This window comes from Argiope bruennichi, chromosome 2 (assembly GCF_947563725.1).
Source record: "Argiope bruennichi chromosome 2, qqArgBrue1.1, whole genome shotgun sequence".
Taxonomy (NCBI): domain Eukaryota; kingdom Metazoa; phylum Arthropoda; class Arachnida; order Araneae; family Araneidae; genus Argiope; species Argiope bruennichi.
In genome coordinates this window covers 108129943-108251838 of record NC_079152.1, presented here as the reverse complement: position 1 = coordinate 108251838, position 121896 = coordinate 108129943, and the positions used below count along the sequence as shown (strand labels likewise).

The window sequence follows — 121896 nt, the reverse complement described above, 5'->3', positions numbered from 1 at the left end:
AAACAAAATATTCATACAAAAATAGAATTCAAATTCATACAAATGTTTAAACAAAATATTCATACTTAATATATATATATATATATATATATATATATATATATATATATATATATATATATATATATATATATATATATATATATATATATATATATATATATATATATATATATATATATATATATATATATATATATATATTGTTCAAATTTTCAATCGTTAATAAAATACTTTTTATTTATCCCCTCAAGTTCAAATACATTTTTATAAACTTGTAGGGGATGACATTTGATGTTAATACAGTTTTTTCAAATATTAATTAATTAATTAAATTTGACCAGTAATTTCTATTCGGTCGCCAAAGTCACCGAATCCGTCGCCATATTACCAAATGGTCGTCAAATCTGTCGCCAAGCTCTGAGAGTACTGACGCGACACCCGATCATAAATAATATAAGATATATATAAATAATAAAAGAAAATATTTAGGAATTCAATTTAAAAAGTCTGCTACTTAATATTACAATTCTGTTAAATGTATATATATATATTTATATTAATTGTAATTATTTAATAAAAAGTAACTAAAATTTAAAAAAAAATTGTTGACCTAAGTAGGAATTGACTTAAATTTTTTTTTTAGATATAATACTTCTAACATGTCAGTTAATATAATTTCCCATTTCAACACATTTTTAACTAAATCAACATTGTTATCGGTTAATTGTTATTATAGTTAACTCTGAAATTCTTTATTTATTTATTATCTTTATTTATTTATTGATTTTTATTTATTTATTATGATTCATGATTATGCGGTGTTTAAGTTCAAAATTATATTTAATTATGAGCTTGGATACCACGCAGCGTTTATAAATATTTTAAAAACTATGTGAACGAAATGAAACATATAAGTACTTCACCCATTATAATTGGAAAAGTGTTAATATTATCCACGTAATTTATTACTCATGGTGTAATTTTTTACAATTTTATTTATTTGACAAATAGGTAATAAAATGTTTAACAATAACAATGAAGAGTGCCTGCCTCCACTCCTCAGCCGAGGAGCCCTAGGCAGCTATCTATTCGGAAGTGTATCCCTGCGTACTTCATACAAATAAAATTCCTATTTTTATTTTAAAACAATGAGAAGGAAACAAACATCCCAGATGAAATTCTGTGCTTTATCAGATAAATATTGGATAGTAAAAAAACGACTCGAAAACGCAAAAGTAAAAATAATGGATAACGGTATATCTATCTATCTATATTTATATAGCAATATCTCGGTGGAAAACACATTCATATTGTGTAGGGATTTAATTATAGCTATGTTTTCCCCAGTTCAGAAAATTTTTGAGTTGCTTATTTCAAATGGGCGACAAAATAAACATGTAAAATGTAACAGAAAACACAAAGCAACTGTAAAAATTTACCAGGAAGAAAACTTTTCTTTTCCCCATTCGAAAGGGAAAAACGCCGACGAGGAAAATCGAAATCTGATGAGACACCTTTCCAAGCCCCGCCTCTTTAATAGTATGTGAAGTCCGACAAACCATCTGTTGCTCAACCCGTGACGTAAGAATCCTATCTGAAAGAATACCTTTCCTTGCGGCTTGATCGGTGCAGAGCGCTGTTTGCAAGCGAGTTAGTTGTGCACCTGATTATCTGAAACAGAGTTGCGTGGATTCGCATGTGTTTGATCCGTTATTTTTTTTTTCTTTGATGAAGTTTATACCATTCAAGGTTTGAGCCGTGAAGGATGATGAGGTGGTGCTGTGAATTTATGAAAGGTTGTAACAGATGAAAAACGAAATTCGTTTAAGCTTTCGATTTGTGTTAATTTGCGTTCGAAACTACACTGAGATTTAACTAACTGTTAAATGATCAACATGGGCTGTTGCGGGTGTACGTTAGCTACAACAGCGATTACAGCTGTCGTTTTTGGATTGGTGAGTCATTTATTTCATGTTTACATTACCGTTGAGATTTTTTTTATTGTTTCCAAGCTTAGGTCATCAACATTCGGTATGGTAATGAATATTGTATTTCAGACTTTCATTCTCTTATTTGTTTTCAAAGAAATATAAGTGCATAAACTTTTTTATTTTGATTAGCCGTTACTTATTTTTTTAAATTTAGATTTGTATGGAATATGATTTGAGTATGTGTTATATGAGTTTTGAATTAAGAAACTATATCTTTTGTATGTTTTGAAGATAAAATTTTTTACTAAACATTTTTTAATTTGTGCACTAATGTAATTTTTATTGAATTTTTTTGAGTTGGGTGTTGTACTTTTTAAATTGTACATATTTTTGAAATTTCCGTGGAAAATTAAATTACTCTAACTTAACGATCTGAACTTGAAAATAGGAGAGTAATTAATAAATTATATAGTAATAATGAATTACGAATGAATAATATAATAATAAACAGGGAAAATGATGATAATAAACGTAGCGAACTTTTTATATATATTTTATTTAAAAATATGACTTTATTTTCATTACAAAAAATTAAATTTATCGCATTATTGTAAAATTAAAAATTAAAAAAAAATTAAAAAATAATTTATATTAATTATAATCAAAAACACGTAGGGGAATCGTAAAAAATTATAGAAAAGGGTGAATTTTAAAGTTTATTATGAATTGAATTTTTGAAATTTGAGATAGAATTGCATGAATCCAAATAAGATTCATCCTAATATATAAGACTACAATATTTTACATCTATTATGATTTACATTGTACTGATATTTTATATATATCTTAAAATTGCCTAAATAACTTGTGGTATAAGTACAGAGTAAATGATGTTTAGATAGATGCACTAGATACATATTGAGAATGCTAAAGTAATTTTCAATATAGAATTTTAGAGCTGACACAAATATTTGAATAGGTAGAGTATTGCAGATGTTATAGATTGGGAAACATCTAAAAGAAATTACGATGTGTTCAAGCAATAAAAAGTCACTGAATCATAAATTTGGGGCAAATGTTAATCGGTGTAATTAAATCATTACAAAATAATAGTTGTTTTTGTAGCAATGAGAGTGAAAAGAAAAAGGATATCAAACTTGTTGCTTGAATTAATGTTTTAACACCACGAATCAAACTTGTTTGCGCAAAAAGAAAGCATGTATTTAGAGGAACACTCAGGCGAAACGCACGCTTTTAATCAATATGCCTTTTACCTCATAATTATGCTTGAATAGCGTCTTGGTTGAAATGTATCGTGGAAGTTTCTCTTCATATTTGTTTTAAAAGGATAAATGTAGCTCATGTGATAGTTTAATTAGTTAAAATCCAAAATCGAAGTACAGAAGGTACCCTTTATGGCCGTGGTCGATTAAAAATTTCTAAAATATCTTGGTCTTTTAATTCAGTAAAATATTCTTGATACATAGCATTTAAAAAACATTTTCACTGTACTGTGACTAATACTGATCGAAATATGAAGCTTTGAATATCATTATTATAGACAATTTTAAACCATTTCAATGGCCGTCTCGATGAAAATTCGCCAGTTAATAAATAATGTGTGCTGGTGACCGCGATTGGTTGGCTTGAAATAAAGAAATTCAAGACTTCACACTTGATCCGTTTTATTAACAAAAAAGTAGAAATTATTTTCTTTAAAAATATTCATGTGTAAAAAATATTGTCTTAAATCTAATTAATCTGAAAAAGTACCCTTTAAAAGATTTAGACATTATGATATTTTAAAAATACAAATATTGACATAAACAATATGGAACATAATTCTATTTTTCATTGAAAAAACTTTACAACTAGAAACATAAGTCTGTCACTAACGATTTAGAAATTATTGGGCCATAATTAGAGCTGGTATAGCAAAATAATGAAGTCTCAAAAATGGTTAAAAAATAAAGGCGATCGACCAAAAGTCCGAGTAGAAAAATCTAGGCTCTATTATGATAAAAACACATGAAGAATTTCATGGAGTCATCTGTTAAAATTGACGGAGATATTTGCAATTAAAATTACGAGCATTCTGTGACTTGAAAAAATTGATTCGTCCTAAATTGAAAAAAGTATTGTCATGTGTTATCATATAGTTTTTCCGAATTAGGAGACCCTCGGGGGGCACCTCGAAATGAGGATGAGATGCTTCCGGCATGGTGGTTGGATCTCGCCACCCTGGAGGGTACACTAATAGGTGGGGGATCTGGCTCCTCCCATCGATGACGGGACGTACTTCCTTCGGGGAGGGTTGTACCGTGGCCGGTGACGGCCCTTAGGACTCAACCACAGTTCCCGCCAATTGCTGTTGCGGCGGTCTGGTCATTCAGTTTTATGGTTTAAATCCGTGTGCCTTAGGGCGGGTCGGAGAGTTAGATGGTTGACTTTTCCGAATTACGAAACGGCCGAGTGAAATTTAAACAATGAAAAAAGTAAACAAAAATTCTAATAAAAAAACGCATTTAAAAATGCATTTGATTGTCACGGTTTAAAATTCAGAAACCGATGTTGAATTTTTGAGCTTCGATAACATAATGCTTCGTCAAATCAAATAAGCAACTTTTCATTTACTTACCTTGAAATTTTCATTTGGAAAATTATTTAATTTAAATTGATCCATCCCTATTAATTTATTTCTGTTTTGAAGACTGACGGGTGTGTTTTTTAAGTTATAAATATTGAAATAAAATTAATTGGAATGGAATTATTTACTGTTGTTCCAAATTTGGCTTGAGATAATTTATATCTTTATTTTTTCCAATTTCCTTTAATGCTTTATATTAGATAAAAATGGAAAATTAATTTTTATTCAATAAAAAAATATGAAAAATATGAAATAAGTGAAAGTGAAATCATAAGAATTCTTTATTCATTGAACTAAGAATTGTTAATAATTCTTCATTCTGTCTGTTTCAAAATATAACAGGAGTTAATATAACAAATTATTTATACAGACTATTATATTTGAATGAGGAACCATTAAAATGACATCCTAAATCTACAAGAAGAACTAGTTTACAAAAGTCTTCTTTTTCCGTTTGACAACAGATGTATACAATGTGTAAGTTTTTATATTTTAAACTTTTTGTACTGAATTTCTTTGGCATCTTTTTCAATTAAAAGATTAATGATATCTGTTTAAATCTTGCACTAATCAAAAAAAATTTTTGAAAAAGGGATGGAATTTATGTTTCATTTTTTTAATTACTTTCTCTACTTTCATTTGTGGAAATTAAAGGATCCAAAGTACTTTTTTAGTGGGCCATATTAGGTATAAAAAAATTGTTTGAAAAATGTAAAATGAGTCTGGAGTGCATTAAGAAGAGCGATTAATAAGAAAAAATCTCCTATTTAAAATTTTCCCGCTTAGAGTTATACATCTAATGTCTTAAATATTGTGTTCTTTTTGTTATTATAAGCATTGCAGCTTTAAGCCAAATATGATTTCAATTATTTTGAAGCGATAAAGATACAATTTACGGCAACCGATAGAGTTTACGACCTCAAACAAAAAGATACAAAAGGATGAACTAAAAGATACCCTACTAAAATTTAACTTTCCTGAACTATATAAGCAATAGATTTTTGTTGAGTTACATAAAATATTCTAACTATAATATATGTCTCAATAGCCTGAAGTTCATTGCCCCTTAAACTCGCTATGTAAAGTTTTCTTAAGTATTTATGATAATAAAATGTAAATACAGAGTGTCCATTCTAATTATGACACATAATCTAATTTCTAAATTTTAAGAGAAAAATCAGTTGTGAAAATGCTTTTAACTATGTATAGAATTTTATTTTGTGTTGTTTGAATCAGTAAATATACTATTTATTATAAAATTTAAATTTCTAAAAAAATTAAATTTTTATGAAATGAGAGACCTTTTTTAAATTAAAATGCTAGAATCACAAGAATTTTTTACTATGATTAACCAGACAGGGATACTGTATGAAAATTTATACATTCAAATTTTTTCACCAATGTGTTTATCGATTCTAAAGCATAAAATAAAATTCTTTGTGTCATTTAAAGCATTTTATTTTGTTTAATGTATATATCTGTATCTCTAACGATCTAGAAATTAATTGTTTGTTATATGATAGTAGTAGAATCCTGCAAATAATAATAATATTTTAATGTAGATCCTTTGTAATTGCTATCACCATACAACATTATCCAAACGATGGATAGCATATGAATTTTTTCAATGTGCATTTTCAATTATTTTCTGAAATTTTGTTCACTATTAGTGATTATTTTTATCATATGTTTTTACTATTAAATTATTAAGTAAGAATCTTGTAATCAGACAAGTTGTATCATAATAAAGATCTTTCAATTAATTTTTTCACCTAAATGGGGATTGTCCTCTATTTTATCATTTATTTTGCATTGACGATTAAGACAAGGAAAGATCTGATTTTTCGTTAATATTTTATGATTTGTATAGAAATTTTATTTTTCAAATCTTCCATTATAACTTTATTAGCGACGGTTCAAATTGACAATACAAGTGGAATTTCTCAGTTATCATTATGTCCTGTTAAAACAATCCAAAATGTCATTCTAATGCATTTAAAAGTAATCAGCCTCTTTGAAAATAATTTAATTATGAGAATCAGTTAGCAATATAATGTATAATGAAAGTTTATTTTTAAGAAGAAAGTTACCTCAATTTCTTAAAGCCAGTTTCTTAATCCAAAGACGTGTAGAAATAACGTTACTCTTTTGCTGACCAAGCGATAGTTTTGAGATTTTTATACTGCCATCCTGTCATTTATTTTAAAATACCTCCTGCCTCTGTACAAAAAGCTAAATTTAATCGTGGCGCTGAATGATACAGCATTTTTAAATATATACATTGCTTCTGTCACATTTTTCAACGATCATATAAGTTTTAGTTAGAAAAAAATTATAATTGTCGGCAGCTCTTGTGATTTTCGAACTTTTCCTAAATATCACTGAAATCATGATTATGGAATTTGCCTTCTGTTATCTCGATACCACATATCTTAACTGAAACCCCCTGCATTGTATCATTTCCGTCTTTTCTTCAGAAAAGAAGAATGAAGATTGTGCAATAAATAAACACTGAAGAATATCATAAGTAAATAAATGCATTAAATAAACATTGCAAATATCATGGGTAAATATGTGCTTTCATTAGAGAAAAATCAAGAATTTACAAAATGAATGCCTTTCATATTGAAAGAGATAAAATCATCTTGAATCAAAATCTTCAGCTTTTTCTATTGTTTGATGGTAGTATATTGTAAAACTGCCCACATCTTCTGCTTCATTATTCAGCACATTATGTGGCTTTCCCTCTGTAGCTTTCACTGAATTTGGTTAGGTAATTCTTGCCTTGATTATACAGCATGGGAAATAAAAAGGCCTTCTTTACCATAAGTATGTCAAGTGGAAACTGGACCTTCGCTCGTTATAGTTATTGTTGATATTGCAGCTCTGCCTCTGCTAAGTGTTAAATTGTTCTCGCGTGAGCAAATAATTTTCTTTAGCTGGATCGAGAACCAGTAGTCTGTGAGCTTTCTTTTTTGCTGGAGTTAATGATCGTACGATCAATCTTTGATCTAGATTTTTTTACGCACGATTTCTGGATGGTTTACGAATGATTTTTCACATTACAGTTGAATAAAATGATAAGGTAAATGGGAACAAAGCATTCAAATAAGAATGTTAACTATTTCAATGTACTATTCGGTTGGAATTTTAATGATTTTTATTCTTTCCAAGTACTTTGAATAGGCAATTTCGAAACCTTTATAGGTTTAAAGAAAACTTGATTGATGCGAATAGTTAACTTATTGACTGTCTTATAAATGTCTGTCTGAGTTAAGAAACACTGTCTCAGTAGAGGAATATTAATACCAATTTATATTTGAAGTGTGAGTGATTTATAGCCAAATTTGTTTCCTTTCCCACTATGTCTTTAGATTACGAAATTGTTTCTTACGTTAGTCTTAGTTAAATTACTGCAGGCTGTTTCAGCTTTAATAAAAATAAATATATTCAATTATCACTATATTGTTTTTTTCTGAATTTTTTTTTTATCTAGCAAAATTATCTAGAAATAAGTATGGAACTATTTATCAGGAAGATTAGAAAGTGATATTGCTTAAATTGAAAAAGTAATTTATTCTAATTTTAGTCTTTTAAAATTTCAATTTTTCGTTAAGAAATAATTTTGCTGTTTTTAAAAAAATATTTCTAGCATAACGAGAAAAAAAACCATGTTTGATATGAAATTTCCCATACTGCATCTACAGATGAATATACTCTAAAGCATGGCAGACATATATAACTGCATCTTGGGATACTGGCCGAATTCAAGAATCGTGACCTGCTTGTATTGTCATGTGATGAAAAGAATTAAGAGACATTAACATTTACGAGATCAGATCTATGGTACATTTCATAATTTACTTTTATTTTCGGGAAACCATTTACTAAAATGATTCTTTAAATGATACTTTGTAATACTTCTTGATGATAATTAATGAAATTAATAAAATAGACATTCATACGGAATTTTTTTGGGAAGGAGAGAAATATGTTTCGACGTAACTCATAATTAGCTTCTGAATTCTAATCCAGAATTATTCAAGTATAGCTGAAAGTACTCATATATTTAAAAAAATGGATGTAAAATGAAATCATATACTATAGAACTGGAAAATTACTCTTTAAGAATGAAGAGTGCAGATATTATTTCAAACAGTTCCTGCTCTAAATTAATGATGAATCTTCAAGAAAAGTTCTATTTAAAATCGTATCTCCCAAATGATTAAATGATTCCGGGAAATACTTCAGGTTTGTTCCCAAACCAAACAGCCTACTTGATAAATAGGCGATGGTAAATCTAATAGCAAACAAGCAATTAAATTGATTCTCCAATCGTAATTAGAGCAACAAAAGCCTGTTATGCCTAATGACTTTCTAAACAAACTTTAATGGGATCGCTTGTTTAAAGTTCAGGATTAAGTAAAGATTATTACAGGATGTTATGAGAATCTCAAAATTGCTGCTCTTGATATTATTGTTGTGAATTCAGGATGTTTTTTTAAGCTTTAATAAATGCTTTAGATATAATAATTTCCTGATGAATTTGTAAGTTTAAGAGGAAGTTGTTAGAATTCATGAAAACTATATTTTTGGTTTTAACTATGGTTTTTGATATGATTATTTTTAATTTTGAGTGTTTATCTCACATTTTCTTTAATATCACTTCGCATTGTATATTTTTGGCGCATGAGGGGTATTTAATGCTCAGTTATACCTAACATATTATATTTGCATAATAAATTTCAATAGAAATGAACAACAGTTGCAAAAAATGTCCTGTATTATCTTGTATTTAGTGAAATTTTTCTTGGAATAGTTCCTTTGAATTCTTGTTTTCTTTCCAAAATTCAAAAATGTTTTAAATGATGAATATTCGATAAATTTCGAGAGGAAACAAATGTAAAATTTCTGAGAATTAGTTACCTTTTCTAGTTTTTCGTTTAATAGATCGAAATAATACATTCTCATGAAAAGAAATATAAGGCAACTAATACAAAATATTTTTTAAAAAAATGCATATTAAAAATTAATCTTCGGTCAACTTTTTCTGCTTATAATTAATTACATTTAAATACTTTTGACTTTTAGAACGATTATAAAATTGTCTTATTAAAAAATACAATTTATGCAATTTTTAAGCTCTTTGATCGATTTGTTACAGAGTTTGTTAGTGTGTCCTGGAACGAACTTTAAAAAATGAATGAAAACAATTAGCACGTTTTAATATGTATATCATATAACACAAATTTTGATTCTTAGAAAAAGCATATTTTCTATAAAAAGCTGGTTAAAAATACATCTTTAAATCAAGATTTGTGTTCATAACGTCAATTCAGTATTTAAGATATTTCGTAAAATCACGTAGATATCTTATTCATTAAAAATAATGATTAGAGTTTTTTCAATCTTGCAATTAATTTTCTTTAGAGATATTAGATAAATTTTTTAATGAATTCTCATTAGTAGAAAAATAAGCCATTTTGAAGTATATGATATGCAATGGCTGTTGAATGTTCAGTTTGTTGCAAGGTTAGTAGAAAATAAAGAATTCCCTACATTGTATTCCTATTTCTGATTTTAATATTTTTTCAGGCAATATTAAATATACTAAATATTTAAATCTGTTGAGAACGTATCTTATTAATAAATATATAGTTTGAAATTCTGAAATTGGATTATATGAGGTTCCCGAGGCCAGTGTTTATTTTAAATTAAAATTATGATGCTTCAGGCAGTATTAAAAAATGAAAATCAATCAAGCAAAACATCAATAATTAAGGCTAAACATTATTTTTACGAGGGGAAAACTTATTTATTTTTGTTTGAAATAATAAGAATGTAAATAAAAAGAATTAAAAAAAATCTTTTTCGAAATGCTACCAAAAATTCAAACGGTCATTTATTTGAAATTACTGTCAACAACAACAAAAACCCCTCAACGGGAGAGGGCAATATAAACTTTTAAACAAAAAAAATATTGAATTTTAAAGCAATAATAGCATGTTATAGCTTTCAAAAATTCGTAGAAAACCACTATTGCCTTATTTTTCTATAGTTGAATTTATGAAATCTCTTGTAATTAATTTAAAAACCATACATTTTTCAAAGAATTCGTCAATAATTCAGTGCAATGAGTAATGTAAAATCTTAGTAACTTTCTTTTCAAAATAATATAACTTTCTTTTTGATTAAATGTTAAATAAACAATGGAACTACCAAATGGTTGTGTTATTCTTAGATGCCTTATTTTCATACAGAACAGAGCGTCGTCTCATACCTGGTCACTGAACGGTTTGGTGGGCATGTTACAGGAATTTTATTTAATGCCAAAATAATTACAGTAGAAAAAAAGACTACGTACAGAATTTACAAGCATATAAGAAATGATATTGAGATGAAACTGTTTACAAACATTTTCAACTTTAAAAATTATTTGGAATAATAATATGCTGAGAGATAAAATGTGTAAAAATATACATGTACTCTGTGTTCACTTATTTTTATGACATAGTAGATGAGAACGCAGTTATAAAAATCAGATCGAAAATAATTTGCTTAATGGGAACGAAGAGAAACTCTGTTTGATTGAAATGTATGATAGGAGACTGCAGTGCTTGTTTTTTCCCTTAATCTTTCTAAGTATGACATTTGATGTTGTGAGCTATTGAGGCAAGAATAGATCTATATATTTCACTTATAAATATAATTATCCTATGGATTTTTTGCCTGGAAAGGAAGTTGCTGGCAACTCTTTTCAGCCGTTCTTGTTCATGGATTGATGATGGTTTTTTCAAATGCCAGGAGATTGTGAAGATGCATTCCGTAGCATAATGAAGTGCGGTGCCTATCCCACCACAACTGCACTGGTCACTCTCAGTCAGATTGAACCTTTTGAGGTAGGCAGGAAAAGGGCCGTGTTCTGAGAAGAAAATAATATCCTCTCTGATCCAGTTAGTGGGATGAAGGTTGACAGTAGGCAAGATTTTAAAAACATTTCTGCCTGTGTCACCATTACTCCAATATGTTTGCCATTCCTCTAGTATGTCTTTCCGATGGAGGGCTTTTATATGTGTTTAGAAAGCTTAGTTTGCATATAAAATTGCCCATTTCGCGTTGCTTCCTTCGCTACTTGGTATGCTTATTTATTGCCTATATTGCCTGTATGTGCTTTAACCCATGATACTTTTACTGTTGAGTTTGAAAGCAGGACACTAAAAATTTCTCTTGCTATTTGGTTTGTACTCTTTGGATTAGAGAATGCCATGATACTAGCTCTGTTGTCGACAAGTATTTTAAAAGTGATGTTTGAAAATTGAGATGCATACTTTACTGCTTCATGAAGTGCGGTGAGTTCAGCTTGAAAAACAGTATTGTTGTCATTCAATTTATCAGACTAGTGGTAAGACCAGGAATCATTGATCAGGACACAAAACGCAGCTCCAACTCCATGTTCTGTTTTTGAGCCTTCTGTGAAAATATTGGTATTGTTCATTTGAGATATATTTATTCCTTCATCTTCCAATGAGATTTGGTTGCAATTGAGATGCTGTGAAGAGTGAGTTGACCAGCCAGTTCCTTTCTTCTCTAAGTATTCTAATTGGATCTCTGTTATGTTGGGCGCAAGAGGGATTCTTAGGCGATGTATTGAAGTTAATCTGACTTCAAATTGTAACTGCATGTGCAGGTGGGGAATGCAGAGAATGGTCTCTGAATGGAGGAAAGTTTCCTCTTCATTCTGCATGTTGGGTTTAGACACCACGCTGAAGAACCATGGGCGAGCATTCTCTCAACTACTGTCTGATAAAGAACTCTTCTATGTTTCTGAGAGATTCCCCATGTGTTGCCAGCGATTCTTTTGAGGCTTTGATGCATTTTAAGGGCCTTTTCTCCTTGTTTTTCTATATGCTCCAGCCAGTTTAATTGTTCATTTACATGGATTCCTACACATTTAAAAGATTTGGTTCTCTTGATGGTGTCTCCATTCCATGTGATTCTGGGGCCTCTCGCCATTTTGCTGAATAAAATGTGGGTTGTTTTTTCCGTGGAGATTGAAAGTTGATTATTTGAGCATCAAGAGTTAAGTTTGGCTATTGCAAGTTGAATTTCTCTTCCAAGGCTATTTCTTGTGTCCGCTTCTGCAAAGACTTGGATGTGTGCATTTTCTGGCCAGGCCTGCTTGAGAATTTCGTTGGCTTCGAGATTCCATGGAGTCAGACCACTGCATGATCCTTGAGGGCAGCCTTGTTTCTGCTCTTTCATGGCCCTACCTTCGGGAGTCAATAGGGTCCCTTACCTGTTTTGGAGGAGGCTGTGAAAGAGACTGTTGATGTTTAAAGGACAGATGCTGGCATCCAGACCTTTAAGAATGGCTTTGTGTTGCAAGTTGTCAAAGGCTCCTTTTATATCAATAGAGAGCACTACGACATGCTTGCCCTCTCTTCTTGCAGCTTGAATTTTGTTTATCAGCTCATGGATGGCTGTATCTAATGATTTGCCTTCCTTAAACACATGTTGACGCTCGCTGAGGCTATTGGTGGTCTCAAGATGGTAAGTTAATCTTTGAGTCATCAATTTCTCCAGCACCTTCCCAATTGTTGGCAGGTGAGAGATGGGTCGAAGCCAGTCCCTGGTATTTTCCTTGTTTCTGGAATAAAATAATATTTCCTATTTTCAAGAAATCTGGGAAGCAGCTTAATTCTAGGTGCTTATTAAAGAGAGATGGAAAGATATTATGAAAGCGCTTGTGGCTAATTTTAATAAGGAGGTTATCAATAAGGATTCCATCAATAATCATAATTTTAATAAGGATTCCATCAATACCGGGAGCTTTACCTGACAGAAGGTGGTCTATTACCATTGAAATTTCTTGGAGGGAAAATGGAAGGCCAAGTGACTGCGGTGAAGTGTTTAAATTATAATTAGTTGAAATAGCAGGAGATGGGAAAATCTGGTTCAGAATGGTTTGTGCTGCTTCTTTCAGACTTCCTTTTGGTCACTATTTTTCAGATATGGGAAAACTGATTTCCGAAAAGCGGCTGTGTAATGCTTTCCTTATGAGTTGAACGCTGTGCTGTTGTATTTCTCCAGCCCGTATTTTTTGCTTGTTTAATATTTTTTTTTGTACTCGGTTTTCTTCTTCTTGAAGATCTGGTATCTCCGCTGCTTTTCAATATTTGGTGCTCTCTGTGCTCTCTTTCTTAGTTCTCTAACTTTCTTTTTATGTATTTCTAATTTCTCTGTCCACCAGTTTGTTTTCGTTAATAATAGTTGTTTGTTAATCTTGAAGGTTTTGTTGCAGGTATTAATAATACAGTTTTGAAGTACTATTGTGACGTCATTTAGTTCTTGTTGTTCCGATTTTATTTTCTAAATAATACATATCTTTACCAAGTATACTGAGAAATCTAGGATGATTCCCATGGGGTGTCTTGTATCTTTTGTAGAATTGGTTAACTATAGTGGATGCTATTGTTGTTTGTATATATATCTATGGTCACTTAAGGAGATATCACCCAAAACCTACCAGTTAATGGAAGAGTCTATAACTGATTGGGAACATAAGGTTAGGTATGGCCAGCCAATGGTGTTATTTCTTTGGAAAGTTGGTGGGGAATCTCATTTATTTAAAATATATAAATTATTTGCTAAGATAAAATCCAAGACTTCATTGCGTCTATTGTCATGGGACCTGTACCCCCCAAAGGGTGTTGTGTCCATTGAGATCAGCGCCGATGATGATCTTTTCCTCCGGCAAGCTGGTAAGGATCTTTTGGATTTATTGGAGAGTTGTGCAGACATCTTCTGCTGGTGAGGAGTAGGCAGAAATTATTGTGATGGGATATAAGGATGTTTGGATATTTAAGGCTACTATGTTCACTTTTGTTGCCAACAGAGCAGATTTTAATTGGGCTGACGGGATGAGAATTGCAGCCTTCTGGTTTGTGGAACTAAACGTTTGCCATGATTTGATAATTCCAGGGATTTCGTTGTTATAATGGTATTGTTCTTGCACTAGGATGATATCCGGTTTAATCGTGCTTGCTGTCAAATGAAGCTGTTGGTGGATGCTTTAGCTCTAGCTAAATTTATTTGGAGCATTTTTAGTGGGTCTTGAGTAGAGGCTGTCGCGATGTGAAAAGGAAAAGAAGAATTTTCAAAATTGTTATGGTTCATACTAGTAATAGTCCCTTGAAAGTTTTTAGCTGTTACCTCTTTTTGGTAGCAGGAACATTGAGTGTTGATGACTCTATGCCTCACGCTGAAGGTAGTACCGCTAAATCTGACAGTTAGAGTTTGAAAATTCTTCATTGAAGGAATCATAACCATTCAGTTACACATAACCAATATTCCTATTAAACTAATTGGTCTCTAAAGTAGCTAGTTTGAATAATTTAATTATATCAATAAAAAAAATCAAGAAGTTCAGCTGTTGTACCTAATCTTAATTGCTGAATTTAATCAGAGTTAATTCGGTCATTCTCTCAGAACTAAAAATATCATTTTTCTTTTCATATTTATCATTTCTTTATTTAGAAGTCGTGTCAATGAACTCAACGATTCTCTAAAAAATCATTCACTTCATCAATATATATTTTTTATTATTTGTATCAGGAATTTTTTGCAAGGAAAATGCAGCATCAAAAATCTAGATAATTTAACATCAAAATAAGTTCAGTAAATGATATGGCGTGTGGTTGTTAATTAAAACGGCACGCTTTAACGACAATTGTCACGCGGCGCGGATAAGTTAACTGAACTCCTTATCAGCATCGTATTCTCGAACGGAACGCAGATCTGTCGATAACACTTCACACACAGATGTAACTCTTGAAAATATTTTCTATATGCATGATCTGTCATGCGTGTTGGAGCTTTTCCGTTTTGCGTTCATGATTTGTGCGATGATATTGTTTTTCAATAGTGATGAAATCTTTTTTGCACACGAATAAAATAATTCGGAACCTATTCTAAGAAGTTTTTACTGAGCAGTAGCTTTGCAAAGGGTTGAATAATCATAGAAATTACCAGAAGGCTCCACAAGAATCTTAATTTTAAATCTCTTTCCTTCTTCAAGACCACTAATGAGTCTTATTCGTACAGGCATTGGCCTGATGAGAATTTTTTTTTTGATAAATGCAAATTTTTTTATTTATATTAGTTTGTTATGAAATTAATTATACTTTATTCAATCATTTTTCATAATTTAATACATTAGAATGAAGTCTTCATCTACTTGAAGTCTTCTGTATTTCAATAAACGTTTTGAAGTCATAGAAATTTTCTAGAAAATATCAGCAGAATTGCATTAATTTAGATTAAACTGATACAAAATTTATATTATATAACTTCAGGATAACTTTTATTTAAATCTTAGTTGAAATCCAAACAGATAAATCATACATATAAGGAACGATGTTGTTTCTTAGGACAGATTTAATTTTTTTTCAAACTTGAGTGAAGTTGAAAGTTGTACAATTTAGACTCTAATCAAATTAACTACTTAAAAAGTGAACTACAGTTTTTAAATTAGTTATATCCCATTTAAAAAGGAAGCAATAGTGTTTCTTTCCCATTCTTGCAAACGCCCCGAAGTACAATATCAAGTTGTAACTTGAAAATGAAAAACAAAAAAATTGTTGAGAAGAAAATATTTATTTTACAATTTTATTATTAATAAAATAAAATAATAATGAGTATTATTAGGAATTTTGATAAATGAAAGAATAGCTATATAAAAATTGAAATTATAATCAAAGTCTGAATATAATTAACTACATCAGCTCATGTATTTTAAAACCAAATAACGACATTTCACGCAAACCTTGTAGTACTTAGAGATATCCTAAAGCATAACATACTGTTTGTCTTGAAGTCACTGTACCGCCATTAAAAAAGGCTGAAACATTGTTTGATGTTATATGCGCAATAGATTTAACCCTAAATTCACATACTACATATTCAAAATTATAATATATGTTTCTACAAAAGGCACTAACTTCAGTAATAAAAATGTGAAAATGAAAATAACGATAACAAAATATTAACTTATCATAAGATAGCTTTTAATTTTTCTTAATAGCAACAACAAAATATTTAATACAAATATAAAGCGTGCTGAACTGTTGTATGGAGAATAGTAACTTCTACATGTCAATTGGTCTCTTATTCATGAAATGGCAGATGAATACAGTTTACTCCAAGGTAAAATTTCTCATGGTACAACGCCTTCCCCTATCTTTAATTTCATGCAGTGAAATATTTAAAAGTTTCTCTTAGTGTTTTTCGACGTAATTGTATACATTTGTAAGTATAATTGTCATTCTTTCGAAACTATGTTTTCTTTATTTTATTCAACTATTGAACGAAAGATTTCATTTCCACGTACCAATAATCTGTTTCAAACCGCCGTAGTTGTCAAAGGAGCAGTCTTAAATTTAGTTTAATTAAATCTTAAATTCTTCCAACTTAAGATTTTTAACTAATATACGACTTAAGTGACAGTATCGAAATCGATAAATGTGAATATATATTGAATTTCTGCAGTAAGTCATTTGAAAGAATCATTTGTTGTTATAATAAAGAACATTCGTAAAAATCATATTTCACAATAATTTTTCTTATAACCTGATTTTGTTTTTTCTTATATTTTAAGTAATCATTGCAGAAAAATTATTATATTATATTATTTTTAAAGCTTTCACTATATCAAAATATGTTTAAACTATTCTTTTAACGTTATAGAATTTATGATTTATTTATTTTTTGTTCAATATTTGTCTTTATTCTTTTCCTATCTCTTATTATCGAAGTCCTATAGTTTCCGTTAATTTTTAAGCTTTTTTTCTCACTTATAAAGATTGTATAAGAAATTTAAATTAGCAGCACCATTAAAAAATGCGCCACTTCATGCTGTTATAGACCAATCGATTGTTGTTAGATTGCAGATTTTGTTTTATCAAATCTAATTTGAAAAGAAAAGAAAAATTAAGAAACAAAGTATTGCTTCAAATAACCCGGAAAGGTTCAGCGAACTTAAAAGAGTAATTAATCTTTCATTATCTCTTACTTGATGACAAACTCATTGAACAAAAAGTGTTCAGGCAATTCAAGTCTACAGAAATTAATGAATCATGATTATTATTTTTTGATGCATTCTGTACTGTATCATTAACTTCGAATTACATCGAGCCCACACACAACGAGTTATTAATAAAAATTTGTTACTGTCATCGTGAATTTCAACGTACAATGACACTTTTATTGGTAACGTTTTCTTGAATATTTTGTGAATATATCTTTTCTTGAATAATTTTTTTTAATTTAGGAATGCATAAAATATATATATACGTAAAGAAAAATAAAGTAAATGAACTTGTAGCTTCGCACACAATTTAATTAAAAAAAAAGAACCATTTTCTTCATATGACAAAGATGTTTGAACGCGTGCACGCGGGAAAAATTAAGTTGGACTAATTTATGCACATCAAGATCCTGGGAGAAATTCTTGTTTGTTCCAGCTTTAGAAAAATAATCGAGTCAGCAAAATTTGTTATGGCTAGCTACCGTTTTTTTTTTTTTTTTTTGAAAATGAAAAACTAAATAAAGTGGAACTCCTATTCGACATCTGTTTTCTATCTCCCGTCAAAATAAAAAAAATATGTAAATAAATAAATAAAAATAAAAGCGGTCTTTCAAAAGAGTACAGTTCTGAAGAATTTCCATTTCTTTTTAATTACAAATTCCTTACTGGATTGAGCCTAGTGGCGTAGTTACAATTGGAAGGAAAACTTATAATATATATATATATATATATATATATATATAAGTAATATATATATATATAAGTAATATATATATAAGTATAAATTTAAGTAAAAATTATTTTATTTTGAATATAGAAGATAAAATTTTAATGTAATTTTCCTTGCTGTTTTATGTGCAAAATTATTGACAAGAGAGTTGAAATCTACTTAAATAGCTAATTTATACTCAATAGATAATCTATTATAAGATTTCTTATTTGCAAGTTAATCAGAGATTATCTTAAATAAATTTTAATAATTTTAAAAATTGAAAAAAAGATTTCAAAACATTTAGCAGTCAACTAGCATCAGAGTTTGCTGCCTTTTTCCGAAGTATCTGCACAAAACCGCCCTTTCTGTACTTTTTTAGCTATGCCACTAAATCACTATTTCTGAAATAATTTAAAGCAAACCAATGAATATCAAGAATTATCTAAAAAAGTGTTTAGAAAGAAAAGAGTTTTTTTCTAAGTATTTTTAGAAAGAGATATCTGTTTTTTTTTTTTTTTTTTTTTTTTTGTGCTTGAATCTTAAAAGTTTTTGTAAGATTTTTTAATTTTGATTTTTAATTGGAAAAGTAAATTCCTTGTTAATTCCTTGGTAATTGTTGAAGAATAGGCGATAATATAAATAATTTATTTAAATCTATTGAACTATTGATTTTATTTATGTATTCCTCAATCGAAAGATTCGGCTTCTATAGGTGAGACTAGATTATGAAAATTAACGCCTGAAAACATCGTTCAGTCATCAGAAGCTTGTGGTGAAAATGCTTTCTTGACCATGACTTTGACTCCGGTCATGGACGAAATTCACTTTTCTTTCCACCTTGAACCAGCGGGAGTGGACCCCTAAATATTTTCATATATTCTTTAATAAATGTAATTTTGTATTATTAACCATATGCCATTGGCGAACAATATTTACGAAAGAATCTATTAAAAGGTGATCTTTGGCGATTTTTTTTTTGGATATTGCTAATCCTTAAGTGCCAAAAACTGAATGTGTATTTTGGATAACTTTTTCTGATTGATAAAACGCTAAATTTGACTCAGAACTACAATTATAGTTGCAAAATCACATACCAAATTTCATGTATTTCAGACATTGCGTTTTTGATTTATCTTGTTTATATGCTTGTGAAGTACATATCGATAGATGATTAATGTCTTGACGAAATTTGAAGGTTTAAAATTTGAAGCATATCTGCACTTCAGATGTTAAATCTGTGTACCAAATTTTATTAATCTATCTTCTTTATTTTGTAGTTATCGTATATATGAAGGGTCATTTTTGAAAGCACTACTTTTGCGTGAATGGCCAAAAATTCTGTACCTAACAAATGTGGCCATTGAAAAGAATAACCATTATGGAGGATTTGTGGCTTAGATAAATGTTATTGTAGAAATAATTGATTTTAATATAATATAAACATGATATGTTTGCCTTTAGCGAAAGATTTTATCAGAGGTTTTTTCGAATATGTATAAGAACTACACTTATTGAAGATAATTTATGAAAAATTCGATGGATTAAAATATAGACTTTTAGTCTTTGTTTGTGGCCACATTTTTTGATAAATATTAAAGTCATATGGCATTTCTGTGCAGGATTTATTAGGTTAGAGATAACTTTTTTGTGTTCCTTTATTTTTGGAAGAATTGTCTTTCCTCGTAACGGTATAACTTTTTCAACTTCAGTAGAAAAAAATTGAAAACATATATTAGGAGCGAATTATTACAGTTAAGTTATAATATTTTTAATGTAAATAAAATTTAAAAAATAAAATACAGATACATTTTTTTGTTAGATATATTCTACTGATGGAGCAGATCTAATGATTTCCTCCCAATAAAATTCAGAATTTTCTTTTTTCTGATCTTGCATTGAAATTGTGAAAGTATTAGAATGCTTTATTGAAATATTTACTAAGACAGATTCGAAAAAAACAACAACATTTGAAATATACGAATAATTTAATACTGAATTTCAAAACAAAAGGTGTTTTTTTTTTCGAATAAAATCTCAGAGAATTTTGCTTCTAGTAAAATCGTTCGTCTATAAAATTTCTTTAATTTAGCTTAAGTTGAAGTGCTTTAAATATTTGAGAATATTATGAATTTTGATTGCAGTGCAAGACAAAACTAACATTTAAACGCTATTTGACTCTTTTCTAACTCAAGCTGATGAAACTGTGGCGTTACAAAAGAATGAATCATTTGAATCATTCAGGGAATGAAAATGTTTATCCAATCTAAAAGCTTACGAAATTAAATGAAACTGCTTAGTCGCGAAACTTAAAGCACGCGAAGTACTGTTTTAGTGGAACATTTATTTGATTAATCATTAATTTTACAAAGCAGTTAGAAATTCTTCATACTATATTTGGGATGTTAGAAAAATGAGGAAAAATAGAAACTATCTTTTAGAGTATTAATATAACGAACATTCTTTAAAAAATGAATTAATACTCATTATGTCATCATCCATTTTTTGGCTATTTAACAATGTAATTTTTATATTAATCAAGATAAATTATTTTTGATAATTTTGAAGTTTTATTTATTTATAATTAAATATTTAATCATTTAGAAATAATTTTTTATTTCTTACGCATTCATCTGAAATGGTATCTCATTTTTTTGTGTGTGTTTAATGTACATTTGATGAATAATTTTCTGAGTAAACACACTTCCTGAAATTTTCTATATAAAAAATATTTCCAGAACATCAATTTTTTTGAAAAAATAGCCCTAAATGGAACATTTGTTTTATTCTATCGTAATTGACTAATTTAATCTTTAGATATGCCATTCTCTATTTCATAATTAAGGGACACATTTGGTTTGAAACTCTGTCCTTTTTTGATTTAAGATATTTATAGGTAAGTGTAATTTTTCAACCAGATAATAATCTCGATGAATTGCATAACCTTAATGAATTTAAAACTAAAGATATTTCAATGCATGAATTTGACTTGAGATAAATAAATGAAAATTTAATATTAAAACCGATATCACCTATTCTTTTTTAAAGTTTATTACATTAAATCAATGAGATATTTCTTATTTCTTTGAAATATGATTTATATGAAGAAGATACATGTCAGATATTTTAAAACCGTACATAGGTTTGAAAGAATCCAACAAGAAAATAAATATACAAAACGGTTTATGGTCGAATGGATAGCATCCTTTAAGTTTAATTTATTCAATTTGCCAGCAAATTGTACTTTTACTCTGGCATTCTTTACAAAATATTTTGGAAATTTCACGATTGTGGCTTTATGACGAGATTAAGAATGTGTCATATTTAGCTTTCGTAAACTCTGCTTTAAAGGAGCAACAAATACAACGCTTGAATGCTATTGCTATAAGATTACCAGCAATTACTTTTTTAAAGCTCTTGAAGTCATCTTAGACAGAGTTCACATCATTTCAAGAGGATCCCTTTAGGTTACATTACATCACTGTCTTCTCTAGAGCGTTGAATGACTTTTGTAATTTCTCTTATCAATTTTACATTTTTGGCAAAGTATTTGTCAGAAAAAGTATTTTCGCTTATAACAGAATATTGTTCTTTTCGAACCGTATCGGATGTAACTTTTCTTGAACCTCCAAACAAATTATCTGCCTCACCGATTATATAACCTGTTAAGAAATGACAGTTATGAATTACGAATCGGAAGAATGCGCATTTTAATTTTTTAACGTCTTAAGATAAAGATAAAAAAGTGCAATTTCAAAGTTTGAATTCACTTCTTCCATAGGTCAGTGCATTGAGTTGCATTGAAGTTATGTTTTATTTCAATGTACATTGGTATCGGTTTATTATATCCATTTTAGCTTTTTAATTGTTTCAGATTTTCATTTCCAGTGATACTTGTTATAAGTTAGACATGAATGCTTATAAGATATCTAAATAATTTTAATGGGCGTATTAAACGGAACACACTATATAATTTACACAAATATAATTACAAATAAATTACATAAATATAATTTACTCGTAAGAAGTTATTCAAACGCGTATTAAAGTTAACTTTGAAGTTAATTAAATTCCAGTAGTTTACATGATTTAACAAGAATATGATTGCAAAATAAACTTCTTAAATAAATTCATTTTACCTTTACTAATTAAATTCGTTGTTACCTTTACTAATTAAAATCATTATTAAATCAAAATTTGTTTGTACAAAAGTTACTGCTCTTGACCATTTTGATCAAACGTCGAGGTTTTGACTCCTTTGATTAGATGTCGGAAAACAGTTCTTGACTAGAATAGTTTTTTGAATTTTTCCGTTTACAAACAATTTATATTTAAAAATAAGGGAGGAGAGGGTTAAATTAATCATCGTCACATAACGCAACATCAGCATCATGGGAAAGCTTACCGCCCGCTCTAATGTTGAAAAAGACCTGCTTCAAAAATCGTTGCAGTGAAAATTTCCGGTTGGAAAATTCCGGAAAAAGAATTTGCATCTTATTCGAAGTAGTGCACGCTGCAAAATGGCTCTACAAGGAAGGAAGCTATGTTGAAAAATGTTAAAATTTTGTATTTTCAAATTTTTTTTAGAATAAAAACATATATTCTATATTAAAAAGATACAAATAAAAATTAAAAGCTTTCGTTCGAAAGCATAAAACAATGATTTTTAAAGATTTCGAATGAAAGTTGGGTTTTTCTCCTTATATGATGCAGATTACATTTTATAAAATTGAATATTCATTTGAAAGTTAATTTTTTATACAAACAAGTTTTTCAAAATGTTGCTTAGTTAAACTGTTTGTTTAGAAAAAAGAATGTTATGAATATAGGAAACGATCTATCGAACAACTAACAACCATCATTTGTAACTATAATTTACTCGAGGTTTAATTTATTTTCCGAATTTTTGATTTCAACCAAGCAGTTGTTTACAATTTTACCGTGTAAGTTTTCTTACACATATAAATTTAATATTTGTTTTAATAAGGATATGATTCAAATTTATAATAAAATAAATTAATGTATTTGAGAATAATTATTTATTTCATAAAATAAATTTTAAAATTTTCGAAATATCTATTATGATTTTGAAAGCTTTGATTTTAAGTTATCATGGACTGTCGTATTATAGCATTAATGCTGAAAAATATGAAAATAGATTGAAATTTTACTCAGTAAAGGTTTAATAGTGAGTGTAAAGAAAAAGCAATTGCTTTATAAAAGTCTGGAAAAGCCTGCTTTTTAAATATAGAAATTTTTGAGATAATGCATTTTTTTTAATTCTGCAGTATTTTCCATGTTTTCTTACTTTAGAAGCGTAGTATGTATTGGGCAACTTATTGACTCTAAAATATATTTATAAAATTATTTAGTTTAGATTTTTTTTGTTTATTTAAAACGCGATATTTTGTAAAATTCAAGTCATTTTAAAAAAAAGTTGATTAAATTTTTTCTCAAAGAAACTTTAACTTCATGTGAAATTGAAAATCTTCTTAAAGATCGTATTTTTCAAAAACACCGAACAAATAACAAAACAATGCAAAACCTCTGCTATAATACAAATTGAAAATATATTCCATGTCTTTGAGTGAGATAGTTTTTTATTAATTCGTTTATTTGTATTATTTATTCGTTCTCAGAGAGTTGCACGAATGGAATAAACCAATTTATTAAGTAATAGTTCTGGAAATGATTCTAGTTCTATTTCATTTCATTTCATTAAGTAGCTTTTCCAGGTATTTAAAGTGTAATAAAGGCTTTAAATCTAGAGTTAATGATTCTGCGAAAGCTCAATACTGATACGACTACTTTGTAAAACTTTTTTTTTTTTTTTTTTTGCTTTTCTCATTATTTTTATTCGATATTTTATTTTCCTAATATGTATTCAAGTAAAACGGCAATAAAATTTCATTTTTAGTTTTTATTCTGTTTAAAATGGTAATATTATGCAATGCATTTACTCCGCCCGTTGATCTACTCTGAATATAATTACTCCTATGTATTCATGGACATCATGTGATAATGAATCTGGATATAATATTTTATTTCAAATCAATGAAATGAATCATAAAAACATTTTGAAAGGTAATTTAAGATTCAATAGTGAATAAATCAGAGGTACGTTTATTTAAATCGTAGGAAATCCTGTTTTTTTTTTTTTTTTTTTTTTTTTTTTTGCTTTTATTATCTTTTTAAATGAGTTGATACTTGAAACTCCATTTTTATGAATTTTTTTTCTCTTCTCAACATTTTGTTACTATTGAATGGCAACTATGGTTCGATAATTAATTGCTCCAAAGTTTTGGTTAGTTTTCAGACCATAGAATAGTTTTTTTTATATTTTTATTCCTTTATTCTTAGATGACTAAAAAATGAATCACATGTGATAACTGAAATTCTGTGAAAATTTTATTTTTAATCTGATGCAGATAATTCTTTGGAGATTCGCTTTGTAAGAATGCTCAATATATGCTTTTAATGAATGTTAAAAAACTCTCTGTTTAGTATATAATCAATTTATTTGAATGTCAATATAACACGATCTATATCATCGTGATTGTCAACCAATGACGTTGAGGATTACTTTGAGATGTCTAGCATCTTTTTTCCTGTTAGATATGCACTGAATGAAACAAATTCATTTAATGAAATTGACGTGTCATGATCATGTGTGAGCAGGAATTGAATCGTTTGAGTTCATAAAAAAGTGTAATTTAGTAATGTTATTGAACTAATTTTGGGACACGATGAGTTATTCTTTATTTACGATTATTTTAATGTATTATAAGCCCTAGTTAAAAGCAAAAAAATTTTGAAACATTAAGCCGTGTCGATCTTGTTGAGATTTTTTCCATCATTTTTTTTAAATTGGAGTTTTTAGAATTTTTTAAATTTCTCAAATATTCTTTTTTAAAAATTTTAATCCAAGTTTTAAATTCTTAAACTAAACCATTCAGTTAGTTTTTGAGTATGAAATAATAAATATTTTCACACCAATTCAAACGCCATTACTAACAGTAACCTATACCTGTCTTTTTTTAATGATGCGATTATATTTTGAAAAGAATCGGGGTTTTCTTTTTAAATTTAGTTTTTTTTTAATATTACACTTTTAGAACAATTTTTACCTGCACCTTTTGATTCTTCTTCAGATCCCACCGTAAGCTCAGAAAAATGGGATGCTTTTGGGCTTCGGCATTCCAATGGGTATAGTAACGGTGTGGAGTATAGTCACCTTTTGCCGATGATGGGACGTGCTCCTATGGGAGAATTTGTACCGTTGTCGGTGATGGCCATTAGGACTCAACCATAGTTTCCGCCCTACGTTGTGACGGTGTTTCGATTATTTAATTTAACTGTATGTCTTCGGGTGAGCCAGGGTGGTTCATGTTTGCTTCCTTTTTTAATTTTTGTAACATTTTTTAGAGGCGTGTGTTGTAGATTGCGAATCTTATTCAAAATGAATTAATTTCAATTCAGTAATTTAAAAAAAACTGTTTACTTAAATAAGTTGTGAAGAAGTGCTTTAAGATTTAATGACATTATTTTTTAAATATATAGTTCAAAATATGACACATTTTTAAACTAGAGAAAAATTCAAAATTATATTAAATAAAATTCAGTTTGACTAAAAGAATGTTGATAATTAATGGAAATGCTGTAAAAGTTTCTATCATTGACATATTTTTATTACTATATTTAAAGGCGGAAAATAAGTCCAATTTTTTGAGATTAACAATCAAATGTATTCATTAAGTTTCGTTTCCCCTTTTTTTCAACTTAAAAAAGTGAAGGTAAAAATGAAAGGTTTCGTGTCTTATTTTATTCCTTTTGATGCGTTTGTGTTTTCAGTAGATAGGAAACAAATCAGAAAATATGTACTCAATTTTTTTTTAATTTCTTTTTATCATTTTTACAAACTATTGATTGAAAAATTGTATAATTTTTAAAGATCGATTTCATTTATACATGGCAATCTATAACTGAAACGATAAAAAACCCTGTGCAGTTTTCAAAACCTCTTTAATCCAAAATTTTAAAATTAATTATCTTGGGTCATTTAATTCTATAGATTTTGTTGCAATAACTTTCATCCGAATAAGTATACATTTCCTTTAACACTTAATGTTCGTGACATAGTTGAAAATGTGGTACATTAAGCTCTGTTTTCTCAGAATTCTATATTCCTTTCTTTATTCTTTTCAAAAGATAGAAAATGCGCTGTAAAATTTAATTATTTTTTTTTTCAAAATTGACTTTGAAAAATAACCATTACGCTCAATGACGATATTGTGCTATGTGAAGGATGCTTTGTAGTCACAATTCGAGCTGGCATCATTTTCATTGTGTCTGGCGGAAGTGAAATTAACTGCAAGTCACATTTACCGAGGACTTCACAGTAATTTTCTGTTTAGTCGTGAGCAGATGTTATCATTTCTCTCACAATTCATACACTCTCCTCTGTAGGCGTTCAGAAGTTTTCGCATTGTAACTTTTCCTCGTGGTGACCTTTACGTTACCTTTGGACGCTAAGTTGGAAAGATATACAACGGAACTATTCGATAAAGATTATCTCGTTTGTTTGCGAACAAAAATGCGGAACCGAGATTCCATATTGCTAACTGTAGCATGAGGATGATTCAAAGACAAAAAGAATTTTTAGATAAGACATTTTTGGAACTTTTTGACATGGGAAAAATTACTTTGGACGATATAGACGTGTGAGAAGTGGAGTTTTGTTCCATCTGTCCCATAATTCCCAGATACAGGTTTTCAAATGATTACAAGTTTGAATACAGCTAGCTGCATTTTTAACCTCATACCATATATAGAGAAAAAATGTTATTTATGAAACGACAGATTGTGCATTAATCAATTAAAAGAAATTCATATGGGAAATATTTTTTGTAGCAAGATAAAAAACACACGTTTATACATTTTACAGATTAGATAGCATTGGTATATGGATGCAAATTGGTATATGAATGCATATACCAATATTGTATTAAGAGGTTTCGGGAAGAATTATAACATAAAAAGAATAGTATTTAAGCTTTTATTTCATAATTTATATAAAAGTAACAAAATCAAATGATACATACTAACAAAAAATTATCAAAATTCTGAAATATATGAAGTAATTTCAGATAGAAATTAATATCTTGTTTGGAATGCACGTCTTTCTGAGTCCAAAATCGAAATTTTGGCATGGTGTAACTGATGTTTTAAACTAGTGGCTTATTTCCTTTAACAATATTTTTTTAAAGCTTTAAACGTTTGTATTCTCTAATTTTTAGTGAATTTTGAAACAAGTCAATATAATTTTAATTAACTTTCCTTTCAAAATTTTTTATTTTTTATTGTTTTGAGCATTTGGAAGAAGATTGCAGCTTATAATTGTTATTCAAAAACGCTTAGTGTATGTATAAGAAAAATATATTTGAAGAGGATAAAAGATGAAATTTCCAAGTTCACAGGTATTGATATATTATACAAATAATATTCTTTTGGTTTCTTTCAAATGTTAGTGAGGTACGGGATATATGTTTTCTTTAAATTCTTCTATCTAGGTTTAATTCTTCTATCTTATTTTAAACAACTTGCTGATTATATTTATATCCTACGAACAAAGTGATTATATATCATTCAAACTATCAAAACTGTATTCTTTCATATTTTATTCAAATTTGAAATTCATAATAATCATTTTGAATAATTTAAAAGTGAATATGAAAATCTTGATTTAGTCGAAAATCTTATTCTTTTCTCTCTATATATATTTTAAGAATTTTAAAATATATATTCAGATTAAATAGACAAGTTTCAAGATAATAACAAAAACAAATTACGCGCCTCTAATTTACAAGTTCATGTGTTGAACTCATAAGTTGTACCCAAGTTTACACAATATAATAATTTCTATTCGTTTTTTTTTGAAATTGTAGATTTTATTGCTTATTCATTTGTAATTGCTTGTCTTGATTTATCTAATCACAGCACGTAATCACTCAATGTGTAGAAGAAAAATGTGGAGAGATACTATGCTTAATAGTGATAAAAAAAGGGAAAAAAACTGTTTTAATTTTATATTGTATAAGTAGTATTTAAAGCAGCGGTTTCAGTCATGTACGGCATCTAGAGACTTTATTCTTTCATGTCTGTTAACATATTTTGTATTCATATTCTTTTTCTATCATTTACTTGGCGGTAAATTAACCTAACATTTAACTGTGTGTTTTAATGTTTAGTTAAATGTGTGATATACTTCAAAGAATTAAAGACAATAAGAATTACAAATGTCTAAAAATGAATTCTTATAGAATTTTTCATATATAAGCAAGATTCTTCGTGCCTCATAGAAATATTTGTCGTTAACTTTCACAAATAACGCAATGAATCCATACGTATGATAACGAAGAGGAACTATATGATGGGGACAAGGAATTTACAGCAATGCACGCATCGTTTCTTTCGAGATTACGTTAATCTATTCAGTATTATTTATGCTGTGGAAACAAATATTTAAAGAAACTCTGTATCGAATATATTGTAAATCAATGACATTTTTTACCTTTAGTAGTAAGTAAATAAACGGAAGCTACTAGTTACAAACTGATCAGCTGTAACATAAACGTAGAACAAACAAGCTATAACATTAATTATATTTATGATATTTCCAGAGTCGATTTTTTTATTTTTCTACCTTTTCTAGAATTTCTGCGAGTTTGCAAAAAGTTGTATTCAATATGCATCTTTTTTACTTTCTCGTATACGTAATATAGAGAAAGTATATTAATGGTCAAAAAATTCGAACTCCACACAATCTCCACGTTTTAGTTCGTGGGCACCCCGAGTTCGAAAAATACATTTTTTGGAAAATGTCCGTCAGATTGTCTGCCTGTGACAAAGATAACTCAAAAGCACCTTGAAGTAGACGGTTGAAATTGGTACACGGTCTTCAGACAGAATTTGCAGATTTCTATCAAATTTTGAGTAAAACATGTCCAGAGGAAGTCCGTCTATCGGGCTGTTCGAATATAAGTTAACACGATAATTACAAAATGTAGAGAGCTAGGTAGCTAAAATTCATCACACGGATTTAATATCTATAGTGTAGAACACCTGTCAAATTTTGAGCAAATCCAATGAGAGGTTGACCGTCTGTCGGTCTGTACTTTCAAATACATGTAAACACGATAATTCAGAAACCCAATAGACCTATATATATAAAATTTGGTATGTGGTTTTGTAAGTACAAGTGTAGTTTTCTTTCAATAGGCTGGGAAAAACGCATCTAAAAAGCAAATTCGATTTTCGAATATAACCGCATGCCAGAGATTAATCGTCAAATAACTCGCCAAGGATCACGCAATAGATTCAATAAAAATTTTAAATTCACGTCAAATGATAATATTTCTAACTATTGTATGCCAATGCTCTATGCAAGGCGTTCTCTGGGATAACATCATTATTAGAGTACATGCGAGAAATTTTGGAGAGAACACTGCCCCTTCCGCTTTATTATGTTGTAAATTAATTATAAATACATTAATTGAAGGATTTCGTAAATATAAGACGATATTTGAAATTGTAAATATATAAAAGGAATCGTCATAAGAAGATATTTACATGAAACTTTTTCCAATTATCTGCGATAGATAATGTATGATATCTTCTAGCATGTACCACTAAGCTCAAAGCTAATACTTAAAAGTGATATTCCGAACACAACAAAGGTATAATGTAGAAGTAAATTATGTGTTTACTATATATATCCCAAAAATAATCATTATGATGCAATAAACTTGTGTTTTGAAGGGTTTCAGCTGTTTCACGGATCATTTGGATCTAAATGAACTTTCTTTATAAAAAGCGTGATATAATTCGACTTCTTTGGCGGGGCCTGAGGATAAAGAAGCCGTAAATTAATCAAAACAACCAAGCATCCACGCGCAAAATTCCTCTTTTTTAGTGGAATAAAAACAAATCTCTCGCTTGAGTGGTTCGAAATTCGTCTTGTTTATTCTGGTCGGCTTTCTCTTCTTTTTTCCCGTTGCTTCTTTTCCCCTTTTGTCTGCAAACTTGAACTATTATGCGATTTGCCTGGGGACATGATGCGGCCTTGGGTGATTCTACTCCGTTTCCTAGAACTAATTACCATTTTTTTTTTTGAGAACAAAAAATCACAGAAGAAAGTGGTAATTTCACTTTCTTTCGAACTCTCGGTTGGCAGATGGACAGTAGAGAATAGCCAAGAGTATTTAGGCTACATTAAGCTGATGTTCTTCGGCAATAATTGTTGTTTATTAACAATTTTCGCTTTTGTTTACTTCACATTTCATTTATTGCGAACATAAATTGAAATCAGAATTGACAAATTTTTGAACGGTTTAAAGACTTTTAAAATCTCTACTAGAATTTGTAATCCGATACAAGACTGCATTTTAAGATTTAAGGCTTCTTTCAAAATACAGAATTTCATAAAATTGGTGTTTAATAAAAAAATCTTGGATTTTTTTATTTTATTTTAACGAATTAAAATTTAAAAAAATTCCTTCAATTTTTTTAAACACTTGATTATTAATCTGAAGTGGTATAAAATGATGGTAAATAAAATTTCGCTTTAATTTTTTAATTACCATTCTAATTAATTTTATTTTCAATTTCTTAAATTTTTCTCACCATGCTCTAAGCTTACTTTACAATCAAAAAAATCTTTTATACCGATTTGGTCCCTGTATAATGTTTCATGTGTCTATGTTAGCATAAAGTGTTCACCTAACAATGTTGGTGAACACTTTATTCTAGTACAGGCACATGAAACATCACAATATTGGATGGCATTCAGAATATCCAATAGCATTGTGGAGGCATCATATAATATTTTGCTAATAGAAATGCTACCGTTTCTTACAGGTCTTGTTGATATCGATCGATGTTTCACACTTTCCAAAATATATTACTGTCACCGGTTCTTATGAACATTCGCTACTATAGAGCTCTAAGAATTGCACGAGCATCATGACATCTTTTGTGGAAGAGGATATATTTAATTTCTGCTGTAAGTTTTCACTATAAGAATTCGCATGTAATCAGAAAGAGGACACATGTGGGAGGAGATAAAAGACAGCAACAACGGTTGATTTCATGAAAACTTGCTAATAGGCTGAAACAGCATTTCTGAAAATTATAAAGTAAAGCTGTAAAGTGCTTTGTTAATTCATCTCATATGAATTTTTCGATTATGATCTATAGCAGTAGAAATCTTGCCACTAAAACTTTTTATGTCTGCTAGATTACTCATATATGTTGATCCTAAAGGAAAAAGTTTCAGACATTTGAAAAATTGAAAATTATCAAGGGATGCATTTTTTAAGGAATATTTATCTTGAAAGTGAAAGTAGTTTTAATAATTTTAGTCAACCATCAATAGATGTGAGAGGCTGTTATATTGAATGCAATATCATAGTATGCAATGTTACTAATTTATTTTCTGAAATAACTAGATCTAGCCATTGACTTTCTAATAACAATTAATTTATATGTTGTCTTTTTTTTTACTGTCACATATTGTTTGAGAATTCATTTAAACTAAAATGAGATATGCGATATGCTGAATGAAAAGTTAGGCCTAGAGCTACTAAAGATGGTGGTAGCCTTTTCTTGGGCTTTAGGTGTATAATGATTGTTTTTCTTAAACTTTAATGAGTTTTTTAATGAAATATTAATCAAAATTTTAATTTTTTTCCTCCAGTGTCTTTTATTGCATAAACTTTTTTTCACACCACTTAAAAATTCAAAAGTTGGCGTTTCATTAATATATGTGTGATTTCTGTCAACTTCTCTTATATTAATATATTTTCAAAAATATTTTTCAGTGCATTTTATTACAATGCTTTGAATCATTTTAGTACCTGTCTTTATTCACACCTCTATTGCAATAATATTTAATAAACTATTACATTTTTTTTTCATGTTATGGTCACTGTAATTCAGTGTCAATTTTCTAAATAAAATAATACGAACAAATAACACCAAAAACATTGTAATGCTGGGATATTTTAAACTAGAGGGTCGAATTTCCTTATTTTTTTCCCTTCAACAACGCTAAAATTAATGTCACTGGAATATCGCTTCTGATTGGATTTTCAATCCTCAAATGAGCATAACATGCAGATAATTAAAATTGTTAAAATTACTAAACTAATAATGAAATAATTAAAATTTCGATTATTTCTAAATTATTGCGAAGCAGGAAAGTACAGAGTGATTTGAAAAATAAACACTTTCGAGACGAAGAAAGATAATAGTCATTGGGGAATTAATTCTAGGGAAAATGCATTTCCGAACATGAAGAAAGGAGAAAAAAAAGTGAAAATTAAAAACTAAAAAAAATTATCTGATAATAATGATCGCTTTTTATCATAGAATTATATATATGTAATTAATTGATATTCAAGCGTTGAAAACTAATAATATATATTACAGTACTACAGCTTTTTCAGTTTTTAATGAAAATGCATATTTCTGTGCTTGAAGCAATATACAATGATGATAAATATTTTGAAATGCATACCATTCAAATTCAACTTTCTTATATCTAATAATTTCTAATATAGTTTTTCTTACAGTTTTTTTTTTATTAAAGCTTAATTTTATTAAGCTTTTATTATGGCTTAATACAACCATAATATATGCATTTTTATGTGAGGAATTGAAGTTGAAATTATATTAAGGCTAATTTTACGAAAAAGTTAATAAGTGATTAGCTTATAATATAGCATGCAGAAAGACAGAATCCGGTTCTTTGAACTGAAAATAATTGAACTGATGTATACGGACATTAACATTTCTCTTTGATAATTAGTATGCATGCCGACAAGATATTGTCTTGGACATTCCTTTTGTGGTTAGGGTGGGGATTAAGAAACTGACGAACAATCTCAGCGTTTTTCAGTTACGTCATATTATGAATACGCCTGATGGCAGCACTGATGAGCGGCAAGGTAATTAGTGATACATTGAACTGATATAGCCGCTTACTTCATTACAAGCAAAAGAATGAAAGCTTTGTTGCTTTATTTCATAGAAGAGGCATTCGAGGCTTCTAAATATTCTTTCAGTGTAATGGTTACAAAAAAAATATTTTTTTAAGGCATTGCTTGAAAAAATTCCAATGTTTCTGCAATTATTAAAGTTTTGACTATGGATTTTTAATTAATTTGAATCTCATGAAATTAAAAATTATATATCGGGTTTAATAAACATCCTCAGACTTGTTTGAAAATTTTGTGTAAATTCTTTTTCTTTATCGATATGCTTTAATGGAGATCGCACTTCTCAAAATATAAAATGCTATTTAAATTCTAAAAACATCTCCTACGTTAATGTTAAAAAGGCGACGTGAATCGAAAAAAAAAATTGTAACACTTCCAGCAATGTTAAATATGAAAAGATTTTATGAAAAGAAAATATGAAAGTATTTTCCCCCTTTTCACATGTATAATAACTTAAAATATTCAAATTGCAATTTAAAATTAATTGAAAAAGAAATATGCATTTATGTAAGTCGTAAATATGCATTAAGTAAAAAGTCGACGAAGAAAAGATTAAAAGGTTCATTATAAAATTCGAAAACAAAAATCTGCCTTTTTTATAAATGGAATGATATTTTCTTCTTCCAAAAATTTATATGCAGATGAAATCAACAAGTGACGGATAAAAAAAATTTCATACATATCTAGTCTGTATTTGATGTAGATGTAAAACATAAGGTCAATTCCATCAAAATGCTTCGATTTTTTGATTAAATGAAATATTTAAGGAACCTTTCTGAAAAAAATTATCTACAGAAATTAATAAATTGCTACAAAATTGTTTCTTTTAAAAATATTTCAGTCCTATAAATAAATTCATTTAATAAATAAAACCTTCCGAAAAATATTCAAACAGGGATTAATAAAAGGTTTGGAAATATTATAAACAAATTACCACATTCATTTCAGTACAGAAATATTAACAAGGTATGAAAGAAATCACTTGTGTTAAACTGGAGTGTCTTTTGGTCCTCAATCTGGGCTCTTCTGTATAAAGAATAAATAAGGGATAAACTAAAGGAAAGATTAAAGAAAAAATCTTGTTGGTTAGGTATTTTGTTATTTGGTTTTAATGTAGGGCGAATTTATGAATTAGTATTCAAAAAATTATGATAGTGAACTGGCGCATTAACTTGACTAAATTGAACCAAAGAAATTGCTAACATATTATTTGTACAGATAAAGTTGAGAATTATTATTCGCTGGCTAATTTTAAAATAGCAGTTTGGTTAAATTTTGAAAAAAAAATGATATGAAAATTTACTTATGAATAAAAAATTACATCTTGCATAAAATCAGGATAAATGTATGATTTTTTTGAGTTAAAATAATACTATCCTTATAAAACCGGATATATTAACATTTGAATGAACTTGGACGTATTTTATCAGCCAAAAATATCATTAAATTCTGAGCTATTTTATAATTTTTTCGTGCATTTCTCAATGTTTCTCAAAAATCTTTTTCATAAGATAGGATAAAATGTTTTATAGATTTAAAATATAATTAATCGCATTGAGTTGTTTGATGACCTACCAAAGGATTTGTTACTAGACTTAAAAACTGTTCCGTATGTTAAGATTTATTTATTCATGTTGCTGACAGTCAATAGTTCTTTTATCTTCTCTAGCTTTGTCAAGCATGAACAATAATATCTTCGGCGACACGACAAGGGCATGCTTTTATTCAAATTGAATAATAATCTGTGCGACTCGGAGAATCAGAGTATAAAGTGTCATCCATCCCGTTAATAGCAGCTTGAGAGGTAATGCTAGAATTTCCTAAAAGTTGAAGAAGAGATTTTCCATTTGAATGGAAACATCTGGTTTAACCCATTGCTATTAAAATTATAATACTTTCTGCAAGGGGATTAGTTTCTTCTTCTCGGGTCAAATAAGAAAATATGTAAATATTAAACATAAACCAATTTTTTGCCATTTTAAAACTATATTTCGTAATAGTAATTTTTCAACAAGCTCATCTGGGATTTAAGCATGAAATTCCTCCCAAAAAGTCTGAAAAAAAAAGAATTATTAAAATAGGTTTCTTTGCTGAAGGTATAAATATGGATTTAAAATATCAGCTTATTTCAGTATAAAACGGAAATCTAATACCAATCAATGACCAGTTAGGATTGATTGGTATCGGTAAGGATATTGATATACATGTTTTTCATGTATATTTTAATATTAAATTTGAAAAATAAATAATTTTCAAATCCTAGAAGGAACCCTTTAAATCAAATATTTTGAAAACTAATAGAAAAACGATAAAAACCTAATCTTGAACTATTTTTATGCTTTTCTGAATTTTATATATAAACCGTCTTTGGCGACCGCGGAAAATATTGGTTGTGTTTAATACCAATTAAGTGTCTTATCATAACTGAAAATTGAACGATTTGCGAAGTTTTGAAACTGAAGTAGAAGTGCTTTTACTTTTAAAATTTTAGTGTGAAAAAAAGAATGATCATTTTTATTTTTATGCAAATATTTTTGGTAAAAACTTTTTTCAAACAGAATTCCAACTTTCAAAGACGTATTGAAAATCCTTTATTATATTCTTCTAATAGTTTTGGAAAATCGATAAGAAATGATAAATTAGATAAGCGATTGTTTTAATAAACTATCTTTCTTTTGATAGCAAATTGATTATATAATTAAATCAATTCATTCCGGCATTCCTGTGCATTGTATGTTATATACTGACTGTATTAAAATTGTTATTATTAAGTATTTTTTTAAATGGGTTTAAATTTATTTATTTTTATTCGTTATTCTCCATGTTTGAAAGAAGTTTATTCAACTTCTTTCATCCTTGCATCCAATCCATTTATATAAGGAACGTGTTGGTTGCCATTCACCTGTAAACAAATTAAATGTGTTTGTTTTCGTGCCCAGTTCTGTGTACTGTTTGCAGTTTAATCAAGTTAACTTATTCTTTCATTTAATCCACTCGTTGTTGAACTTGTAAATGCTATTTATGATTTGGCAAGAAGCTGTTATCAACTGATTTAATATGTTTTTCATTTCTAAACCGTCTTAAATTATCAGATATATCCGACCACGGGTAAGATCAACAACTGATTCAGTTCTCTCTGGTTATAATTTACGAAGCATTAAAAAATTTGGTACTTGTTGATTTTTGCGACACTCACAATAAATAGCCGAAAAATTAAAAACTTCGGTGCTGAAGTTGCCCGCTTTAAATCGCCAACAAAGAAAACTACAATACACTCATCAGACGATCATCTGGCGTCTTATGTAAAATGGAACGTAATTTAAAATTCATCAAGTATACCGGATAGCTATAAATATCAATAAATATCAAAAATTTTGTAGCAAAAAAATATTTTTATTCCCTTGAATGTGTTAATCTCCGTAATTTTTTCAACCAAAAAAAGAATTGAAGTTAGAATAATCATTTCTAAAATTAGTTATTTTTTTTATAACATTTCCTTTCTGAAATTTTGTTGATCGTATGCTATTAAACATGAGAAACATTTTTATGTCATTTTTTTATAAATGCAAGATATCTACAAAAGCTGAACTCGCATAAAAAACAACAACAGTGGAGCTTTATTTTACACTCTCAGAACTGATAAAATTGACTACATCACATGCTGAAATCAATCAGTTGAAGAATAATGGTTTTATGGTTACAATGCCGAACTATTTATCCCTAATCAAATGATGTTACTTTTCTAACATTTTCTTCTAGTCTTTCCTTTTCTTCTAGCATTATTTTTTAATTTTTAAACCATTAATTTGCTTCGAATTCCAGTGAATTCTCGCATACAGCATATTATTTAGATGTTTTTTCTCTCTCGTTATCTCTGTATTTAAGTAACTGATTTATAATTATTCTTTAAAGATAAGTAGTTATAAGTCACTTATAATGAACATCCTTTCAAGTTCTTAGTTAAGTTCAGCCGAGCTGTCTAACTCTAATTAGAAGAAAATTAAAATAAATGATGATTCTCCTCCAACGTCTATTTCTTGTCTTTCTTTTTCTTTTCGAATTTTTTTTAAGTTTTCAAATCATTAACTGACTTAGATTTTCGAGAGAATTCTCGCATACAGCATATTATTTTAATGTTTTTCTTTCGTTATCTCTGTATTTAAGTAATAGATTTATAATTATTCGTTAAAGAAAGATTATTATAAGTCAATTATAAGAACCATCCTTTTAACTTCATGGCATAATAAACATTGCCATTCCATGAAATATAGTTTTAAATATACGCTTTTGCATTGTTTGGAAACGAAGCAATTAAAATAAACTTTGGAACTTGCTACTGTTAAAATGCAGACATTTTTTTAACTTGATCTTGAATATAAATATTTGATTTAATAAAAAAGAAAGGTCAGTTTTTAAAATGCAAGGTGTTTGAAAAGTATCTTTATTCTCTTAAAACATTAATGAAAAAAAAACATACGTCCTAAGGCATTTATCAGTGTTTAATAAAGAGTACTAGAGTTCTTTTTTTTAATGCTTAAAACATTCAACGTGCGCACTACTAGTGACAAGCATTGGAAAACGAACAATGGCGATGGCTGCTGTAATTTGATTTTATTATATGCAGGTCTTGAAGATGAATTTTACGCTGTACCTTAGTTTCAGATTTCAATTTGATAACGCACACTATAATCATGCGCGATTTCCTGCAAGGAAACCATATTGAAACGAGATGATTACATCGATGATCGATATCATTCAAAATTCGTTTAATTAAAAAACACTAATAATTTATTTAATGAACGAATTAAACCGGAGATGTGTGGTTATGTTGGTTTTTAATCATTTTTAAAAATGTGTAATACTTTCAGATACCTTATACCTTTATCTAATTTGGCATGTTGCTACTGGTTGGAGAGCACATATTTTTTGTTAATGAAAATGGAAAAGATTTAAAAACCATTTTACATCAGAAATTTTTTCTGAGATCAAACATTTTTCGAATGTTTATTATTATTAAAACAATGACTTTCTCTGTAATCGATAAAACGTTCTCTCTAATAGATTTTTTCGTTTAATTTTGGTTATCGAATGCAAAAAAATGACAATAAAAGTTCTATAATCCATTTCATTAAATATAATTTTTCTAAATATTCAGAGTTTAGGAAATAACTTATAACAGCAGTATTTGCAAAATTAAATCAGGTATAACAATGTAAACATCGTAAAAACTTATCCAAGAAAAAAAATTATCCTTATAAAAAATAAAAAATAAATAAAATAGTATTTGATATATTAAAAAAAATGAATACGATTCTCCTATTGAATTAATGTTTTTTTATTAAATACATTTTTTTAAAATATTTGATATTTACATATTTGTGAAAAAATGCTTTGATGTGTGTTTGGCGTAAAATAATTTTATATTTTTCTTGACATTTTCTTATCGAACGTGATAGATATTGGTTTTTTTATAGAAATGTTGTTAATAAAATTCTTAAATTTCGAATTTTATTCTTTGTAATAATATTTATACTGAATAATTTTGAGAATTAGGGAACATACTTTATTTATTAATTTTTAGTTTCTGGTCTTGTTACACTCTTATAATACAATATTTGATGATTGTATTATAATCGCCAAACAATTCGCCCTTGAAATTTTGATAAATTCATTATTTTACATTTCATCGATTCCATAAAGGACATTTTTGGATTTATGTCAATTTGTTGGTTGATTTGAGTATGAACACAATAATTCAAATACCCGATGAGGTAGATAGATGAAATTTGGTATGTGATCTTTATGCCGAAATTGTATATTACTACGAGATTTTGGATGAAATTCGTCAACAGAAAGCCTGCCTGTTTGTCTAACCATTCATTTGTATACATATTAATACAATAACTCACAAATATAAAGAGATAGATCTAAGATGATATTTATCAAAATTCTTTTCAAATTGCATTTAAAGATAAAATTTGTTATTGTAAGTTCCATGATCTGGATAGAGAAAAATTATTAATTTATAGAATAGTTTTTCAGAAAGATATTTAGAAAATTATTGATAATTGAAAAAGATTCAATAAATAATGTCATAAGGCGGAAGATAGGAAACAATGTAAGCATAAAACATTTCTTAAAAGACAAATGAATATTTTAGAAATATTGAATTTAAGAAAAATCTTTGTCTCAATGCTTTTAATTTATGTTTTAATCTGTTAATTATCAATTCTCAAAAAAAAATTGCATTCATATAGTTTTTGAAAAATTGAAATAATTTCGTCTTTCAAAAATCATGTAACCGTCTTCGAATAATAGTTAAGAGACGGCATATTTTCTCTTAATTAATAAAAAAATTGTCTATGATATTGTTCAAGATGATGCTAAACCTTTTTTATTTTTTGGCGCCAATTACTAGATGTTATTTTTAACCTTAAGGACATAAGGGGAGAGGGGATCATACATAATCCACATTTGGAAGAGTGGATTAAGAGAATAGAATTAACAATTATGCTTGAAAATGTTTGAAAGAAATAACTTCATTGTTCCTTAATGATGTTTATAATGATTTGCAAGTGAATTTATTTCCCGTTTTTAGTCAATTTAAGAAAACGTATTTCTTTGTTGGAAAATAAAAAAAGTTTGCACTACTGAATGGGTCATAATGAAATAGAAAAAAAAAATCACCCTAGCGCTATTTTGGGACAGACCTCGTAATTTTGAATCGGGATCAAATGACGAGAATGACACCTGATCTGGCACCCCTTTCTCCAAACTTCTAAACCACACCGGCGGGGCCCCATTTCACAAATCACCCTTCAAATATTTTCAGTTTTTCCTGATTATACCTTAGTTAATTTTAACACTTTTTCCCAAATTAACTATGGAACTTGAAAGGAATCAACTGTATTTTTTAAAACCTCATTCTTTTTTTTAATTAAATATCCAATTGCATTTTCATCAATTCTTGTCCCATCCCCCTTTATCATTCTTTCGTTTAATGCTTAAATTAGTTTCGTCAATAAGCTAAGAAAACAGCATGATTTAGTTAGAGAAGGGCCCATTTCATGTTTACTCGAGGGAAAAAAAACTCGTTTTGTTTTACGATGCATTAATGGAGATTAATGCTAGTTATTGGCTAGGTTTTCATTAAATATATGTTTATGTGAATTAATGATAAGAATTATGCATATGTATAATGTTATAATTAAATAAATATAAGTAATTTATTTTCATCACCAAATTGCAACTACTGAAGCAAACTATTCACGAAAAACCAGATAACCTCTTTGAAAAACTTATGCACAAGTCCGACGATTCAATCAAAATTACTGTTAGTTACATAAATAGTTTCTGAACATTAATACTTGCACCAATATTGTCAGCTCAAATGTAGCGCCAAGCAGAACAACTACCCCATTTTGCCTCATCCTTTCCTATTATTATGAACGCGCATTCAAACTTATGAAAGGATTAACAAAAGTAAAATCATAATAAAAGCGTGCATAATAAATTTATTTATAGTAAAAAATATATTTAATAAAAAAAGAAAGAACATCATGATGAATATCAGCACAAGCGTGACGAGAAAAAAAAACAAGAATATTGATGTGATGCATAAAAAATATTATCCGTTTTTTTTTTTTTTTTTTTTTTTCATCTTATACCTAGAGAGTAATTTATTTATTTTTTTTAGTTAAGATAGATTTTTAAATTAAAATTGTTCTAAAAACAATTTCTGAGTATTATTTATTGCTAATAAAAAATACCTATATCCACTGGTTACTAGTTTCTTATGAAAAGATTAGCAAAAAGTAAATTCTTCGTAAAAATATGCATTGTAAATTTATTTATAGCAAAATATGCATATAATAAAAAAGAAGGAATATCATGATGAACATAAGCATAAGTTTGGCGAGAAAAAAAAAAGATTATGGATCTGATTCAAAAAAATATTCTGCGTTTTTTTCCTTCTTTTTGAATCCTATGCTCAGATAGATTTATTTTATTTTTTGAGTTAAAATGGATTTTTAAATTAAAATTCTTCTGAAAAAAGAGGCAATTTTTGGATATTATTACTAATAAAGAATATCTATTTTGCTATCTCCTCTGGTTACTAGTTTATATGGTAATATATGGCGAAACAGTTTCTCGAACTGGTAGTTTTTCTGGGAAACATGTCGTCATTTTCAGATATTCGAGCAAGTAGATGTTTATTCGTTCGTGACTAACTGGAAAGATTTGTTCTTTTATCTTCTTCTTTCTACATCACACTGTTTCAAAGTCTGGAATGTTAACAAAAAGAAAAAAAACAATGACGCTTTATCATAAAAAGGTGTGCTGTTATCATAATGATTTACAGAATTGACTAGATTTCCAGACATTTGGCATTCTTCGGTAATATTTTGCGCTTGAAAATTGCGCTGCGTTTGTTGGAATTTTGAAATTCTTTTGCCAGAAAGCTCTGAAATATTTACTGCATTATTTTATGTATTTAGGTTTTTCTCTCAATGTTAATTCCCTGTTGATGTTGCTTGAAATTTGAATACATTTAACTTTAAATTGCTGTCATCGGTTAAATGCACTTGATTTACACATTTGGGATTCGTCCAAACATTCTTTCTTTTATTGTCGACGAGAAATGACGACACTTTTAAAGCAATAAAAGGTTTACGTTTGTGTGGGAATATTTAAACGTATCCGAATACAGAACAAAACATTCTAACTAATTTTTTATTTGTGAAAATTTATAAAGTATTTTAATTGCTATAACTATCAGAGGTTACTGAAGTAAGATTACTGCATAAATAAGGATTGTCTATTATCTATTGAGGATAAGATTATATATTGTGACATTTATACCAATTCTTCGAAATTGAGAACTTAAAGTATTTATTCGTCTGCTTTAAAAACCCAATTTTTAAAATAAAAAAATCACAAATTTATTTAAAAATATCTTATCTAAAAGCTTGTTATTTTACTTCCTCCAAGCCATTTTTATTTTTTTATTTATAATGATTAGAAATTATATTAAATGTATCTGAAAGATTTTAACAGCTTAAACTACTTTAAATGTAAATAAACAATTTTTTTGATTCAGTAAATTAAAAAATTTTCCTTGCCTACTTCATTTAGTTTACTATATACTAGACATTACATTGGACTATTTAAAAAATGGATTTCTTTTTTTATGGCATTGTTACAAATTTATTTAATTCTGAATCATTAAAGTATTTCTTTTTCCACTGATACTGCAATTTTTGTTTATAAACATATGGAAAGCATTTAAATCTTAAATACTTACGCCAAATATTAATTGATAGCAGTATCTCCAAGTTAGTTAGCATATATTTTTAAGCTAGGCAACTGAACAAATATCGAAATTTGTTTATAGTAATTGGATAGAAAATCATATTACGTACTCATTAAATTGGAGAAAAAGACAAAAAAAAATCCGGAATTGATATTTTTAAAAAACGAATTACATTTAAGAAAAAAGAAATAACCTACCAATTTAGAATATTTTCTGTCTCATTGAAAATTCAAAACAATTATTTTAAACCTGTTTTTCTCAAAATGTGTTTTTCCAAAAAGTTTCCTTTTTTTTCAAATGGGATTACTAAAATGCTCTAAAAAATATCAGTTTGAATTTTTTTTTTACATTTAGTTTATAATACTAACTTGGGAATGATATAGGTATACAGGTACTCTGTGGAGCCATTTTAAAATTATGCGCTATTTAGGCTTTGAAAAAAGATCGAAATTCTAAAAAAAATATATATATATACGATTTTACTCTAAAACTCTTGTAATTTGCAAGAATTTTGAGTTTTTCCTGAGATTTTGTTTCAGTCATTGACCAATACTACAAAAATTTTGTATACCGAAGGATATACCATTCAGGTTATTTGTTTTTGATTGGAAGATTGAAAAATAATCAACTTTTGAAAAATATTTAAATTATAAAATATTTTTAATGATATATTAAGATTTTGATAAATGTCGTTTGAAAATAGAAAAATATTGCTTCTAATATCATTATTTTTTAAAAGACCTGGGAACGTAATTGAATTCCCCAATAAAAGAATTCGTCCAATTTCTTATCAAAATACATTGCAAAATAACAAATCCTTTATTTGTATTTGCGTAGAAATGTTAATAATTTGTTTAAAGTTTGCTATGAAATTTATTTTTAAAAGAGAAAATATTTTGATTTAAAAGATTTTTACTTATTATTATCAGTCTATAAAAACTAAATTCCAAATCTTATGGTACCACAAAAATAATAATACAGAACATTAGTTAAGAATTAGATTTTTTTTTTGCTGCGCATTTTAAACTTGTGGATTTATCATCATTTCTGACAAAACATTTTTAAATATAGTTTAATATTTCTTTTATGGTATGTTGGAATTTTATGACAAAGATAGTAAAATACTAGATAATTAAAATTCATTAGTAAATTCTTTAAATTTATAAAAATAATTGTCGTTGAAATGTGCTTAAAAATTAGGGGAGCAGCGTTTTCTTCCTTAAGTTATTTCTTATACTGAAATTTTTTTTTTTTGAATAATTATAACTTTAGCATCTATTTATTCAATTCTTTGTAATATGAGTTAAGAAGCGGTAAATAAATTTATTTTCATATCATTAAACCGGAATAGGTTTGCCTTATTCTTAATTAGGTAGATAGCTTATTTATTAAAAAATATGTTATAAGATGTTAATCCCATTTTTTATTAGCAATTTACCAATTCATTTACAGTAAATCATTCTAAATTGATATTTCCGAACTTAGATATTTTTTTGAATTCTTGAAATAAGACAGGATTAAGCAGTGATAGTTTTAGGCCACTTGTTTTCTTTCCCCAATTTCTTAAATCAAAATTTTTATTGATTTTATATAATATCGATAAAAATAGTTTTTAAATAACAAATATTTTGGCAAATAAAATAATAAAACATTTAATCTTCCTCTTCAGGAGAGATGATTTGAATTATCCAACTTGTAAAAATAATTTTTTAATTATTAAAATAAACTTTCATCAAAAGTAATAAAAAAATTGCAGAAATTGTGAACTTTATCTAAATACTTTAGTACGAAGTTTGCAACAGTTGTTGTTTTATGAGCTAGTCAGACAACTGCAAAAATATATTTATAATTCTTCACTCCAGAGTTCGACGCACGTGGAATTTTATTTATTAGCTTTATAAAATCCAATCCGTTTAATGTTTTGATATTTTGAATTGTCTTCTAGAAACCTGAATTATGCAGTTTTAAAAAGATATCAATATTTTGCAGCACAATTTTGAGTTTATTTACAAATTAAAGAGTTCTTTTTATCTGATTTAGTGAAATGGTTTCAAAACAGCATGGTCGAAAAAGTAAATACAATTTATAATCATTTAAAATATTTAGACATTTACAGCAATAAAATTTATAGCATCTTAGATTATAAATTTATTTAGAATCATTTAAATTTCATTTTTTTAGCAATACTGTAATGATTTGTGCGCTAGTCCACGTATGTGGATCTTGGTTGTAAAAGGAGTAAAACAAAAATAATATTACATTCCAATTTCTTTTGTAATAACTTGCTATTGATCTTTTTCAATGTACTTTATATAACTTTAATAAATATGTTTAATATATATAAGTTTTCAAATATATATGTATAGTATTATTTTGCATAATGATGAAAAAATTGAATCCGAATAAAATATTTCTGTTCAGTATTTCGTTATTAGATTTCTTTTTATTTTTTATCATTGTCGTTATTTCTTTCCTTTTTTAAATCGTCATTGATTTCTCTTCTGATGTATTTGAAATAACTTCAATTTATTTTAAAAATATTTATAAGTTTCAAACATATATATTTTTATATTTATTTAAGAATATTTTTCTTATTAAAAAATGAGTTTTTAGTCGGACTTGTTGCATGAATTTGTATAATGATGGAAATAAATTGAATCAATAATATGAACAGCATTAGAACTGGAAATAGGAATAACACAAGAAATGCTGAAAATTTGATTGAAAAATTCAGAGAGATAAATAAGATGTGAGTTTTTTTTTTTTTTTTGGAATAATAAAAATATTTCCCTTTTAAAATGGAGTGATAATGATTCTGTCATTTTATTGTCTTTCTGTGTTGGAAATGAGCCTTTTTCTAGCGACAATATGTGGACCAATAAATAAAAATTATCATGCAACAGCCCGCTATTATGCTTTCGTACAATGAATGTATGAATTGAAAGTTAGTATAAACTTATGTGACCGATGTTTGGTATATTACAGATGTACTGTGAAAATTTTAAAAAATGTTCACTACAATTCTTTAGCCATTTTATAAATCTTATTATATGCAATGGCTAAATTCAATGTGCCAGATTCCAAAAAGAAAGTATTTTAAGAAAAATTTTGCCATTGAGACCCGACGTACACACATATTTGATAATTCGGCTGTGTTTGGAAATAATTTCTGTTATGCTATGAAGACCATGTAACATCATCATTTCATAGTTCGTGAAGTAATTTTAAGATCAGCAAAAATAAAGTAGCAATTGGTTGCAATTTATTGTAATGCTAAGTTAATAAGGAATCTGAAAAAAAAAAAAAAAAAAAAAAAAAGACCATATTTTTAAAAAAAGTCATTTGCGCTAAAATTAGATTTTAATGCCTTGAAAAACATCATTCAATAAACATGAACTCCTTGTTGGCTTTTATCTTTTAATTCAAATGCTTTGAATCGAACGTAATTAAATTTGTACTCTAAGGAATTTTTAGTTAATTAGAACTAAAATTAATGGAAATATATAATTTTTGCTATTTGTAAATTATATAATGTACATTTAAATAAAATATATATATTCCATAAAAATTTTGGAATATACATATACAAATATTTAAAATGATACATTTTTACATTTATATATTTATTCTTTCGTACATACACGAACAATTCGTTAGAAAATTTATTTTTATTATTCTGAGCTGATTCTACATTTTTGTTTCCATTTCAATGTTGTTTAATTTATTATTACGCCTGCCTCTTTTAGGTTATCAACTTATAATAAAAATGAGCTAAATAATTCATGAATAAATTGGAATTAGCTAAACATATTGCCGATAGTAAATGGAAATTTATGTTAGCACTTGTTCATATTACTGAAAAATTTGAATTGAAATTTTTGAATTTGATTTGTAATTTGAAGTGAAATTTTTCTATGCAAATAAAAATTAGTAGTAAAATAAATAGTGATATTAATTTCAAAAGATTAAAAGAAAAATGATGTTTTAAAATTGAGAAATGAAATATATAATTTTCATTTTTAGAAAACGTTAGCATTCATTAAAATGAAGGTTTTTAACTAAGATTATTTTGTACACAATTATCTATAAAATTATTTCCCGTTTTAGAGCAGGATTGACTTTGTTGTGAGTGTTAAAGCTATTGTGTGATGAAAAACAGGCAATTAGCCTGTAATGAAACAAAATTTTATTATTTCTGTTTTATAATTTAATTTCTAAAACAGAAATTGAATTATAGAACAGTTATTATAATTATTTTATAATTAAGGTTATATCCGTTTTTCAAAATAATGACTGGTTTCTGTTTTATAATTTAAAATCATGATATTGTATACGTTAATTGGGACAACAAGCTTCTTAATTGTAAATTGCAAACCTGTAAATATGTTAATTTGATTAAATTATTTGAAAAACAAAGTTTGACTCATTAATTTCTGACTATAGTGGTCAAGTGAAATTTTAATTTAAGTTTATATATATTTTTTTAAATCTTAAGATGAGTAACTGTAATTACGAAAATTAGGTTTTCAAATGATATTTTTTTCCAAAGTTTATAAAAAACGCCTTTTTTAAAAACTAAAAGAAAATAAGATTGGTATCAAATAATGGTGTTTTATGAATATTTTATAACAGTAGAAAAAATTTATCATTTAGTAGATTACAAAAACTTGCTACGTTTCTTATTCCTTAAATTTACAACAGTTATATTTAATTTCGAGTAGGTAGTTGTGTGTAATTGAATGACGCATGGGTTCATTTCGATTGCTTACATTTTCATTTCATTGAATGCAAATAAATCATTTATTCAAAATGAAATATAATATTTATCTTGCTGTAGAAATAATCAAACAAAATTATCGGTTACTCGTTGACCTCAAAATTAATGATGCCTTGGTACTTTCACTTCCTAATATTTTATATTTCTTCAACAGTTAATTAAATTAAAAGAAAAAAAACTTAAATCATTGTCCTAAGAATTGTTTCACTTTTCAAGTAGATTAATATTTTTTGCAACATTTTATCATTCTATTGTAATTTTTACAATATGACTATGAATTTACGAAATAATTTTTTAAAAATGTATTTTAATGGTTGGGGATTAGTAATCAAGGTCGCAGAAAAGTTGCATTATCTGTGTGTTAGTCATTTCGGTATTTTAATGATTAAAAGAAAGCACTAAGTTGAAAGAATCTGCATGGAGATCACATCAAATTAGAAAAGTGACTATTATAACACTAAGAACAAATCTTAGAAAATATGCAAAGTAGTTAAGGAACGAAATTTAAGTATTTTTAAAATTTTAACAATATTTTTAATTACGATTTTACGAAATACAATATCATATTGTTTTTAAAAACTCTCATTTGTGAATTTTTCTCAATTATCTAAAAACAAAGCTTTTTTTTTCGACAGTTTAAACTTATTATAATTTTAGTGAGCGGAAGTAATGACATTCTAAAAAACGAAGGATAAGAATCTATACTTTATTATTAACAATAATTGTGGGATAAATGTTTTCCTTGAAATTTTTTTGATAAGCAGATTTCCTTATTGAGGGATATTATTTATTTATTATTAAACATTAGCTATTCCTCATTGGACAACTATATACAATACAAGGCTTATGGAAATAAGCGCACCAAACAATTCACTCCGTGCCTCCCCCCCCCAAAAAAAACCCCTTTTACATAAAAGCAGTTAGAAAATATGTTGAAGAATAATTTAAAGAATTTAAAGGAAAGAAAAAATTCCTCAAAATAATTAAAAGGAGACAATAAAAGTGATCAAAAATAAATTCTCTCTCTCTGTATATATATATAATGGTATTTTGAATTCTAATTTCAATTTAATTAATTTCCAAGGTTTTATCTTAATTTAGCCCACAGTAACTTCATTCTAAAATATTCTCTTATTTCCTGATTCAATTCCACTGTCTCTACTTAATTAATTCAAGAGAAGCTTTATAAAATTGCTGAATGGGCTAAAAGCCTAACTTTCCCACCCTAGAAAGCCTAGAAAAATGTCCAATAAGCGTGTGTTTTCCCTGCCTGTTCGGCGCGTCAGTATCTCAGGTTATATAAGACCAGGAGTAAAATGTTCAAGAGCTTTTTCTTCATTTCTTTCTTTGTCATTCTGTGTTATGTGTGTTGCTCGTCGCTCCTGCTTACACATAATGCCTGCTTCTTCAAGATGAAATAAAACAACGTCAAGAAACCGAAAGTCTCTTCACTGTCTTCAAAACTGCATTCTGCTTCACATAAAATAATGCTTACACAGACACACACACGCACAAAATAAGCAAATAAGCGTGGATACAAAACATGAAATACTGAAATATTTTTATGGAAACAATAAAGTATATTTTTATTATTTAATAGAGAGATAAAGTTAAAAATGAAATAATAAGCAAGAAAAAATATTAAAAAGACATTAACAAAAAGAAGAAAAAAATATTGAAATAAAAGTAATAATTTTAAGCAAGATATTTTTTCATGCGGAGCATAATATTTCTAGACTATAATAAAGGAGTAATATTATTGACATTTACAAGCGTGGGCAAATTTTGCAAGACATAAGAAAGGGAATTTTGTATTAACACATGAAATCAGAGCGATTAACCAGACCATGATATGCCAATTTTTAATGAATACTTTTCCTGCAATGCTGCTATGCAAGAATCTCAAACTATGTGTTGCATAATGAGAGGAAAAAGCTTAGATAGTGGTATGCAGATAATGGGATACAGCATAGTGGTTTTTATGGAAGGATATATTTGGTCTAACATTTCTTTTTAAATATCTCTCATTAAATACGTTCCATTAATTCAAGACATAACATTTCCTTCGACTTGATCGAACACAATTTTGACGTAACCCAAACTGTATTGATGTGCTTTTTTTTGGTAACTATTATAGACTGATGAACAAATGCAGGACTTGCAATTGAAAATTTGAATCTCGATTCCATTGAAAATCCTTTTTTTTATCTGGATTTATAAGGTATTTAATCTTGTTGTGGGGAGCATCATCAATCTAATCAAAAGTGTGGAGAATGTTGTGCCATTTAAAGTGTTATTCTTATTTCTGCTATTAAAATCAAAAAGTCTGTACCCGCCATCTTTGTGTGAATTCAAATCACTATTAAAAATTTTATTAAAATGCCATTTTTCAATAACATGCTTATTATTAAAATATTCTAATATTTTTAGGATGTCATTATCTACGAGATAAAAAAAAATCTTGATAAATAAATTGATTTATGTGTTCGAAACTTTAAAGTCTGGATCATGGAATATGTTGAGTGATTGCTATTATTATTTTAATAGATAAAAAGATATGACGGATACTGCATGAAAGTTTCACTAATAATTTATTATAAATGAAACTATTGTGTTTATCAATGCAAAATTTATTTAAAAGGTTTATTTAGAAATAGAAAAAAGATCATTTAAATAGTTGTAGTAATTTGAAATTGTGATACGAATGCATTTCATATAAAAAGCTTTCAATGATTCTTTCCTCAAAAAAATTATTTAGTTCGTTTTACATTTGAATTTATATAATTTGTTTTATTCTTTTCTTTAGATTGAAAGTATATATGGATTAACATGGAACATTCTAGTCATCGTCATTATGTCTCAAAGAATTTCAAATTCCACTGACGAAAACGAAACGTTTAATACAACGACAACTTTAAGTGATATTGATTACTCTGATATTGAATACTCTCCACCGTATAATGTCAGTGAAATGACTTCAGGAGAGTTGTGGAATTACTTAAGCGAGAACTTGCAATCTGACCAAGCAGTTGAAGAACGTAAGTGATAATTTTACATTTATTTATTTTGAATATTTCTTACATTTATATTTTGTAATTTTTCATTACCCAAATTAGTACAGAAAAACATGATGGAGAAAATTTGTTTATTTTTGTAATATCCATTGAATATTAATTATTTTTCTTTTTGTTTGCAGATATGTTTCATATCGTTATAGTTGCTTTAGTTTTAAATTCATTTTGGCTAATAACTACTTTGGCTCTCGCTGTTGGAAATGCTGTGAGTATTTTCAGAATATGATGTACCATTAAATCTTAATAGTTTAACATTTTTATTCAATATAGATAATATTTCCTATTAATAATATGTTTTAATGTAAGTCTCTTTCATAGATAAAACAATAAATTTTTATTTCAAAGTAATTTTAATTAAAATTAACTTCAAAATGTTCAAAAGTAAAATTAAAGTCGAATATTTGAATATAATTTGACAATCCTGAATCAATTACCATTTTGTGGATTCCACTTCATTATTGAAATTTCACCTTAACGTGTCATTTGTTGTTCAAAATTGAACCACTTTTCCATTACAGATTATTTATAATGAAATAATTTATTTTGACAATACATTACTTAAAATTTTTCTTTAGAATTTTACAAAAATGGATTGTACATTTTGCAGTTAAATTCCATTTGCAAAATTTTATTGAACTCTAATTTAGTTGTTTATTTTCATATAATAATGACTTTCATTAAATTATTTGAAGTAAAAATAATAATATTTCTGTTAATTTATTAAAAGAGAGGTAACTGTTTTTGTTGATTTTTTCCAAAAAAAAAAAAAATGTTCTTGTTTATTTATTTGCAGCTCAATTTAACTGTATAATTCCTCTGGAATATCATTATGATGATGTTTTTCTCATACTTTTATACTCCTTCGTACATGAAAAGAGTAAAGCAAAATAATAATAATAATAATAATAGTAACAATAATAATAAAGGAAATATACATTTAAGCAATGTTTCAATACTAAAAACAAATAAATACTCTTTATTTATGTTTATCAAAAATTCCTCTTCGAAGACTTTAATCAGTATGGAAAAAAATAAAATTTTAGGGAAAAAAACCGAATTATTATATGAATAGGATTTTGTAGTTATTCAAGAATTCGTTTAACTGTGAATGGCTATTTTTAATACATTTATTATGTTCAATATTATTTTCAAATTAATTATAAATATAATATATTTTTCAAGTATTTCAAAACGCTATACAATGGCTAAAATGACAAATTTAAAAACGAAAGTGAAAAAATAATTGATGGAAGTATTTGATGTTTTCATTTCCATTCATATAAGTTGGGTAGAAGAAAACATCTTCCATTTTTCTCTCTTAATTTTATATAGTTTTAATATTTATTCATCTGAATAATTTAAAAGGCTGCAAGATTAGGATTGTGTTAATAACAATTTTATATATTTAAATAATCATAAATTTAATCTAATAAAATTATAGGAAAAATGTATATCAAATTGAAATTTTTATGAAAAACCCATAAATTGTTGTGGCATTTTACAAAATTGTTCATGAATAGTTGACTAACATTTTTGTGATTTTAAAAATTAATTCTAAAATTCAGAGTTTGAGAAATTTAATTGAGAATTATTTAATACGAGATTTATTGTTTTATTTTTTATTTTATTTTATTTATTTATTTATTTATTTGCCTTCTTTGACAGGAAAAGTGTAAAGATATGCTGAAACCTTGGGTAGCTTCTACTATCATCATTACAATAACAGACATCGCTGCTACTGTATATTTTATCTTTAAAGCCATCGTAAGTTATTCCATACTGTTATAAAGATTTTTTTTTGGCAATTTCTGATTTATAAATAAATTTGCTTGAATATTTCTGAATGATATGAGGTGTTTTTTTTTATATCTTAGAAAACTGGAGAAGATTTTGACATTAGAGCTTCCTTTTTCACCAATCTATTTGTGTTCTATGCTTGTATGTTTTCAAGGGGATTCATCATAATATGGATTATCAATGTAAGTAAACTGAAAAATATTTTACTATTAAACTTTATTCGAATGATTTTATGCACTTATATAAATGATAAAAGAATCGATATATGTATTGTTGAAATTAATTATTAGCAAGAATTCAATGCTTTATGCTTAATAACTTGATAAGAATTATTACATGGCTATTTTATAAAATTTTATTTTAACAAAGCATTAATTTAACTTACCAAATCAACTTTACACAAATGATAAATTTTTAAATTTGTTTAAGGTTGCAAAGAATATTTTGGAAGAGTTCTCCTGTATTAAAGTTTCATTTTAAGAACAAATTGAGAACTAAGATAGAAAATGTTCTATCTGTTCTGTTCTATAAATCTGAAAATGTTCTATAAGTCTGTAAATATTCAGATCCATGCACCTCGTGGAGGAGATGTGTGAAATATTTAAGAGTCCGAAACCCGATAATGACGCATGCCATCCTTATATGGCACATGTTTATGGCATGCATCTTAATGTCTAAATACTACTCGTGGCGTTCCGATTATTCATACGAATACATCACATTTTCTTGTGAAAGGGCTTTGGAATTCTTCTTCTCTTCTCATCCAGTTATCTTTTCTACAAGCATTTATAGTTTTACCATTTTTTTTTCGTTAAAAAATTGTTTTTCGTTAGAAAGAATTTGATCTGCTACTTTTTAATGAGATCCTTCCGATGTTTTTTAATGAGATTCCAGAAAGCTTCAGTACTTTCTTACGTTTCAAAACTATCATCATTAGAAATGTTTTCTTTAAAGCTTCATCTTCAACAGTGACTTCAGAAAAGATTTTCTTAAATCACTGTTGAGACTCGATCATGTTTAGGAACATACATTTCAATGACTGTACCAATTCTTGTTTAATAATGAAGATAATGCTTATTATATAACTTCTAAATTCAAACATTTTATAAACTGGTGTTGGGTTTTTTTTCTTTTCATATCTGAGTCATGTTAACATTTGACTTAATTAGGAGCCAGTGGCTTTTGCATACTGAAGATTGAATATGGATGTTAAATTTTGCCAATAATAATTAAGCAATGTTTGGAGATAATTCAAATGCATGTTTTTCTTATACATAATATACCTTTGAGTCAATTCTCTCTTCCTGTACTTTGTGTAACAGTGTGTTTTTTGACACGCTTGGTGTAATGAATACTTTTTGAAATGATGAATAATGTAATAATTTGATTATGAATTGTTTATGAATATGAGCTATGCCGTTTTATTTAGTACTACCTGTTTGACTTAAAATTTGTGAAAAAAATACAACTGTCATGAAAAAAAAAAAAACCATTCACACAGTATCGAGAAGATTTCCTTCTTGTGTGTTTATAGACTTAAAAGTTTTTTGATGAAATTTTCGTAATTTATTACTACATTGTGTTAATTTCTCTATTTTTTTACTGATTTTGTTTGAAAATTTAGCATAAACCATCACATGCAAGTACAAATAGTTTCCGAAATTTTTTCAAACATAATAAATAAATAAAATAAACATCCCCCTCCGCATAAATATTTTAACTGATATTTTATTTTGTGCTTTCTGTGCATAAATCGAATAATGCAGGAAAAATCAAAATTATTCATGCATTTATTATCCTCCTTAAATTTAGAAATTTTTATTTTCTTTTTTGATTTACAATATCTGATGCCAGAAAGATAAATTCTGCGTATTTCTCTTTTCTAAAACTTAGTTGCCTTTCTTAATAATTTCTTTGTCTTTTCGATATTAAGTTACATATTTTAGAAACTAGGTGTTCTCTTCAATTCTTAGTTATTCTCGTTATTAATTCTCATTATTAATAAAAAATATAAAGTATTTTTTTTATCAAGTTTGATTTTTTCAAAACTAGGTGCTTTCATTAACTACCAGGTTTTTGATTGCGTTATTAATAAAAAGATAAAATCTTTTGTGGAGAAGACACATTTATATACTATAATAATCACAGACAATGATTAAAAAACATTAGCAAATATGAAGAGATAGTAAACAAAATCAAACAAGTTTATTCTACTTTGCCGGTTAGGAAATGAAAAACGCATTCATGTAAATCGAAAAGAGTGCTTGTTGTGTTTCATAGACACTCAACAATTTTCAAATGTAACTTTTCATAATTTGTAAAACCATAATGTTGATTGTAATGGGGTGAATAAAAACGTAAAAATGACGCAGAAATCACGATTTCACATCTCTTATTTATCGTGAGATTATTCCGAGAATCTAATGTAAGAAATTCTTGTGAAATCTATAAAGAACCTGTTTGCTAGAATGATGTGCGTAAGGCTCATCATTTCTTACTCGGCATTACGAGACGTGCGTTTATGTTGGCCGTTGCGACTTTGAACTTTCTTGTAATAAATATTTCCTAGAAAATAGGAATTTATAATTTCTTTTTACTTTTATGCTTTCGCATGTCCTGTTACATTCAATGTTACGTACCGATTACCCTCCGTAGTTTTCATTTCTGATCTGGAAACTACTATGACATTTGCTTTTTTTAGTTTATACTACTATTATTTTATTATTTTTATTTAATTAATTTTAATTAAAAACAATATTTGTTTAGAATTAATTACTTATTACACTATTAATATTTTCTTACATCGGCTTGAAATTCTTTTTATCAGCGCTTCCACCGATTAGTTCGTTCAGGATTGTGACGTCAGATAATTGTTAAGACTAAAATTCTCTATGTAAAAGTATAATAATGCTGAAAATACGTGAAATGTTTTGTAACACATGCATTTAAAAAATATTATATGTGAAACTTAATACATGTAGTATTTGTATACAATGCGATATAGTACAAATGGCTATAGATTCCAGCTTCCATCGTGCCAATTTATAGAGAAAATTTAAGAAAAAAAAAAAAAAAAAAAAAAAAAAAAAAACGGTACTCTAAAACAAAAAAACGAAATTGCGCATTTCCTGCATAAAAGTAAATAAAATACTACTGTCAAATTATGTCCTTGAGTATACGGTACTCAAGGACTTGAGAAAACTTGAGAAAACGGTACTCTAGAGAAACCGTACTTGAGAAAACGGTACTCTAAAACAAAAAACAAAATTGCGCATTTCCTGCATAAAAGTAAATAAAATACTACTGTCAAATTATGTCCTTGAGTATACGTTTTAATCACTTGTCAAAATCTCTTTCGATTTCTGATTCAAATCAACTCCATTTGACTTATAATTTCCTCTATAAATAAGGCTATTTTTTTTCATAAATTCCTTACTGAGTTTAATAAATAATACTTTCATTTTTTTTTTCATTGCGTGAACTGTATTTTAAAACATTATCGTCAGTGTCTGATAACAGCAGTCACATACCTTTTTCTTACCAGAAAAAAAACTTTTTTTTTCTTTTAGAAAAGCACACTATAAAAATTATTAAACTATTTTTATTGACCACTTTATTATATTTTCATTTGTCATTAACCTTTTGCTTTCAGATCACATTATGCGTTTTTGTAGCTCAGAGAGCGCAAGAAATTGAAGTAGGAAAAAGTAAAAGAATGGTAAGTATAGAAAACTTTCTCTAAATCTAAGTTCAGTTTAAACAAAATACATATTTATAAAATATAATTGCTTAAACTATTTCGGATTTTTTCTTTATTTAATTTGCAATTTTTTTCTGACATTCAGAAATTTTTTTAATTAATATTCTTTTTTTGACAAATTTCTATTATCCTTTTTGATGGAAATCAAAAGGACCTATCAAAATTGCAATTAAAAGCTAAATGACATTTTTTTTTCTGTTTCGTACATTTTAAACTGAATATAATGTATAATTGCGCATATCCTGCATAAAAGTAAATAAAATACTACTGTCAAATAAAATTTTGAATCGAATCATAAAAAACGCAAAATTTACTAAAGATATATATTTTATTCAGAATTCCTTGCTGTGTAATCAGGGGCGGTCCGCGCATAGGCTCGCGTAAATGCAGTAATTTCAACTTTTCAGTCTATAAATTTAATCATTAATTATTATATTTTTAGTTAGTATTTAAATCCGCCAACAGTCTTACACAAATTCAATTTTTTTGTCTTCAGGGGAAAAGCTGAGACTGGAAACTGGTTTTCCTAAATCTGATTCCCTATAATCAAAGTGCGTCTGTCTTCTCAGAAAGAAAAAAAAATTTCAAGGGGTTGCATTTTTCCTCAGTGAAAACTACAGTTCTAGCGATGCCAAAAACGGGATTTCTGACTTTTTTTTTATTGTGAGAAAATTATCAGGCGGCAAAAAAGCGGATAGTTAATAAGAAAATGAAGAATAATTTATAGCAAATAAAATAAATCAGAGGTAAAACTTCATTCAAATTTTAAAAAAAAATATCCTATATTACATTATAAATATCTTTTTGATTAAAATATTTATTTACATAGCATAGTATTTCTCTACATCTTCTTAATTTAAAGATTTTTCCAGCGGCACTTATTTCGAATCCGAAAAAATACAAATACATGATAGCGCACTTCCTTTTTATTGCAACAATAAAGTACAAAGAATTTCTAAACTTGTCACATTTTCCGATTAGAGAAACTGGATCACTTGTCGTTGTTCCTTTTTAGTGCAAACATTCTAATGGAGTAGTCATAATCTGTCTGTAACAGAATAGTGGAATTAGGATCAAGCCTTCAGAGCATTATCACAGCAGTATAACAATAAAATAAGAGAGAACACAAGAATATTTGTATCAAAAGTGCAGAAAAGTTATAATTTATTCTCATGTTGTTATTGAGGATTTATTAGTATCCATTTTGACGTATGTTTTTATTAGAAATGATAAATAAATTTTTTAAGCTATAGAGTGAAAATTTCATAAAATTTTCTATTAAATCTCTGTTTTTTTCTTAACAGCCTTTCAACTCCGACTTCAATATCATGCCCTACTCTTTGAATCCACCTTATGATGCATTTGAAACTGAGAGTTCAACTCGAACTTCCAAGAATTATAGGCCTCATACTCCACCCCCAGACTACGAAGGACCTAACAGTAATTATGAATTAAAAGTATTTTTCTACAGCAAATATTTAAGCTCCAATTACCTTGACAGTTGCCGATTATCAGTGCTAGTAAGAATTACAGCAAATAATAAGAATTACTGCATATTAGTCTCTCTCTCTCTCTCTCTCTCTTTTTTTTTTTTTTTTTTTTTTTTTTTTTTTACTTTTTCATATACGAACCATGTAAAGGAAAAATGCCGCAATCACCAAAAAGCTCAAACTCGAGGATTTGAAGAATTTTTACGTTTCACACTTCTCTGAGTTCTAATAGTTTTGGAAGTATGGCTGTCTGTCTGAACAAAATAACTAAAAAAAAAAAAAATTTGAGCTGGAAGGATGAAATTTGGTAAATTTTCTTTATACCAAATTTTTATATTAATGTCTAATTTCGAATGAAATCCATTCAGAAGAAATCTGATTTTCTGGTTGTTCGAATATAAGTAATTATGATAACTAACAAATGAAGAGAGCTAGATGGATAGAATTTTGTACAAGGATTTAATAATTAAATTATATAACAAATATGTATCGAATTCGAAACCATAGCCATTAAGTGGTTGATTGTCTAGTATGCAAACTGAAAAACTCATTGGGGGCCGTGGGGGCAAGGTTTCGGCTTGTGAACCGTAGGGTTTCAGGTTCGAGACCCGATTCCACCGAAGAACCGTCGTGTAAGGGGGTCGGTTGCACGTTAAATCCGTCATGCCAAACGTCCTCCTGCTGATGTGGCGTGAAGAGGGGGGGGATGCCCGATCAGGTGTCGTCCTCGTCATCTGACCGTGGTTCAAAATTACGAGGTCCGTCCCAAAATAGCCCTAGTGTTGCTTTACAACGGGACGTTAATATAACTAAACTAAACTAAATCAAAAACTCATTGATTTAATGATATGAAATGTAGCATGCATTTGACTATAATTGCAAACCTGTGTCAAATTTTTGTCCGAGAGTGGGGTTCAAATTATACAGATATGAGGTTTCATTCTAAAGTTTCAGATCTCCTGTAATTTTTTTTTGTCTGATTGTCTCTTATCTATTTTTGATAAATACAAGTGGAATTGTAGCACAGAACTTCATTATTCATTAATTGAATGAATTTTAAAAAAATATACACAAAACTGCTCTTATATAAAACTACAGTTTTACTATTTGAATATGCATTTTTAAGTTCGATTTAAATAAAAAAAAATTATCTTTAGATTGTTGCGATGTTTTCAGATGAGCGAATGTATTTTTTTAATCAAAATAGTGTTAGCAAATACGGATACAATTTTTAATATTTGTTCTCCCTTTATTCTTTTATTTTACTTTGAATCTGAATTAAATATTTAATACTTTATAATATATTTAGCTAAAATTCGTTAAATACGTTATAACTATTTTACGAGATCGCAGCACATTATTCCATATTTATTTGCCATACATGTACTATTTACATGAGTTTTTGATGTGTATTCAATGAATCAATCAATGAATATTCAATGAATGAATGTGTATTCAATCATTATAAATATAATTAAAAGAATTATAGTATGACTTGAATATATAGTTTGGGATACGAAGACTTGATATCTAGCGAAATTATTGTTTTGAAGAATAACAATCAAAAATTTTGTTTTAAGATATTTCTGGTGAATGTTTAAGATCAGTGTCAAGTTTTTTATTTCGTCTCGGATTTTGATTATAGTTGAAACAAGTGTTCTGTGAATTAAGTTCCAGGAAAATTTGTAGAAATGGAGGAATTGTCCCCATGATTCAAGGAATATATTGATTGCTAAGAAAACAAACACTAATATTTTTTTTAATTTCTTTTGCATAATCTGAAAAAGGCTCCACTGAAAAAAATGTAAAAGATCTTCAAATACTATAAATTCGGTACGGAAAAGCTCTGTTACTATCGGTGAAACATTTTTTGATCATGATAATTTCATCCTATTTGTTTAATTTTAATATAAAAATGTTCTTTTTTTTTCTTAAAATTTTTAATTTATTTCTAAATAAAAATTTCATATCATTTTAAAAATTATTGCTTTTTTCAATATTTTTTTCTTTTTTTGTAAATTAAAAATTATTTTTCTAGTCGCATGAGTATTGGACAAAATATGTAAATTTCGCTATAAAATATGTTGTGAGAGGAAAAAAGAACCCACCGAAGAAATAAGAAAGTCAGTTTTATTTTCAACTAACTTATCAAACTATCTGCATAATTGAATCTACCTCATAGTTTGTTTATGAGATAACTGAGTGAATTATTTGTAGCTGTGCAGTGGCATAACTATATAACAAAATGCTATGGATCCGCGATTATAGAGGCCCGCCTACCCTTTGTTTTATAGTTACACAATCGCATAAACACAGTTACTGTATATGGTTATGCAAAGCATTCTTCATTTTTAAAATTAAAATTGATAAAATACTGCTTGAAGAATTCTATGAGACAAGAGTAGATAATTAATCTAAAAAAAAAATGTCGTGATAATAAAAAAATTGTATCAGATAAAAGTAGTTTAGTAATATGAATGTTACTTTTGGAAGCAACACGATGGCTATTTTGGGACGAGCAGTGTGATTTTGAATAATGATTAGATGACGTGGATGATGCTTGAGATGGCATTTTTCTCTCCAAGCTTCCGCACAGCAACTTCTGGAGGGCGTTTGATCCGCGAATTCAGATTCATGTCCGTCGGGACTAAATTGCCACTCAAATCTAGAACCCATTGGCCATGAAGCTGAGACCTTACCACCAGACTGCTGTGGCTTGAATAAAAATGTATATGGATCTTAATCGTTTCAGTAATTCATCTAAATTATAAGAATCTTAAAAAATCGGTCAACACTGTTATAAGGAGTAATTAAGCCTCGCAAGAAATCAAATAATAGTAAACTCTTTGTTTTTAGTATTGTTAATTAGGGGCGAGTTTTAATTTTTTAAGAATCTCATCATAAACATTTGTCCGAGTACCTCTGTATAATTTATGATATCTCATAATTTATTCTTAGCCTCTGTTGGCATATATAATTTTCATTTACTGCTTCTTTTATTATTCACTTCATATTTCTTTGGATTATTAACAGATAACAAATATTTGAACAATGCAGCGTCAATAATCTGAACAAAGAGCTGTTAATCTTGTTAGTCATGTCAGTGCCGTTATTTTAAAGAAGCCAAGAAGTAAAATGAGAAACTTCGAGGACTAAAATTTATGAAAATTGTAAGCAAAGACTGAGATTTGTTATGGTGTTCTTGCATTATTTAAATGTTAATCATAGAGCTTTGTAGTTTCATATTCAAATTACTTCGAATTTTTTGTTTAATTTTTTATCAATCCTAGGTTTAAAATTGAGTTCCTGTCTAACTAGCGATCTGGAATATTGGCACTCTTTTGTATAGTTGCAACATACCAGTATTAACATTTCATTCTGAATACAAAGTAAAATCCTTTACCAGTGAAGCTTTCGAAATCTATTGAGTAATTTGTGATTGTTCTCTGCATGCCACTAAAGATTTTTATCTTTGCGCAGGCAAAAAGCGACGTCCCTCCCTCTCATCGGAACCAGAAACAATGACCCTTCCTCTGAGTATGCCAAGCAGCCGTGCATCCCTCTCGCAGAGACCCCTGAGCCAGAGCAGCTACCTGTACGATGACCGCGTGGAATTGCAACACAGAGCATCCTGTGCAGCGGAGACTGTACTGCATCATGCTTATGAGAACAAAGGATTAGTTATGGAGGGAGAAGGATGGATGGGTAATGACTCCTTTTTTTAAAAATAAATCTGTGAATGACCCTGAATTTAAAGTAATTCATTTGTCATAATCTTGAAAGTTTAAATGTGACAAATAAATGTTGATTGCACATTTCTTAATCGAGAATTTTTGTTAGAGGTTAGATATCTTTATATCCACTTTCATTCAGAAGCTAGAAGATATGTCGATCTAGACATGTTGTGTACCTCTTAATAATATTTCGGGATGACCAACGAAAGGTGTAATAGGAAATCTAACGCATATTTGAAGAATTCTTAAGAACTTAATATATATATATATATATATTGTTTGTAGTATACAATATAAATATATAGTAATATTAAAAATAAAAATCTGAATTTAAAAATTTATTATTAATAACATATTTTCTAAAATATTTGTTTCATTTAGCAATATACTGCTTGTTGTGTGGATTTTTTTATTCGAATTTTAACATGCAGGGTTTATAGAACGAATCCAGTTTAATGCCTCTTAGCTTTGCCTTGCTCTCCATCGTGTAATTCTCTCTCACACTAACCTTTGCTTCCTTGCAGTACATATAATATTTAAAAACACTCAAATTAAAATTGTATATCTCAGCTCATTGATCTTTGCTACAATCCAGCATAAAAAATGTAAATAAAATGTGAAGTTTACAATCCCGAAATTAATTATTATTCATATTTAGTTTTTCCGCACATATAAAAGAAGCAAATCTGTATGAGTCACTAGACGAGAAAGCAGCATTACAGATTTTGGTAGCCTATTAATTACATATGAATATCAATGTTTATATAGCTTTGAAAATATCAAAAAGTTTGCTAAACATTAATTCTTACTTCCGAATTAGCATGTGGTCTGCTATGCTTTTTGTCGCAAAACACTCTCTATTTAATACCTAAAAGAATTGAAAAAAAAAAAAAAAAAGCAGCAGCGGGAGGACTTTTGACCACTTGAATCTCCTTTTGAGAACACTTGCACTTGAATTCTTGCACTTGAAATTTATGTCCAAGCCAATTGCTCCAGTTTAAAATCCACTGCGCATCTTTTAAGAAGAAAAAGAATGTCATGTCACAGTTTAGCTTTTAGATAGTATACTACTAGCTAGTACATACATTTATCTCGCGATTCACGTGAATTGATTCTACGGGCAGAGTGATATATTTTTAGGTTTAGGTATTTAAGATAATAAAAACAAATCCTTTTTCGATCGAAGATGAATTATGCCTGTAGATTTAATACACATTCATAGTTGCTGGAATTCAATATAATCACATTATTCTTTTATGAGGAAATGTGTTATTTATTGAATTGTGAACTTTGTCATCTGTTTAAATAAATTATGAGGTCACATCTCCAGGGTATAATCGCAAATAATCAGACTGTTAGATAAATCAAATCGAGAATCAAACTATTAAATAAATTATCGTTCTTGTCTTGAATTGCGTTTATTTATAACTACGTATATCAGGTCTGAGAAACAATGAAATATAATACATACAATTATCTTTTCTTGCAAAGGTTTATTATTTTTTAAAATTATTTAATATCATAGAATTTCAAGCAGTAATGTAGATAAGAATGTACTGGTGATGCTGTTGTGGACTTTTTCATGAAAAAAGAGAAATTATTTCGGTTTAAGCAATATAAAACTGCTTCAAATCAATGTGTTTATATACAATATATATATATATATATATATATATATATATATATATATATATATAAATTGCCTAAGTCGTCAAATCTTCTTATTATATAAAAGGCCACTATTAGGCAGACGGAACATTACAAGTTCGTGGATGAGAGGTTGCCGCATAAGTAAGCCGATTCTGGCTTCTCTAGTGGGTAAATCAATGCTGAGGACTAATTACTCTCCTCCAATTACAGGACGTAGGTCATACTGAAACGGTTGCATTATGATGGAGATGATGACCCTTCAATCTCCGTTTTCTTCCTCCCACTGAAGCAAAGATGGTCATTCATATTGGTCAGAATTTCAAAGCAGGGCGAGGATAGCTCACTTGTGATTACTGTATCACATGATTTAAATGAAAAATTTCTTTGGGATATCATTCTGTTTTTTGTGCAAATGAAGACATCTATGAACTCGAAAACTCTTCCACTGTACCAATATAACTTTGATATGAAATATAGAATGTTTTTTTAAAAAATGTCCTCGTATTTCTAGATTTGGATAAGTTTAATTCGTATTGGAAATATCTAGGAGTTCTAGTTGAGATTTTAACGAGTGATTACCGTTAATTTATTATTTTAGTTATTATTTCTAAAATAATCTGAATACAAACTTATTAATTATACATTGTCGTAATTTTGTTTACAAAGTTTATTCGATTTGCAAATTATTCGATGTATTGAGATAAAAACAGTAATTAGATAATTAGAAATTTAAAAACCAAGTATCGATTAGCAAATTAAAAGAATATTATCTTTTATTTTAGGAACAATAATAACAATATGAAAAGAAAATTAAAGGATTGAACGGAAAATTTGGCCATTTTGATACCCATTACCTGCATGGCAAATAAATTACATGCTTTCCAAATAGTAGTTAAAAAGTTTGATTCGATAGCACCTTGGTTTTAAAATAAAAGTAAAATTTCAAAAGGTTAGAAAACAAAATAATCAAGTCGAAAAGTAATAATAATTTTTTAAATAATAAGATGATTTATGAATTTTATTGTGTTTATTGAGAATTTTATTTCAGAATTTTTATGCTTTTCATTTTTTTCAATAATAATTTTGATTTTAATTGAAAATTTCTGAAATATATTTAATTTAAAAGAGACATATTTTCATATTCTATGGTTATTTTCTATTGTTCACATTTTAAAAAACTTTATTAACATATATGTAATTTAGATATTTTCTATTTTTCAGGAATACCCCGACCACAGCTGAAAACTTCTCATTAACATCGTGGGATTGAATTTTAAACATCACTTCATTTATTTATCATAACATGAAGCTCATATTTGCTTTGAAAAGTTATTACTTTGATGTATTTTTTTGTATTTCAGAATTTTATTCTGAGTGTTTCTTATTTGTGCGATTTCAGGAATGGAATGCAACTTATCGCATCAATTGTGAGTGCAATTTGCTTAAGGAAGTTTAATTTTTAAAATAAATCAGTTGGTAGTCATAATTTAACCGTCTGTGCATACTTGTAAATAGACATAATTTGATCGAAATATCATCAATTAACTAATCTCTCATGTATATCTATCACTTGTTTTGAATCCACTCAATAAAATGTCTTTTATGCTTTTTGTTTGTATTCTGTTTGATTACACTGATTAGAGATAAGGTAAATCACATCACAAACACCACTTCTACATCTCTCAGTATTCTTTAAGAATTTATTTTTACTTTGTCGTATACGAAGTAAAAAGGAAGTATTGTTATCAAAGCACACATTTTTTTTTACATTATGTCTGTTTGTCTGTGAATGGTAACTGAAAAATGTTTTGAGCTAGAGAATAAAATTTGGTACATGGACTTCTGACCAAATTTATAGATTTGGTCAAAATCTATTAAATTTTGAATGGATTCTATTCAAAAGAAGCCTGTCTTTCTAGCTGGCTGTTCAAATACAAATAAACTCAATGGTTTCAAAATGTAAAGTGCTAAATAGATAAAATTTGGCATGCTTGTTAGCATCTAGTATGAAGGGTTTTTTCAAATTTTGAAACTGTAGAAAGGTTGGCGTTCTAGTGGCTTGTACTTTAGCAGAAATGCACACGCAATGACTTAAACTAATGAAATTCGGCGTGCTATCTTGTGAATGCAACTGCAGTTCCGTAACAAATTTTGATTACAATCGATCAGAAAAAACTTACTTCCAAAATACATATTCGGACGAAAATTATGTAAGACACTAAACTGACGCTAAAAAACAATATTTCGTAACTATTGCTCGCCAATGCCATATAGGGCATTCACTACCTTACCCGAAATCTATAATTTTATGCAATGAGAGGGGTGGTAAAAATCTTCATTGAAGAATATGCGAGAAAGTTTCGGAAAGACACTCCTTTTGGTTTAATAAAATGGACAATTTTTTTTTACATTTTCCCATATGTAGTACACAAAAAGAAAATTTTGAATTTGCCATAACATTCAACCTTGGTATTTTGATGAGCATCCACTTTTTAATAATAATAACAATAAAAAAACATTTTTGCAATTATATCAGTTAGTATTGTGTCTATGGAACCAGTAAACCAAAGCAAATTTGGTATGCAGTCTTTACACCGAAACTGTACTTATATCATATTTTGGAAGTCTATCTGTACGTGCGGATGTGAATGCAATAATTTTGATGATAAGGATGAAATTTTGTCAAAGTCTTATCATCTGAACCGTAGAACTGCTTGAAATTTGGAACCTACACCGTCATGTGTATTCGTGTAATGTTGTTTGCGACAACTCAAAAACGCAACATGCTACATTAATTAATTTCGGCAGAGGTCTTGGCAACCGCAATGCAAATGTGCATCAAAATGTGGACACAATGGTTCAAAAGGAATATGTACAAATATGCATGCATACTCGATTTTCTTAAATATGATACGAAATTAATACTAAAAGCGTTATTATATTTTGTAAGTTTACTAGAATGTAGTGGGAAGACCGTTCCGGCTGGTTTTGACATAAACTCTGGAGGATATAGATTTTGTGTGTGGGTGGCTCAAAAGCTAGGATTACATTCACTAATTATTCTCTACTTCTGGTCTAATCACTTCTCGTAATCGCTCTTAATAATGGTATGCATCACAAAAAGTTAATATATTGCCGTTATTGGCAGTCGGTAGTTTTTCTATGAGAATCATCCGAATTCTACCCATCTGGCTCTTATTTTTTGAATTATCGTATTTACATGTATAAGGAAGGACAGACATAATTTAAAAAATTATGTCTTGTTAATATTTATGAAAATCTCGAATTACAAATTTTTAACGATTGTAATATTTTTTACCTCTCACCTTAGAATGCCGTGTTTGACATGTGTATCGAATAATTTAATTTTAATATTTAAATAAGAAATTAAGTGAAAGTATTAAGTAATTTAAAATTTAAAACACAAAAATCACTTTAAAAACTTCAACATCTCGGTTACGCTTTCTATTATTACTAGGATTGAAATATCAATAAATGTCCGAAGCATAGGACGTATCATCTGTTTAGGACGTTAAATAAATTCATTGCTCTAGAAATTAATTTAAAAAAGCAACAACGGAAGCACAGCAAAATAAATTTTCAAGTACTTTAAAACTTGAAATTATTTCAGTAGATGCATGTTTATTTCTAAAGTAAACTGATTCCAGAACTCGAACTTTGCACTTCACACTTGCTTTGTAAATCATTTTTACTTTCTTGCATACGAAATATAATTTACAAAAAGAAAACCTTTAATCGTCAGTTGACAAATTTCCACATTTTATATCTCTTTAGGGCCACAAAATATGTTCTTGGAACTATATCTGTTTGTGGAACGATAATATAAAAACGCTTACAGCTAAAAAGATAAAATCTTTCAAAATCTATCAAATTTTGAAATTAATCAATTCAAATAAAGTTGTTTGTCTGTCCGTGTGCAAGTGGTCATGATAACCACAAAATGCGAAGATAATTACAACTGGATGTATAATTTTAGCATTTAAAGTGTAAATCGGTATCAAATTTCTAACCATATCCATAACCATATCCAGACTTCAGTTTAGATAAATGAAACTTGCTATGTTTTCTTGTTACTGAATTATTTGTCAAATTTTGATTTCAGTCACTAAAAAATATTGACAAAATGTATACTCGGTTTTTTTTACTATACTAGGAAGCGCAAAACACTCATATGTGGAAATTTGATAATAAAAATCGTAACATACGTGGAATTCGGGGTTTTGCCGAAGGTCTACATTTCTTAGGCCGATGTGGCATTAGGAGGTAATCCTTTACTAGGGAGTATGTTGTTGTTGTTTCTTATGGCACTTGCCACGGACAAGCCCGCTGTTCGAAGACAGCCGATTTAAGCCTAAGGGGGAGCGCCTCTTGTTTTTATCGTAGAGCCATCTTGGACCAAGAGTACGACTTGACTACTCACGCATCACTCATTCGCTTGCACAACCTCTTTTTACAGGAGGGCACATTCACACATCTCACAGATAGAACAGGAAGAACAATCATGCCCAAACATGGACTCGAACCCAGGACACCCAGATCACGGGGAAGAGGCGCTACCCCTATGCCAGGACGGCGGCACTAGGGAGTATGCTTGAAAATTTAGGGATAATCACTCTTGTTGGTTTTTCTTTGGGCTTTTTATATATATTAATTTATCGGCCGAAAAGATCCGCACCATTATTTCCTTCATTTCTAATTTAATATTGGAATTAGTTCAAATTACAACTTTTCTGTGTATCGCCACATAATATCAATGTAACTTTTTCACTTCTTTTTTTAATATAATCCTCGTGCAGGATTGATTCGAATATGTACAAAGAATTCAAAAACAAAAAAAAGTTAAATTAATTTACACTGTTTAAATAGCAATAATCAAGAAGCGTTTAGAAATTGTTATTTGAGTAAAGATTGTTTTGAGATTTTTGGCATTTATTGTAGCTTGAGATACCAGAGATTTTGATCAATGCCTGCAATTATCATTGTATGTAATGAAGATATTTTATTTTAAAAGAAAGAATACTTGAAAATCTTTCTTGGTATTGAATTTTCCAATTTTAAGAGTTTTTTTTTGTTATATATCATCACTCTTTTTGCACAATTCGTAAATAGAAAAAAAAACAGTAATTCTATGTTATTCCATTTCCGTACACTTTATTTATCAAAAGAAATGCATTTTATAAAACTGAATTTATATTACGTTATTAGCAATTACAATGACAATCAAAAGTAAATTCTAATTTGAAATAATTGATTCTTTAAAAGTATCTTGACAGCCGCACATTAACAGTAATCTCTATTAAAAATAAAGTTAAATGTATGCGTGTTGGCTCTTCACAGGTCAGACTATTTGTTCTATATCTACTAAATTTGGCACTTATAAATCTTGGAAGGCGAGAATGTGCACTTCGCTTCGATATTTTTTTTTTCTGAAATTTTAAGAAATTAAAAATTAAGCTGAATTTTGGCATTTTTCCGCAATAACCCAAGAAACTATTATTGCACAAAAACTAATTTTACATCACTGCTTTTTCTGCCGTTTTCAACCGGAAATGGATTTTCATTGCTCCAGATATATTACATGATTATCAGCTGACGGTTGGTTCTTTTTCATGTTTTTATTGTTATTTTGTTACAGCATTTTTTTCTTTTCTCAAAGCTGAAAAAAAAATGCTTATTCTGTGCTATGTTTTTATTTCTGAAGAAAAGCAAATATGGAAAAATATGCTTATTAATTATCAAAATATTAAATTTTTACATATATAATTGCTAAAAAAATTTATAGATATAAATGTCAGAATATATACATTCAGAACATATACTGCAAATCAGAAGATTCAAATTATAAACAAAAGTCAGTGAAAATTGTATATGAAGACCAACAGCTATGTCACCAAAATAAATATTCATGCAATAAATTTGTATAATATATTGTTATTGTGGAAGTGAAGAAGCTCATTTATACCTCATATCTAAAACTTTTTGTAAACAATGAATTTAACATATCTTTAAATTTGAATGGGCTAATTGTTAGCTTGACAACATGTACTTGACTACCTTGACATTACAAATCAGTATAAAAATAATGTAAATATTCGTGAAAATCATACTTATTTTAGAATTGATATCCCTGAATAAAATAAATGATTAATTTGCACATCATAAGCATTCACTTTTGTTCAAATAAACTGAGTGGCAAAACATCTACAATTAACAATAAATTTTTTAACACTTTCTGCTTGATGATTCAAACTTAATCAAAAAACAACACATGTTAACTTGATTAGCTTGTCAGAAACTAGTAATGATATTTTAATTCTTTCAAGAAAATGTGATATTTTTCATTTGTTTCAACAAGCTCTTGCCTTCCCCCCCCCCAGAATTGTGTACCAAATAAGTTATTAATTTTTTGATATTTTAACATTTAGTTTCTACTAATACTTGAATAATATCTGTCACTTTATTATATTAATTTCCATTGATGTTTCTAATTATTCATATCTTCATGACAATCGTTACTTCCTGAAATCATAAACCTATGAGCACAACCATCTAACTAAATACTGTTAAGTCAGCATAATTTCCTTTGTTTAGTTGTCAAATTTTTCAACTCGGGATCTTGTGTATTTAAGCAAGGAATATCTTTCTATATTTAAAATATGATGAAAGATGATCCAAATTGAAATGTTGCAAGAAAGTAAAAGAATTTTTCACAAAAAATTTTTCTTGAAATCATCTTAAATATTATTCTAATAAGTTACATTAAACTGTCAGTTAAGTTCATGAATTTTTTAAATAAAAACCTATTTTTTAAAATTTTATATTTGCATCATAATTTGTAGAAATTTGAATTAACTCAGATAAGTTATTATCTACACTTGTTTTTAAAATTCCAAAATTTTCAAATCCCAATTAATCTATTTTCTTTGTTTTTTACACACTTCTCAGAATGTTAAAATATGCAAAATTAAAAAAGGACTTCTGTATACAAAAATCTATTTTATTCAAATTTGACTCGAAAAGTAACATATTATATGAATTAAAAAAGAAAATTCTGACAGAGAAGTCACAGCATTCTACAAGCATTAAAACAAAGTGCCAATAAAGGCACTTTAAAATGTAACATTGCTGCTGATTATTAATTAAAAAAATCTTCTACAAGAATTACAAGGAAATATCAATAGAGGTGCTTTAAAATGCAACATTAATGCTGATTCTTAATACAATATTCTTCTATATGTGTCTTTTTATTTCTCTAATACATATACATATTGTAATAAGATAATGAGCACATAAAACCACTAGGAAAGAACTACACTGATATGAGCCATACATGTATGTCATTTTCTATAAATTATAAAAAAGAGCAACATCAAATTAAAAATATATATGATTTTCAAAGATAGGAAAAAGGAATTATTTAGTCATTTCTATACAGATAAATTATAAAATAACATCTTTCAAAAAATAATTAGGTAGAAAATACATTACAAGTAATATTAAAAATTTTTGTGTAATGAGAGAAAAAAAAACCATAAATAAAAACTGGGGATCATTTTTAGCAGATAACAAAGGTCATGATTTGATCTCTTTAAAAAATGTTAATTTTATAGACATTGTTGAAGATTAAAGCTGAAGCAAACTGATATTGTAAAAGAGATTAGCTGTATTGAGTGACTAAGCACATTATTATATCACACAATTTATAAGTAACAAAAGTAATTTCTTTAAATTTCTAATTATTAATCATAATAAAAATTGCAATAATTTTTTTCTATAAAATAAATAATTACATAAAAAATCAATTTACTAAAAAAAACTTATATATCCATGTGAAAACATTGTACAGTCATGGAAATGAGTCATACAGGAAAGTTTCAAAATTACAAAAAGCAATCCTGTATAATCATCACCAGACAGATGAAAAAGATTTATTTATTTGCTGCTTTTCTTATTTTTTTTCAAAAGGAAAAGGCTGTTGCTTATTTGTTCCATATCTTGGCAAGTCTTTAATCTGAGAAATGTGAAATAAGAATTAATTATAATATTATAAATAACTGTAATGAAAAAAATTGTTAGTTTGACAGTAATACTTACATGACATACTTAAAAATTGATAGTATAAACACAAATATTTGATATAAGTCAAAAATACCATTTTTTGTATCTAAATTTAGAATGAATATTTAGTATTTATTTATATAGTACACCTATTATAAAAAAAAAAAGACATAAGATATTTTATTCTCAATCTCTAGAAACGTGCAGTCTAAAAAATTTGTAAGTGATTTCAGATAACTTTGGAAAATATTCTACAGAAAGAATATTTTTTTACATAATCTTAAAATATTATTTGTTTAATGAAAACATATTTATTATTTAGGTGTTTTTTTTTTTTTTTTCAAAAACCCTTCTTGCTTTAAATATTCATACAAAAATCTGCCATAATACCCATATACAGCTGTATAATGGTTGGGGTGGAGGAATAAGAATTTTTCAATGTGGAATAAAGCATAATTAAAAATTTTTTATATTGCAAATAATCTTCAATACTAGAATTCTTTATTATATTTCTACAGATTTACAAAATTGAACAATAGAAGGGAAAAGGTTAAAATTGATTAACATGTACACTGTCTAAGTAAAAAATGGGAAAATTTTCTTATAGCATGACAAATGCAAAAGCTGTTAAAGATGAACTGTAGTTATAAAAGTAATATTAAAAGTTAATTAAAAATGATTTGAAAAAATATTACATACATACATTATCAATTTTTAATAATTTATATCGCAATAATAACATAATTAAAAAAAACTATAAGACTAAAAATGATATGAATATGTATAGATATGAAACAACTTATTTTACTAGCAAGTCATTAGATTAAACAGATAGAAAATATGCAATAAAATGTTTTTAATGGAAGCATTTTAAGGAACAATCATAAACATCACAAAAAACAGTATAATCATACTAAACTTGACGAGTTTTCTAAAAGGTATTAATAAGTTTAGCAAATTCTTTTAATTATAATTCATTTGCTTCAAAAAATTGAATGTTCAAGGAATTCCCCCGAAAATCCAATTTTCTTATTGACTGTTATAATATATATATAATTGATGTATTTTATTAAAAGTGCTCTTAATTTGATAAATTGAATGCTATATATAAGAAATATATATATATTTAAGTTTTGAAAACACATGTCATTTAGTTAAGTATATAAATGTAAGAGAATTGATTACTAAGTAAAATTATATGAATTCTTATTTCAGTGTGCTTCTCACCAGATTATTACTTTTTCTGAAATAATCGACAGGATCAGCAATTTGCAAAATGAGCTACAAGAACTTCAGGATTCTGCAAGAAAGAAAGTGATTCATTCCAAAAAATATTGCTAATGATATGAAAAGGAGGATATTGACAGATTTCACTAAAGAAAGGGTTTTCTCTCCATTTGTTCTTTTTTTTTAATTCTGAAACAGATCTTCAAAAATTAATTTGTCGAAGCATCTAATTGGCTTATATGTTGTGTTCTTTGTAAAATTAAGGACTGGAATTTCAAATGAATTTTTATCTGTTTTGTTTCAAATTTCAGATTCTACAGCTTCAAGGTATTTTAATTTTGTAACAGTTTTTTTAAAGAAAAGTTCATAATAGTTTTTTGCATTTGATTTTTAGTTTTTGGCATTATAATAAAATGCATTATGAGGTTTTACTTTCTTATTATGAACCTTAAAGTTTTCTTTATATTTTAGTAATTCATGTTATTCAGTTATTCCTGGGTAATCATGTCTAATAACAAAAGAGCAAAATGGATGGCTCCAGAAAGCATTATTTCTAATTGCATTTGCAGATTTGTGATGGATTCAAAGTGAATTTATATCAAACAACTTTTCTATTGTTAAAAATGAAATGTCAATAGTTTATTGTATTTAAACTGAATTTGACTGTTATCATAATATCATGTTATACCATTGTGCACCTCAGTGATTTCTGTTTTAATAAATAAAGGTCTTTTCATTGAAAATCAATTACCATATCAGCATTTATTATATAATATTTATTCCTGACTTCATTGCTACATGCATTTTTCATTTTTTCCCCCTATTTCTTTAACATATCAATATTGAATTATAAAATTCTGTAAAAGCATAAGAGTGTTTCTTCCAGCTCCTCTTTCTATCCTATTTAACTTCTCTCTCTCTCTCTATATATATATATATATATAAATAATATATATATATATATTATGACCTTATTCTTGTTTATTAAATTTACTGTATTGTATGTTTTTGTTTTATTTTGTGATATTCATTCAATGTAATTTTTATTAATGTAACTTTAGCATTTAAAAAAAATTTCATAAATGTTCTGCTTTAAAAGTATATTGTTCAACATTATGTTTTTATTGGTGATTAAAAAAAAACAGTCGTTTAGTATCTAGGATGTTACTGTTGAATAAAATTGATTTCATCATTTACATTGACATTCTTGTCATGCTGTATTTATATTCTTTCTAAGTGTCTAGAAAAATAAATGTTGATAAATAGTAAATAGTTTAATAATAATTATTTTTAAAAAGAACTACATTCATAAGATTTAACATTCTATAATATTTAAATAATATGTAAAAAAGAAAATATGTAATTTTTCAAAAACACTGCCATAGTCATTTGTCAAAATATATCCTTTGGATAAAAAAGGGAAGAATAAAGCGGCACCAAACGAATTAAAAAGCGATGTTAATTAAATATGCAAAAACAATAATTCCATTGAAAATACTAATTAAAATTTTAATATAAGGAAAAAAATTATACAGTGGCTCCCAAAAGTGTTCGTACACCAACAAGAATCAATTAAAAACTCATTATTTACCATTATATATTCTTATTTTTACATGAAAATATTTTCATAGCATATTTTTACAGTTCTTAATAAAGCAGTGAAGAAAAATTTCAATTACGATGCAAATTATTTTTTAAAAAATGACAATAAATAAAATTGCACAAAAATAGGACACAAAAGTGATCATACGCTTTAAAAAAATATCACTAAATATGAAATTTTCTAAATTTTTATAAATGTTTAGTATTTAGTAGGATATCCTTTATTCTTTATAACAGTTTTTAAACGTTTGGGCATAGATTTAACTAAACGATCGGTTACTTCTGCACCGATCTTGTTCCATTCTTCGATCATTACTGCTTTCAGTTGAATTTTCGATTTAATATCGTGACTTTATATTCGCACCTCTAATTCTTTCCAAATATATCTCCTATAAGGTTTAAATACGGTGATTGAGCTGGTGTTTTACGGGTTTGAGGGCAATGATAGAGACAAAAAAGACGAACATTCATGGCCGTGTTCTTAGGATCGTTGTCTTGGTATTACACAAAGTTGTTTAAAATGCCCAATTTTTGTGCTGACACTTTTAAATTATTATTGAGAATATTTATATAAACTCTATGATCCATTATACCATCAATGAATACTAAATTGCCTACTCCAGCCGCTGACATACACCCCCAAACCATGACACCTCCACCGCCATGTTTTACTGTTCCAACTAAATTCTTGGGATTAAGTTCTTCGTTTTTTTTTTTTTTTTTTTTTTTTTTTTTTTCGTTTTTTTTCTCCATACAGTGATTCTCCAATCCGACCCAAAGATGTTAAACTTACTTTCATCTGCAAATAAGACACGATGCCAATAGCTCTCTGGCTGGTTTATCACAGATTTGGCAAATTTAAGCCTAGCAATTCTGTTCTTCTGACTTACAAAGAATTTTCTTCGTGCACAGCGGCCATGTATACCAGCATTCCGAAGAATTTTACGAATAGTTTTACAGGAATTTAAGGGCGCCCATTACGAGGCTTGTTTGCAATCCTTTTTCCCTCTCTGTAACATTTTATTATGCTTTGCACCATTGAATGAGGTAGATTAGTTATAGTTGCAATGCCTCTAATTGATTTTCCAGCTTTAAAATGAAATATAATTCATTTTCGTACGTCTAAACTCGTTTCTTTACGAATGCGCGTCATATCTAAGAATAAAGTAAATAGAATAAATAATTGTGATATTAAATACTGAAATCAAACGATTTTAGTGTATTTTTCAATTAGAAGAAAAATAACCGCAAAAGATATTTTTATGATGAATTTAAATAAATAATGTTTGGATGTACGAAGACTTTTGTGTTCTAATTTTGTGACGTTTTTTATTTATGTATTTTTTAGAACAATACTACTTGATTTTTTATAAAAATATTTGTTCAGTTTTATTAAGAACTATTTAAAGATGCTAATTAAAAAAAAAACCAACTAATAAAATGCTTTATTAAGAAGTAGAGAACACAATTTCTGCAAATTTCTTTGGTGTACGAACACTTTTGGGAGCCACTGTATAACTACGAAAATTTGGAAAAAAATAGTTCAAAATAATATCTTATTTTTAAAAAATTCGGATGTTTTTAATAATTGATCGGCTAGCATAACATGTACTAAACATTGGTTTCATCAACGTTATCGGCAGACCTTCCGACATGCGCAGAACGGTTGAAAATTGAACAGAAACGGTTTGTTTGGTACCTGACGCGTGACCGTGAATTGAACCCATTAAAAAGCAATATTAATTAATTATCCAAAAACAATAATTCCATTGAAAATACTAATTAAAATTTTAATATAAGAAATAAAATTATGTAACTAAGAAAATTTGGAGAAAATAATTAAAAATAATATCTTTAAATAAAATCAGAAGTTTTTAATAATTGATCGGCTAGCGTAATATTTACTAAACAATGGTTTCGTCAACGTTATCGGCAGATATCCCGACATGCGCAGAACGGTTCAAAATTGAACAGAAGCGGTTTGTTTGGTACCTGACACGTGACCGTGAATTGACCCCATTAATGTCATTCATTGTTTTGAGTCATAATCATCAAAAAATTCAACTAAAATTGATAATCAAAGGATTTTTTTAAATGTGCCTCTGAAACCAGGCAGATACTTTAATATTCTTTCACATATACTCCGCCCTTAGGCTAAGGCGGGTTTTTCTGTCATGTTTAGTTAGTAGTTATTTTAAAGCATTAAACCTTCTCATTCAAGTTACTTTTGCTCTAAGTTTGTGTTATGCGAGTTATCCAATTAATTATATCTTCTCCAATTAGTATGTCTTTAGGATCTTCTCCAAAGACAATAAAAAGAAAACTTTTATTTTCTGTAGTTTTGAGTTTTGAAACTTATGTTTGGTGTCGCTTGACCACCTGTTTTGACATCTTGGAGGAGATAGAGAAATCAATTACCATTACCAGATGGTGCTAGTCACAATTCAGGCAAAGCTATCCCTTTTAGCACAAGATGTACAACCACATTGTTACGATATCTGCACGATGTTGGACGGCATTCAGGATATAGGGCAACGTCGCAGAAATATCTTAACAATATCTTGTCGGCCTAATAGAGATTTGTTTAAGAATGCGCAATTACCATAACCGACGCTCTCAAATCAAAATTTCAGTTCCCCTTGTTAGTACAAGATATTATACGATATACATCCGACATGTTGGCCAATGTCGAGTAGATATCATAGCAATGCTGATGGGCATTTTCTGCTAATATGGGTCTGTCAAGGATATAGATAAGGCACTGTTAACAAGCTAGATCTGGATTCGAATCACATTTACTTTTTAAAAAATTTGTGGTGAACAGCTTATAAGCCAGATAACAGGTACGAAACACAGGCAATTGCTTTTGGCTTGTGGTCTTGTTTTTCGGCTGCGAACCACAAGGTCCCAGGTTCTATCCTCGCTCATAACAATCCACTACAAATTCAAGGCAGGCGCTAAAACATTTAACACTTTGTTATACTTTAGTAGGTAATTAGAAGTAATTTTAAAAATTTGAGGTATTGTGAACTGATTAATTAATTATTTGGAACACTATATACTGTACAGTATCGGCACTAATATTGACCAAATATAACAAATATTTTGCGCTGATTCAATACTGTAAAGTAATGTTACCTCGCAAAACCTACTTAGGGAGAAGAATATAATTCCACTCTCCCCTTCCTTTCATTATAGAGCCACAAAAAAAAAAAAAAACTGTACAAAAAAAAGGATTCTATTTATTTTCTCTCTAATTTCATAATTTACGCTCAATAATGGACTCGATTTAATTGTGGATTTTCAATATTATTAGATAAATGATAATGAGAGGATGATTATAATCAACTAAAATTAAAATAACCTAAAATTTAAAATCAGTAACCCAATTTCAATTTTGAACAATACCAAGAAATCTTTTGCATTCCAAATCTAACATAAAAACCTTATAGCCTATTTCTTTGAAATTTAGAATCATAAAAATATCGTAATATTCCAAAATGATGCATAGCTAGTGCATAATATATTACATCATCAATCGGCCAATCGCATTCCGATCAGTTTTGTGAACCGAAACCGATTTTTTTAAAACGTAAAAATAATGCGAGTTCGCAAATTATACAGACTAAGTCCATGGCAAAGGATACCGACGTGCTCCGATTGGTTTAAGTTTTGGCATCTTTTTGGCAATGTTTTGCCAAAAAAATGCCATACCGAAATATATTTTTATAAAAATAAATAAAATTTGTGAATTTATCCCCCCCCCTTATTTTTTAAGGTTTACATGTAATATTAATCTGGAACACATATACAGCAGAAAAGATCAAATCCTGAAACCTAAATTCAGGAAATATAAAAATTACAATTTATTAAAAATATTTTTGTGTGTGCTTCTTCTTAATATGATTTTGAGATAACTAAAAAAATTAGCTACGAAATCACATATTCCATTAAATCTTACATATTTATACGTTTTGGGCATTAAGTAATCATCTCTCCATATGTAGTTGATGGGAAAGTAAGAAACGTTCAGCAATAAGTTTCAATGACTGCATAAATTATCTAATAAAGGCGCGAAAATCATCGAAAAATAAGAATTATTTCATTGCTGCATCATATGTTGAGTAATTACTTTCATTTAATTTTTATACTTATATGCATAAACAATATTAGTTACTTGTATTACTAGTATTATTAGTAATATTTATTATTATTATTATTAATTAGTATTAGTAGTATTACTAGTAATATTTAGAGAAAACAATTATATTAATAAAAATTAGATCGTGTTGATATTCACTCGTATCTTCCATAAAAGTAATGAAAGGTACAAGGTTTGAGCCAAATAAGCGAAAACTACACTATTATGAATGAAAAACATTGCCAAAAAGATGCCAAGACTTAAACCAATCGGAGCACGTCGGTTTGCGAACTCGCAAAAATAATGGGGATTCCCCGTTTTTTTTTGTGGTACAATCATGACGAAGTTTAGATCTGAATGAAGTTTTCATTGGTTGGTTTTGAATAATACTGCGCACTCGCAATACTCCCTGAAACTTTATTCTATAAGAGATAATATCAAAATAATTTTCAGACTGATCTGCAGTTATGGAAAACCTCACTATGTCATATGCTGATAAAATGAAGTAATGAAATACATTTTAAGATTATACAGTAGGCAATACAACAAGAAATAATGCTCACTTTATTCTTATTGTCTGATCGTGAAGTTATGTCAAGTTACTCACCTTCTTGCGATGCTGATAATTGTAAGCAATCCCACAGAACTGTACTAACATTGACAGTACATACGGAGTACAATTAGTAGTTCTTCAACTGTGTCTGCTGTATTGAACGGGATTTCATTTATATGTTTCTTGAAATTAAGAGATAAAAAGTTCTGTTTGCTATTAGGAAAGGATAGGATCAGAAACAACAGCCTCAGTAAATTCTGTATTGTTTTTAAACAATTTTGTTTAAGACATATTTTTTCTTAGAACAAAATTATGACTATTCCTGTCGGATATATTGTTACTGGAGTTGTTATAACTGTTGCAGCTATTTTTGCTTTGTTTACTTCAATGTCAAAGGAGGAGCCTCAAAAAGTTAGGAGTGACGGCAGAAGAAACCGAAGTACTGGCAGCCAGAGTCCAAGAAATTATACGCCACCACCTTCACCATTAAGAGGACGTGGAAGACGACGTAAATTCTCCGATAGATGTGCAAATTGTGATAAAAATCCATATGTGAAAATACAACCTTGCAATCATGAATCTCTGTGCAAAGGATGTGCTGTTCATTATTTAAAAGACAACGATACATGCCCTACTTGCAATGGTAGAATTGATAGCTGTTCTCCATCTATCCCTCCTTTTGGAAAATGTGAAAATTGTAGGAAATTTACTGAGCTGTTTAAATTTCTTCCTTGTAATCATTCTCTTTCACTTTGTATTCATTGTTTTGAAAGGCAAATGATAAGTTATAAAAAATGTCCAGTTTGTGAAAAGGTAATCCGAGGATACGAACCCGTATATAATACATCAGGTTTATGTACAGTGTGTCAAGAATTTACAAGATTTGCGAAGTTCAAACCGTGTAACCATGGTAACTTCTGTGAAAAACATGCTATACTATACTTAAAATATAATGATCAAGAATGCAGTGAATGTGGAGAGACAGCAACCATGTGAATCTCAAATTTATTAGAATACTGAGGTGAAAATATTTGTATTAATTAATATTCCTTTTTTCATAATATTTGACTTGTAAATTTTAAACTTTCTCTTAGTGAATCCCATTTGCCAATAGTGGCTTTTAAAATACCAATATTTTTTCTTTGATTGCTTTTACTCTTGGATAAAGCACTTAATATGGACAAAATGCTTTACAAAAAACTCATAAAATTTCAATATTTTTTAATTGAATAGAATCTTGTATCTTTAATCATTTTAATTGTAAATAAGGCATTAGGGTATGGTATAAACTGCTACTATAAAATATTAAGGAGAAAATATTTATACATTACTTTTACAAATTGGTGTTATATTTGAAATCTGTTGTATTATAATTAAGATATTACAGTTTGTGATCATTTTTAAGACCCACTGAATGACAGTTGGTCCCCAATTGCATCACTTTTTTAAAAATTCATGCAAAGGAATAAATGACTTTCTATACTTCGTTTCATGTGTTAGCAAAAATAAGAAATTTTGTTTCATAATAGTATTGGATATCATCTTGCTTTTCAAAAGAATATTTTAGAAAAAAAGAAATTTTACAAATTTTTCCATTTAATTTTTAATGAAGGAATTGGTAATTTTGATAGATAAAAACAAGCAAATATTCAGTATTCTGAAAAAAAAAAAAAGAAAAAAAAATGAAAGTTGTAATTACTTTTTCAGAAAGTTAATTATTACTAGAAATTATCCAAATGATTGCCACAATGTATAGGTATTCTGACACATTTTTTTTATCATTAATATCAGCAGCTTAAAATAATTAAAATTGTGATACTGCATTTATTTGATATACAGTAATCAAGTGCTATTTTATGTATGTAGACTTCTGAGTGAACTTGTGATTTTGTCAATGTAGAAAAGTTATTATCAGTGATAAGTTAACAGCACTGTCATTATCTGACTATGATCATCTTATTTTATTAAGATTATTGATATATTTTTGTTAAATATAATTTTAACTAAAAGAAATTAATACAGTGATATTTACAATTTAAAATTGTAGTTTAATTTTATAGATCTTTCCTATAAGTGAAACATGTAGAAATTTGTCATATCATACATTGACAAACAGGAATTGTGGACTTTCCTGAGCTATCATCTTCAATTCTCTCTGAGCTTTTGAATGATTTCAGCATCTTTTATTGCTTGATGAGTTGGTAGAGATTCGTTATCCTCTTCATGTTTCATTTATTCTGTTTTAGTAAAATACAGATCTTGCCAGCTTTTTGGGCTGCGGTAGCCTGGTGGTAAGGTTTTGGAACCGGAGGGTTTCAGGTTCGTGACCCAATTCCACTGAAGAACCGCCATGCAAGCAGGTCTGGTGCACATTAAATCAGTTCAGGCTAAACATCCTCCCGCTAATGTTGTGTGGAAAGGGGGTGCCATTCTCGTCATCTGACCGCTGTTTAAAATTTTGAGGTCTGTCCCAAAATAGCCTAGTGTTGCTTTAAAACGGGACATTGATATAACTAAACTAAACTTGGCAGCTTTTTTTTATTAGTAATAATTATTTATATGTTCTGTTACACTTGGGCAGAAAGTAATGCAGAATACAGAAATTTTTCTGAGTAATAATGCAATATGCTTTAAACAAACAAAAAAAAATATTAGTTCAGAATATAATCTTTTTTTCTTTATAAACATTATAATCGTAAGAGAATATTTTTAACCAACTTTTGAAATATTTCAATTTTTTATTAAAACCTCCCAAAAATTAAGGTATAGTGAATTAAATCTTTTTGCTTTATAAAGTTTTAACATGTAATGATATTCAGTTGATGGCCGGGATAGCCTGGTTGGTAGAGCATTGTTCCTTCAGTTGCGAGTTCGAACCCGCCGGCCGATGATTCCCCGTGTGCTTGGTGGCTGACGTGCATATAAATCTGTCGTGGTCACAAAGTCCTCCATGTCGAAAGTAATACCACTGGGAGTACTAGATCAGGGGTGATCGTTCTCTGATTCAGGTCTAAGTTACAATCTGTGGATGAGTGAATGAAGTCCGTCCCGTAAAAAGGGTTGTGACGTGTGTGTAGCTAAGTTGTTTTCTTGGCCCTAGATGGCGCTACTATAAAAGCAAGACACTCCCCCACCGGTTTAAAATCGCTGTCTTCGTAACAGCGGGCTTGTCCATGGCAAGCGCCATAAGAAACGACAAACAATAACAGTTGTCAAGCATAGCCTGTACATATGGTTTAACTGCATGATATGGTGTAGTCACCAAAATCAAATCAGCATGGTAAAATTGTGTATCATTTGAAAATGAATTAATTCCATTGAGTACAAAACTTTTATGGTTAGGAGATAAATATATCATTGATGAATAAAATTGACTTATGTTGAGTAATTAATTGCTTGCTGCTATATATAATTTTTCATATTTTTTTAATAAAGTAATTAGTTGTCTTCATTAGATTGCTACGTTTGTAAATGAAAGTTTTAAAAATGTACTCTTATCTAACTTTTCCCCAAAACTATCTGCATTACATTTATTAATAGTATATTTAGCAATATCTTTTGTATTTGTTTAAATATGTGGGAATTGCTAATTCCTTATGTGATTTATTTTATATGTGTATATTACAGTATGCTCTCAATATATATGTAGTTTGTTGAATTATATTCCAATATTTTGTAAAATTTTATGCATATGAAATAAATAAAAATTTGATTCAAAATAAATTTTCTTTATTTTTACGCATAACCCATATTAAATAATCTTTCATGATCTACCACATTTTATCTTAAAAACAACATATAACTAAAGAGATATATGCCAAGATGTATAAAGAAATAATTAAGCATAAAGTTAAATTAAAAAAAAAAATTGAAATAGAAAAGTTTCTTTTTTTGTTCCTAACTTAACTTATTTGATTGATATTTTCTAATTGTTACATCATACCATCTCATGAAAAATATTGTCTTTACTTCAACCTTCTTCTAATTTCGTACATAACCTTTTATCATTACATTTTTTCAGTTATCAATCTATTTTCACAATTCATTCTATAATTTCCCTCAAAATTGTGTGAAAAGAAAGTATTAAAGTTATAAGTAAATTGAGAAATACCCCTCCTTCTTGATTTATTTTAAGTCATTAATTTATATTTGCCATACATTATTTCCTGTCCTTAGTTTTTTTTCAAGCATTTTTTTTTTTTTTTTTTTTTGCCATCTAGGCTGAGAGTTAATTTTAGAAACAGGAGTGGGAAAACAGTTCCAAGGTAAACATTTGTCAGCTTGTCCATACTGCATCATGACTCGTGATACATCCATAATAAATGCATGTATCAATATGCTGTAAAAAATACATTACTGTGCATACTGCTTCATGCAAGGTTTACTATAGAGAACCGTGCACGGATTAGCAGTAGTTAGATTTGGCGATACGAAAGAGAAACAAATTGCGACATCCGGCCCATCCACTGCAAAGTAAGTATCCCTCTTAATCTTTTTTCAAAATTTATATACCTAATAAAGACTGAAGTTTGCCTTTTATGGGAAATATGGTAAGTAGAATCCAATTAGGTACTGTAATACTGCTTTTGTATTGTTTTTAATTTTGTTAAGAACTTCATTTCCTAACACTAGAGGAATAATTCCTTCTTGTGATGTATGAGCTAAATCATGCACAGTTCCATTTTTGGAATCTTTTGTTCTGTGTATATGATCTATATTCTAAGGACAGAATCGTATTTACAAAATTTTTTCTTAAAATTTCCATTATTAGGCATTCATTTCATTCGGGAAACATTTCATGGTTTCCTCGAAGTGGAAGATTATTAATGCTAAAAATAGAATCACATCTATAATTCTCTTAAATAGTAATTTAAGCCATTCTATTTTCTTATTTATATGAACTTGATTCATTTTATAAATAGTCGAATTTAAATTTAGTCATTTCAATCATTCTTGCTGAGTAATAAATGAATTAAGTGACAAATAGAATACATTTAAACTTATCAGTTATAATGCTAGGTCATAAACTTGGATCACATTTATTATTTTCATTTTCGTCGTTATTTTCTGATTAAATCATATTTGTATAAATATATGATTCTTCAAAGATTTTTCACAGTTCCTACACTTTCATTGCAAGATTGTGTAATTTGGGCAGAATTTTCTTTGTCAGTTGAAGTTTGAATTGTAAATTTTGAAGTCAAAGCAATTTCATTGTCAGAATTACTTCATAGACAAGAAAACAGATCTACTTGTGACTTTTTGAAATTTAGCTTTTCTTTTTCTTTTCTACTAATTTTATTTTTTGAAACCAAGTCTTGACATTCAGAGGGATACTTCCCTGTCTTGGACATGATTAGATCTAACAATAGTAAGCATTTTGTATATGAATGGAATGGAATATTTTATAGTATGAATGATCAAAATAATATATGCAATCTAACCTAGTGGGTGAGGTAAATGACCATACTTTATGTTTAAAATATGTTGCACACTTGCACTAAAGTGCAATACATCTGTAAACTTCGTATATTTCAAAACTCGTCGATTGTTCCAGTTAAATTTCTTCCTCTTTTCTTTCAATCCCACGATTACCCTTCAGAACATTATTTTAGTTCTTGATCATGTTGGAGCCCTGGTGCATAGCATCCATTGCAGCCCCCCAGATAGTCTACCCAGGTCAAAGCAGACATAATAAAATTACTGATCTTCTCAACTTTCAAGAAATAATGGACATCAGCAAATGTATATCCATATTTCTATTAATTGGAGTAGTTATAATCAGATGCATATTGTAATCCAGGTATTTTTAATTCACCACTGTAACTACGGTCTATAATATTTGAAACAGCAGTTGACAGTGATTTCTTAGGAATTACCCATCCCTTTATTTTCACATTAAACTGACAAGTAAACATGAATAAGAACACAAAAGAATTCTGAAGGAATATTAAATGCTTCAAAAACAAGAATATAAACATAGACATAAAAAAAATTTGGTACAACTCCTAAGGTCATAAAGCTTCCTAAAAGTCACTATTGAAGATGTCTTAATTTTTTTAAATTACAATTCGGTTTGATAATGATACTATTATAAAAAATAATGGAATCAAGCATCCAATTATCTTTTTTAATAACTAGCTTTGATTCCCATCAAATCATACCTTGTCTTAACTTTAAGCTTTTGGAACTTTTTTTGTATCAATTTTTCTGAAGGAGTAATAAATTAATACAATGTTTTGGATTTTCCGGGAACTGAAATTGCTATTACTTTTTTGCCCTTTCATTAAATTCTTAACACTAAATACCATATTTGTTTATTCTCAGGACAATGATAGATTATTAATTTTCATTGTTTAATCCCTTTCTCAAATTGAAAATTTTCATTTGGCTGATTTAATTATCCAACAAATTTTTTACCACAATAGACAAACTCTTAATTTATTTTGAATCCTCAGGATTTTCAATTAATATACTATTTTCCAAAACTTTAACATTTTTGGCACAATTTCCCTTGATTTTTTTATAATTAACACTTTAAAAAAATTATTTAAAATGTTCATTTTGAATGAAAACAACAGTAGTATAGTACCTTTAAACTTTCAGCCTTTATGGTTGTGGACAAGGGATAGAAATAACTCCATCCAAATGAAACAGCTTATTCCTTTATTTTTCAAATGAATGTTGTGATTATAGTAAATATTCATATTATGATTCAATGATGAAGTAACAGGAGCTATTGGAGAAATGGACATTTCAATCATCCCATTTTCCAATAATTAACTTCCCACAATTGACTTTCTAATTACTCTATACTGACATTCGATTACTGGTGACTTTATGCCAAAAGATGAAAGTTTATCATTTTGTAGTGAACTAATCCCCATTTTACAATATTTAATATCTTATAACTTTATTGCTATATTAATCAATATAATGACAAAAATAATGCATAAAATTCAACAAAGAAGTAATTAAGTTAGAATATCAATTTATCACACTCAAATTAATCTTTAAAATTAAATGTAAATGTATTTTGTACGGAAACATTATACATAATGTTTTATGAAGAAGCAATATATTTTCATTTCATATGTGCAGCAAATCAAATTAATATAAGTAATTTTTATTTTTAAATCATAAAAATTTCCATACCACTCAAACTCCAGGAAATATAATTTCATAAAAGATATTTAATTCCAAAAATTAGATAAATTGAAAGATAATTTTTTTCTTGTATTCCAATAATAATCATATTTTTAATCATTGGTTATTAAGTACATAATATTAAAGTTAATATGCACAAGGGGAAAAAATAGAACAGTACAATTTCTTTTTTATAATCTTTATATTTTAACCCATAAGTAACAAATAAAGTCTCAAACAAACAAAACAAAAAAGAGAATATAATATTTTTTAATATACAGAAACCAAGAAAAAAGTGCAAAAAAATAAAATAAAATAAAAATAAAAAAATAAACTAATTTAAAATTAATAGACAAATAACAGATTATTTTTTATACAAGAAAAAAAAAAAATCGTACTTACAATAAGACAGTTATGCAATACATAATAATACTTATGTTTGAAGATATCTTTTTATGCATGGAAAAATAAATCTAACATCATTCAGAAGCATAAAAAACAATCTTTCTTATCTAAGAGAAGGAGAAAACAAGAATTTAAACAATTTCTCCAATTACTCAGCAATATGTAGCCCCATAAAATAACAAAAACATAGTAATGTTACCTTAAAATATACTTAAAAAAATGTCTGTTTCATGAAATAACGGAAGGAGCCAGCTAAAGTTTAAAATACATTTGTGTTGTTGTTTTATGTAATATATTATACAATAATGACTTCAGTTCCATTAAACTTTACAAGTAAAGAAGAAAAATATTAAGTAAAACTATATATAGCTAAATTGCCCTAGTCATTATTTATACATATTCAAGTATAGTTACAAAAAAATTCCGAAATTCCCAGAAAATAACACGACAACAAAGAAAACCCCTTGTTTTAAAAATTAAGTTTTATGCAATTTTTAGAGTCATTTCAGAAATTTTGGACCAAATAACACCATATGTTTTGTATATTTATGAATAAAATTTTATATGATGAATAATGCTATATTAGTTTAAAAAAATGCAAATTCTTATTAGTTAGCTCATAGAATAACTAGTTCGTGTGTAGAAATATTAATTTAATACATTCTTAACTGATTTCATACATTATAATTCAAGCGAAAGTTATTCATAAGCAATAAGTGAGTCATTGAGTTATACTCCTTAATAGTAATATAACTACACAACAATAATTTTCAATGTGCATTCTAACCATTAATAATATAGTAAGAAACTCTACTATTCATTTATATTACAAAATTTTTGAATTACTTTAAGTAAAAAAGATTTTTTACACAGTACATTAATATTAAAGCATTCATTTGAGCTTCGGCCTAAGTGAAGATTAGTGTGCACCAGCCGATTGTCGCCAATATTGCAACCCATCGGATCCCTCTTATAGCAACCGTACTGCTGTTTTGTTTACTACTTTTTGCAATGGTTGAGTTGTTCTTAAACTACAATTAAATTATGAAAAATGTTAAATTAAAAATATTAAAAAAATATCGATTAAAGATTTTACTTTTGTTCTTTATTATAAAGAAATTTAAGCTTATAATTAAAAGTTATTTTCTTCTTTCTTTTTTTAATGTGAATACGAACAGAAAATATTTATTCTTTTGCAATTTTTAATTGTCAGTATTCGCTTTAAAAAAATCGTCTGCATTCTCACTTTCAAAGACAGCTGCAAATGGAATTCTTCGCAGTTCTCGTAATTCTTTTGGTGTTATAACGGTTGGTTCCCTTCATAATTTGTTATGTCGGGATTATTTCGAACCTGTAGAATGGATGAAGATCGAGTTAAATATGCATACATATATATTTTACGAGTTAATGAAATTAGGAAAGGATGCTTGTTTGAAATTTTGTATTGAGAATGGTTTGATATCGAACCGGCAGAATGGATGGAAGGTGAGTGGAATATATTCTTTTACAAGTTGATGAAGGTGGGGAAAGTATGTTTGTTTGAAATTTTGTATGGAGAATGTTCCGATTGCTTATTTCTCCGTTTTTTCTTTTCTCTTGGTTATGTACTGTTTCTGTTTTCCACACAGTCCTTATGTTCAATGTGCTAGCGAAGCTACTAGGTTCCCGCTCCCGCTGCTAGCGAAGCCGTAGGATGTTTTTTTAAAGTTAAAAAATTCTGCCCGGTGCCTTCTACAGATGCCGAAGGCATCTGTAGAAGGCACCGGGCAGTATGAAAAAAAAAAAAAAATACTTATCAGTAAAAAGTTCTAATTAGATGGCGGGAAATAGTAACCGTAACTGTTCCGCGGAAGTATTTGTTTATTTTGTCCGCCACCTTTATTGGCGACTTGGCATTGTTGGCGCAGCTGGGTGCACACTAAAATTCACTTTTACCTGAGCTTCTACTCTATGATATAGAAGAACTATGTAGTCTCTGTAATACACAAGAGAAGAGGTGAACTTTTTAAAATAAAAAAAAACAAAACAAGTAATTGGAATTTTAAAATATTATACAAAAATCGTTACCTTGTTTATAAAAAAAAAATGATTGGCTAGAAATATAAAAATAAAAAGAAGTTTACATTGCAATATAAGATTCAATGAACTAAATTCATATTTTCAGGATCTTTTAGAAATTTATTAAGGTTTAATTAATTTTCAAATTACAAAAAATAGCAGCGCTGGTTTTTTTTTTGCATCATCTGTAGAAATGATTATATAAATTGGAAAGTTTTGATTAATATGCCAAATAAATATATAGCGGAAAATTTCCTATAATTTTTCCAGTATCATAATATTTAATTAAATAGTGACTCCCGAAAGATTAGTAAATTACCATTTTCAGGAGGGAAAATTAGAAAGAAAACTGTGATACAAATTCACTTATAAGGTTCAAACAAGGACAAAATCGTAAAACAGCAACTTGCTTGCTATATGGAGGGGATAGATAATCAACTTACCCTATGGAAGATCGAAATCGAAAAAATCATTTTCAACAAACACAGTGGAAAGAAGGGAAAAGCCTTTTCTTATTGAGAAGCCAAATTTAGAAAATTGTTTCGAACTTTGGTTCTCAAAACTTAAAAGTGAAGGTAAAACTAAAACTTTTTCTGTAATAATGCTTCAAAATATTTCAGTGTCTTTAAAATATTATTACATATTGTTGATATTGTATTCAGTGTTTCTCGGTTTCGCAATATTACTCAAGATATCTCGAAATATTTTACCGTATTTTGGTGCTACTGGGATCATTGTGGTAAGCCTTTTTTTTTTTTTTTTTTAATTACCAGTCATAAATATATTTAAAAGCTGAAATTCCTTTGATAGCAATTATTGTTTTAGATGGTAAAATAAATTAATGGAACTAAAACTTGTTCTCGAATAAAATTCAGTTATGGTAACTGGGTGAATACGGCTGTGATAAAGTCGGCTGTGATAAAGATAGACTATATCGTTGACTGTATCATTTTTATTTATGATTTGGTTTTTTTGAGTCCTCAATAGAGAAGAATCGAATAGATTTTTTATTTCATTTCTCTGGGCATATTTGTAAAAACCGGACTGGATTCTTTCAATTGAATATCATTTTAAATTTAACGAGACAATTAAATCCGAGGTTGAACTATTAGTTCCTCCTTTTTTAGAACCTATTTTAATTTTCATCAATTAAAAAAAATCCTTTGGTAATAAAAAAAAGTTCAGATTTTTCTTGTTTCATACTTACCACTATGTAACTTTCTATTGCCAGAAAAAATTACACTTTCGTATTTTCTACTGAAGTTGAATGAATTCAGGAAATATTTACTCTTGAAGATGCATGTGTTCCGAGTAAAAATCAAAACAAACCATGGTTTCGATTATAAAGAATTGTAGTTCTCTTAGGTGAGTAGAAATTCTAGAATTTTTTCTCATAATTTTATTTTTATTATAGGATTTTATGTAGTGTGAACATTTGTCTAAAATAAATGGAAGCCATTAAAATTTACCTAAAGATAATAACATTTTAATAAAGAATTCTAGAACTTAAGCTCTGTTAATATTAAGAATGCAATTTTCAAAAATATGTTCTAGTTTGTTTTGCAACTAATTATAGGATTTTGAAAAAAAAATTATTTTTGTATCATTAGTTGGTTTATTAATTTTTTTACCCACTGATTCCTGTGCTTTTAAATTTAGATTAGAAGTTTATGTACAATTTCCAACCTTTTTTTTTACTGATTTTTATTGACGGGATTTAAAAATATTTATATTTTTTAATAAAATTTTAAACAATAGAAACATATATTATTGATAAGATTAATTCAGATTATAATATTCAGTGGGTTTTGATTGACTTACCTATCATGTCCAAAATGTAAGAATGTGAGATGTAATTGAAAGAACTACATATGCATATATTTGATACTTGTGTTTTATAGTGTCCCTCAGATTTCATCTCCAAGCAGCCAAGATGTATGCCACACCAATTTATTACAATTCATTAGCCTCTAGGTGTGTCTTTCAGCTATAGGCCATTGGTGACTGCGACAGTCTAATAGCTATATTCACGGTAACTTTGATAATCTGTGGAGCAGAAATGACAAATGCAAAGTGGTGAATCAAATAATAATACGAGATAAAATAAAAGGTTGTAATATATAAGATATTTTTAGCATGTAAAATTATCTGTAGAGAAATAAGATTACTTTAGACGGTGAAGAATAAAAAAATGTTTTGTGGGGTTATCAAAAGCAAATATTTTCCTGGGTTTGAACCTAACGAAACATAGGATCTCAAGAAGGAGACAAACCAGCTACAACATTGGAATTACATGTAATGACTGAAGAAACGAGCTCTGCTCAGGTGCTTAGAGAAGAGAGCTAGTATATGACGAGTGGGAAGAAACGTTATTTGTAAAGATTGCTCATGGCAATTTTTTTATTATCTGGAAGAGAGCTATCAAAAGGAGAATTGTTCTAGTAATGGGGTTTCTGATGTTCCATAACTAGTTTTGTAGGTCAAAACTTCTTGCACAAAACCTTCAACTGAAATAAAACACTTAACACAGATTATATAATGAGGCATGGTATGACCTAAAAATTGGCAAGTAAACCCAGAGGTAATAATAAGACACAAATACCATGTATTTTCTATTCATTATCATTAAATTTTTCTTTTCTTTTGAGAGAGTAAATATTTATTCTACAAATAATGAAGTGGTTAATTTTTCTTTTATTATTTTACATCAGAGTTATATGTAGGTTGATAATTAATAGATAGGTAGAATTAGCTGATGTATGGATACTTTTTGTATACTTGGGTTGATGCAATGCTGATATATGTATTATATGCTGATTTTTTGAGTTTATATTTGAATTAATAATATATTTAATTTTCATATAATATTTACATCTATTATCAGTAATCGAAAATAATTTTCATAGTAATCTGTGCAATGAAACACAACAAATAAAATCTGTTGTCAAGATGTTTTCTCGGAAACAAAGAATTCTTGTAGTATTGTTTTTTAAAATTAAATTTAATTTTTATTCAGAATGCATTGTACAGAATAATGTTATTCAATATAATGTTTAGTTATTTTCTGAGTCAGATTGAAGAGTTATATCTTTTAGGCAACAGTTATTCTATCATTTTATATAACTATAACTTATAATAAAATACAAACATTTTGAAAGATCATAATTAAAAAAAATCTATAATTGTTTTTAAATTTGAAAACATCACTGTAAATTTGTATGCACTTATAATGCCACAAACTTATCCATGAATCTAATGCTTTCTTCAAAAATAATTTTTTCTATGTTTGTATGTTTTAGAAGCTAGCTATTTCAGTTTCAAGAAATCTGTCATTTACCAGAAGCAAATTAGAATTTTATGTACATTTGTGCTTATGTGGAATTAATAATTTAAAAATTTTCAAGTGTATAATAAAAGTTACAAGTATTAAACTTGTCATTTAGAAAATAAAAATCTGAAAACTACCGTATAATTTAATTTTCAATTACTATTCAATTTTTCAAGTCACTGCTTTGTCAAAGAATGTGCATAGCTGTGTGTAAGTGATTAAAGAATACGAAATCAGTTAGATATTTTTTTTTTATTAGACCTTTATTTGCCTTAAAATTATTTAATAAATATTAATTTGTTTAAAAAAAATAAAACTGATAACTGACACATGCCATGATAAATACAGAAAAAATTAGTCATGAACTTTGAATACATATGGTAAAAATAGAAATTTTTTTAAAATGAATGTTCTAGAATATATTAAAATAGATTTTACTACCATGAAAAAAAAAAAAAAAAAGATCAATCTTTTATTATTTACAAACGAACTATGAAATGAAGCAAGAAATATTTAACAGGGTTTACATCAGCAATAACATATTTATTTATTATTTAACAAAAATTTTAAGGGCTATCCAGATATTTTGATAATTTCCATGATTTAATAATGACTATAAAAAAGTTCTATGCTTTTTTTAAATTTGGGAAGTTAGTTTTTGACAAATCAATGTTTTTTTTTTCTGTTTTTCCCCCCATAAATACTAAAGATCAATGGCTTACATTAAATGTTTGTTGTGAATTAACCTCAAAATCAACCTATAGTAAAACAAAAGCATTGTTATCCTTATATCCTTGAAATTAAAAATTTGAAAACTGACTTTTTTAATAGCTAAACTTTTTCCTTTAGTCATTTATTTTTATTTATTACTAAGTCAATTATCTTTTTATAACTATTTTCTGTAACATACATACAGTTTTTATCGGAAGCAATTGAGAAATTTATATGTGTAAATTTATGGATTTCATTTGAAATGTCAATGAAACACATGTTTAATTAGATGAATTTGTACCAAAAACATTCAAATCAAACTGTTTTATAAGTTTATATTCATTTTGGGATTTATAGTATACATTTATTTTTCAAATTTTACTATTTCATGAAATATTATTAATAGTAAAATAATATTTTGTCTGAATTATTTTTATAAATATTTTATAAAACATTTCTAAAGTTAAAAAGGAACGTAAAAAAACATTTATTTTTTATATTTTCAGAACTATTAAGGATGTTTGTCAAATTTATTTGATAACAATTATATATTTATAAACAAAATAATTTTATTCTATTTTTATTTTTAGAGTTAGCTCTGTTTTGAATAAAAATGCTAAAGAATTTGGAAAGCAATACATGATTGATGACTGTGATGATACATGTTGGAACTCTGATCAAGTATGAATTTTTGCTAATCATTTTATATGTGTGGAAATGTTTAATTTTTAGATATATTTATGCAAACAGTAAAATCTTCATTGTTATGATGAACTGATAGATAGGTGTAATATAGTTGAGACAGGGGTATAGGAAAGGATGGATTTTCTTGAATTCTTTTTTTGTCAATTTAATATTTCTTTAAAAAATTGATTCTATCCTTATTTTTTTCTAAAAATTAAGTTGAATAATTATGAATTCACAGCATTTGTATATATTTAATAATGAAAAAGTTATTTAATTACTAATATTTAATTACATTAACATTATATTTATAACATATGAAATGTCTCTAATTATTAGATTAAAATTATGACACTTTTAGTTCTCAATTTTGCTTTCAATATTTTTCATTAATTAATTGATTGAAAATATAAATAATTAAACAGATTAATTAAATAGTTTTCATATTAGTAATTCTGTTTTCACTAATTTGCTTTCATTTTCAGGGAAGTCCACAATGGGTGGAAGTTAATTTTCCACAATCTGTCACAGTAGAAGAAGTTCAAATTCAGTTTCAAGGAGGTTTTGCTGGCAAAGAATGTTGGATTGAAGCAAAAAGCGATGGACAATTGAAGAGAGTATCTTCTATTTACCCTGAAGACAATAATACTTTACAAATATCCTTTAATTTTTTTATTAGTTTATAGCATTCTTGATACATATTATGTCTTTGTAAATTAAGCTTTTCTTTATTTCCTCAAAATTATATCTTTCTTATCATATAGCGACTTTAGATCTATCATAATATGGATACAAAGTTATAGAATGCATTACATCCTCTATGATTGTTCATATCATTATTTCTTCAGAGATATAATCTCCTTTTCTGAAAATGCTAACTTTTATGTTTATATCAATACAGGAAAGACAATGGGAGTTTGAGAGTCACATTTTGCAATAAATTATTAAAATATTTGTTCATTTTTCAAACATTAAACCGTATTATTTTTAATTACACTTAATATGTTTTCTAAGTGATTACCCTTGAACATTGAAATTCTTATATGTATAAGCTATAAATACTGACATAACGTTTTCATAATTCTTCAATTAGATTTCCAGTATTGAAATATTTTCAAGTAAATAAAAGCAGGTAATCACAATTCTTTAAGGAATCTAATTACCAGTTTTTGATTTCTTTTTTTTCTTTTTTTCGGAATAATTTTACTGGGTACCACACATTCTGCTGGTAATCTTAAATCTCGTAAGTGGGATTTTTATCTTTTCAATTTCACCTTTTACTATACTAATAAGTAATAGGTAATGTACATTAAGTTATTTCAGTCTATTTAAATCTAAATTTTCTATGTTTATGCAGCGATATTTAATAAGAATGAATAGGTAAACTTGATTTAATGATTGGCCTGAAAAGGTAGTCATTGAAAGATACAATAAAGAATTTGATTGAAATCCTGAATTTCTTCCTCCCATTATATAGTGAAATTATGAGATAAAAACTATGGTCAGCTTTAATATTTTGGTATACTTCAATATTTTAACTAATAAAAATACATAAGAATAAATGGTCATATTCCAAACAAATACATATTCAAATAATTTTTAAAATTTTGGCTTATCTGATTTTTCAGCTATAAACAATAACTTTTTGAATGCTTTGAAAATTTTTATTTTTGCTAATTGGACTGATTATTATGGCTTTAGGCATCTTAACAAATGAGTTGAACAAGAAATGATAGAAAATTTATTTTATGTTAAAAAGTAACTGAATATCTAAGTTGCAGGAAATAAAGAATAAAAAAATGTATATAAAAACAAAATTTGTTATAAAATTTAGTATACATTTTAATAAATTTTTAGACATAGAGCAAATACTTCTATATTAATAAAAAAATGCTTGTATAGAATATTATATAAATATTATAAATCTATTCAAATAAATATTTTTTTTTAATATGATTGAACACATATAATGCTTAATAAGCTAAATTGCAGTATATATATATATATATATATATATATATATATATATTATTTTTGATTCTCATGTTTCTTTTGGCATGACTGCAGTCTACTTTATTTTGTTTTTAAAGTAATTTTTAAGTTATTTCAGATGTATTTTGTATAAATTAATTTCAATAAATAATTATTTTTTATATTGTTTATAGAAAAGAAATTTAATAAATGCTGTTTTGTCCAAGATTTACATAAACATAACAAAATTCTTTTTATTCATTGTAATCCTAATAACAAAAATATTTGCTCACAATTTATTTTATTACTTTTGATTGAAACTATTGATGTTTTCCTTAATTTTTTTGAAAGTATTTGCCATACAACCTACTATATCCAATTGCTTTAAAATTATATTTAACAACAGCACAGACTTCTTTGGTAGGATTATAATTTACAATTTGGATGTAAAAGGAAAATCTTGATTAAAAATTTTTTCAAATGTTGTTTTATTGATATTTTTTTATAAATTGAGACAGGATATTGTAATAATCTAATATATTGAATCTCATTATACTTTGCATAAATTACAGTTTTACTATGATTTATACAAAATCATAATGTATACCTAGTATTAAGGTATACCTTATGATATATGTTTACCTAGTGTGATCATATGCATACCTAGGTATACATTATGATGTTTAAGAAATAATGTATACATAGAATTAATCAGCTGACAGTTTCTTGTAATATTTTCAACAATAAGACTTAATTTCTGTTCTTTAAGAAATATAATCATATAATGCTATAGGATTATTAAGTAAAAAAATGTTGCAAATAATTTTATTTATCTATAAAGGAGTTGGTAGATGTCATAATCATGTTTTTAATTTATATAAAAATTGAATTAAATAAATTATATATTAAACAGATAACTTGAATTCCAATTTCAATATCAGTTTATTTAAATTTTCTCAAAGCCCAGATATTTTTCAAGAATTCACAATCTTCATATGAAAGACATGATCATATAAAGAGGAATATAATTTTTTTGATTATGTATTTTTATCTTTTTCTAAAAAAAAAAAAAAAAAAAAAATGTATGACATATTTTTAAGCATGAATTAGAAGTAAAATTTCAAATATAAGGAAAATGTAAATAATACATGCTTTCTCTTACAATGTTTAGCATTATAAGGATCAATAAGTTAATATTTTAAATAATTTTCTCTTTTTAGTTTTCACTTTAATAGCTATGTAAAACTTTTATTGAAAGATAACTCTTTTATTTATTGAAGTCAGAAGTTAAATTTTTAAAACTGCTTATAGATTGAAACATTGTTTGCTTTTATTTTAGGTTGTTTTAATTCATATCCTCTTAACTTACTTTCAGCAAATAATTTAAGACCACTGGTTTATGATTGATGCCCTCAATGCTTTATAAGTTTTTTTTCCTGTAAATTTCTTGAATGAAAATATTTTTTCATTACATAAGAAAAAGTAGGAAAAGTGAAAAACAACAGATAGTATTTAAAAAATTATGAAATAGACAAGCTATTTATATTCTATATAATTTATTTCTAGTTTAACTTGGATAATTTTAAGCCTTATTCAGAGACTCAAATTAAGAGAAACAGGATCTAAAGTTGTGTAAAACAAGCAAGGGAAATTTTTACACTCAGAATGGTAATAAAGAATTATTTTTAATATCGAACAATTTTATTAATACTATGTAATAAATTAAAAAGTAGTAACTAATTTTAATAAACCCTGATAATAATTATAATAGAGAAATAAAAAAATTAATAAATATATGAGTGATTGTGATAAAGAAGCTATGGTAATGTAAATACACTTACAGAATTAAACTTCAAAATAAACAGAAAATTCATATTTAATATGTCCAAGGCTTTTTAAAAAGTGGGATAATTCTTATTGCTTTTTTTTTAAATGAATACATTGTTATTTGAAATGATATAAGTCACAGATGAATTTAATGAGCAAAACAATATATAAATAGAAATTTTCAATTATAATGAATAAAAAAAAAAAAAAAAAATTGAATTCCAGGCAACATTTTAATATTATGTTAACAGAAAATTCAAAAGATCAAAGAAAATTTTGAAATCTCCAAATTTTACTTTATGTAGAATAGAAATTCTATGCAGTAATAAAATATAAAATAAGAAACACGATAGTACCTTATGATGCATTCTGATAGTTGTTTTGGATTGATAAGATGTTATTTTTATGGTACTAAAGACAGGTTTGACCATTCAGTGCCAAATTTATACATGGATATGAAAAAAATCAAATATTATTGCTGCCTGAAAGAAATACTTCAAGTATAAAGAATCAAGCATAGACTTGGGTGTTTATAGTAAATGTGAAGTTGTTCCAAATGTTTATAAAGCAGAAAATTCTTAGAAGATTAATGTTGAATACTCTCAGTTTTAAAAGGATACAGTTATTATTACTATATATATTTTTTACAGTTTAATTATTTTAAAAGTAAACACAAATTACAAAGGTATTCATTAATTTGTTATGCATATTTATTTTAAATTTTGTGGAAGGAAAATAATATATAATAATCATAATGGCATTATATCTGTGACAGTTGATCACATGTAAAAAAAAAAAAAAAAAATCCAAACAAATTGAAGAATTTAATTTGCACTTCCTTTCTTAAGTAAAAGAAAATTCCTCTGGATTACTTCATATTTTACAACTCATAACATGCTTTATAAATCATAAATAAGTTAATAGGTGTACAGATTTTTCAAAAATTTAAAATGCATTCCCAATATTGTGGCACTAATTTTAAATTCATGAAGACTGTATATATTTTACTCTCTCAATGAAATTCTAGTTTAATCAGTTTTAGACTTGAACGAGATTTAGAGATTTTTTTAAAGGGGGTATACAAGATTTAGTTTAAATGGGTGATGAAATGTTTAAAAAAAAAAAAAAAAAAAAAGGAGAAGGATTTTGGTAACTTTTCTTTCATTAAAAGAACAGTAATTTTTTGTAATTTATTGACTAAATATAATAGTTCAGATTTATTTATAAGCAACTAGTATTTTTTCAAAATGGTCTTAATTAATTTTGAATCAAATATCTAATAAAAGATTAGTTACTATAATTTTTTAATGTAAAGAGCACAATTATCTACAATTGCATTGATATATTTGATAAAGTGCTATATATTTCAAAATATTGTTTATAAATGCCAACATTTTGTTTTATCTATGAGAGTGAGTGAATAATAATTTTGTACAGACAATATATATATATATATATAATATATAAATTTGAAGAAACAGTAAACCGTAACTGATATAAAAAATATTATAATGTAGGAATGTAGGTACAATTTCAACTAAAATTAAATAAAAAATATATAATAAAAACTATTTAAATGATAAGAGCGACAGTAAAGTGCTGAAATGCATACTTTTAAAAACAGAAATAATTATTTAGAACTTGCCATTTAAATGTAAAGATACACACATAAATGTAAGAAAAGAAAAAAACTAAAACAAATGTAAAAATTATAAAAAATATAGATTGTGTTTGTTTTATAAATTTAATTTAAATGTAGAGATATCTTATATATTAAAAGGAAATCAAATTTAAATAATTTTCTCTTTGAATGCAAATACTATTTCCCATTCAGAAATCTCTGTATTCAATATTTTCTATTACTTAGTATTTAAAATAGTTACTGTTCTTGTAAATTATTTACCATATTCTATATTCCTTTTTCGATAAAAAAAAATAGACTTTGAAATTAATGTATTATATATTAAAAATTTCAGATAATAAACACTATTTCAAATAAAAAACATTTAAGAAATGTAAGAGTAAAAGCAATAGAAATATTGTTAAATACATTTCTAAAATCGAGATTTTTCTTGAAAAATATACATTTAAAGAAACGATTCTAATCTAAATTTGATTACTATGAATTGTATTTATAAAGATACATAATTGTTTAAGAATGAATGCAAGTGGTGAAGTTTTTCAAAGCTCTTATATTATATAGGCCTTTTATCTTATTCCTCAACAAATGTTCCTTTAAGTGAATAAGTCAAATGATTAACCACCTCTGATAAAGCAATTATCTTAAATTAATTGTTAAAATTCGGAAAGGAACAGATAAATATGCCATTGAATGCTGCAAAAAAAGTTTATAATAAAAAATATTTTATTATTGTTTTTTTCTTTCTTATTCTACAGTTGTAGGTTCGCAGAGTTATTGCCAATCTCAAAAAAAATGTCCCGGGCCGCGGTGACAAGGTCTCGGCATCGGAACCGGAGGGTTTCGGTTCATGACCCAATCCCACCGAAGAACCGTCGTGTAAGGGGGTCTGTTGCACGTTAAATCCGTCATGACCAAACATCCTCCCGCTGGTGTGGAGAGGGGGGTGCCAGCTTAGGTGTCGTCCTCGTCATCTGACCGCGGTTCAAAATTACGAGGTCCGTCCCAAAATAGCCCTAGTGTTGCTTCAAATGGGACGTTAATATAACCAAACCAAAAAAATGTTCAGTGGGTTGGTTGTTTTTTGCATTTGGATCCTGGCTGAATCTACAATTTATAATGCCTGAAAATACAGTATTACTTGTTCTGAGAACCAGAATATGATGAAAATATTTTTCTCAGATTCCTGATTTATTCATCATTCTGACTAATTTATTTTCTTAGTAGTCATGTATTTTTTCCCCAACAGCTTTTTGAGATTTAACATAAATAAGAATTTGTTTTTTCAATATCAGTTGCTATGATGTCTAAACTTCTGACACTGGTTGATAGTTTCCCTTTTAATTTAATAAGTTTATAGAGAATGTTATTTTATTTTATAGATTGTCTTAAAATTCTAAAATAGAAAAAGATAAACCTGAGAAAAATTATTTTTCTTTCACCTTATTTCAAATAGTTGTAGATTCCTATAGTAGTATTTTCTTGAAACATGTTTTTTTTCTTTTTTTTTTCTTCCCTATATGGTCATTTTTATATTTCCTTACATAAATTTCTATAATAAGAAAAAGAGATGTTTGAAGAGAAATAATTTTTCATTTACCATATTTCAAATGGTTGTAGATTCTTATAATAATATTTTCTTGAAATGTGTTTTATATTCCCTTACATTTTATATATATTAGTAAAAATAATTTTAATAGGTCTTTCAGTTCTGTTTAAGATTACAAAATTGTCTATCAACTATTCATTGAAATACTTAATTTTCTCACGGTGACCATCAGTATTTGAGCAAAGTAATTTAACATTTTTGCTAATGTTTATACTTCAACATCAAGAAAAATTTCATTTAAGACATTTTGTAATTTATTTAAATTTTGCATTCTATTAAAAATTTATTTTTATATTTTCTTAAAATAATTTTAAAAAATATAACATTTCCTTATTAACATTGTTCAGTTTTAATAAAATAATGTTGGGTAACAGCAATATTTAATAAACTCTTTTTATGAATTTTTTGTTCGTTACATTTTGACTCAGAATGATGGTTTCACACAGTTTGTAATTTTTACTCAGATTAAATTCAAATGAAACAACTATGAAAAAGTTTTAAAACTGTTTTTTTTTTTTTCTTCTCAGTTGAAGACACTGATGTTGATTTATAATTTGTTTCTTTTGTAAATAATGAGTGGACTTAACACAAAATTATAAATATGTTTTTTGATTTTTTACTTCTAAAGGAATTTTAAATAATACTTTTAGAGGCAGATATTTGTATCTAAATTCTCATAATCATAGCCATTTAAAAGTCTTAGAGAAGAACTATTTAATGCTGAATTCTTCTTTTTGAAAGAAAACTAATGTAAAATGAATATTTGCTATGTAAAATGAATATTTATTAAAACTAAACAATTTCAAATAAAAGGTTTGTAGAAAAATACGCAAGAAGGTATGCCCCCCCCCAAAAAAAAGATATAGTTAGGAGGATTGCTAATCAATGATAATATCAATCTAATTAATAAATTTTATTTTTTCTAGTAACATAGTCATTTATTGATAATTTTTGCAATATATTTAACTATTTCAAATTACTTCCAAAACAAAATTGCTTCTCTCAAATCATATGTAAGCATTTATTAATTTTAGAATTTTTATAATAACAAGGTATAGTTTCTGCAATCTAGTTGTCATAGTGAATAAATTGTACAAAAGGAAAGCATAAAATTAAACCAAAATCTGCTGCAAGCTGAAATATTTCCACCCAAAATAAGCTGACTGGAATTGTGCTTTCCTTTTTTCAAGTTCACATGGATTTTTTAAATTTATTATTATATTGTATTCTGAAATAAAATTTCTCAAATCTTTTGTTATGCAACAGAAACAAATAAAAATATCCTTTAAGAGAACTATTATGGAAAATAAAGATTAAAGCAGAATTACAAAGAAAAAGGGACGTTGTTTCCAACTAAGTTGGAAAGTGCATAGCTTTTATTTATATTGAAATTCATCTGACAGGCATGCTAAAATGTTGCAAGTTGTTTACTGATTCATTTTCTGGAATTTTTACATTTTCAACTTATAGAATGCAATAGGAATATTTAAGTGTTGTTCAGATTCCTGAAATGACATAAAAAGCATCAAGATATGAATAATCATGAATGTAAAACCTCAGATGTTGGAACTCTTTTATTAAATGTCTTATGAAGGTAACTGCATAAATATTATGTAGATAAAGCCTATACAGTAACAACATTTAGCAATTTTTCTTTTTTTTCCCTAATAATTTTTCTTGTCTTCTACACTAAATATATTCTTTCAAAAATTTTCTCCTTGGCTGAAATGAAAAGATAGCAGTTGGAACAGATATATCATAACTTATAATAATTGTAGCTTTTTAAGTTTGTTTTGATTCAAATCTGGTTTGATATTCTTAGTTAAATTTGCTAATCTTCTCTATAACACAGAAAAAAAAAAAAAAAAAAAAGGAATTCAATTTTAATACAAATAGAATATATATTTCTTTGTAACATAAAACCAGCCTTTTAAGTAATGCTACTTATTCATTTCTTAATATAACTACAAATATGACAGACGACAAAATAAACTGTGTTGCATTTACATTACTTGGTCTGTTTAACCCTGTCACTGATTAAATTAGTCTCTTTTTTATTTTTATGATTGTGTCAAAAAGAAGATAATTTAAATTTAATTGTATATTCTCTTAAACATTTGTGAATTCTGAAAATTGTAAAGATATTTTAAAATACAAAATGTTTGATGCCTTAAATCAGAAATTAATCTTTCTAACTTGAAATATATAAGCAGCACATAATTAGGCACTTGGAGAGTTAATTAAAAATAATTATATATTTGATATATTCCTGCATTTAGATGCAAAATATATTTTGTTTTTAATTGCATGCAATACATTAAAAAATATTTTTAGTTAAAAATAAGATAATATACATTACATTTTAAAAATTAAAAAAAGCATGAGTATAATAATTTTAAATTCCTTTATATATTCCTTTCTTAGAAATCTATCATACATGAATGAATTCAACCAATATACTAATATAAAATATTTAAAAAATGCATAGCAATTATTTAAAATGATTTATTTTTTTATGCTGTTGCACTACTTTTTTCATCAGAATCAGATGCTAGACCAGTTTCATTAAGTTTCTTAGCTCTGTCCACTAATACACTAAAAGCAAAACTGTTTAAGGTTAATTGTTTAGGTATTGATACAGCTTGGAATCTATATCCAGATTCTGTATCTAAACGATGAATAGCTGTAACTTGAGTAGTACCCACAAACTTTGTATTTGCTATCATAGGGCCATAGCTGATGTCAACATGATCTTTCACACGATATAATCTTACACTACCTTCTTTAGCTAACTGAGGTATTTGCTGCATCTTAAAACGATTATACTGGAACATTTTCATTGCCAATGATTCAGATACATCTAACATTTCAAAATTATTATCTTCGTTTGCCACTTTACAAAGCATAGTTGTTAAAGTTTTCAGTTCTTCTGCTGTTGGAGTCCAATTTAATATGCCAACATCAACATCGTAAACGTAACTTCCACTTTTTACATTTGGTTTTGGCCAGCTGTGGAGGTCAATAAAATACTCATCTTTAAAGGCTCTTTCTATAACTAAGCCCAGGAGAAAGCTGCAACTCCTCCAAAATACCTTATTTAAAACAGAGGGTGCAGTATGAAAATTTAATAATTTTAGTTCACATTCTCCAGTTATGGGTCGATGCATATCCCACAACTGCCCATTAACTTCGGCAAGAACTGATCTTTGACAAAGCATTTCATGCATGTGCATTGCACAGTTGTATGGAGTAGACATATTTTTATTCATTATGAGAGTGCAGTCCGATGGTACACCTCTGTATTTAACTTCAATCTTTTCTATTCGAGTGATTAGTGATTGCTGCCTCGTTTTCTCTTCAGAAAACATATCGTTTTTCATCTTACGTATAGACTCATTTGTAACTTTTACTGTTGAGAAATATCGTTTGCCACACAAATAAAGAATAGTGTTATGCTTCGGTAACCATTTCATTTTGATCATTTGTTTGTAATAAACTGGAAGAGCAGAAATTTTTAATAGAAAATACAATTAAAATTTTTGCTTGTTTGGTTTTCGAAAAATCACGCTTCTAAACAAAAATTAAATAAATAACAAACTTCAATTCAGTTCAGTTCATTTAGGCAACCATCGAGACGCATGGAAAAGTGAATCATGAAAAGAATAATTTTGCTACTGGAAATATATTACTAATCATAAAATAGTATTTTTTGGATTTAAAGGCGACTTATTACAACCTTTAGAAGAGAAAATGATAGAGTAATTTTTCTTCTAGTCATTGTTTGCTTTTTTTTTTAATATTGAACTATATTACATTGCTTTGAAAATTAATCTTACACTGTTTTGAACGTTGACATCCGAAATGACATATCTATAAAACCATAGAAATGCAATCTTATAATTTCATGATAATTTTCAGACTGGAAAAAGGATTTTTTACTTTTCTAGTTAACTACTTTTGTTACTTCCATTTCTAATGAACCTAAAAAAAATTTGTATCAGCCTAATCAATAAAAAGGATTTAAAAAATAGGTTTGAATTTCGAATAATATTTATTTAAATTTGAATTTTTATCCTATATTATATATTTCTTATATGCTTACCTGCGTAATTTTTCAGCATTGCTTCAGCGATTTCAAAAAAATTCCGATTAAGAAGTTGACAAATGTGAAATGCGCTTGCTTTGTAATAAGGCAATATATATATATATATATATAATATATATATATATATATATATATATATATATATATATATATATATATATATATATAATAAAGCTCAATGTGTGTGTGTGTGTGTGTTGGCGCTCTACATGCCAGGTCATTTGACATACAGCTATCAAATTTGGTACATGTATACCTTAGAGGTCGGGAATGTGCACCTGGGGTCCCTTTTTTTGAAATTTTAATTAGAATTTTAATTATTAATTAAAAACTAACTTTCCCGCCAAAAAAATCTTCCATTTTTCCCAACGCCAACTTTTCCGCCAAAAAAATCTTCCATTTTCCCCATCGCCAAATAAGTAAGGCATCAGTTGTTTTTTTCTCCCAACAGTAATTCGGCAAGGGTTAACATTTTTCGACGGATTATTTCAAACGATTCTGTTTATTTTCTTAATGTTTTATGCATTTAAAATTAAACATTGTTAATTAATCCATGTTTCAGATTCATTCTGAAGTACTTTTGAATTAAAATAACACAGAATAAAGGAAATTAAAAATGTATAATCTGCATAGCGTTACCCCAACTGGCGTAGAAAAATTTACGCATTTGCGTTGACGTAACTGGCGAAGAAAATCCACGCATGCGCATTGTTCTGATTGTTGGCATGACAACCAACGGACGATTTAAACTATTTTTAGGTTAGTTGCATGCTTTTGTAAGTAAAATGTATTTATGTTAGTTATATATTTTTTGTATATGCTTATAGTTTTAAGTACATCGTTTTTTAAGTAGATTTTTTTTAAACCTGTTTTCGACCGATTAATTTAAACGATTCATTTTATTTTCTTAGTGTTTGATGCATTTAAAATTAAACATTGTTAATGAATCGATCTGTTCATGATGAATCTGAGAAATTTTTATTGACAAATTCTTGAGATATTACATAAATTAAGAAAGATATTCTTTAGTGACCATAAAGTTTAAACGCTCAGTGACTCTATTATCAGTAATCATATTATTAAAAAAAATGCTTTGTTTCAGTAAAAAATATTATAATATTAATTGCAGATTAATCATTTACACTGTAATTTAAAGCATAATTTCTACGAGGGGTAACAGAAAATTAGAGAGATATATATCACGCTATAACTGAAGGCCTTTATAATATTATGAGTGAATTATATGACTGTCAAAATTTGAAGTTTTAAAATATTTTGCTGAAGAATCTATTAAAGTTGGAATTGCGTAAAATGTTTAATGGTACGACCGGAGTTTTATCCCCTGCTTGGCGAAATTTTTAAAAATCGCAAACAACGGCCTTGCGAAATGTTCAAAAGCAAAGAAGCAGATGTTCAATTATAGTGCATGATAAAGCTTTGCCAGCTTTGGTGCGTTATCGCAACATGGCGAAGAAGGGGGTTAAACTCCGGTTCAACCTATTTAATTATTAAAATTTAAACAAACATTAAGATTGGCGAACCGGCTGGTCGCCAAAGGCGGCTAGTCTATACTTATAATAAAGTTCAATGTGTGTGTGTGTGTGTGTGTGTGTGTGTGTGTGTGTGTGTGTGTTGGCGCTCTACAGGCCAGACCGTTTGACATACAGCTACCAAATTTGGTACATGTATACCTTGGAGGTTGGGAATGTGCACCTGGTGTTTCTTTTTTCGAATTTTTAATTAGAATTTTAATTATTAATTAAAAACTAACTTTCCCGCCAAAAAAATCTTCCATTTTCCCCACCGCCAACTTTTCCGCCAAAAAAATCTTCCATTATCCCCAGCGCTAAACGAGAAAGGCTTCAGTTTTTTTTTCTCCCAACAGTAATGAGGCTAGGGTTAAAATTTTTCGGTGGATTATTTCAATCGGTTCTGTTTATTTTCTTAATGTTTGATGCATTTAAAATTAAACATTGTTAATGAATCAATCTTTCAGATTCATTCTGAAGTACTTTTGAATTAAAATAAAACAGAATAAAGGAAATTAAAAATTTCTAATCCGCATAGCGTTACCCCAACTGGCGTAGAAAAAATCATGTATTTGCGTTACGTAACCGGCGAAGAAAATTCACGCATGCGCATTCTGTTCTGATTGTTGCCATGACGACGTTATCAATGGATGATTTAAATTATTTTTGGGTTAATTGCATGCTTTTTTAAGTAAATTGTATTTATGTTATATATTTTTTGTATATGCTTATAGTTTTAACTACATCGTTTTTTAAGTAGTTTTTTTAAAACCTGTTTTCAACCGTTTATTTTAAACGATTCGTTTTTTTTTCTTAGTGTTTGATGCATTTAAATTTAAACATTGTTAATTAATCGATCTGCTCATAATGAATCTAAGAAAATTTTGTTGACCAACTCTTGAGATATTACATAAATTAAAAAAGATATTCTTTAGTGCCCATAAAGTTTAAACGCTGAGTGACTCTATTTTCAGTAATCACATTATAAAAAAATGCTTTGTTTCAGTAAAAAATATTATTATATTAATTGAAGATAAATTCTTTCCACTTTAATTTAAAGCATAAAATCTACCGTTTATTTTAAACGATTCGTTTCATTTTATTAGTGTTTGATGCATTGAAATTTAAACATTGTTAATTAATCGATCTGCTCATAATGAATCTAAGAAAATTTTGTTGACCAACTCTTGAGATATCACATAAATTTAAAAAGATATTCTTTAGTGCCCATAAAGTTTAAACACTGAGTGACTCTATTTTCAGTAATCTGATTATAAAATAATGCTTTGTTTCAGTAAAAAATATTATTATATTAATTGAAGATTAATTCTTTCCACTTTAATTTAAAGCATAAATTCTACGGGTGCTAACAGAAAATGAGAGAGATACATATTACGTTATGACTGAAGGCCTTTATAATATTATGAATGAATTATATGATAATCAAAATTTGAAGTTTTAAAATATTTTGATGAAGAAGCTATTAAAGTAGAAATTGCATAAAATATTTAATTATTAAAATTTTAACGAACATTAAGATTGGCGAACCGGCTGGTCGCGAAAGGCGGCTAGTACTTATAATAAAGCTCAATGTGTGTGTGTGTGTGTTTGTGTGTGTTGGCGCTCTACAGGCCAGACCGTTTGACATACAGCTACCAAATTTGGTACATGTATACCTTGGAGGTTGGGAATGTGCACCTGGGGTTTCTTTTTTCGAATTTTTAATTAGAATTTTAATTATTAATAAAAAACTAACTTTCCCGCCAAAAAAATCTTCCATTTTCCCCACCGCCAACTTTTCCGCCAAAAAAATCTTCCATTATCCCCAGCGCCAAACGAGAAAGGCTTCAGTTTTTTTTTCTCCCAACAGTAATGAGGCTAGGGTTAACATTTTTCGGCGGATTATTTCAATGGGTTCTGTTTATTTTCTTAATGTTTGATGCATTTAAAATTAAACATTGTTAATGAATCAATCTTTCAGATTCATTCTGAAGTACTTTTGAATTAAAATAAAACAGAATAAAGGAAATTAAAAATTTCTAATCCGCATAGCGTTACCCCAACTGGCGTAGAAAAAATCACGTATTTGCGTTACGTAACCGGCGAAGAAAATTCACGCATGCGCATTGTGTTCTTATTGTTGCCATGACAACGTTATCAATGGATGATTTAAATTATTTTTGGGTTAGTTGCATGCTTTTGTAAGTAAATTGTATTTATGTTAGTTATATATTTTTTGTATATACTTATAGTTTTAAGTACATCGTTTTTTAAGAAGTTTTTTTAAAACCTGTTTTCAACCGTTTATTTTAAACGATTCGTTTGATTTTCTTAGTGTTTGATGCATTTAAATTTAAACATTGTTAATTAATCGATCTGCTCATAATGAATCTAAGAAAATTTTGTTGACCAACTCTTGAGATATTACATAAATTAAAAAAGATATTCTTTAGTGCCCATAAAGTTTAAACACTGAGTGACTCTATTTTCAGTAATCAGATTATAAAAAAATGCTAAAAAATATTATTATATTAATTGAAGATAAATTCTTTCCACTTTAATTTAAAGCATAAATTCTACCGTTTTCAACCGTTTATTTTAAACGATTTGTTTTATTTTCTTAGTGTTTGATGCATTTAAATTTAAACATTGTTAATTAATCGATCTGCTCATAATGAATCTAAGAAAATTTTGTTGACCAACTCTTGAGATATTACATAAATTAAAAAAGATATTCTTTAGTGCCCATAAAGTTTAAACGCTGAGTGACTCTATTTTCAGTAATCAGATTATAAAAAAATGCTTTGTTTCAGTAAAAAATATTATTATATTAATTGAGGATAAATTCTTTCCACTGTAATTTTAAGCATAAATTCTACGGGTGCTAACAGAAAATGAGAGAGATACATATTACGTTATGACTGAAGGCCTTTATAATATTATGAATGAATTATATGATAATCAAAATTTGAAGTTTTAAAATATTTTGATGAAGCTATTAAAATAGAAATTGCATAAAATATTTAATTATTAAAATTTTAATGAACATTAAGATTGGCGAACCGGCTGGTCGCCAAAGGCGGCTAGTATATATATATATATATATATATATATATATATATATCATGGAAATATTTATTAAAATAAGCGTATTTAAAATTCAACAAAATTTGAGAAGTTTATACATTAATACATTGAAAGAATTTAGTTTTCGTGTTTTGCAATAAATTATGCTTTAACTCTTTAACATCCAAGCACTAACATTCAAGCGGTAAAAAAAAATGTACTAATTGCAATGTACTTATTCACTGATTGTCTTTGTGGGGCATTTTTTTTTTTTTTTACAAAAAATTTGAAATTTATTCTATAATTTAGAAAATAGGGTTTTTGTAAGTTTTATGTTAGGCTTCCAAACCATTTAAATAAAAACTGGCTTTACTAGCAATTCCAAAAACATCTTTATGTTTCATTTAATTTTCAATAAGCTTTTACATTTTTTTTTTGCCAAAATTAAATAATATGTCATGTATTACCATGTAAAATTTTTTCTCATAATAATGGTGAACATACATTGTGCATATATCATTGTAATTAGTCCATTTTTTTTACATAGTATAGATGTCAATGCAATTTAGTGATAGACGACCTAAGGTTTTAAATCTTCATTTAATACCGAAATAAAAACATTCGTTGAATAAAAAAATGTTATTGCACTTTTTGAAAGACGTTTCGAAAATAATATGTTCTTTCAACACTCAACTAAGATTTTTTTTTATTGTCTTTAGCATTCTTTCTTTTTAGTATAAACGGTTATCTTTATTGAACGTTTAAATATAAAATATTATTTTTCATTTTCGATAGTGATACTAAGATAAAATTCTTAGAACTTTTTAAAGAAGTTTTCACATTTTGTTTACAAACCTTAAGCATTCTTGCTTTTACATTAAATAATCAAAAAGAATGTTGGATAAATATACATTCCAAAAATATTTTTATTTTGCCACTCATTTTTTATAATCTTTTAAAATATAACTTTTAAAATTTTTGTCTACCAAGGGAATAAATTACATCAAACGTTATATATCTCATCTATCGAAACAATTCGATAGATGAGATACATATTTTTAAAACTTCATTTAATACTGAAGTACAAAAAATTATGTAATAAAATTCGGGAAAAAAATTTCTCAGCGAAATATATTTCGAAAATACATTCCTTCAATTTTCAGCTTGAACATTTTACTAAAACATTCATCACTATTACATTCTTCATAAACTAAATATGAAGATCACATTTACTATTACATTCATCATAAATATTACTTTTTAGTATAAACTGTCATGCTGAATTTCTGATTTTAAAATGTTATGTGAAGTTTTCTATAGTATTGTTAAGACAAGATAAATTTTTTAACGAAAGTTTCACACTAAATTTCCATAAATTTACGCATAATCGAATCATTTGCAAATTTTTGATAATAAGTAAATTATATAACATTTTTTTACTCCTTATCTCTATCTCTCTCGTTCATCTGATCCTCGTTAGTTTCATTTCCTGCTTCTTTGTTTAGAATAAACGAGAGATCAGCTAAAGTATCATTTTTTGGCCAACCATCATCTTCGCTGATAGATCACTGCCATTTTCATCAGAAGCAAGTAAAATTGCTTTAATTTCTTCTTCAGTGTGTTCACGATTTCTTTTACTCATAATGAAGAAATAATACGTGTTTCAATACAAAAATTACTCTGATAATCCAAAAACCCGATTCACAGTACGTAAAATAAAGAATAAAAATTCACAACTGAAGAGAAATTTTCAAATTGCCTTCGAAAAAGAAACTCAGTATTTATATAACTTATCTCACTCTGTGAAAGGAAAAAAGAATACTCCCAATCTTTTTTTGGAAATTTTTTCAGAATTTTCGACAGTCCTTTGATGACAGAATAAGACGTTTGGAGTGTAAAACGACTTCCATCTATAAGTGGCTCATCTTCCAAGTGTCGCTACCCATTTTGTGAGAAAACTGCGATGTGAATTGGCCGCAGTGACAATGCAATAGTTTGTCTTTATATCGTTGCAATAGTCTTAATACTGAAAAGAGCTTCTGATGCTTATCCAAAAAATAAACAACTTGTCGGTATTATTATGTATCATTCATCGTTAACAGAACACTTCAATGAAAATGTTTTTATAAATGACCATAAAATCTTTCCAATTTTGAGCTAACAACACATGAAAATAAAAACTAAAACCCTTTCAAAATACAAAATATACGCGAACAACCTATTTAGTGAACCTTCCTCAACTCTTACCGCCCTAAGGCACAGCGGAAACTACTGTGAAAAAGCCGCGATTGTCTAAGATAACGAGGGCCTTGAAGAGGTGAGGGACGCGCTAGGCTAGAACCTGGGACCTTTTGGTTAGCAGTCCAGTAACGATCCGATCTTACCAAAACAGCTGTTCGGGTAGAAACGCTGTTACTGGCTTATATGCAATTCACCACAACCTCCTGGAGTGTTTAGTAGAGTAGCCGCTTTTAATATCCATCTCCCCTAAAACGGCTAGTAGGTGACCGAAACCGACCGACTTGGAATTATAGGGTAAATTGTCAAACCGCCCGGCTGGAATTGAGAGAGTTAAAGTTATAAAATTAGAATTTCTAGAAGGTGTAGCAGTCGTTCTAATTCTTTAGGAAAGAGTGTGGAGAATTGAGTTGGCAGGAATAGAACCTGGGACCTTGTGGTTCGCAGCCGAGTAACAAGACCACAAGACAAAAGCAATTACTCGTGTCCTGTAACTGTTATCTGGCTTTTAAGCTTCACAACAGTACTCTCCCTCCAGAGAGTCGGAGGTGAGACGAACGATATGGCTGTTGAGTCTAATGCGCCTGTACCCATTTGAGTAGTGCCAAGTGTTATGGCGAGCGTGTATGGGTGAGTGGTTGCTGTTGCGTCAAGTGAGTCTGACGACTTTGGCTTGCTGTGGGTAGATGGCGCCGCAATAGCTGTACGAAGGTTGAAGGTTGTTTGTTCAGAGCCAAGGTCACCAATGTGGAAAGTGAATTGGCTAGAATAGAACCTGGGACCTTGTGGTTCGCAGCCGAGTAACAAGACCACAAGACAAAAGTAATTCTCGTGTTCCGTAGCTGTTATCTGGCTTATAAGCTTCGCCACAAGAGCGTGCCAAAGTGTGACGTGTGTTTCGTCTTCGTTAATCATCCAATCGCATTAGACGCAGCATGACTCATTATTCCCGCCTCTCAGTGAGCGCGGAGGAATACAAGGAGAGTAGCTCCCAGGAACAAGACGCGATGTTGTTGGTTATGGAATAAAGTTATATTTTTGATAATAAAATGTAGAGTGATTGCTTCCCTTACCCCTTACATAGAGTCAGATGATGATAAATAATATTTATGGATTAATCACACTCTTCCAAGGCTATGCCACATTTAAATATGATGGTATATTGAAGACAGTTTCATATTTTTTTCTTAAATTATTCGTAGTTGAAAATAGAAATTGCAAGCTTATTTTGAAAAATTGAAGAAATATGTAAATAAACGCACACAATTAATTGATACATTTATATTAAAAAAACCTTTTTCAACTGGAATAATAATAAGAAGAATTAAAAACGATTTATATACTATAAATCGTTTGATGATCTACGAGAATGATCTACGATTTATATTCTATAAATCGTAGATCATTTATTTATAGAAAAAAAAAAACCGATTTATATATTTTACAGTGTGCATCCGTTTGTCATCTAAACATGTAACTAAATTATATAAGGTATGTACGTTGGTAAGGTATAAGGTATGTACACAGTCTGTAATTTTTTTTCATCTAATACTTTCGGCTGCATTGCTTACATTTCCATAACGACATTTGAATAGGAAAAAAAAATGTTTATGTTTAGTATTTGTTATATTGCAAATCAGATAGACGAATGTTATACAAAAGTATTATGGTTTCCATATAACAAACCTGAGTTATAGAAAGAATGACTTGAGAAATGTTTCAGCGCACATCTGATTCTGTGCTATTTTTTAGGTTAAAGTCTATTCAAATGTACTTGTGTATACATGTAAAAATCATAATTTTAAAGAAACGTTAAAAACATCTTACTAATTTAAAAATTGAATCTTGAAAACGTTTGAACGACACATAAAATTATAAAGGCCTTTAGAATATAGTTGGGTAAGCCAATGTAATCAAAGAATCAAATTTCAAATTCATCGAATTCATTTTTAATATTAATTGATAATATTATTAATAGGCCCTTTTAGTATTAAAAAAATAATTTTGTTAATTATTTAATGCTGGTGATCATAATTACCTGCAATGAAGTCTTTGTTTAAAATTGAAATTAGTTAAATTTTTTTTTAAAGTTTCTTTAGCGAAAAGTAATTTTTTTCTGTCATCAATGAATCTGATATTATTTCTTTCCAAATAGCGCAAAACCACGTTTTGCGTTCTTGTTGATACACGATTTTCCACGAATAATTTTATATTTGAAAGAGGAAGTTAAAAAGAAATTGAAATGAATCGTATGATATCAGTTAAGAGGCAATACATAGATAATTTCGGTCATCACAACACCTTTATATATTTTTAAATTTTATGTTCTTCAACGGGACATTTACAGGTAGTATATTATCTGTAAATTACTACAAGAGGAATGAGCCACATAATGATAAAAAAATCACTTCGAGCTTTCTATAAATCAGGAACTTAAACATACAATTAACAAATTTGTCACTTATTTACTTCTTAGAGAGCATTTACCTTTAGAGAGTTTTTCAAAATTTTTAATGAAAAATTAATTGAACATTTCCTTTTAATAACTTTGAAGAATATTAATGCATAAGAACAATTTCCGTAATTTCAAAACTTATTTTTCAATAATATTAAATATTTTAGTATTTTTTTATTTTTAATAAATTTTTAAAAATACATATGAATATATTTCATTACTATAATTTTATTTGTTTTAGGTACTGGGTTTCTATTTGAGTATGTTGCAATAGTAAGAAATACTTTTTTGTATATTTATTATCGCTATTTTAGTAATAGTAAATTTAGTAGTTTAATAATAATATCGTTGATCTTAAAATAAAGATAGACCAAACCAAAAATATTATCATGCCATAATAGTTTGGACTAGCGGTTCGAATAGCCTTTAATATTTTTCATTCATTGAGTACAATCACTTAGAGGTCAAGGTTGCTGATAAGGTACGTTTTTTGTTTTCAAGATTCTTCAAGATTATAATCACCATCACAGAAAAATTTATAGTTTTTATTCAATTAAATAACTACATGCATCTTTTATAGAATGATGTTAGAGTACAAAAATATTAATAACGAATTAATTTTCATTTATTTTTCACTTTCACTGTGTTATATTTATCCTTTTAATCTTTAGGAATGTTCGAACCCTTTTAGAATAATGAACCATGTTTATCTTTTCAATTAGAAATAGGCAGCTCATTTTGGTGTTGAAAGAAATCAGTAATCATAAGAAATCCGTTAGTTAATGGATATTCACAGGAAAATTAATATTAATTTTAAGGTGGTGTTTTTAAAATTACATCATTTAGTTTATAAAAATGTACTTCATATTTTCTTTCATATAAAAATCTGTTATACAATAGGCTTTTAATGAATGAAAAATAATGAAAATCTCTATTGTTATATCTCTATATTTGTTATGTGATGCAAAATTTAATATTATCATTGTAATAGTATTTGGGCATAAATTAACTCGTTGATATTAATAATAATTAGGAAATCTTTCGGAAAATAAAAATTCTTTTTATTAGAAAGACAATTTTTTAGAACAATCAAAGAAGAATGAATACCAAGAGGTTTTTTTTTTATTAAAAATAAAAAGGGTTTCTATAAATATTCCAATGGAAGTTCTGAATAAATTGTAAGTAACTAACAATATTTATGTTCTAGAGAAATTTTCAAATTTTTTATGTCATGTTTTTATTACAGTGTAAGCTTTGAATACATTGTAAGCAACTAAGAATATTCATGTACTAGAGAAAATTTCGATTTTCTTTGTATCATGTTTTTTTAATAATATTCATATAAAATTATTATTATTTTTATTTTGCCTCACATTTAAAAGCCTTTATTTTCTGAAATTCATTATATATATTTTAGCTTTCTATACCAGACTATTTTAGATATTTGTTCATTTATAGATAAAAATGGACATAAGAGAAAAAAAATTTAACATATTTCATGTTTTTAATTAGAAATCTTACTTGTATCAAATAATAATTAATTTATATACAATTTGAAAAGTTTTATGCAGGTATATTTAGGAATTTATTTATTATAAAATTTTGAAACAATATCGATCTTTGTGGAAGCTGGATAGATCCCTTCATATTCTTTAATCATACAGGTACCTATAAGTAAAAAAAAAATAATCAAAAACAGAATCATATAAATTCCATATTTTGAAAGAATTTTTAATAAGAGCTCAGACTTATCTAATTTCTTCGCAGAAATGAAAATAATTTATAACATCCTTTGAAACATTTTATTTGTGAATATTGTTACGAATTTGTAAATCTTCCTTTCCGGTGGTGATACTAACACTGCAGGAGAATTTTGTTACATATTCGTAACATCGCTGGAAAGAGAGATTTACAGCGATTCTTAATGGTTACCAGGTTAACGACATACGATTTGGACAATAAACCTGGTGTCACCTGGCGATTTTGTTCAGGAGGTAATGACTTGGCATTCATTCCGCATCCATTAAAAATCGCTTTAAATCTCTCTTTTTAGCAATAATAAATTGCATTAAAGTTGTATTTCGGATTTGTAGCCATAAAAGTATAATAATTACTGAATGTGATTAAAAGACTTTATACTATATTTTAACTATTATTCTATTATATTTTATAAAAAAAAGTCATTTACATTAAATAACGCTAATATTTTGATATAAATGGTATAAACAGAAATTTTTGAAAACATTTATGCTTTGTTACACTGATATCATGCATTTCAAAAACAAAAAGTTTTGTAATGGTATATTTTTTAGATAAGAAACGTGCTGAAATATGGCAAACAGCGAAGACAGGAGCCCGTTCATATTTCATTTCAGTCAAAAGAACTAAATATAACATATAATATAACAATATTTGTTTCCCTTGTTTTTAATATGCAAATGCTTTTTATTATTCAATACGATTTATTGCAATTGAAGAGGTTAATCGCATCAACTAATGGCACACCTTTAGGATATACCTCTTCGAGGAAATAATATTTGTATACAATGCCAGATAAGAGTGATAAAAAGACCAACCAGTTTTTCTCTTAAATTGGATTGTTGTGCAGGGAAGATTTGAAAGGTCGGGTGTCAGTTCAGATGTCTTTCTCATTATATGACCACGGTTCAAAATTATGAGGTTAATCACCATATAAACCTCATATAGCTTCTGAAAGGTCTAATAAAACTTAAAGGATTAAAAAAAATGAATAAACTTTTTTGAGGCAAAATAAGAAAACTAATTTCGAATTTCATTATTTTTCTAACATCTGAAATACCATGACTCTCTCAATGAAGAATTTACCATCTTACTTAATTATTTGTACATACATTACAATAGTAATTTGGGGCAACATATATATTAATAGCTCGGAAGTATCGTATGTATCATACATTTTATATAAATTCATTTTAAGTTTCATTATTTAATGATTATGACTGTTTTTCTTTAGCTTTCTGTAAAAATCTTTGGATTGCTTTAGTTTTTATGTAATGCAAATTGGAATGCGCATAAAAACTAAATGTCGTTAATAGGAAGATTGTATTAATGAGTGACTTACCTCTTTAGCAACCTAAAAGGTATTAAGATTGTAAATATAAAAATTATCAAAAGAAATCGAATAAAAACATTTTAAACATTATATTTTCTAAATTTTTGCATGTTATATATTTACTCAACATTAAATTTGCTTTTATTTAAATCAAATTAGAAATGCTTCATTAAATAATTCAGCTAAAATATTTGTAAATCAAGTAAAATAACTTACCAAAACTTCCTATTTACAAAAGATATAAACAATAATGAATATTTTGTATTTTATTAAGCAAGCAAATTAACTCAACCCTGAATTTTTCCCATATAATGAAGACAAATGTAAAAGGAGCTGTTTTTCTAAATTTTTGTAAAATACTTGTAAACCAAGTAAAATAACTTACCGAAATTTCCTATACAAAAGATATAAACAATAATGAGTATTTTGTATTTTGTTAAGCAAGCAAATTAACACAACCCTGAATTTTTCAATTTATTGAAGACAAAGGCAAAAGGAGCTGTTTCTCTAAATATTTGTAATTATTAAATCATTAATATTATCATGGATAATCATCACAGTTAAATATTATCAGATCATGGATATTCATATATTCTCAAGTGACAGAGAATTCTTTTTTGTTGAAGTAATTTTTTTACAATCCATAGTGAACTATTATTTCATTATTAAAATTATTAGAATATTCAATGCCATAATAAATCAAAGTTTTACTTTAAAATAGAATTATTTGAGATTTAACTTTAAGTGAGTCAAATAATCTTTACAAAGAAATTATATTTAAAAGTTTTGAAATATTTAATAAGCATAAAGTTTTAAACAAATTGTTATGATAGATATAATTTTTCTCTTTTAAATAAACCTAAAAAATTTTAAACTCCAAACTTGATTTCCTGTTTCAAAATGACAAAAAAAAAATATCGTTTAGAATTTCACACTATTTATTTATTTTCAAACTAAATATTTAACTTTTTTCACCAGGCATTAATATTTATTTTTGTATTCTTAATAAAATTACAATTAGGATAAGAGATTTTAACTTTTGAAACAAAGAAATGTTTTTCGCTCATTAGGCTAACCCCGTAGAGACGCATGATTGCAATTAACCCTTTCTGCGTTTAGGAAGAATACAAAAAAACTGCAAATGACGAGAAAAATCTTTTTAACAAAAAATAAGATACATTTAAAAACTAGTATAACCAAGAATAAGTAACACGTATACTTATCTATAAAAGTTTTTGTTATTACTGTGAACTCAGTATTTTTATTTTAAATATTTTTACAAAGAGGCAACGAATTCTATACTGATATTCAAAATTACGAGTTCAGGTTTGTAGATTATCACCAAAAGTACTGGAGAGAGTTTTCTGAAATTTGGTATGCACATAAGTTGTTATAATTCAAAAAGAAATATCATACAACTGTCATGTTACAACTGCTTCATCGTGTGTTCAAGGCATCAGTGCAAAAAAGGATTAAATATAGTTATAGGAAAAAAGAAAAGGATTCTTTAGAGGTAATACATTCATCCATTAATATTTTTATAGATCCTAGATAATTCTGATAAGAAGTGGGGTGGAGGGAGAAGAGGACAAATTGCTGTTGCCTGCTCAAGACTGTCCCAAACATGCCTTATGAGGTTAATCCATTAGCTGAATAAAAATTCGACGACTAACAGTAAGGGAACGAACTTTCTAATGTATAAATCTGAATTCAAGGCTGATTGCTACCTTAAAAAGTCAAACAGAGATATAGAAGATTTTATCGTTATATTTGAAAGTAATCATAGAGTCTCGGTCAAAGACATTTTCTGTGCGTCTAAGGGTAGTACTAGCCCACCTTTTAAATCTTCCACTACTAAGTAAATATATTCCTCGGATAAGGATGGACAGACAGCGAGTATTTGGTTCATTTCAAAAGAATATTTGTTGATGATCAGAAGTATCAGAAGCTGAATCTCGTTTCATCAGAGAATAGAACTGATTCTGATTTTTTTCTCCGATTTCAATATTTCAATTTTCAATATTTTCCTATTTCATATAACTCATGCTAAATGAGTTATGCTATGAAAAGAAGTGAACAGCGTGTTTTGCAACTATTTTGAGGCGTAGGGAAGAAATCTTGGGGAATTCTGTTAGCTTTTGTAAGGTGCATTTTGTCTGATTTCATTTTCTCCATTTGGCTAATATGAATTTTTGGAAATTGAGGATGTTCGACACATAGATTTGTTTATCTGGACCTAGACTCCATAGAATATATCCGGGATGCCTTTGGTAAAATAATTACAACAACTTGCCTTTTCCCTGCCAGAAACACCTAGGACCTGAAGACAATATCACTGAATGTGTGGGAACGACTGCTACAGAGATTCATAATTAGATCAATTTTCAACATGAATTCATGTTGTGAAGACTTTCACGGTATTTAAATGTAGTTTTTTACCTCTATCAGCACCTTTTCCTTTCTTGCAATGTCTATTTTACCCTTTTTGGCCCTGACGACCCTTATATACGATACATTAGATGGCATATAACTATTGTACGTTATTTGTTTTTATATTATATAAACTTATATATATGCCAAATTTTACATAAAATTTGTCCATTATTTCAAGAAAAAATCTTAAAAAAAATTAAATTTTGATCGGAAGTATATTTTAAATTTATACAATATATTTACATTATATTTTGAGATTGCATTGAGGTTGGATAACAGCCCTATTTAAAACTGAAATAAAAATACAAAGTGTATTTTAATGATGTGATTGTTTATTACTTTTAATGAGAAGACTGTTATACTACTTACCACTATCACCTAAAATTAGATAATTATTTTCAAAGTTAGGAATAAATATTGAGATAAAAACATGGGTGAAAATAAACACACTTAAAAAAATAACTCAAAAAAAGCTTGTAATTAAGACCAAAATGTATTTATTACATTCGACAATCAGCTGTTCGCTATAATTCTTTATATTTAAAACTAGCCTCCTTTGGCGACAAGATGGTTAATTGAAATTAAGGGTTGCTAAAATTTTCTATCAAATATTTTATGTAATTTAGTCATGATGGTTTCCTCAGCAAAAGTATTTTTAATATTAAATTTTGATTGACATGTAATTTTCCTCATTTTAAAAGCGTTATACCGTTCCGTTCGTTGTGCAATACATTTTCCTAATTTCCTGTTGTTTCAAGAAAATATAAATTTTAATTTGAAATAAGAAAAAGTTGCAAAATCTTACTTGCTAATAACTTTTATTTAAAATGTAAGAAAGGAAAGTAAAACCTTTCATCGTTCAAGTAAACTGAGTTCTGAACAAATTGTGAAAAATAATCTGTAGTTTTATGTCTACTACAGAATATTTTTCACAACTTATGCAATAATTCAGAGGATTATTCCATAAATTTTTTTCTGTTTGAACAAGAAATTCAGTATTATTCAAAGCAATTTTCAAGCGATAAAAAAAAGATAATAGATTTTTATTCATTCAGTCATGTTACATTAAATAATGACAGTATTTAAAAATGAACGCGTTTAAAAAAATTTCCGCACTGCTAATTTTTTAAGTTTAACATTTATCATTAGTACAACAAATTTCAAAAAGTGTACTAAAAGCATATTTTAAATGGAAATTTATTAGTCCTGAAAAAATATGCTGTGAGGAAGTAATGATGAAATATTAACAGCAACAATGAAACTGATTTGAGCTTCCCTCCAGCAATGAATTGTAGTGTTGTAAAATATGATTAAAATAATTTTTAAAATTTATTTATGACGTATCTACGAGGGTGGGATGAAAAGTTTCTGGCCTGATCTACAGGTGGAGCTCCCGGAATTTCTTTGATTAAAGCACTTCAAAGTTCCATATTTGTTTAATACTTCTTGCGTATTTTAAAAGATATGTGTTGGGTTGTTTTTGAAATATGCTGGTTTAATTGTTTTTTAGCAGAGTATAGAGAAAACTGAAATGCGAGTTGCGATAAAATATTTTTTTTTTATAAATGGCTTATCATCAACGGATATTAAAACTTAGCTAGATACTATACTGGGAGAAAATGCTCCTTCATTTATAATTGTTAAAACATGGGTTGCAGATTTTAAACGTGGTCATACAAGCACTCTGGATGTGGAGCGTTCTGGAAGACTAAAATCAGCCACTGCAGATGAAATCGTTAGATAAGTTCACAAAAATCTTATGAATGATCGTCTACTGAAATTGACAGTGGTTGCTGAGTCTGTTGGTATATCCAAAAAACGAACACATCATATTTTAATCAATATTTTGGGTACGAGAAAGTATCAGCAAGATGGGTGCTACGTTTGCTGACCTTGGATCAAAAATTGCAACGCATGACGATATCGGAGCTGTACAATTCAAAACCAAAGGATTTTTTTCGACGTTCCCTTACTGTGAATGAAACATTGATCCATCACTATACTCCTGAGACCAAAGAACAATCAGAAGAGTGGACAGCGAAAGACGAATCAGAATAAAAAAAAGCAAAAAGTGCGCCATCTGCTGGAAAGATTATAGTTACAGTTTTTTGGGACGTTAAGGAATTTTATTATTGTATTATTTAGGAAAAGGCCGGACCATCAATGCTGAATATTATGCTAATCTTTTAAATAAATTACATTCCAAAATCAAAGTAAAAAAAGACCAGGTTTGGCCAAGAAGAAAGTCCTGTTTCACCAGGACAATGCTCCCGTCCACATGACTGACTTTGTGATGGCAAAACTTCATGAACTTAAATTTGAAATTCTTTCACATGCACCCTATTCTCCTGACATGGTACATTCGGACTGTAATTTCTTCCCCAACAAGAAAAAGTTTCTAGCTGGAAGCAAACTCTGTTCTGATATCGAAGTCTTCTCAGCAACAAATGCCTACTTTGAGGATTTAGAAGAAATCTTTTACAGAGAAGGGGTTCAAGCATTGCCGCACCTATGGAAGAAGTGTATGTCTTTGGAAGAAGACTAGGTTGAAAAATAAAGCAATCATTAAACATAATTTTTTTTTTATTTTCCTTGTTAGGCCGGAAACTTTTCTACACACCCTTATAGGTATTATGAGTTTTCATGTGAAACAACAAAAACAACAACGACAAAAAAATCAGCATCAAAATTGCGACTGGAGAATTCTTTAGAAGCTTTCTGTCATATACACGAATGTATAGTGAAGTTATTTTTTATTTCATTTTTCTTGAAAATAGAAAAGGTGAAGGGCAGGCGACCATTGATGATATTGTATCTACGAGTCATGTGATGTTGTGTGAAATCAAACTTTTGGAAATCGATTCAGTAGATGTGGTGCAAAACACTTTCATGGGCTTTCTTCAAATACACAATAAAATAGTAGTTTCCCGATTGCTCTTAAAAATGGAGTCTTTTTATTGAAACTAGAAACTGC

The 121896-nt window shown here is 27.7% G+C and overlaps 3 protein-coding genes across 3 annotated transcripts; 2 read left to right on the top strand and 1 right to left on the bottom strand.

Moving 5' to 3' along the window:
* Window positions 1–1619: 1619 nt before the first annotated feature.
* LOC129961616 (uncharacterized) lies at window positions 1620–64635 on the top strand. The gene is made up of 9 exons (XM_056075123.1): window positions 1620–1958; window positions 50327–50558; window positions 50717–50799; window positions 52260–52358; window positions 52469–52573; window positions 56044–56109; window positions 57456–57591; window positions 61122–61346; window positions 64247–64635. The coding sequence occupies exons 1-9, from the start codon at window positions 1890–1892 to the stop codon at window positions 64279–64281; spliced, it is 1050 nt and encodes a 349-aa protein (XP_055931098.1). The 5' UTR covers window positions 1620–1889; the 3' UTR covers window positions 64282–64635.
* Window positions 64636–88609: 23974 nt separating this feature from the next.
* Window positions 88610–95415, top strand: LOC129962416 (nuclear receptor 2C2-associated protein-like). The gene is made up of 5 exons (XM_056076175.1): window positions 88610–88811; window positions 89468–89601; window positions 92866–92956; window positions 93445–93615; window positions 95281–95415. Exons 2-5 carry the CDS (start codon window positions 89567–89569, stop codon window positions 95392–95394), a joined length of 411 nt encoding a protein of 136 aa, XP_055932150.1. The 5' UTR covers window positions 88610–88811; window positions 89468–89566; the 3' UTR covers window positions 95395–95415.
* Window positions 95416–102494: 7079 nt separating this feature from the next.
* On the bottom strand, window positions 102495–103606 carry LOC129959144 (39S ribosomal protein L39, mitochondrial-like). The gene has a single exon (XM_056071971.1). It carries the CDS (start codon window positions 103485–103487, stop codon window positions 102519–102521), a length of 969 nt encoding a protein of 322 aa, XP_055927946.1. The 5' UTR covers window positions 103488–103606; the 3' UTR covers window positions 102495–102518.
* Window positions 103607–121896: the final 18290 nt, after the last annotated feature.

What these genes read in the sequence shown, in the direction of transcription:
- LOC129961616 (XM_056075123.1), top strand. Translation starts at nt 1,890, where the DNA reads ATGATCAACATGGGCTGTTGCGGGTGTACGTTAGCTACAACAGCGATT. An exon ending in TGACCAAGCAGTTGAAGAAC is followed by an intron (nt 50,559 to 50,716) that starts GTAAGTGATAAT and finishes TTTTGTTTGCAG; the next exon opens with ATATGTTTCATATCGTTATA. An exon ending in TAGGAAAAAGTAAAAGAATG is followed by an intron (nt 56,110 to 57,455) that starts GTAAGTATAGAA and finishes TTTTCTTAACAG; the next exon opens with CCTTTCAACTCCGACTTCAA.
- LOC129962416 (XM_056076175.1), top strand. Translation starts at nt 89,567, where the DNA reads ATGGTTTCGATTATAAAGAATTGTAGTTCTCTTAG. An exon ending in AAGAATTGTAGTTCTCTTAG is followed by an intron (nt 89,602 to 92,865) that starts GTGAGTAGAAAT and finishes TTTTATTTTTAG; the next exon opens with AGTTAGCTCTGTTTTGAATA. An exon ending in AAGACAATAATACTTTACAA is followed by an intron (nt 93,616 to 95,280) that starts ATATCCTTTAAT and finishes ATTTTTTTGAAA; the next exon opens with GTATTTGCCATACAACCTAC.
- LOC129959144 (XM_056071971.1), bottom strand. Translation starts at nt 103,487, where the DNA reads ATGATCAAAATGAAATGGTTACCGAAGCATAACACTATTCTTTATTTG.